At 50.1% G+C, this 117,981-nt stretch overlaps 2 protein-coding genes across 2 annotated transcripts; both read left to right on the forward strand.

Annotated features, from left to right (window-relative positions):
• Positions 1-19,874: 19,874 nt before the first annotated feature.
• On the forward strand, positions 19,875-86,042 carry FA2H (fatty acid 2-hydroxylase). Its single transcript, XM_038754332.1, has 7 exons — positions 19,875-20,225; positions 61,229-61,321; positions 72,993-73,135; positions 74,403-74,509; positions 81,014-81,186; positions 82,689-82,941; positions 83,853-86,042. The coding sequence occupies exons 1-7, from the start codon at positions 19,875-19,877 to the stop codon at positions 83,930-83,932; spliced, it is 1,200 nt and encodes a 399-aa protein (XP_038610260.1). The 3' UTR covers positions 83,933-86,042.
• A 3,667-nt stretch (positions 86,043-89,709) lies between these two features.
• MLKL (mixed lineage kinase domain like pseudokinase) lies at positions 89,710-115,190 on the forward strand. The gene is made up of 11 exons (XM_038754700.1): positions 89,710-89,758; positions 95,456-95,914; positions 97,645-97,761; positions 98,264-98,444; positions 99,601-99,698; positions 102,139-102,274; positions 104,887-104,971; positions 107,672-107,823; positions 108,283-108,332; positions 111,814-111,954; positions 114,901-115,190. The coding sequence occupies exons 2-11, from the start codon at positions 95,458-95,460 to the stop codon at positions 114,990-114,992; spliced, it is 1,509 nt and encodes a 502-aa protein (XP_038610628.1). The 5' UTR covers positions 89,710-89,758; positions 95,456-95,457; the 3' UTR covers positions 114,993-115,190.
• The last annotated feature ends 2,791 nt before the right edge of the window (positions 115,191-117,981 follow it).

The raw sequence follows: 117,981 nt of genomic DNA on the forward strand, positions 1-117,981 counted from the left end.
AACTGTTACTAAAACTGGTTCAAGGCCTTAATGTGGGCAAGGTGGGTGAACGTGGACTAAGCAGCCAGGAGGAGCTGCGACCGCAATGCCCATCCTGGACCTTCTCTCGCCCACACAACAGGACAGTACTCTGCACATAGTAAGCGCTCAATAAATACGATTGATGATGACAGGGCACAGGCCTGGACGCCAGAGGACCTGGCAGAGGAGACTGGCACTTGGGGGAGACCAGTGAAATTAGTGAGTCTCAGACCTGCCCTGGAGGACATTACCACCTGTTTTCATCAGATATTTGCAGGAGCTGCCCATGCTGAGGTTGGCATTGACAGGACAATGTCAATGCCTGACTGAAGTTCCAGTTTGTACTTCCCAAGTGCTTAGTACAGTGCTCTGCACATAGTAAGCGCTCAATAAATATGATTGATTGATTGATTGATTGATTGATTGACAATCTGGCCTATGTACCCATCTGGCCCCATCTGCCACCGCTTCCATGCTGACTGGGCCTTCTGTTGGACTTTGGGCCGTTCGCCTCCTCCCACCCAAGGGGAACGTCCCAGCCCCGGCCTTGGACCGGGCTTGCCCAGGCTGAGGCGGGGGAGCTACTTTCTCTGACACCAGCCACAGCTGGGCTATGTACTGGGAGGTGGGGGTCAGTGAAGGGGGGCATGTGAGGAGGAAGGAGAGGGAGCGAGGCCCATTGTGCCTTGTGCGACTCCCACAACGACAAGGCCTGTTTCTTCCCCCTTCCTTGTTTATTGTGTAGTTTGTGCCCTCCCTCTACTGCCCTCCAACTGGGGATGCTGTGCCAGGACCAGAGAAGTCAGTGCTGTCTGCGTTGCCCATCCCGGGGACCCAGAAGTGGGAGGCAGATCCAGGGCTGGGGGAAGGAAGACAATGGATGCCGAATTCCAATCCTGACTGAGGCCTGGAGAGTGAGTGTGTGTGTGTGTGTATAATAATAATAATAATAATGTTATTTATTAAGCACTTACTATGTGCAAAACACTGTTCTAAGCACTGGGGAGGTTACAAGGTGATCAGGTTGTCCCACGGGGGCCTCACAGTCTTCATCCCCATTTTACAGAGGAGGTAACTGAGGCACAGAAAAGTGAAGTGACTTGCCCAAAGTCACACAGCTGAAAATTGGCAGAGCTAGGATTCGAACCCATGACCTCTGACTCCAAAACCCGTGATCTTTCCACTGAGCCACGCTGCTTCTCCATAAAAATATGGGTATGTGAGTGTGCGCATATCTGTGTGTGTGTTTCTGTATGCGTAGGCATCTGTATCCTTGCATGTGTATGTAATACTTATAATAGAATGCATATTTGTTAAGCACTTAGAATATGCCAGGCACTGTGTATTCATTCAATCGTATTTATTGAGTGCTTACTGTGTGCAGAGCATGTACTAAGCACTTGGAAGGTACAAGTTGGCAACATATAGAGACGGTTCCTACCCAACAACAGGCTCACAGTCTAGAAGGGGGAGACAGACAACAAAACAAAACGTGTGAACAGGTGTCAAGTCATCAGAACAAAGGGAAGTAAAGCTAGATGCACATCATTAATAAAATAAATAGAATAGTAACTATGTACAAGTAAAATAAATAGAGTAATAAATCTGCACAAACATATATACAGGTGCTGTGGGGAGGGGAAGGAGGTAGGGCAGGGGGGTGGGGTGGGGGAGAGGAAAGAGGGGGCTCAGTGTGGGAAGGCCTCCTGGAGGAGGTGAGCTCTCGGTAGGGCTTTGAAGGGAGGAAGATGTGTGGAGGAAGGGCATCCCAGGCCAGGGAAAGGACGTGGGCCGGGGGTCGATGGCGGGACAGGCGAGAACGAGGCCTAACGGTGAGGAGGTTAGAGGCAGAGGAGCGGAGGGTGCGGGCTGGGCTGAAGGAGAGAAGGGAGGTGAGGTAGGAGGGGGCGAGGGGATGAAGAGCCTGTGTATGTGTGTGTACCACTGTTCATGTGTTCTTAAATGGGTGATAAGGTGTATATGACTGGAGGGACATGTATGTCTGAGAGAGAGGATGTATATCTATGCATGTGTGTGTGTATGGCCGGGAGAAGGGTGAACATGCGTTTCCAGGTGACACCTAGTGATGGGATTCAGGGGTCTCTTTGCAGCTGTCTCCCTGACCCAGCCCAGGGACAGTTCCTTAAGAGGGCTGGAACTGAATAATAATAATAATAATGGCATTTGTTAAGCGCTTACTATGTGCAAAGCACTGTTCTAAGCGCTGGGAAGGTTACAAGGTGATCCGGTTGTCCCACGTGGGGCTCACAGTCTTAATCCCCATTTTACAGATGAGGTCACTGAGGCCCAGAGAAGTTAAATGACTTGCCCAAAGTCACACAGCTGACAAGTGGCGGAGCTGGGATTAGAACCCATGACCTCTGACTCCCAAGCCCGGGCTCTTTCCATTGAGCCAACTGAAGAAAAAGAAGGTCAGTAGCCAAAGGGATAGTAGGCCCTTTCCCCTGCCCCGCCCCCTCCTCCCTACCCCTCCCTTGCCAGCCTTCCCACCCCCCCATCACCATCTCACTGACCTTGCACCCAAAGGAGGCTCCGGCACCACCTGGTAACCCTGGCAGCTTCCGCAGGCCCCGAACCACTGGACCAGAGCCGGGCAGGTCCCACTGACTTGACAAGGGTCAATCAATCAATCAATGAATCGTATTTATTAAGCACTTACTGTGTGCAGAGCACTGTACTAAGCCCTTGGGAAGTACAAGTTGGCAACATATAGAGACAGTCTCTACCCAACAGTGGGCTCACAGTCTAAAAGGGGGAGACAGAGAACAAAACCAAACATACTAACAAGCATACTTCCCAAGCGCTTAGTACAGTGCTCTGCACACAGTAAGCGCTCAATAAATACGATTGAATGAATGAACGAATATCTCTCCTCTTCTCCTCCTCCTCCCCTCCCCATCGCTTCCCCCGCCCTACCCACTTCCCCTCCCCACAGCACTGGTATATATTTGTACATATTTATGACTCTATTTTATTCATGATGTGTTTATAGCTGTAATTCTATTTATCCTGATGGTACTGACACCTGTCTACTTGTTTTGTTTTGTTGTCTGTGTCCCCGTTCTAGACTGTGAGCGCGCTGTTGGGTAGGGACCGTCTCTGTTGCCAATTTGTACTTCCCAAGCACTTAGTACAGTGCTCTGCACACAGGAAGCGCTCAATAAATACGATTGAATGAATTAGTGCAGTGCTCTGCACACAGTAAGTGCTCAATAAATACGATTGAATGAAGTATCTGGCAGACCACCACTCTCCCTACCTTCACAACCCTCCTAAAATCAGTTTTCCTCCAAGGGGCCTTCCCTGACTAAGCCCTCATTTTTCCTACCTACTCTCCCCTCCGTGTAGCCTATGTACTTGTCTATGCACCCCTTAAGCACTTTGTTACTCACACGTCTTTATACTCTATTATTTCTCTCATCTTTAATATATTCTAATGTATGTCTCCTTCTGCAGACCCTGTTGAAACCCAGGTCTTTCTGACACCCAGGCCTGTGCTCTAATAATAATAATAATAATGATGGCATTTGTTAAGCACTTACTATGTGCAAAGCACTGTTCTAAGCACTGGGGAGGTTACAAGGTGATCAGGTTGTCCTACGGGGGGCTCACAGTCAATTCCCATCTTACAGATGAAGTGACTGAAGCCCAGAGAAGCAAAGTGACTTGCCCGAAGTCACACAACTGACAACTGTTGGAGCCGGGATTTGAACCCATGACCACTGACTCCAAAGCCCGGGCTCTTTCCACTGAACCACGCTTCTTCTCTATCCACTAGGCCACTCTTGATGATGGTATTTGTTAAGCTCTTACTATGTGCAAAGCACTGTTCTAAGCACTGGGGAGGTTACAAGGTGATCAGGTTGTCCCACCGGGGGGTCACAGTTTTAGTCCCCATCTTACAGATGAGGCCCAGAGAAGTTGTGATGTGCCCAAAGTCACACAGCTGACTGTTGGCGGAGCTGGGATTTGAACCCATGACCTCTGACTCCAAAGCCCGGGCTCTTCCCACTGAGCCATGCTGCTTCTCAGTACAAATCAATAAAATGACAAATATGTACAGAAGTGTTTTGGGGCTCGGAAGGGAAGAGGAAAGGGAACAAGTCAGGGTGGCACAGAAGGGAGTGGGATAAGGAACTTGTACTTCCCAAGCGCTTAGTACAGTGCTAAGAGACACTTGAGACTCCTGCCATGAATCTTTCAGAATCTAGGCAGTAATATTCTGTTTCTTCATCTCAGTTCTTCATCATGGGGGGCACTGATGTGCCGACATTGGTGGCAAAGCACTTTTGATTCAGTGGCAGGTGTAAGGTACCAGTCAATCTGCCAGCTGCCTCTGGGCAGCTTTAGCCAATTAAACCATCATTCTGATCACAAATCCAGCACCTGAAAGCCATCTCTCAGAGGAGAACATGGAAGAAGCTGGGGAAAGCATGAATTTCTGGGACCTGGCTTTCATCGGATCATCTAGGTCCCTTAATTCTGCGATGTCAACTTTGGATCTGGCCAGTTGTTTTTCTAATGGCATTTGTTAAGCACTTAAGCACTTACTATGTTCTGGCACTGAACTGAGTGATCGCACAGATAAGCTAACCAGTTTGGACACAGTTCATATCCCACGTGGGTCTCACAATCTTATTGCCCATTTTACAGGTGAGGTGACTGAGGCACAGAGAAGTTAAGTAATGATAATAATAATGGAATAACAGCAGGACAGTGTCAGAACCGGGATCAGAAGCCAGGTCCTTCTGACTCACAGGGCCGGGCTCTAGCCACTAGGCAACAATGCCTCTTGTGCAACAAATGTGATCTCCTTTCTGGGAGATGACTGGCCTCATCATCCAGCAGCAACCTCATCTTCCATGACACCACAGTGGTCGTTTTTGTGGAATCCTTATCTTCCACAAACCCTCACACCTCAAGGGTAAAACCCATCAGTCGCAGACTTCCGGGCTTCTGGGGAACTCAGTTGAGTTTGGGTGAGGTAGCCAAAGAAGGATAGGGATGGGTCAGGAACAAACCCGAAGGACAAAGGCCAACCAGAGAGGGCCGACCTATCTGGAAGGGAAAGAGCAGAGTAAGAAAAGAGATGGCTGGAGGGGGTAACATGAAAGGGATTTCAGGGGGAACAGGGATGGCAGAAGGAGCAGGGAGGAAATGGATCCATTGTTATTATGGGAGGGCTGTGCAAGTAGAAAACTGGATGGAAAGGGTCAGTGAGGAAGGTAGAAACAGGACCATAGACTCCTGAGAGGAGAAAACAATGAGGCCCTCATGTTTGGTCAGTAGGGAGTGTCTCTGGTTGTATCTAAGATTATTCAGAGGCATCCCAGCCCTTTGGACTCTAACATCCCACCAACCCTCATAACTCTTATCTCACCGGCAGTTCATTCTCAGTCTCCTTTGCGGGCTCCTCGTCCCCCTCCCATCCTCCTACTGTAGGGGTTCCTCAAGGGTCAGTTCTTGGTCCCCTACTGTTCTCTATCTACACTCACTCCCTTGGTGAACTCATTCGCTCCCACGGCTTCAACTATCAGCTGTACGCTGATGACACCCAAATCTACATCTCTGCCCCTGTTCTCTCTCTCCTCCTGCCTTCAGGACATCTCCATCTGGATGTCTGTCCGCCATCTAAAACTCAATATGTCCAAGATTGAACTCCTTATCTTCCCTCCCAAACCCTGCCCTCTCCCTGACTTTCCCGTCACTGTAGACGGCACTACCATCCTTCCCGTCTCACAAGCCCGCAACCCTGGTGTCATCCTCGACACCGTTCTCTCATTCATCCCTCACATCCAATCCATCACCAAAACCTGCCGGTCTCACCTCCGCAACATCGCCAAGATCCACCTTTTCCTCTCCATCCAAACCGCTACCTTGCTGGTTCAATCTCTCATCCTATTCCGACTGATTACTGCATCAGCCTCCTCTCTGATCTCCCATCCTCCTGTCTCTTCCCACTTCAGTCTATATTTTACACTGCTGCCCAGATCATCTCTGTGCAGAAACGCTCTGGGCATGTTGCTCCCCTCCTCAAAAATCTCCAGTGGCTGCCAGTCAACCTACGCATCAAGCAAAATCTCCTCTCTCTTGGCTTCAAGGCTGTCCATCACCTCACCCCCTCCTACCTCACCTCCCTTCTCTCCTTCTCCAGCCCAGCCCGCACCCTCCGCTCCTCTGCCACCACTAGCCTCCTCACTGGGCCTCGTTCTCACCTGTCCCGCCATCGACCCCCAGCCCATATCCTCCCCCTGGCCTGGAATGCCCTCCCTCCACACATCTGCCAAGCTAGCTCTCTTCCTCCCTTCAAAGCCCTACTGAGTGCTCACCTCCTCCAGGAGGCCTTCCTAGACTGAGCCCCCTTTTTCCTCTCCTCCTCCCCACCCCCCCGCCCTACCTCCTTCCCCTCCCCACAGCACCTGCATATATGTTTGTGCAGATTTATTACTCTATTTATTTTACTTGTACATAGTTACTATTCTATTTATTTTGTTAATGATGTGCCTCTAGCTTTAATTCTATTTGTTCTGGCGACTTGACACCTGTCCACATGTTTTGTTTTGTTGTCCGTCTCCCGCTTCTAGACTGTGAGCCCATTGTTGGGTAGGGACTGTCTCTATGTTGCCAACTTGTGCTTAGTACAGTGCTCTGCACACAGTAAGCGCTCAATAAATACCATTGAATGAATGAATGGACTCCCTCTGTGTTATCAGAAGGGAAATCAAGGCCTCAACTGAGGCCATCAAAGGTACAGGGACAGCTCAGGCTGCTTCACTTCCAGGCTAGTTTTAGGCTGAAGAAGTAACTGAAACATCACTGAGCCCCTAGTCAAAGGAATCTGCCCAACACCCTGGGGAGGTGGGTTTTGGGCCTTTTCTCCCTTAGCAAAAGTGGCCTAGACACATCCACCTGCAGCCGGCTAGCCACTTCTGTTGATGAATAACTCTGTTTAGACAGCAGAACCAAACAACTGACTCAGGTGTCCAAGGATGAGTTACTGTTCTAGTGCAGGGTGCCCCAGTCACCCGTGGCTCAGTGGAAAGATCCTGGGCTTGGGAGTCAGAGGTCGTGGGTTCTAATCCCGGCTCTGTCACTTAGCTGTGTGACATTGGGCAAGTCACTTAACTTCTCTGGGCCTCAGTTCCCTCATCTGTAAAATGGGGATGAAGACTGTGAGCCCCACGTGGGTCAACCTGTTTACCTTGTATCCCCCCACCCCTGCAGCGCTTAGAACAGTGCTTGGCACAAAGTAAGTGCTTAACAAATACCATCATTATTATTATTATCTCTCTCCATCTCAGGAATTACAATTCAGGTTTAGTCAAATCTCCGGCCAGGTGGAACCAGAGCTGGGGAGCCAGGCCCTTAATAAAACTTTCCATAATTCCATTGGGGGAGATGGCGGTGAAAGCCTCCTCGGAACCCAGAAACCCCAAATGTTGCCCATCCTGGCTCTGCCCTGGTTTTTCACCAAACCAGGGAGCTGCTGCTTGTATCAAAAGCAAAAAAAAAAACTGGCCCTTCTGAAATCTCTGGGCTTTGGGAAATGATCGTGTGTGAATGTGTTTATGAGCGTATGTGTGATGAGCCAGTTTATACGAGCAGCATATTTTAGAGAAGCAGCGTGGCTCAGTGGAAAGAGCATGGGCTTTGGAGTCAGAGGTCGTGGGTTCTAATCCCGGCTCTGCCAGTTGTCAGCTGTGTGACTTTGGGCAAGTCACTTAACTTTGCTGGGCCTCAGTTACCTCATCTGGAAAATGGGGATTAAGACTGTGAGCCCCCCGTGGGACAACCTGATCACCTTGTAACCTCCCCAGCGCTTAGAACAGTGCTTTGCCCATAGTAAGCACTTAATAAATGCCATTGTTATTATTATGGGTATGAGGCATCGACACAGTCATGGAGCATCAGTGCATGGGTATTATATATACTTCAGAGCATTTATGAGAATATTTGGGTGTGGGTATTTATGAGGTTCAATTTGTGTATGGCTGCTTATATGGGTGTATGAATGTGTGTAAGTGTAACTGTATGTGGATGACTTGGTGTGTATATGTAGGTGTGTGAGCATAGGTGTGTTTGGGGTGGGGTGGGGGGGGGCATCCTAGGAGAACTGGGTAGAAAATCCAAGGATAGCAGTTTTGCCAGCTTTTTGTGGATTTATCCAGCAGGTCAATCAATCAATCAATCAATCAATAGTATTTATTGAGCGCTTACTGTGTGCAGAGCACTGAGCTGTCTCCTGCTCAGCTGAGATGGGACATTTTGTCCAGATGGGAAAAGAAGGTGCTCAAGCCCCTGAGCCCTATTTGGCTTGGCACGGGGAGAAGCTTGAAGCCCGTCAAACTGGTCCTCCGACAAGCCCTGGAACATCATAGCACCAAGATCCTAGCCGGGGCCAGCTCCATGCCAATCTGCAGTGCAGCAGGCTGAAGCTCGTTGGGGAAATGAGGTGAAATTGGGAACATGGGAGAGGAGACAGTAGCCCCTGTATCTGCCACCCAAAGCCTTTGGAGAACAGAGGCTCAGTAAGAGCTCTCTCACTAGCGCTTAGAACAGTGCCTTGCACATAGTAAGCGCTTAATAAATGCCATTATTATTATTATTATTACTGAGAGCTCATCTCCTCCAGGAGGCCTTCCCAAACTGAGCCCCCTCCTTCCTCTCCCCCTCCCCATCCCCACCGCCCTACCTCCTTCCCCTCCCCACAGCACCTGTATAAATGTTTGTACAGATTTCTTACTCTATATTACTGGTGCATATTTACTATTCTCTTTATTTTATTTTGTTAATATGGTTTGTTTTGTTGTCAGTCTCCCCCTTCTAGCCTGTGAGCCCGTTGTTGGGTAGGGACCGTCTCTCTATGTTGCCAACTTGGACTTCCCAAGCACTTAGTCCGGTGCTCTGCACACCGTAAGCACTCAGTAAATACGATTGAACGAATGAATGAATGAAGACATGGCCAAGGCCAGGAGTCCTCGGGGCTTTAATGGGAAGAAGCCTAATGTAGACAATGTAACCTAAACCCGTCTCTCCCCTCTCCTCTCCTCTGCCCTCCCCTCTCAAACCTCACGTCCTGTCTTTCCTACACTAGCACCCAGGCAGAGCCATGTTGGGAAAAGGTGAGATGGACCATAATAAGAGCACAGCTGCCCAGCCCCTCATACTCTGGTCAGGGCCAGCGAGCACTCGCAAGAGGAAAAAACATTATTCAGAAACCCAGAGATCGGCAGGAGGGAACTGAAGAAGCAAGGAACCCGGAGAGACGCTGGACCAGGAGACATGGACGGTTTCCAGATCTGGATTTCTAGCCCAGGATTGAACGCGGTCACGGCGGCCGTCGATGTGCCGGGTAAATTCAGGCAAGAGAAACTCCACCGTGGGTGGCTACAGAGAAAGTCAGGGATCGTGTCTACCAACTCTACTGAACTGTACACTTTGCTCCACACACAGTGAGAGCTCAGGAAATTCCACCGATTGATATGTAAAGAGACAAGCTGGGGGTGTTAGATTGTGCAGCCTATGAGGATGGATGTCAAGAGAGGCAACTATCATCTCCCCAGCGCTTGTAATAGTGCTTTGCAAATGGTGAGTGCTTGATAGCTTCCCAAGCGCTTAGTACAGTGCTCTGCACACAGTAAGCGCTCAATAAATACAATTGATTGGTTGATTGATTGATTGATAGGTGCCGCTATTGTTATTGTTGTTCTCTGTGCCTCAGTTCCCTCATCTGTAGAATGGGGATTGAGACTGTGAGTCCCCTTTGGGCCAACCTGATCACCTTGTAACCTCCCCAGCGCTTGGAAACTGCTTTGCGCATGGTAAGCGCTTAATAAATGCCATTATATTATTATTATTCTCTGTGCCTCAGTTCCCTCATCTGTAAAACGGGGATTAAGACTGTGAGTCCCCTGTGGGCCAACCTGATCACCTTGTGACCTCCCCAGCGCTTAGAACAGTGCTTTGCACATAGTAGGCGCTTAATAAATGTCATTATTATTATTATTATCTGGCTCATCCAGGTATCCCGTTACTCCTATCGTGTGTCTGTGTGACACAGTCTTCATCCCCATTTTCCAGATGAGGTACCTGAGGCCCAGAGAAGTGAAGTGACTTGCCCAAAGTCACACAGCTGACAAGAGGCGGAGCCAGGATTTGAACCCATGACCTCTGACTCCAAAGCCCGGGCTCTTTCTACTGAGCCACGCCGCTTCTCTACCACTACACCTCAGGTTGTAGTGACCGCCTTCCTGAATTTCTCTCTCAACTCTCCTCTCTCCGACCCACTGCACTCCCCTTCTCCCTGCCTGGAACTCTCTTCCCCATCAAACCCAACAAACTACATCTCTCCCTGTTTTCATTAGCCCTCTTAAAATCCACCGTTTCCAGGAAGCTTTCCCTGACTAATCCCCACCTCCGTGGCCCTGTCATATTTTCAGCCACCCTTAGCACCAGGTGTTACTCTAATTATTGATTAATCACTATTTTTGTTTTTAGCATTACAACTATTCTCTTGCTCCTAGTTTGTGTGTGCCATTTGTGTCTTACTGCCTCCCCCTTAGAGTATAAATTCTTAGAGGGAGCATGTTCCCTTCATCCCAGCCCGCACCCTTCGCTCCTCTGCCATCACTCACCTCCTCACTGGGCCTCGTTCTCGCCCGTCCCGCCATCGATCCCCGGCCCACATCCTTCCCCTGGCCCGGAATGGCCTCCCTCCCAACATCTTCCTCCCTTCAAAGCCCTACTGAAAGCTCACCTCCTCCAAGAGGCCTTCCCACACTGAGCCCCCTTTTTCCTCTCCTCCTCCCCATCCCCTCCGCCCTACCTCCTTCCCCTCCCCACAGCACCTGTATATATATATATGTTTGTACAGATTTATTGCTCTATTTATTTTACTTGTACATATTTACTATTCCATTTATTTTGTTAACGATGTGCATCTAGCTTTATTTCCATTCGTTCCGACGACTTGACACCCGTCCACATGTTTTGTTTTGTTCCTGGGATTCATCCATTCACTCAATCGTATTTATTGAGCACTTACCGTGTGCAGAGCGCTGTACTAAGCGCTTGGGAAGTCCAAGTTGGCAACATATAGAGACGGTCCCTACCCAACAACGGGCTCACCGTCTAGGAGATTCAGTCTCCTCTCCCGCCTCTCCATCCCCCCGGCCTTACCTCCTTCCCTTCCCCACAGCACCTGTATATATGTATATATGTTTGTACAGATTTCTTACTCTATTTATTTTACTTGTACATATTTATTCTATTTATTTTATTCTGTTAATTTGTTCTGTTTTGTTCTCTGTCTCCCCCTTCTAGACTGTGAGCCCACTGTGAGCATCTCTCGCCTCCTCCAAAGCCTCCAATGGCTCCCATGTCTCCCTTCATCTTTTTTTTTTTTTAATGGCATTTTTTAAGCGCTTACTACGAGTCAAGCACTGTTCTAAGCACCGGGGCAGTTAACCAGGCTGAATACAGTCCCTGTCCCAAGTGGGTCTCACAAGTGGAAGAGAGAACAAGTATTTAATCCCCATTTTGCAGCTGAGGAAACTGAAGCCCAGAAAAGTGAAAGTTACTTGCCCGAGGTCATCTAGCGGGCAAGTGACGGAGGCAGAATTGGAACTCAAGTCCAGGTCTGTGATTTATCCACTAGACCATACTGCTTCCCTTCAAACAGGGACCGTCTCTAGATGTTGCCAACTTGGACTTCCCAAGCGCTTAGTCCAGTGCTCTGCACACAGTAAGCGCTCAATAAATACGATTGAATGAATGAATTAATTAATTAAGCGCTTACTGTGTGCACAGCACTGGACTAAGCGCTGGGGAAAGTACAATGCAACAATAAACAGTGACATTCCCTGCCCACAACGAGCTCACAATCTTGAGCCTAACCTTGTGATAACCATACACTACAGAAACTAAGTGTCTAGCGCAGTGCTCTGCACACCATAAGCATCAATAAATATTATTATCGACATTAATATAATCAAGTATTATCGATTGTTATAATATGATGAGAAGCAGCGTGGCTCAGTGGAAAGAGCCCGGGCTTTGGAGTCAGAGGTCGTGGGTTCAAATCCCGGCTCCGCCAATTGTCAGCTCGGTGACTTTGGGCAAGTCACTTCACTTCTAGACTGTGAGCCCACTGTTGGGTAGGGACTGTCTCTAGATGTTGCCAACTTGGACTTCCCAAGCGCTTAGTACAGTGCTCTGCACACAGTAAGCGCTCAATAAATACGACTGATTGATTCTCTGGGCTTCAGTTCCCTCATCTGTAAAATGGGGATTAAGACTGTGAGGCCCCCATGGGACAACCTGATCACTTTGCAACCTCCCCAGCGCTTAGAACAGTGATTTGCACATAGTAAGCGCTTAATAAATGCCATCATTATCATTATTATTATTATTATTAGAGGGCAGGGGGAGACAGACATTAATATAAATAAATCAGAAGATCAAGGAGACATTATTATTCTGCTTGTGATGACGAAGAGACAGAAAGAAGCCAAGCCCCGACCCACTTCACTCCTCCGTCGTCCTCGTAGGGACCGTCTCTCTATGTTGCCAACTTGTACTTCCCAAGCGCTTAGTACAGTGCTCTGCACACAGTAAGCGCTCAATAAATACGATTGAATGAATGAATGAATCCTCCTCTCCCCTCATCATCGGTCTCGTCCTGGTCCTGCTGCTCGTCTTCCTCCCCTTTCATCCTCCTTCATTTGTGAGCAGGGAATGTGTCCGTTTATTTTTGCAGTGTCTTCTCCCAAGCGCTTAGTACAGTGTTCTGCACACAGTAAGCGCTCAATAAATGCAAATGAATGAATGAGTGTTAGATTGTACTCTCGCAAGCGCTCAGTAAAGTGCTTTGCACACAGTAAGGGCTCAGTAAATACGATTGAATGAATGTTATAGTGTACTCTCCCAAGTGCTCAGTACAGTGCTCTGCACACAGCAAGCGCTCAATAAATACGATTGAATGAATGAATGTTATAATGTACTCTCCCAAGGGCTTAGTAGGGCACTTTATTCATTCATTTCATTCAGTCAATCGTATTTATTGAGCGCTTACTGTGTGCAGAGCACTGTACTAAGCGCTTGGAAAGTACAATTCGGCAGCAGATACAGACGGGCTCACAGTCTAGAAGGGAGAGACAGACAACAAAACAAAACAAGCCCGCTGTTGGGTAGAGACCGTCTATGTTGCCAACTTGTACTTCCCAAGCGCTTAGTACAGTGCTCTGCGCACAGTAAGCGCTCAATAAATACGATTGAATGAATGAATGTTATAGTGTTCTCTCCCAAGCGTTTAGTCCAGTGCTCTGCACAGAGTAAGTGCTCAATAAATACGATTGGATGAATGAATGTTTTAATGTACTCTCCCAAGGGCTTAGTACACACAATAAGCGCTCAAGAAATATGATTGAATGAATGTTATAGTGTACTCTCCCAAGCGCTTAGTCATTCATTCATTCATTCAATCGTATTTATTGAGCGCTTACTGTGTGCAGAGCACTGGACTAAGCGCTTGGGAAGGACAAATCGGCAACATCTAGAGGCGGTCCCTACCCAACAAGGGGCTCACAGTCTGGAAGGGGGAGACGGAGAACAAAACAGAAGAAGTAAACAGGTGTCAATACATCAGAAAAAAATAGAATTATAGCTATATAATAATGATGGCATTTGTTAAGCGCATCCTATGTGCAAAGCACTGTTCTAAGGTATGGGAAGGATACAGGATTGTCAGGTTGTCCCACGTGGGGCTCACAGTCTTCATCCCCATTTTCCAGATGAGGGAACTGAGGCCCGGAGAAGTCAAGTGACTTGCCCAAGGTCACACAGCTGACAAGCGGCGGAGTGAGGATTAGAACCCATGACCTCTAACTCCCAAAAATAATGATAATAATGGCATTTGTTAAGCGCTTACTACGTGCAAAGCACTGTTCTAAGCGCTGGGGCGATACAAGGTGATCAGGTTGTCCCACGGGGGCGCTCACAGTCTTAATCCCCATTTTCCAGATGAGGGAACTGAGGCTCAGAGAAGTGAAGTGACTTGCCCAAGGTCACACAGCAGACATGTGGCGGAGGCTGGATTAGAACCCATGACCTCTGACTCCCAAGCCCGGGGTCTTTCCACTGAGCCACGCTGCTTCTGTATACACATCGTTAATGCGCTCTGCAGAGTCCAGTGCAGTGCACCCAATATGCGCTCAATAAATACGATTAATAATAATAATAGCAATCATATAATAACATTTTATAATAATTAATAATATTAATAAGAAAATATGATATAGTATAATATAATATACCACAGTATAATATAAATATGTAATATAATATAATATAAAATGTATAATACAATAATAAGATAGTATAATGATATATAGTAATAATGATTATTATCATTAGTTATTATTATTCTAATACTCAACCAGCCGCACCGCTCGTCGCCCCGCCCATTAGTCGGCCTCCTCCAATGGGAAGGGCGAACGCCGACTCCGTCACCGCCCTGTTGTCGGGCGGTGTCCAATGGGCGCGCGGGAGGCGGGGCTATGCAGATGAGCAGGTGTGTGTTTCGGGCGGGCGGTGTCCAATGGACGCGCGGGAGGCGGGGCTATGCAGATGAGCGGGGTGTGTGTCGTGCGGGCGGTGTCCAATGGGAGCGCGGGAGGCGGGGCTATGCAGATGAGCAAGTGTGTGTCGGGAGGGCGGTGTCCAATGGGCGCGCGGGAGACGGACATGCAGATGAGCAGGCGTGTGTCGGGAGGGCGGTGTCCAATGGGCGCGCGGGAGACGGATATGCAGATGAGCAGGTGTGTGTCGGGTGGGCGGTGTCCAATGGGCGCGCGGGAGGCGGGGTTATGCAGATGAGCGGGCGTGTGTCGCCGGCGGGCGGTGTCCAGTGGTCGCGCGGGCCTTCCCTGCCCCACAGCCCTCGTGCATATTTGTGTATATTACTCTATTTTATTAATGATGTGTATATAGCTATAATTCTATTGATCTATTTTGATGGTATTGACACCTGTCTACTTGTTTTGTTTTGTTGTCTGTCTCCCCCTTCCAGAGTGGTGAGCCCGTTGTTGGGTAGGGATTGTCTCTATCTGTCCCCGAATTGGACTTTCCAAGCGCTTAGTCCAGTGCTCTGCACACAGTCAGCGCTCAATAAATATGAATGAATGAATGAATAATAATAACGATAGCATTTGTTAAGCGCTGATTGTGTGCAAAGCACTGTTTTAAGCGCTGGGGAGGATACAATAATAATAATAATAATAATAATAATGGCATTTATTAAGCGCTTACTATGTGCAAAGCACTGTTCTATGTGCTGGGGAGGTTACAAGGTGAATAATGATGGCATTTGTTACTATGTCCAGGGGACCTTCCCAGACTGAGCTCCCTCTTTCCTCTCCCCCTCCTCCCCCTCCCCATCCCCCCCACCTTACCTCTTTCCCCTCCCCACAGCACCTGTATATCTGTATATATGTTTGTACATATTTATTACTCTATTTTACTTGTACATATTTATTCTGTTTATTTTATTTTGTTAATATGTTTTGTTTAGTTGTCTGTCTCGCCCTTTTAGACTGTTAGCCCACTGTTGGGTAGGGACCGTCTCTCTATGTTGCCAACTTGTCCTTCCCTAGCGCTTAGTCCAGTGCTCTGCCCACAGTAAGCGCTAAATACGATTGAATGAATGAATGTGCAATGCAGTGTTCTAAGCGCTGGGGAGGATACAAGGTGGGGCTCCCAGTCTTAATCCCCATTTTACAGATGAAGTAACTGAGGTTGGGTAGGGACCGTCTCTATATGTTGCCAACTTGTACTTCCCGAGCGCTTAGTACAGTGCTCTGCATACAGTAAGCGCTCAAGAAATACGATTGAGTGAATGAATGAGGCCCAGAAAAGTGAAGTGACCCTAAAGTCACCCAGCCGACAAGTGGCGGAATCTACCACGAATGAATGGGCAGGTGTGTGTCAGGGCGGTGTCCAATGGGCGCGCGGGAGGCGGGGCTATGCAGATGAGCGGGCGGTGTCCAATGGGCGGGCGGGAGGCGGAGCTATGCAGATGAGCGGGGGAGGATCGGGCTGTGTCCAATGGGCGGGCGGGAGGCGGAGCTATGCAGATGAGCGGGGGTGTCGGGCGGGCGGGAGGCGGGGCTATTCATTCATTCATTCAATCGTATTCATTGAGCGCTTACTGTGTGCAGAGCACTGCATTAAGCGCTTGGGAAGTCCAAGTTGGCAACATATTAGAGACGGTCCCTACCCAACAGCAGGGGCTATGTAGATGAGCGGGTGCGTATCGGGTGGGCGGTGTCCAATGGGAGGCGGGGCTATGCAGATGAGCAGGTATGTGTCGGGCGGGCGGTGTCCAATGGGCGGAGCTATGCAGATGAGGGGGGATGTCGGGCGGGCGGTGGAGCTATGCAGATGAGCGGGCGGGTGGGCGTGGCTATGCAGACGAACGGGGGTGTGTCCACTGGTGGGTAGGGACCGTCTCTCTACGTTGCCAACTTGTTCTTCCCAAGCGCTTAGTCCAGTGCTCTGCACACAGTAAGCGCTCAATCAAAACGATTGATTGATTGATTGTGTCGGGCGGGCGGCGTCCAATGGGCGCGGCTATGCAGATGAGCGGGGGTGTGGCGGGTGGGCGTGGCTACGCAGACGAGCAGGTGTGTATCCACTGTTGGGTAGGGACCGTCTCTCTACGTTGCCAACTTGTACTTCCCAAGCGCTTAGTCCAGTGCTCTGCACACAGTAAGCGCTCAATCAATACGATTGATTGATTGATTGATTGTGCCGGCCGGTGGTGTCCAATGGGCGGAGCTATGCAGTTGAGCGGGGTGTCCCGGGCGTCCAATGGGCGGGCGGGAGGGCGTAGCTGTGCAGACGAGCAGGTGCGCGTCCACTGTACTCTGTACACAGTAAGCGCTCTATAAATACGATTGATTAATTGGTTGATAGTGTCGGGCGGGCGGTGTCCAATGGGCGCGGCTATGCAGATGAGCGGGGGGGTGCCGGGTGGGCGGTGTCCAATGGGCGCGGCTATGCAGATGAGCGGGGGCGTGCCGGGCGGGCGGTGTCCAATGGGCGGGCGGGAGGGCGGGGCTATGCAGACGAGCAGGTGTGTGTCCACTGCCGGGTAGGGACCGTCTCTAGATGTTGCCAACTTGAAGTTCCCAAGCGCTTAGTCCAGTGCTCTGCACACAGTAAGCGCTCAAGAAATACGATTGATTGATTGATTGTGCCGGGCGGGCGGTGTCCAATGGGCGCGGCTATGCAGATGAGCGGGGGTGGGGCGGGCGGGCGGGAGGGCGTGGCCGTGCATCCGAGCAGGTGTGTGTCCACTGTCATCTGCACACAGTAAGCGTTCAATAAATACCATTAATTGATTGATTGATGGTGTCGGGCGGGCGGTGTCCAATGGGCGGAGCCATGCAGATGAGAGGGGGGTGGGGCGGGCGGGCGGCGTCCAATGGGCGGGCGGGAGGGCGTGGCCGTGCAGACGAGCAGGTGTGCGTCCACTGTCCTCTGCCCACAGTAAGCGCTCAATAAATACGATTGATTGATTGGTTGATGGTGTCGGGCGGGCGGTGTCCAATGGGCGCGGCTATGCAGATGAGAGGGCGTGCGGGGTCCAATGGGCGGGCGGGAGGGCGTGGCCGTTCAGACGAGCAGGTGTGTGTCCACTGTTGGGTAGGGACCGCCTCTCTATGTTGCCAACTTGTCCTTCCCAAGCGCTTAGTCCAGTGCTCTGCACACAGTAAGCACTCAATAAATACGACTGATTGATTGTGTCGGGCGGGCGGCGCTATGCAAATGAGGGGGGTGTGCAGACGAGCAGGTGTGCGTCCACTGTCCTCTGCACACAGTAAGCGCTCAATAAATACGATTGATTGATTGATGGTGTCGGGCGGGCGGTGTCCAATGGGCGGGGCTATGCAGATGAGCGGGGTGGGGCGGGCGGGCGGTGTCCAATGGGCGGGCGGGAGGGCGGGGCCGTGCAGACGAGCAGGTGTGCGTTCACTGTCCTCCGCACACAGTAAGCGCTTAATAAATACGATTGATTGATTGATGGTGTCGGGCGGGCGGTGTCCAATGGGCGGAGCTATGCAGATGAGCGGGAGTTGGGCGGGCGGGCGGCGTCCAATGGGCGGGCGGGAGGGCGGGGCTGTGCAGACGAGCAGGTGTGCGTCCACTGTCCTCCGCACACAGTAAGCGCTTAATAAATACGATTGATTGATTGATGGTGTCGGGCGGGCGGTGTCCAATGGGCGGAGCTATGCAGATGAGCGGGAGTTGGGCGGGCGGGCGGCGTCCAATGGGCGGGCGGGAGGGCGGGGCTGTGCAGACGAGCAGGTGTGCGTCCACTGTCCTCTGCACACAGTAAGCGCTCAATAAATACGATTGATTGATTGATGGATGTGCCGGGCGGGCGGTGTCCAATGGGCGCGGTTATGCAGATGAGCGGGGGGTGCCGGGCGGGCGGTGTCCAATGGGCGCGGCTATGCAGATGAGCGGGAGTGTGCCGGGCGGGCGGTGTCCAATGGGCGGGCGGGAGGGCGTGGCTGTGCAGACGAGAAGGTGTGCGTCCACTGTCCTCCGCACACAGTAAGCGCTCAATAAATACGATTGACTGATTGACTGATGGTGTCGGGCGGGCGGTGTCCAATGGGCGGAGCTATGCAGATGAGCGGGGGGGTGCCGGGCGTCCAATGGGCGGGCGGGAGGGCGTGGCTGTGCAGACGAGCAGCTGTGCGTCCACTGTCCTCTGCCCACAGTAAGCGCTCAATAAATACGATCGATTGATTGATGTGTCGGGCGGGCGGTGTCCAATGGGCGGGGCTATGCAGATGAGCGGGGGTGTGCCGGGCGGGCGGTGTCCAATGGGCGGGCGGGAGGGCGTGGCTGTACAGACGAGCAGGTGTGCGTCCACTGTCCTCTGCCCACAGTAAGCGCTCAATAAGTACGATTGAGTGATTGACTGATGGTGTCGGGCGGGCGGTGTCCAATGGGCGCGGCTATGCAGATGAGCGGGAGTGTCCAATGGGCGGGGCTATGCAGATGAGTGGGGGTGGGGCGGGAGGGCGGGGCCGTGCAGACGAACAGGTGTGCGTCCATTGTCCTCTGCCCACAGTAAGCGCTCAATAAATACGATTGAGTGATTGATTGATGGTGTCCAATGGGCGGGGCTATGCAGATGAGCGGGTGTGTCCCGGGCGTCCAATGGGCGGGCGGGAGGGCGTGGCTGTGCAGACGAGCAGGTATGCATCCACTGTCCTCTGCCCACAGTAAGCGCTCAATAAATACGATCGATTGATTGATGTGTCGGGCGGGCGGTGTCCAATGGGCGGGGCTATGCAGATGAGCGGGGGGGTGCCGGGCGGGCGGTGTCCAATGGGCGGGCGGGAGGGCGTGGCTGTACAGACGAGCAGGTGTGCGTCCACTGTCCTCTGCCCACAGTAAGCGCTCAATAAATACGATTGATTGATTGATTGATTGATTGATAGATTGATTGATGGTTTCGGGCGGTTGGTGTCCAATGGGCGGAGCTATGCAGATGAGCGGGGGTGTGCCGGGCGGGCGGGCGGTGTCCAATGGGCGCGGCCATGCAGATGAGCGGGAGTGTCCAATGGGCGGGGCTATGCAGATGAGCGGGAGGGCGTGGCCGTGCATCCGAGCAGGTGTGCGTCCACTGTCCTCTGCCCACAGTAAGCGCTCAATAAGTACGATTGAGTGATTGATTGATGGTGTCCAATGGGCGCGGCTATGCAGATGAGAGGGCGTGCGGCGTCCAATGGGCGGGCGGGAGGGCGTGGCCGCGCATGGGAGCAGGTGTGTGTCGGCGCGGGCGGTCGGGGCGTCGGGAGAGCGGCGCGGCGCGGAGCGGGGTGCGGAGCGGGGTCCGAGCGATGGGTCCGCCGGGTCCGTCGTCGTTCTCGCTGTCGGAGGTGCGGCGGCGCTGCGCGGGCGGGGCCTGCTGGGTGCGGCTGGGCCCCAGGCTGTACGACCTGAGCGGCTTCGTGCGCAGCCACCCGGGCGGGGAGCAGCTGCTCCGGGCCCGCGCCGGCGCCGACGTCAGCGCCGACCTGGCCGGCCCGCCCCACCGACACTCGCTGAACGCCCGGCGGTGGCTCGAGCACTACTACGTCGGGGAACTCCGGGGCCACGCGACGGTAAGCCCGCCCGCCCGTCCGTCCGCCCGCCCGCCCGTCCGTCCGCCCGTCCGTCCGCCCGCCGCCTTATCATCACGAGGCCATGCCTTCGGCCCCCACCGTGTGCAAAGCGCTGTTCTAAGCGCTGGGGGGATAGAATGTGATCAAGTTGTCCCACGTGGGGCCCACGGTCTTCATCCCCATTTTACAGATGAGGGAACCGAGGCTCAGAGAAGAATAATGGTGGTATTTGTTAAGCGCTTACCATGTGCAGAGCACCGCTCTAAGCGCCGGGGGGAACACAAGGAGATGAGGTTGACCCGTGTGGGGCCCACGGGCTTCATCCCCGTTTGACAGATGAGGGAACTGAGGCTCAGAGAATAATGGTAATAATGGTGGTGTTTGTTAATAATAATAATGGCATTTGTTAAGCGCTTACTATGTGCGAAGCACTGGTCTAAGCGCTGGGGGGGATACAGGGTGATCAGTTTGTCCCGCATGGGGCTCGCAGTCATAATCCCCATTTTACAGATGAGGTAACTGAGGCTCAGAGAAGTGAAGTGACTTGCCCGAGGTCACACGGCAGACGTGGCGGAGTCGGGATTCGAACCCATGACCTCTGACTCCAGAGCCCGGGCTCTTTCCACTGAGCCACGCTACTATGTGCAAAGCACCGTTCTAAGCGCCGGGGGGAACACAAGGAGATGAGGTTGACCCGTGTGGGGCCCACGGGCTTCATCCCCGTTTGACAGATGAGGGAACTGAGGCTCAGAGAATAATAATAATAATGGTGGTATTTGTTAATAATAATGATGGCATTTGTTAAGCGCTTACTATGTGCAAAGCACTGGTCTAATAATAATAATAACGGCATTTATTAAGCGCTTACTATGCGCAAAGCACTGTTCTAAGCGCTGGGGGGATACAAGGTGATCAGTTTGTCCCGCATGGGGCTCGCAGTCATAATCCCCATTTTACAGATGAGGTAACTGAGGCTCAGAGAAGTGAAGTGACTTGCCCAAGGTCACACAGCAGACATGTGGCGGAGCCGGGATTTGAATCCTTGACCTCCGACTCCAAAGCCCGGGCTCTTTCCACTGAGCCACGCTGCTTCGCGCCGGGGGGAGCACAAGGAGATGAGGTTGGCCCGTGTGGGGCCCACGGTCTTCATCCCCATTTGACAGATGAGGGAACTGAGGCTCAGAGAATAATAATAATAATGGTGGTGTTTATGCGCTTACTATGTGCAAAGCACCGGTCTAAGCGCCGGGGGGAACACAAGGAGATGAGGTTGACCCGTGTGGGGCCCACGGTCTTCATCCCCGTTTTTACAGATGAGGGAACTGAGGCTCAGAGAATAATAATAATAGTGGTGGTATTTGTTAATAATAATGATGGCATTTGTTAAGCGCTTACTATGTGCAAAGCACTGTTCTAAGCGCTGGGGGGGATGCAAAGTGATCAGGTTGTCCCATGTGGGGTTCACAGTCTTAATCCCCATTTGACAGATGAGGGAACTGGGGCCCCGAGAAGTTAAGTGACTTGCCCAAGGTCACACAGCAGACGTGGCGGAGTCGGGATTCGAACCCGTGACCTCTGACTCCAAAGCCCGGGCTCTTTCCACTGAGCCACGCTACTGTGTGCAAAGCACCGTTCTAAGCGCCGGGGGACCCGTGTGGGGCCCACGGTCTTCATCCCCGTTTTACAGATGAGGGAACTGAGGCTCAGAGAATAATAATAATAATGGTGGTATTTGTTAAGCGCTATGTGCAAAGTACTGTTCTAAGTGCCGGGGGGAACACAAGGAGATGAGGTTGACCCGTGTGGAGCCCACAGTCTTCATCCCCGTTTTACAGATGAGGGAACTGAGGCTCAGAGAATAATGATAATAATGGTGGTATTTGTTAATAATAATGATGGCATTTGTTAAGCGCTTACTATGTGCAAAGCACTGTTCTAAGCGCTGGGGGGGATGCAAAGTGATCAGGTTGTCCCATGTGGGGTTCACAGTCTTAATCCCCATTTGACAGATGAGGGAACTGGGGCCCCGAGAAGTTAAGTGACTTGCCCAAGGTCACACAGCAGACGTGGCGGAATCGGGATTCGAACCCATGACCTCTGACTCCAAAGCCCGGGCTCTTTCCACTGAGCCACGCTACTATGTGCAAAGCACCGTTCTAAGCGCCGGGGGGAACACAAGGAGATGAGGTTGACCCGTGTGGGGCCCACGGTCTTCATCCCCATTTTTACAGATGAGGGAACTGAGGCTCAGAGAATAATGATAATAATGGTGGTGTTTGTTAAGCGCTTACTATGTGCAAAGCACTGGTCTAAGCGCCGGGGGGGAACACAAGGAGATGAGGTTGACCCGTGTGGGGCCCACGGTCTTCATCCCCGTTTTTACAGATGAGGGAACTGAGACTCAGAGAATAATAATAATAATAATAATAATAATAATAATAATAATAATAGTGGTATTTGTTAAGCGCTTACTATGTGCAAAGCGCTGTTCTAAGCGCCGGGGGGAACACAAGGAGATGAGGTTGACCCGTGTGGGGCCCACGGTCTTCATCCCCGTTTTACAGATGAGGGAACTGAGGCTCAGAGAATAATAATAATAATGGTGGTATTTGTTAAGCGCTTACTATGTGCAAAGCGCTGGTCTAAGCGCCGGGGGGAACACAAGGAGATGAGGTTGACCCGTGTGGGGCCCACAGTCTTCATCCCCATTTGACAGATGAGGGAACTGAAGCTCAGAGAAGGGAAGCGACTTGCCCAAGGTCACACAGCAGACTTGTGGGGGAGCCGGGATTCGAACCCATGACCTCTGACTCCCAAGCCCGGGCTTTTTCCACTGAGCCACGCAGCCTTATTTCACTTGCACATATCTATTCCGCTTATTTCAGACCGTTCATGTGTGTGGTTTGCTCGTCCGCCTCCACATTCTATCGATCAATCAATACGATTGAATGAATGAATGGATACTAAGCGCTTGGGAAGTCCAAGTTGGCAACACAGACGGTCCCTACCCAACAGCGGGCTCACAGTCTAGAAGGGGGAGACAAACAACAAAACCGAACATATTAACAAAATAAAATAACTGGAATAGATATGTACAAGTAAAATAAATAAATAATCAATCAATCAACCGTATTTATTGAGCGCTTACTGTGTGCAGAGCACTGGACTAAGCGCTTGGGAAGTACAAGTTGGCAACATCTAGAGACGGTCCCTACCCGACAGCGGGCTCACGGTCTAGAAGGGGGAGACAGAGAACAAAACCGAACATATTAACAAAATAAAATAACTAGAATAGATATGCACAGAAAAATAAATAATCAATCAATCACTTGTAGTTATTGAGCAATTACTGTGTGCATAGCACTGGACTAAGCGCTTGGGAAGTCCAAAGACAGTCCCTACCCAACAGCGGGCTCACAGTCTAGAAGGGGGAGAGAGAAAACAAAACCAAACGTATTAACAAAATAAAACAATTAGAATAGATATGTACAAGTAAAATAAATAAATAAATAATCAACCAATCGTATTTATTGAGCGCTTACTGTGTGCAGAGCACTGGACTAAGCGCTTGGGAAGTCCAAGTTGGAGACATCTAGAGACGGTCCCTACCTAACAGTGAGGTCCCAGTCTACAAGGGGGAGACAGAGAACAAAACAAAACATATTAACAAAATAAAATAATTAGAATAGATATGTACAAGTAAAATAAATAAATAATCAATCAATCAATCGTATTTATTGAGCGCTTACTGTGTGCAGAGCACTGGACTAAGCGCTTGGGAAGTATAAGTTGGCAACATAGAGAGACGGTCCCTACCCAACAGTGGGCTCTCAGTCTAGAAGGGGGAGACAGAGAACAAAACCAAACATATTAACAAAATAAAATAAGTAGACTAGATATGTACAAGTAAAATAAATAAATAAATAGAGTAATAAATATGTACAAGCATATATACATATATACAGGTGCTGAGGGGAAGGGAAGGAGGTAAGACGAGCCCGCTGGTGGGTAGGGACCGTCTCTAGATGTTGCCAACTTGTCCTTCCCAAGCGCTTAGTCCAGTGCTCTGCACACAGTAAGCGCTCAATAAATACGATTGAATGAATGAATGAATGAAAATGACGGTGGTATCCGTCGAGCTCTGGGCGGAGCGCTGGACTAAGCGCTTGGGAAGGACAAGCTGGCAATTTATAGAGCCGGTCCCTAATAATAATGATGGCATTTAGTAAGCGCTTACTAGGTGCAAAGTACTGTCCTAAGCGCTGTTACAAGGTGATAGGTTGGGCCCACGGGGGGCTCGCAGGCTTCATCCCCATTTGACAGGTGAGGGAACTGAGACCCGGAGAAGTGAAGTGACTTGCCCGAGGTCACACAGCTGACAATTGGCGGAGCCGGGATTTAATAATAATAATACTAATGGCATTTGCTAAGCGCTTACTATGTGCAAAGCACTGTTCTAAGCGCTGGGGAGGATACGAGGGGATCAGGTTGTCCCACGTGAGACTCAGAGTCTTCGTCCCCGTTTTACAGATGAGAGAACTGAGGCCCAGAGAATAATAATAATAATAATAATAGCATTTATTAAGTGCTTACTATGTGCAAAGCACTGTTCTAAGTGCTGGGGAGGTTACAAGGTGATCAGTTTGTCCCACGGGGGGCTCACAGTCAATCCCTATTTTCCAGATGAGGTAAATGAGGCGCAGTGAAGTGAAGTGACTTGCCCAAAGTTACACAGCTGACAGTTGGCGGAGCCGGGATTTGAACCCATGACCTCTGACTCCAAATAATAATAATAGCATTTATTAAGCGCTTACTATGTGCAAAGCACTGTTCTAAGCGCTGGGTAGGTTACAAGGTGATCAGTTTGTCCCACGGGGGGCTCACAGTCAATCCCCACTTTCCAGATGAGGGAACTGAGGCGCAGAGAAGTGAAGTGACTTGCCCAAAGTCACACAGCTGACAGTTGGCGGAGCCGGGATTTGAACGCATGACCTCTGACTCCCAAGCCCGGGCTCTTTCCACTGAGCCACACTGCTTCTCCGCACACCGTACCTTCCTAAGCATTGGGGTAGATTTAAGAAAATCAGGCCGGACAGCGTCCCTGTCCCACACTGGAGGCAGGATTGTAGGCTAGAATAGATACTACCTACCTGATAATAATAACGATGGCATTTATTAAGCGCTTACTATGTGCAGAGCACTGTTCTAAGCGTCTACTTCTACTGCTGTGGCTTGGTGCAGGGACTATTTCTGTGCAAGGCCTGGGCTAGAATAGATACCGCTAGTTCTGCGTTTACTCCTCCTCCTCCTGCAAAGCCCAGGCTCTGACCGGCTGCGGGAGGAAGACAGGAGCAGCGCCAAAGCTCCTGGGTTTGGTCGCTTTTGGACACCCTAGTAATAATAATGGCATTTGTTAAGCGCTTCCTAGGTGCCAGGCCATGTACTAAGCTCCCTGGTGGATTCAATCAAACCTGTCTCACGTGGGGGTGACAACTTGTAGTTCCCAAGCACGTAGTACAGTGCTCTGCACACAGTAAGCGCTCAATAAATACAATTGATTGAAGCAGTGTTTTAAGCGCTAGTGTCATATATACACCTGTATTATATGTATATATGTTTGTACATATTTATTACTCTACTTTTTATTTATTTATTTATTTTATTTGTACATATCTATTCTATTTATTTTGTTGGTATGTTTGGTTTTGTTCTCTGTCTCCCCCTTTTAGACTGTGAGCCCACTGTTGGGTAGGGACTGTCTCTACGTGTTGCCAATTTGTACTTCCCAGGCGCTTAGTACAGTGCTCTGCACATAGTAAGCGCTCAGTAAATACGATTGATGATGATGATGATGATTCGGGGCTCATTAGATAGTCACCTGACCCTCCCAGGACCACCCCCTCCTTTTCCCCGAATAATAATAATGGTGCTATTTGTTAAGCGCTTACTATGTGTTCTAAGCGCTTGGGGGATACAAAGGAATCAGGTTGTCCCACGTGAGAGAAGTGAAGTGACTGGCCCAATGCCACATAGCGGACAAGTGGCAGAGCAGAATTATTCATTCATTCAGTCGTATTTATTGAGCGCTTACTGTGTGCAGAGCACTGGACTAAGCTCAGGCCCTTCTGATTCCCAAGCTCTTTCCACTGAGCCAAGCTGCACAGGCCCATTCGGGTCCCCCCCACCCACCTTAATAATAATGATGATGGCATCTTTTAAGCGCTTACTGTGCGCCAAACACTGTTCATTCATTCAATCTTATTTATTGAGTGTTTACAGTGTGCTGAGCACTGTACTAAGTGCTTGCTTGGAAAGTACAATTTGGCAATACGGCTCTCAAGAAATACGATTGAATAAATGAATGTTACTTAGAACGGTGCTTGGCACATAGTAAGCACTTAAATACTATCATCATCGTCTTCAATAGAGAGTAGACAATCCCTACCCAACAGGCTCACTGTTCGAAGCGCTTTGGGGGTGATGATGGTATTTGTTAAGTGCTTACTATGTGCCAAGCACTGTTGTAAGTGCTGGAGATACCACGTTATCAGGTTGTCCCACTTGGGGCTCACAGTCTTAATCCCCATTTTACAGGGGAGGGGAACTGAGGGATGGAGAAGGGAAGTGACGACCAAAGTCACACAGCTGAAAAGTGACGAGTTGGGATTCGAACCCACGATCCCTGACTCCCAAACTGGTGCTCTAGCCACTGTGCCGTGCTGCTTCCCACCTCTCCGCCCACCCCCTTCGCCGACTTCCCTGTTCCTTACCCGTCCCTCCCAGGTGAACCATCATTCTCTTCTGCTCACCTGTCCAAGAATAATAATAATAAATAATCTTTTTTTTGTTAAGCATATGCTCACCTGTCCCCTCCAGGAATAATAAGAATAATGATCGTGGTTTTTTTAAGCGTTTACTATGTGCCCAGAGCTGTGCTAAACGCTGAGGTAGACACGAGATAATCTGGTTGGACACAGTCCCTGTCCCCTGTGGGGCTCACAGTCCTTAATCCCCATTTTACAGATGGGAGAACTGAGGCACAGAGAAGTAAAGTGACTTGCCCAGGGTGACATAGCAGACAAGTGGCAGAGTTGGAACTAGAACCCGTAACCTTCCGAGTCCCAGGCCCGGGCTTCAGCCATTAGGCCATGCAGGAATGCTCAACCCTGCACACCTGATCCCACCAGCCCGGGTAATTCCTCTTCCCCATCTCCCTCTCTACATTCCCGGCCACTCCCGTCCGATTCTGTCCCGCCGGAGATCCCCCTCTCCTCCGGACAGGCCTCCAGGCTCTCCACCTTTTGAGTACTCTAGGTCCCGTGCCCCTACTTCATTGTCCTGCTTCCTCCCACCGGATTTAGATCCTTCTCTCCATCATCCTCCCTCTCGGGATCCTCTTCAGCGCTTAGTACGGCGGCTGGCACAAAGTGAGTGCTTAACAAATACCGTCATTGTTATTATTAATATTATCATCCTGCCCTTGTCACCGGACCTGCCCATTTCCGAGCCGACCCCGCTCCCCACGGCCAACCCTGAATCTGGCAACTCCCACCACTAGCCCACCCTGGTCACCGCAATCAATCAATCAATCAATCAATCGTATTTATTGAGCGCTTACTGTGTGCAGAGCACTGTACTAAGTGCTTGGGAAGTACAAGTTGGCAACATATAGAGACAGTCCCTACCCAACAGTGGGCGCACAGTCTAAAAGGGGGAGATCTAGTCTCTGATCTAATCCTCCCCCCACCTCCCGACCAAAAAAAGGCCATCAAAATCCTCCTCCCACACTTTCCCCGCTCCCTGTGGTCTCATCTGTCTCCGCCCTATGCCCTCTCACCTGCTTCCTCTCTCCCTCCCCCTGTACACCCCACACCCAGTCCCCAACCTGCCCTATCTCCTTTCCTGGGACCAGTTCCTGAAAGGTGCCCTCACGTAGTCAGCACTTAACAAATACTCTATTTATTTGTTACTCTATTTGTACAAATTTATTCTATTTATTTTATTTTGTTAATATGTTTTGTTTTGTGCTCTGTCTCCCCCTTCTAGACTGTAAGCCCACTGTTGGGAAGGGACCGTCTCTGTATGTTGCCAACTTGTACTTCCCAAGCGCTTAGTACAGTGCTCTGCACACAGTAAGCGCTCAATAAATACGATTGAATGAATGAATGAATAAGCTGGGCTGTCATTCAGTCATTCCAGTCATTCAGTCCCTGAGTTGGGACTTCCTGCTGGAAACCCGTCCCCACCCGTGCAGGGTCTCTGTTTTGCTGTGGTTGGTGTTTCTGGGAGGTGCGCTTTTGGACTGAAGCTCAATAGAGCACCCGGGCGAGGCCTGGGGGCTCCTTTTCCAGGGAGTCTGGGAGTAATAATAATAATGATGGTATTTGTTAAGCACTTACTATGTGCAAAGCACTGTTCTAAACGCTGGGGAGGTTACAAGGAGATCAGGTTGTCCCACGGGGGCTCATAGTTTTAATCTCCATTTTACAGATGAGGGAACTGAGGCCCACAGAAGTTAAATGACTTGCCCAAAGTCACACGGCTGACAGTTGGCGGAGTCGGAATTTGAACCCATGACCTCTGAGTCCAAAGCCCGGGCTCTTTCCACTGAGTCACGCTGCTTCTCCCTGCTCCCATCCCACTGCTGGGGGGGAGACTTCTCCGGGGCCTGGGCTGCTGTTTTGTTCGTGTTGTGGCTTCCCTTACCATTTCATTCATTCAGTCATTGTCATATTTATTGAGTGCTTACCGTGTGCAGAGCACTGTACTAAGCGCTTGGGAAGTACAAGTCGACAACGGGCTCACATCTAGAAGGGGGAAACAGAAAGCAAAACGAAACGTGGGCAGGTGTCAAAATTGTTAGAACAAATAGGATTAAAACTATACGCGCATCATTAACAAAATAGAATAGTAACGATGTACAGGTAAAATAGAGTAATAAGTCTGTACAAATATACAAGTGCTGTGGGGAGGGGAAGGAGGTAGGGTGGGGGGGATGGGGAGGAGGAGAGGGAAAAGGGGCTCAATCTGGGAAGGCCTCTTGGAGGAGGTGAGCTCTCATTTGTCAAGGAGATTGAGTCTCCTTGAGCCACAGGGGTGGTGGGTTCCCCTGGGCTTCCAGCTTTTGGGGCTTGACTTCTCCTAATAATAATAAATGTAGTGTTTAAGCACTTCCTATGTGCCAGGCACTGTGTGGGACTGTGTCCAGCCTGATTTGCTTGTATCCACCCCAGCAGTTAGTACACTGCCTGACACATATTAAGTGCTTAACTACCATTATTACTAGTATTATTATTACTAAGCGCTGGGGTGGAATCAAGCAGATTGGGTTGGGCACGGTCCCTGTCCTACGTGGGGTTTACAGCCTCAATCCCTGTTTTACAGATGAGGTAACTAAGGCACAGAGAAGTGAACTGACTTACTCAAGGTCACGCAACAGACAGGTGGTGGAGCTGGTATTAGAGCCCAGGTCCTTCTGATTTCCAGCCCCTCGCTCTGCTCACTAGACATATTGCTCATTCGCCCAGACCCGAGGGCCCCCGACCTGTCTGACCTGTTCCTCCTTGAAACTGCGGGCTGCTCCCAATCAATCAATCGTATTTATTGAGCGCTTACTGTGTGCCGAGCACTGTACTGAGCGCTTGGGAAGTACAAGTTGGCAACATATAGAGACAGTCCCTACCCAACAGTGGGCTCACAGTCTAGAAGAAAGGGCTCCCAAGCCCTTTCCCGCTCCTTTTCCCCCGTAAGAGAACAACTCCTTCTCACCCCCACGCTTCCCAATGGCTTCATCCCTGCCACCCCAAGCTTGACTAGGCCCCTGCCTGGGAAAGGGGGTCCTAGAGGCGCTCCCGGGGGTGAGCTGAGTCTGGGCTGTCCCAGGGCTTCCAGTTTAGGTCTATCTGCTCTGACCCCACTGTCCTGGGCTGAATCAGATCCCCAAACCCGCCCTCCAGACCAGGTGGTCCAAAGTGCCCCTCAGCCAGCCCCCAGAGAGTGGGCACTCACGATCCTCCCTTCAAAACCCTATTGAGAGCTCACCTCCTCCAGGAGGCCTTCCCAGACTGAGCCCCCTCCTTACCTCCTTCCCCTCCCCACAGCATCTGTTTATATGTATATATGTTTGTACAGGTTTATTACTGTATTTTACTTGTACATATTTAATTTATTTTATTTTGTTAATATGTTTTGTTGTGTCTCCCCCTTCTAGACTGTGAGCCCGCTGTTGGGTAGGGACCGTCTCTAGATGTTGCCAACTTGGACTTCCCAAGCCCTTAGTCCAGTGCTCTGCACGGTAAGTGTTCAATAAATACGATTGAATGAATGATCAGCCTCTCACTCCAGCCGCTGATTTCCCGCGGTGTCCATCCTCTCTCCACCTGCCTGTCCGAGAGCAGCTAGAAGGTGCTCAGGAGATGGAACATCCCAGTGAGAGGCTTGGACTGGACAAGTACAGTGCTAAGTACAGTACACTTAGTACAGTGCTAAGCGCTTAGTACAGTGCTGTGCACACAGTAAGTGCTCAATAAATCCGATTGATTGATTGACAAGGGTTCTCAGGATGCCACTGAGAGCAGCGAGGGACCCTCGGGCCCTGCCCTCCCCCAGCTGGCTCAGTCTGCTCTAGAAGGCCATCAGTTTGAGTTCCTTTCTGTGAAAGCAGTTCCTGGTGGAGCTGAGCAGCCTCCCCACCCTATGAGCTCTCCCCGGACCTGGGTTCTAATCCCAACTCCCCTACGTGTCTGCTGTGTGACCTTGGGCAAGGCACTTAACTTCTCTGTGCCTCAGTTGCCTCATCTGTAAAATGGAGATTAAGACTGTGAGCCCCATGAGGGACAGGGACTCTGTCCGACACGATTTGCTTTTATCCACCCCAGCGCTCAGAACAGTGTCTGGCACAGAGTAAGCTCTTAACAAATGCCACAGTTGGACTACAAGCTCAGTGTGGGCAAGGACTATGTCTGCCAGCTCTGTTGCATAATACTCCCCCAAGCACTTAAAACAGTGCTCTGCATGTAATAAGAGCTCAATAAATACCAGTGATGATTATTGGTGATCTGCCCTCCTCCTCTGGGATTTGCTACCCCACTGCTCAGTGTGACTCCGCTGGGGATTCCCTCCTGTCTGATTCCAGAAACCCCATCCACAAGGAGACTCAGCATCCAGGAACCCTCTTGGCCTTTTCCCAGCACGGGTTGGTAGTCAGAGGACCTAGGTTCTAATCCCAGCTCTGCCGGCTGCTTGCTGTGTGCCTATGGGCAAGTCACTTAATTTTTCTATGCCTCAGTTCCTCAACTCAATTGTTATGGGCAAGGAATATGTCTGCTAATTCTGTTGCACTCTCCCAATCACTTACTACAGTGCTCTGCACTAAGTGCTCAATAAATAAGATTGTAAAATGGGGCTTAAATACCTGTTCTCCTTCCTACTTACTGTGAACCCCATGCGGTACAGGAATTGTGTCCAACCTAATTAACTTGTGCCTACCCCGGCGGTGACAACAGTGCTTGTTGTATAGTAAGCACTTAGCAAATACCGTATATAAAAAAGAGGGAGCTGGACCCTAGTTTGAGCTAGGGAGGAGGAGGCAGAGAAGGAGGAGGAGGAAGTGATATGTGGTTTCTTCCCCGTTTCAGCGGGGGCTGGCCCTGGCTGCAGTCCTATCATCTTCCTCCTCTCCTCCCTCCAGGAATGAAGACTACTCTTAGTCCCGCTGGATCAAGACAGGGGTGGGAAGATCTGGACGGTTTGTCAAGGGGGAGGCAGGGCGCTTGGTCATTCTGGAGAGCAGTAACTCTGACCTACGGCAGGGCCCGGACAGGTGGACATCCCCAGTTTGGATGGAGAGGGCCAGATGACTCTACTTGGTCCTGGTCCTCAGAGCACATCTGGTTTCTGGGTGGGAGCATCAATTCCCCTCTGCTTCCCTCCTCCCACCCCCCCACCCCCGCCAGCCCCACCCCCTGCATACACACAGAACGAGTTGGATGGGTTTCAGTAAAGGAAAGTGGCTGAACCAACAGGTTCTCTCCCTGCTCCCAGCCTGTGACTCCGATACTCATTCAATCGTATTTATTGAGCGCTTGCCGTGTGCAGAGCACTGTACTAAGCGCTTGGGAAGTACAAGTTGGCAACATATAGCCCATCAACGGGCTCACAGTCTAGAAGGGGGAGACAGACAACAAAACAAAGCATGTGGACAGGTGTCAAGTCGTCAGAACAAATAGAAATAAAGCTAGATGCACATCATTAACAAATAAATAGAATAGTAAATATGTGCAAGTAAAATAGAGTAATAAATCTGTACAAGCATATATCCAGGTGCTGTGGGGAGGGGAAGGAGGTAGGGCGGGGGGGTGGGGGGGAGGAGAGGAAAAAGGGGCTCAGTCTGGGAAGGCCTCTTGGAGGAGGTGAGCTCTCAGTAGGGCTTTGAAGGGAGGAAGAGAGCTAGCTTGACGGATGTGTGGAGGGAGGGCATTCCAGCCTCTCTGCTTGAGCTGGAGAGAACCAGGGCTGATGTTCGGGCAAGAGTAGCCCTCCCTAGACTTGCTGCCCCTTGGCAGCCCTGGGCCTGGAGCCCAACCGCAGGGAAGGTGGGGGGAGGGAGAGTCAAGGGACCACCCACCAGCTGTGCCAGCACCAGCGAAGGGATCATATTCAGAGGGCAGGAAAGGGCTGGCATCCATCTTCGTTGAGGACCGATCAAGAGGAAACTGGTTTAAATTGCCACAGGAGGGATTTAGATTAGTGCCAAGTGACCCTGAGGTTTGGCTTGCCAAGGAAAGCTGTAGAGCTGCTTGCTATGGAGGTCGGCAAGCAGGGCCTTGCCTGCTGAGGGTGATGGAAGTGTGGGGCAGCCCAGAGAAAGGGAGGTTTAGCGATGGTCTCTCAAGTTCCTTCCGGGGGGCCAGGGACTGCAGAGCCAGGTGGGAACAGAGTTTATTCTCCCCGTGGTGGCCTGTTGCCTCCCTCCAAATGGGGGTTTTCAGGTTGGCAGGGAAGAGTCATCATGCACTGTAGTTTCTTACCAGTGGCAGGTGACCCTGGACAAGGGCAGGGCAGAGAGCTGGAATGGAAGCTTTGGGGAGTGGGCAGGGCAGGCTCAGCGGCACATCTCCTGATTTGGCTTTATCATTCTGCTTCTCTCTTGGGGTCAGGAGATGTCCTGTCCTCCAGGCCCCACCCTTTCTTCCCCTCATAGTGGGGCTCCCACCCCAGGCCTATCCTAGAGCATCTAGCTGTTTTCCACACTCCCGGCCCAATTGTGATCCCTCTTCCCCAGGGTAGGGTCCGATGAGATTCTCTCCAGCCCTTAGTCCCAGGAAAGGAAATTCCCCAACTTCTCTCGACGCTCACCCCAACGGGCAGTCACCCATCCGCTGCCTGGTTTTCTCTAGCTCCCACCCAACTTCCCATGATGGAGTGCCACGTCTCCCCCCGACCCCCTTCCTTGGGTTCAGGAGGCTTCCTAGGCCTTGGGGTATTTCTGGCTTCTGTCTGCATGTGAACCTGAAGCCCCTCTCACGCCAGGGCAGACAGCTTGGGTTGGCAGGGGGCAAGGGACCAGCCTGGTCCAAGGGCACAGCACAGCAAGGCCTTTAAAGAAAGATCCTGGAGCCAAGAGGAGCTGAGCTATACCTGCTCTCCGCTGCCCTTGGGTGAAAACTCCACCTCCGAGTCTCTGGCAAAACCCGCCAGACGCCTCCACCCGCACATTAGATGGGAGATCAGAAATCAGAGATCAGAGATCTGCCAGCCCTGGGGGAGCAAGTCTACAGCACCAGTGAAGCTTCTGGCTGATGAGGCACACGCTGCCGGGACTGCAGCGTAGCTCAGTGGAGAGAGCCCGGGCTTTGGAGTCAGAGGTCACGGGTTCAAATTCCGGCTCCGCCGATTGTCAGCTGTGTGACTTTGGGCAAGTCACTTCACTTCTCTGGGCCTCAGTTCCCTCATCTGTAAAATGGGGATGAAGACTGTGAGCCCCACGTGGGACAACCCGATCACCTTGTAACCTCCCCAGCGCTTAGAACAGTGCTTTGCACATAGTAAGCGCTTAATAAATGCCATTATTATTATTATTATTATTACTATTATTATTATTATTATTATGAGCCAAGTGGCCTCCGATGGCAAAATCGCTGAGGAGTTGGCAGCCAGGTGAGCGGAGAACCCATCTAGCACTTAGAACAGTGCCCAGCACTTAGAACAGTGCTTTGTACATGGTAAGCGCTTAACAAATACCATCATTATTATTATTTATTGTCTTGGCAGAATCTGCCTGCTTCTTGCTGTCCTGCTCTAACCCTCTCCCCTGGCAAATTGGCCCGGACCCTGGGTGCCTGGAGTGGGCTGGCCATAGGGAAGGGGAGGTTGGGTGGGGAGCATCCTACACGAGCCACTGGGACTCCCGGACTCCTCTTCCCACCTTGTCTGACCCAGAGCTGGAAACTCCTCCCACCACCTCCTCAGTTTCTCCTCTGACAACAGGAAGCTATCGGGTCAGTTCCCCTATCTACCTCTCCAGGGGGTCAGGGGTGCAGAGCCAGAGGGCAGAGGGTGGAATTTGGGGGAGAAAGGTAACTGGAATCTACAGATGAGCCCAAAACCTCATATCCTTAGCTTCGCGTGCTTCCCCTCCCTCCAAACCTTCGCCAGATCGGCTTATCAATAGCAGAATGGGCCAATTTGAGTTTCTTTCTTTCAACAATCCTTTCCCTTCCCCTGTGCCTTGGTGAAGGAGGTAACAAGCTGTGAGATGGAGAAGAGGAGGCAGAAGACGGACAAGCCAGGCATCTGGATAATCCACAGTCTGGGAGGTCTACTATGGATAGTCCCGGCTCCGCCACTTGTCTGCTGTGTGACCTTGGGCAAGTCACTTCACTCTCCATACCTCAAGTTCCCTGATCGGTAAAATGGGGATTTGAGACTGAGCCCCACGTAGGACAGGGACTCTGTCCAACCTGATTTGCTTGTATCCACCCCAGTACTTAGTACAATGCCTGGTACATAGTAAGTGCTTAACAAATACCATAATTATTGTTGTTATTCTAAAGGGGCATTGAAGTGGATTGGGGCTGGGAGCTCTGCCCCGGGATCCAGGGGGAGGAAGTTCTTCGATGTCAGTAGCGCTTCTCTGAGGAAAAGGTGACCTGACCTACCCCTAGAGGGGCATAAGGGTCAACTTCCAGGCTGCAGTGACGGGGAGGGAGGGCACAAACCTGGCTTCTGTCACCACACCTCCCCCCGCCCACCTCAGTGAGGGAGCAACCATTCAGGGCAGTGGACTTGGGAATGGCCACGGGGGCCGGGGTCAGCCGTGACCCTGAGCACTAGCTGATCAGAGGGATAGGTGCCACCTGAAATGGGGGGATCTGAAGATGGAGAGCAGGGGCAGGAGGCCCGAGGTCTGCGCTACTTCCAGGGCTGTGAAAGTCCCCCTCTTTCCGCGGGGCAAGGCGTCTGCATGTTCACTTATTGAAGCAAGCGTTAGCATGAACCTCCCTGCTGTCGGGGATAGCTGACTGTCAGAGTGGGTAGGAGGACCAGCTCTGGGGGAGTCTCCCTCCACAGACCAAGCAGCAGCCTTCAGGGCCAGGCCTGGATCTCCAGAACCGACCTTGGAACGGTGACCTCGCAGCCCAACCACCGTTCCTCGTCCAGTCCTCTGTGGGGGCGACGGGGGTAATCGAAAGACCTGAGGGAGAGGGAGAAGACGGGCAGCGGTCGCTCTCCCGAGACGGGCAGAGTGTGGGAGGGGCAGGAACCCTGGCCCAGCGGTGGGTTTGTCCGTGGGCTGTCCTTGAGTCACTCGGTTCGCTTGTCGCAGGGTCATATGAAGTCTCGGCCCCTTCTCTCTCCTGGGAAACTGCCAGCCAAGTGGAAATGTACCACAGAGCCCTCCGCCAGGGCCACCCAGGGGACCGGAACTAGAATTCTTTTGAGACTGTCTACGTCCCTTTCTTTCCCTCCCCGTCCGCCGCCTCTCCCTCCCTCCCATGTCTCTTTAAGGGGATTTAATAATGAACCTGGAGGGAATTAGAAAAGTGAGAGTGACAGCGGTGTTGTGAGCCTCTCTGCTTCGTAGGTGACTCTCACTCTGTCTTACTGAGGTGATTGCTGGGGACAGGGAATAATCATAATGATAATGATGGCATTTATTAGGCGCTTACAATGTGCAAAGCACTGTTCTAAGCACTGGGGAGGTTACAAGGTGATCGGGTTGTCCCACGGGGGGCTCACAGTCTTCATCCCCATTTTACAGAGGAGGGAACTGAGGCCCAGAGAAGTGAAGTGACTTGCCCAAAGTCACACAGCTGACAATTGGCGGAGCCAGTATTTGTGGGGAATGGTGGTGTGGGACTGAGGTCTTCTGGGGCCCGGTTTTTTGGTATTGTTTTTTATGGTATTTGTTTAGCACTTAGCGTCTGGTGCCATACTAAGCGTTAGGGTGGATACAAGATAATCAGGTTGGACACAGTGCCTGTCTCACATTGGACTTACAGTCTTAATCCTCACTTTACAGACGAGGTAACTGAGGCACAGAGATTTTAAGTGATTTGCCCATCATTGGCATTTAGGAAGATCCTCAGCACAGGGAGGTACTTGGGGGCACAGTCTGCTGCCTGGAGAAACTGGGCCCCAGAGTCTCAGGGAGCAGGAGCAGCTCGGGATTAGGATCCCCAGCCCTCGCTCCCGGCCCCTCTCCGAGCCCCATTCCTGGCCTTGGACCCAAGCTTTCTTTACCAACCTGGAGCCCAGGGCCTTGTCTGGATGGCCACCCTGGTTGGGCATCATCTTTCTCCTGTGCCCTTTCCTCTCTCTCGTAAACGCTGAACCAATTACCAAAGTCCGGGGTCCCAGCAACTGGGGTTCAGGACTATCCATTCTCATCCCTGAAAGGGCCCTGGGCTCTGCTTCCGTGGGAATGTCAAGACAGGGGCCTGGGTATTCCTCAGTCTGGGAGGTTTTTTCTGGATAAGGGGGAGTTGAAGAGACCCCTGAAGCCAGGTCTGGGCCTGAGATGGATGGGAATGCCAGGGAACAGGAATCCTCCTCTCCCACCGTGCTGCCCCTTTCCACTCTATCCACAGCCCCCAAACACATACACACAGCACACATTTCAGCCTGTTCCTCTGCTCCTTAAGCCAGGCTTCCTTCTCTGTCAGCTCAACCCCCACAGGGAGAGAGATATGAAGCCTGGAGGAATTCTAACCCTGCCCTGGTCATTTGAGGAAGCACCCGCCGAGTGGTCTGGTATGTGGTGCCACATGAGGCAAGGATTGGGGAACCCTGCTCTGGAGGCTTAGAACCTGCCTGCAGCCTTGGTTTCAGTTGAAGCTGGCAGGAGTGCCTGGGGCCTATCTCATGCCTGGGTTGGGATTCCTGCCAGGAATAGCATGGCCCCTGAGACCCCTTGAAGCCTCTCTCCAGAGTTCCCTCACCAGTGGCAGAGATGGGCTCCTAGAAAGCAACAGAGAGGAGAATCTTCCCAACAGCTGGGACTAAACATTAATCAGCACCAGAGTTTGGTCAAGGGAGAAGGAAAGACCCTCCCAGGAATCTAGCTGGACAGGTCTTCTCTAGGCTAAGTTGCCATGTTTTCTGGACTTCAAAATGGGACTAAAGGGTGGGATCTCGGGGAAGGGGCCTCAAAGACGGGTGACAGACGTGTATTCATACACGCACGTACACATAAACACCCATCAGTTTTAGGTACAGGATAGTAGGTGGGAGACAAGGGCTGGAAGTCTCTCCTGGTGTGAACCTGGGACCAGCAAATGGTCTTTCCCTTCCAAGTCCCTTTCCCTTCCTTCTGGTTTCCTACTTTTGGTTTTGAGGTTTTGGGTTCTGGGTACCCCAAAGCCCTACTGGTAGGAAAAGGTCCACTGGTAGCCCTGGCAAAGCTGGTAGAATCTTCCTCTGGGAAAGTCATAGTCCAGGGAAGGAGGGCGCTTCCCCTGGGGGTCTCTCACATGTCCTCTGAGGCGGCGGTGGCTGTCGTGGACTGGGGAGGGGGTTGGATCAGGTAAGACAGCAGTAGGGAGAGAGCATCCAAAACACCCTCCTCAATTCCCACAGGCCTCAGGAGGTGGGTGGGGTCCCTTCCCTCTTTCTTTTATGGTGTTTGTAAAGTGCTCACTATGTGCCAGGGTCTCAACTAAGCTCAGAGGTAGAGGCAAGGTAATTGAGTTGGACACAGTCCATGTTCCACATAGGACTCAGAGTCTTAATCCCCTTTTCCAGATGAGGAAACTGAGGCACAGAGATGTTAAGTCAGTTGCCCAAAGTCACACAGCAAACAAGTGGAGGAGCCCCAGGTCCTCTGATTCCCAGGCACATGCTTCAACTACTAGGCCCTGCTGCTTCCCTCCTCACAGCTTTGCCCAGACCCTCCCAGCAGGACTGCTAAAAAAGGGCTGATGACTCGGGGTCCAAACCCACAGGACCCCCGGTGCCCCAGCCTGCCCCTCAGCCCCACCTCTCCCCTCAGTGTGGTGCTATGGATGACCTGATCCAGAAAACACCAATGAGCCAAATTTTAGGAAGTTGATGCAACGGGAGCGGGAGTGGGCCCTGCCCCTGGCAAGGAGTCAACAAGGAAGTGATCCGGAGAGGATTGTCAGCAAGGGCAGGGACAGCAAACACCTTGCCATCGTGACTCGCCAGAATCCTTTGCCCTCTGTGTCCAAGGGACTGGGCAGGTCTCCGGCGGGCTGACCCAAAGAGTCCGGCCTGCCTCAGGGGCTGGGGGAGAAAACATGGCTTGGCAATGAGATGCCCCCTACCCACTCCCCCAACCCAATCCCACTGCTACTGTGACCACTGTGTTTGGAGAACAGTGGAGCGAGAGAAGCTGAGACCTGTCTTTCCTTTTATCTCGGAGCTGGGCTAGGGGAACACAATCCAGTCTGACCTTCAGAAACTGTGGTTGCTTGTGTGTGTTCACGGGGGCCTGGAGGAATCCATGTGGTCGGCGGCCAGGCTCCCACTACCCCTCCCCGAGCCGCTGGAGCCCTGGTGGGTGTCCCGTGGGTCAGAGAATCCCAACGATTTCCCCCAGGGAATGTCAGCGATTCCGGGCCTGGGGGTGGGGAAGGAGGAAGTGTTCAGCTGGGCAATGGTTTGGTTGTGTCTGGTGTAGCCCTGACAGTGTTCCTGCTGTGAACCTGCCAGTGTCAGCAGGCATGGCTGGGAGCTGGGAAAATGGGTGGTGAATGGGAGCTGGGGAAAGTGTGTGTGCGTCCCGAGAACGGGGTAGGAGAGACTTAAGCACTAGACAGCCTGTTAAGAGGACTAACATGTGAGAAGCAGCGTGGCTCTGTGGCAGGAGCCCGGGCTTTGGAGTCAGGGGTCATGGGTTCAAATCCCGGCTCCGCCAATTGTCAGCTGGGTGACTTTGGGCAAGTCACTTCACTTCTCTGGGCCTCAGTTTCCTCATCTGGAAAATGAGGATCAATATTGTGAACCCCATGTAGGACACCCTGATTACCTTGTATCTCCCCAGCACTTAGAGCAGTGCTTGGCAGTAAGTAGCACTTAACAAGTAGTAAGCACTTAATAGTAAGCACTTAAATGCTATCATCATTATTATTATTATCCAGGTGGTGGCTTCTAATCTGTCCTTCTCCCACAGCTTATCCCCCACTTTACCACCCTGGTACTCCCATGCCAGTCTGCACTCACATACCTGGAGTTCTTTTTGACAGATCAACCTACAAACTTGATTGTTTAAGAACTTATGCATCTACATAGCTTTTGTTCTTTCTCCTCTTATTTCTGTAGAAGCAGCATGGCCTAGTGGAAAGACCAGGGGCCTGTGAGTCAGAAGATCTGGATTCTAATTCTGACTCTCCCTCTTATTTCCCCTGTGACCTTGGACAAGTCATTTAATTTACCTGGGCCTCATTTCACTCAACTGGAGAAGCGGGATTCGATATCTGTTCACCCTCCTACTTAGACTGTGAGGCCCTTGTGGACCTGATAATCTTCTATCTTCCTTAGCACTTAGTACAGGTGCTTGTTACATAGTAAGTCCTTAACAAATACCACAATTATTATTATTTGTCTGTACATATCTTTAATAATGGCATTTATCAAGTCCTTAGTAGGTACAGGGTTGTGAGATGGAACTTAGTCCTTCTCCCACCTAGGGCTTGCCATCTTTTGCCACTCCACTTTACAGAGGAGGAAACTGAGGTCCAGAGAGGTTAAAGGATTTACCCCGAAGCACCCAACAAGTCAGTGGCAGAACTGGGATTCACACCCAAAACTTCTGACTCCAGCCCTGTGCTCTTTCTCTTTGGCCTCACTACCTTCCACTAGGTTGGAAACTCCTTGCATTGTATTGTGCTCTCCCAAGAACTTACTACAGTGCTCAGCAGTCAGTAAGCACTTTATCGATTGACAGGAATCATTTCATCTACCTCTGTTGTACTCTCCAAAGTGCTGAGGACAGGGCTCGGCACTCAGTAAGTGCTCAATAAATACTTTTGATTGATTTCTCGGTGGAAAGTTGATCAACCAAATGCCAGTTATAATAATAATAATAATAATGATGGCATTTGTTAAGCACTTACTATGTGCAGAGCACTGTTCTAAGCGCTGCGGGGGATACAAGGTGATCAAGTTGTCCCACGTGGGGCTCACAGTCTTAATCCCCATTGTACAGTTGAGGTAACTGAAGCTCAGAAGTTAAGTGACTTGCCCAAGGTCACACAGCAGACAAGCGGCGGAGCAGGGATTCGAACCCATGACCTCTGACTCCAAAGCCCGTGCTCTTTCCACTGAGCCACGCTGCTTCTCAGTTATCCAAACTGACTGGTCAGAAGAGCTAAGGTTGGTCCAGACCACCGAAGAAGAGAACCTCAAATGAATATCCAATTGTCATCCTCCTCCTCCCTCCTCCCCTCTTCCCTCCCCAGCCCCTGGGGATGAGCCCTTTCCGAGGGAGTTATCCGAATTCTCAGTCACTCAAACTAACTCTCGGCCCGGTGAGTTTGTGTCGGCACCTGTCTGTTGTAGCACTTTCCTGGGCCCTGTCCTCTCCCATCTCAGTCACCAAGAGAGTGTCCTAGAGGAGGATTGAATGGGCGGAGGGACCAGAGGCATTTTGGGAGTGTACCTGAGCTCCTCCATCTCAGCCAAGAAGGAGCAGCTTCCTACTGGTCCAGGAAAGAGAAGGCGAAGAGCTCACGACTGACATTTGTCCTTGTCTGCCATCGGGAGAGGCCAAGAGAGCAGATCTTGGCCTTCTCTTCCTGCTCAGGGTGGATGAGATGGGGTTGAGGGGAGGGCCAGGAGATCCCCCAGTCCTGGGCAGGCCTGGCTGTCCCACCACTGTCCGTACATTTTCTCTTCCCTGGGGTCTCCAGGCAGGTTCATCTTGCCCCCTCCCTTATCCCCTTTCCCAGCGGTTTCCTGCAGGATGAGGTCTCACTCTGTTGTTTGGAGTCAAGCGTCTCTCTGCCTCAGTTGCAGCTGGGCCAAGGATCTTCTAGGGCTCTGGGCCCAGTGAGACACCTTTGGCAAGCACCCTTGGGTGGGTCCTTGACCCCGATTATCAGGGGATACTGGGATGGGGTCCTAGAAGTGGAGTGTCTGATCATGTCCAAGAGCTGGGTTTCTGCCCCCTCCCACCCCACCCCACTTCCCCAGCCCCACGGCATCATGTAAGTTTCAACACAAAACAACACACGCATGCGCCCACACCCTGCCCTTCTGGGTCTCCCAGCCCCACTTCCCTTCAGCTATCTCTGCAAATTCTTGGCTGCCTACCGGGAACAGTGAGGCCATGTCAAGAAATCAGTCAAACAATTTTGCAAGCAAATCACAGCCATTATCTCTTTCCAGCTTCCCACTGTCAGACAAACCCCCAACTTCCGTCAGGTTTGAACTAGAGGATGCTGGAGCTGAGGGGTCCCCAGCCTCCCGGATTGGGGTAGCATCCTCTGTTGGAATAGTCCAGCGCTTCCCACAGCTCCTGCATGCTTGGGCCCGAAGGAGGGCAGGTGACAAACAAGGACTCATTGCTGGACCCTGACTCCCCTGGCATAGCCAGCCTTTTCTATCCCAGCCAAGTTGGATGGCATCTCCTGCCAGGGAACATGGAGAGCCACCTAAGCAGCCACCCTGGGTCTCCAGTGCCCACCTACCCAACTTTACCCCACCGCTCAAGAACCTCCACTGGTAGTCCATTTCTCCCTGCAACAAACAAATCTCCTGACCCTTGGCTTGTGAGACCATCGACTCTCTCTCTTATCTACTCTGTTCTCTGACTTCACCCAAGTTCGCACTCTTGGTTCCCCTGGGCTTATTTGCTCACTCTGCTCACCTGCTCACTGCGCTTCATTCTTGGCATTCAATCTGTTATCGATGATGACGTTGATGCCCCTCACTGCTCACACCCTTTCTCCTTCCCGGAACTCCCTCCCACTTCAAACCTTTCAGGCCACAGCTCTGTCCAAATTTCAAAGTCCTTCTGCAATCCTCCCTGACTCAGGAGGCATTTCCCTGATTCACTTTACTTCTGCACTTTAGTGTCCTCCCTGAACTCCTGCACTCACAACAACTATGGCATGTGTGTGCACATTCTATCATTTAATCCCTAATCATCCCCATATCCATCATTCCGTCTTATTTTTCATCCTATCCATAATCACCTCATCTGTCTTCCCGGATTAAGAGCCTTAAAGGTAGATGCTGTGCTTTTTGCCCTTATTTTCTCTCCTGAGCATTTACTTTTGTTTTCTGCCCACCGTGGTTGCTTGGTGAATGATATTGATTGAATATTGATTGTTTGCTTTGGCACCTCTTCCTTGCATTCCCTAGGCGATCCGCATCCTGATAAACCGGGGGCTTCCGACCTGAGTTCCTATACCTGTCCCCCATGGGGGTCAGTCAGTCAGTCAATCATATTTATTGGGCACTTAGTGTGTGCAGAACGCTGTACTAATGCTCGGGATAGTACAATATAACAATAAACAGACACATTCCCCGACCACAGTGAGCTTACAATCTTGCTTCCGACCTTGGGGAAGGGAATTGACGGAGTTACTCCAGGGTTGGAATTTCCTGGATCAAAGAAACCTTTTTTTCTTTTTCCTGTTTTCCTCTTTCTCTGAAGGGGAAGTAGTCAGGAGTTGCCTGGAGAGCAGGTTATGTGAATATTAGCTTGTGTATGTGTTGTGTGCGTGTGTACACACATCTGCTTTCCTATGAACAAGTTTTGGGCCAGACCCGGAGCCCCTTGAGCTTAGGGTCCCTGGAGTTGGGTTGGGGTGGGTCTGCAGGGGCAGCAGCAAACAAATTTTCCAAGATGGGGTCCCAATCATGCTCGTCCCAGAACTCTGACAAAATGTGTAAGTTTAGAAAAGCAGCATGGCCTAGTGGAAAGAGCCCGGGACTGGGAGTCAGAGGACCTGGGTTCTAATCATGACTCTACCACTTATCCACTGTGTGACCTCAGGCAAGTCATTTAACTTCTCTATGCTCAGTTCCCTCATCTGTAAAATGAGGACTAAGGCTGGGACCCCAGCGTGCCCAATCTGGTTAGCTTGTATCTACCCCAGTGCTCAGTACTGTCCCTAGCACATAGTAAGTTCCTATAGAAACTATTTTAATAAACAAAAAAAGCTGCATTCTAGGGCAGCTTGGGATGTGCTGGGGAACATGGCTTTCTTCTGCTGTTTGGGGCCTTTGATCATCATCGTCAGTGGGATTTATGTTTGGGGCCTTTGATCATCATCGTCAGTGGGATTTATGGAGAGCTTACCGTGTGCGGAGCACTGTGCTAAGTGGTTCGATCTCCAGGCTCAGGCCTCAGGGAGCAGCCCTGGTCCCTGGGCTCTGCCCCCTTCCCTAGCCATCCTCACCAGTCCAGTTGCCTCCTTCAGACTGGGCTACCTAAAATCCTCTGTCCTCACCTTGCTGCTGGGGAGGTCCCAGGGAGAGAGGGGGTTGAGGGGCTGCGGGGGGCTTGGCCTTCACCCGCTTCAGCCGTTTTTCCCCCCGGGCGGGCTGGGGGATGAAAGCACAACTGTCCCCACAGAAGAGCCAAAGCACGGCAAACACACGGCTCTTTATGTGCTGCTGTTCTTCCCAGTCGCCCCCCACCCCCCCACCACTACTGCTACACACAGTGCTGCCTTTCACCGCTTGGCTCTATAGTGCCTTGTTTGCTTTGGGGCTAGGATTTTTTTTGTTTTCGGCCTTTCTTCTGCCCACTCCCCTACCCACCCTCCCAATCCCCAGGACCCCAAAACACTAGGAAATGGGGGGTGTCCTTGGCCTAGGAGGAGAGAACCAGACAAGAGGCTGGGAGCAAGCAGGGTGAAGGAAATAATAATAATAATAGTACTAGTGGTATCTGTTAAGCACTTATTCTGTGTCAAGCACTATACTAAATGCTACAGTAGATACAAGATAATCAGGTCGGACCCAATCATCATCATCATCATCAATCGTATTGAGCGCTTACTATGTGCAGAGCACTGTACTAAGCGCTTGGGAAGTACAAATTGGCAACATATAGAGACAGTCCCTACCCAACAGTGGGCTCACAGTCTAAAATGGGAAGACAGAGAACAAAACCAAACATACTAACAAAATAAAATAAATAGAATAGATATGTACAAGTAAAATAAATAAATAAATAGAGTAATAAATATGTACAAACATATATACATATATACAATCCCTGTCGCAAGTAAAGTTCACAGTCTAAGGAGGAGAGGATTTAATCCCCATTTTACCAATGAGGAAACCAAGGCACAGAGAAGTTAAGTGACTTTTCCAGGGTCACACAACAGGCATGTGGCAGAGCTAGGCTTAGAACCCAGATCCTCTGATTTTCAGGTTTGTGCTATCTTTAGGGGTTGGGTGGAGTGTCCCGTGTGCTGTTTGCTGTGACTTTCAGTAAGTCATTTAACTTCTCTGTGCCTCAGTTGCCTCATCTGTAAAATGGGGATTAAGACTGTGAGCCCTATGTGGGACATGAACTGTGTCCAACCTGCTTAACTTGTATTACCTCAGCACTTAGTAATAATAATAATAACGCTGGTATTTGTTAAGTGCTTACTATGTGCCAAGCACCGGATAATAATACTGATGGTATCTGTTAAGCGCTTACTATATGCCAAACACTGTTCTAAGCGCTGCAAGGTAATCGGGTTGTCCCACGTAGGGCTCGCACATTTAATCCCCATTTTTACAGGGGAGGTAACTGAGGCACAGAGAAGTGAAGTGACTTGCCCAAAGTCACACAGCAGACAAGTGGCGGAGGCGGGATTAGAACCCATGACCTCTGACTCCCAAGCCCAGGCTCTTTCCACCGAGCCACTCTAGTAAGAATAATAATAATAATAATAAAGATGGCATTTATTAAGCGCTTACTATGTGCAAAGCACTGTTCTAAGCGCTCAGTGGCTGGCACATAGTAAGTGTTAACAAATACCATTTTAAAAAAAACAAAGTAGGAGCAGAGTCCCCAGGAGCCTGAAGTCGGCCCTGGAGGTACTTTGGCTGTTTCAAGATGTCAGTACTGAAATCAGGCCAGCTGTGTGGCGGGAAGCCTAGCCCTGTTCCCGGCCCAGGGCCCATGGCCCCTGCTTCCGTCTTAAGCCTTGGACAAACTGCGTGTCCCATCCCATCCACATCCCCCACCACTTTCCCAAAACAAAAGTGGGCAATCCTTCAGTCCAACGGTGAGACCAGCGAGGCCCAAGACCTCAGGGACCTGGAATTGAAAGGCAGCCCGGCAGGGAGAGGGACAAGTACGCGATGGGGGGTCATCTCTGATCTTGAGTTGCCAGAAAGGATTCCGGGCTAATCCGCTGCTCGGCGGATGACTGCAAGTTCACCTCTGCTCCAGACTGGTGTTTCCCAAATGTGGGAGGTTGAGAAACTGGGAAGAGGAGGGGATTGAAGGCAAGCTTCAAGCAGGATATGGAGCCTGGAACTGCAGGATTGTCTTGATCAGGGTGGCTGAACTGTCTGCTCCCTCACTTTCCGACTTCTCTGTTCTCTGTCTTCTCTTCCTCCCTCCCTCCCTCCTTCCTAGTCTTTGAAATCTCCTGCATGCCCAATGGGAGGTAGTTGGAGTTGTTTCATTGGTGTGGGGGGAAGCTGAAGATGGGTACAGGAGTTAGTAGTAAGCTCCTTGAGGGCAGGGATCGTATCTTCTGATTCTATTGTACTGACCCAAGTGCTTAGTACAGTGCTGTGCATACAGTAAGTGCCTAATAAATACTATTTCTACTAATACTGCTACTAATACTACCACTAGAAGCAGCATGGCTTAGTGGAAAGAGCACGGGCTTGGGAGTCAGAGGTCATGGGTTTTAATCCTGGCTCCGCCGCTTGTCAGCTGTAGGACTTTGCTCAAGTCACTTCACTTCTCTGGGCTCCAGTGACCGCATCTATAAAATGGGGATTAAGACTGTGCGGGGCAACCTGATTACCTTTAATCTACCCCAGCACTTAGAACAGTGCTTGGCATATAGTAAGCACTTAACAAATACCATTATTATTATTATTATTACTAGTAGTACTACTATTACTACAGTGAGGACTCAATAAATGCCATTGACTGGTGTACTGGTATCCGCAATGAAGCCCATTGATTTGGCTACAGGAAATGCTGGTGAGAGGCTGTTTGTGCATCTCCACTTCTCCCTCTAGACTGTAAGCTTGTTGTGGGCAGGGAACATATCTACCAATTCTGTTGTACACTCCCAAGCACTTAGTACAGTGCTCGGCACACAGTAAGTGCTCAATAAATACCACTGAGTGATTGATTCCCTTTCTCCAAGGTTTCCTTTCCTTTTTCCTCCGTGTCCACTGTTTCAGCCCCAGCTGATGAGTTCTTTTATTTTTGAAGTTGCAGAGCACCGTGATGACCCTCAGAGCACCGTAGGGATGGAACCAACCGGGTTCAGGACTGTGATTTAGTCAGAGGCAGCGGTAGCTCAACCTTCTCTTTCCAACTTCAGTTTGTGAGCTGAGGACCCTGGCCGTGGCCTGGGGCCACCTACCCTCTGCTCCCAAGGGGAGCTGGGGGTTGTGTCACTCAAATAAGAGATAATTCCAACCACGACAGGCCTCCCGACGGGCGATGGGGCTGGGCAGTGACCCCACTGTGAGACTGTGACCCCTCCAGGAGTAGGGGCAGAGAGTGAACACCCACCCACCATCATCCCCAGGCCTCAGACGGGCGGGTCTCATTTGTCCCTGCATGGTATCATCTCGCACTTCTCTCTGGATCGCATTCGGCCTGTAAGCTCACTGTGGGCGGAGAATGTGTCTGTTATTGTGTAGTACTGTCCCAAGTGCTTAATACAGTGCCCCGCACACAGTAAGAGCTCGATAAATAACACTGATTGATTAAAAGTGGGGCGGGCCCTCCAGGGAGCCCGGCACCATTCTCAGCATCGCGGTCGGCAATGAGCAGACGTCCTCCTCCGGCTTTTGTGGACGGGGTCTCTTTTCTGGTGGTGGGGCGGGGAGAAGCCGCCTGATAAACGGAGGGGCCTCGGGGCCAGGTACACGCTCCCGCCAGTCAGAAAGTCAGTCCTATTTCTTGGATGCTTACTATGTGCAGAGCACTGTACTTCAGCACTTGGTAGAGTACACTGTAACAATCTATCAGACGGATTCCCTGTCCACAAGGAGCTTACAGTCTAGAGGGGGATTACCATTGACTGACTGACTGTTGAGACCCCTCTTGGGGAGTCGTTCTGTCTGGGTTCCGTTTGTCCTTCTTGGTGTTTGTGGCTGCATTGGGAGGACTGGATCACGTCTGCTCTGTACGGCACCCAGGCCGGTGTCCTGTGAAGGGGTGGGGTGTGGGTTTGTGTGGGTGTGGGTGTGAGTGTGCGTGTGCTTGCGTAACAGTGAGTATAAACACACAGGCTCTGTTCTGCCATGCAGTGGATTTTTTCAATCCCCTTTGCCTTGAAAGCGATTAGGAAATTAGAGAATTTCCTTCAGCAAAGGACGCCTGCTTGGGCCTGGTGAGCCACACCGCTGTCAGAGCTAGTGAGTGTGAAATTTTAGCAAGAATTCATTCATTCATTCATTCATTCAAATGTATTTATTGAGCGCTTACTGTGTGTAGAGCACTGTACTAAGCGCCTGGGAAGTACAGGTCGGCAACACACAGAGACGGTCCCTCCCCAACGCCGGGCTCACAGTCTAGAAGGGGGAGAATAATAATAATAATGATGATGGTGGTTTTTGTTAAGCACTTACTATGTGCCAGGCACTCTACTAAGCGCTGGGGTGGAAACAAGCAAATCGAGTCCCTTGTCCCATGTGGAGCTTACCTTCTCAATCCCCATTTTACAGATGAAGTAAATGAGGCCCAGAGAAGTTAAGTGACTTGCTCAAGATCACACAGCAGACAAGTGGCAGAACCGGGAATAGAACCCATGACCTCTAACTCCCAGGCCTGTGCTCTATCCACTAGGCCATGCTGCTTTTAATGCAACCTTCATCTTGTAAGAGAGGATCATGTGTGTGTATGTAGGTATATCTATATGTATTGTCTTTCATACTAGAAGAAGACTCTAAAACAGTGAAATTTACTTTCGGGTGCCTGTGTAGCTGAAAAGACCAACGCAGGACCCTCAGTCCTGGCCATATCGGGCACCTTCACAAAAGTTGTCTTTTGTTATGCTGTTGTATTTGTTGTTTGCATTGCCTGGTGCTGTTTTGAATTTTGCTTCCTCGTCTCATGATCCTGATGAAGCACCTGCTCCAGAGGGGCTGCATCTCTCTTGATCGATCAGTAGTGATGAGCCCTGTTGGTCTGTTTGGCTCAGGGGTCTCCCAGTTTTCAGCCGAGCTGCAATGTTATCTGAGGTATCGTTCTACTGGACCCTTAAAACAAATAAAGGGAACTTCTTCACACACGTGCATGCCCGCGCTCACGCCACCATTTTCAAGGGTGCTCAAGTTTTCCCTGTGGTCCTGGGGCATTGCGGGGGTGAAACTGGCTCAGGATAGACTGCAGTAGAGAGCTGGGTGTGTGTCAGTGCCTTTGCACCATGTAGTCCCTTACGGCTGAACTCGGCGGTGAAGAAACTCCATCCAGCCTCGGTTGGGTGGAAGCTAGGAATTCAGCAACTCTTTGGGGAGCCGGGAAACAGTGGCACGGGACAAAAAACTGGAAACACTTCATTAGCTGCCTTAAAGAGGGGAGTTGGCAAAGTGTTCCGGGGACTTAACTTCAACTCACTGGACCATGAGTAGGCAAGGGAGAAGTGAGCAGGACAGATTAGGGGAGAGCCCATAGTTTTCGCCTGAGGTTTGGGTGGGCAGGAGCAGGGCTCAGTGAGAGGGTGTGTACACCGGTTTCATCCCTGCCTATCCTGGGTCTCCCTGCTCTTCCTCCTCCTCCCCACCCAGAGAATAGAGTGGGAGCCTCACCCCGGCTGGGAGTTGCTTCCCAAGGAGGGATTAGAACCAGGTGTCCTAGCTCTGAGGCCCGGGGCCCTGTGTCCTGATTAATGTGCTGCCTTGGGGCCTCAGGGACACCAGCCGGCTCCCACTCCAGCCCCAGCCGGGCTGCCAATTCCTCCCGGCACCAGGGTGCTATTAAGTATCTCCATCGCTTCTAAAAGGGCTACTGGCTCTCCCCCTGGCAGTCCCCGGACAGGCAAGCGCTTAGTACAGCGCTCTGCACACTGTAAGCGCTCAACGTCCCTCTCTCCATCCCCCCATCTTACCTCATTCCCTTCCCCACAGCACCTGTATATATGTATATATGTTTGTACATATTTATTACTCTATTTATTTATTTATTTATTTTATTTGTACATATCTATTCTATTTATTTTATTTTGTTAGTATGTTTGGTTTGTTCTCTGTCTCCCCCTTTTAGACTGTGAGCCCACTGTTGGGTAGGGACTGTCTCTATATGTTGCCAATTTGTACTTCCCAAGTGCTTAGTCCAGTGCTCTGCACATAGTAAGTGCTCAATAAATACGATTGATGATGATGATGATTGAATGAATGGTCCCCAGGCCCAGGGCCCAACTGGGGAGGAGGGAGCAGGCATCGGAATCAATCGATCGTATTGAGCGCTTACTGTGTGCAGAGCACTATGCTAACTGCTTGGGAGAGTACGGCATAAAGAGTTGTTAGAGACATTCCTGGCCCACAACCTGTGCCCTTGGCTCTCCAATCAGTCAGTCAATGGAATTTATTGAATGCTTACGATGTGCCAAGCACTGTACTAAGTGTTTGGGAGAGTACAACATTAGAAACTTTCCCTGTCCCCATGTGCCCCTTAACGTCCTTGACTCTCCTATCAATCAGTGGTATCTCCCCCTTTTAGACTGTGAGCCCACTGTTGGGTAGGGACTGTCTCTGTGTGTTGCCAATTTGTACTTCCCAAGCGCTTAGTACAGTGCTCTGCACATAGTAAGCGCTGAATAAATACGATTGATTGATTGATTGATTGATTGGTATTTACTGGCCGTTCACTATATGCAGGGAGAGTATAATACAAGAGAATCAGCAGATACATTCCCAGCCCATCGTGAGCTCATAGTCCATGCTGGGGAAGGTCCAGAGTCCAGATTGGCACTGCCCAGCTCCCCTCTGTGCCTCCGACTGTGCCCCACTCTATCAGCGAGAGAAGCTCCTTAATCATTTTATGATCCAAAAAGATGCCCTTCTCCGATAACTGCGCTATTGCCTCAGCCCCACCCTGGGGGTTGCTGTTCCACGTCCATGGCCCAGGACACCGCTCAACAGGAGAGGGGTAATGTTCGCTTCTTACTTCTCTATAGGGGCCTTGGGCTGGGCCCCCCGGGAGGAAGATGGACAGCGTAGCCCAGTGTAAAGAGCCCGGGCTTTGGAGTCAGAGGTCGTGGCTTCAAATCCCGGCTCCACCGCTTGTCAGCTGTATGACTTTGGGCAAGTCACTTCACTTCTCTCTGCCTCAGTTCCCTCATCTGTAAAATGGGAATGGAGACTGTGGAGCCCCCCGTGGGACAACCTGATCACCTTGTAACCTCCCCAGTGCTTAGAACAGTGCTTTGCACATAGTAAGTGCTTAATAAATGCCATCATTATTATTATTATTATGGGCGACAGATGGTGAAGGTGAGAAGAAGCTGCTTCCACCTGTGATCAGATACTCGGGATGGAGTGGGAAGGGTCGGGCGGAGAGATGGTTACTCCAAGGAGCTGGTTGTCACTATTGTTAGCCTGTTAGCTTTTAGACTGTGAGCCCACTGTTGGGTAGGGACTGTCTCTATATGTTGCCAATTTGTACTTCCCAAGCACTTAGTACAGTGCTCTGCACACAGTAAGCGCTCAATAAATATGATTGATGATGATGATGATGATGTTAGCTGCCAGGGGGATGCCGCTTCAGGGAGGCTGAAACCAGCCAAGCCGGTTGACTGGGACCGGATGTTACTGTCTCATTCTCCCTGCCCCTCATCGCTGGTCCCTGGTCACTACCTCCCCTAACCTCCTCCCTGGACCTCTCTGATTCCTGAGACCAGAGGCCCAAGCTGGGGCTCCTGGAGTCGGGAGTGCCCCTCACCAGGCCGGGATCCCTGGGAGGGTGAGGACAGGAGGGTGGAAGCAGCGGCCGGATGCCGGGGTTCAGGGAGGGGCTCGGCATCAGGGTAGTGGTGGCCTCAGCAGGCTTCTGCCTGTGGGGCCCCCAGGCCAGGCAGCTTTAGTCCATCCCCAACCCCGGGCAGGAATTGAGTTAGGGTAGCCAAGGACTTGGTAGCAGGCTGGGCAGGAGAGATTAACAAGCTGAGGTTCCCTGAGCACACGAGATTTTTCTCTCTAGCCAATCTCTCCTCCGCTCTCACTCCCTCCAGCCCCCTCAGACAGCCTCGCCAGACTCGACTTGGGGAGAACCAGAGCCTCCGGCTTGAGGGAGGCCGGAGGGGTGTCTGGCGATGCTGCCCAGAACCCAGATAGGGGGTGGGTGGACCTAGGGCTGGGGTGCTGAGGAGGGGCTTTAAGCTAAGGATTGAACGCTACCCCGGTGAATTAGGCTTTAGAGCCCTGCACGCTGTGGGAGATTGAGAAGCAGCATAGCGTAGTGGATACAGCATGGGCCTGGGAATCAGGTGGTCATGAGTTCTAATCACGGCTCCATCACTTGTCTACTGTGAGGCCTTGCGCAAGTCACTTCACTTCTCTGTGCCTCAGTTACCTCATCGAAACAGTGGGAATTAAAACCGTGAGCCACATGTGGGACAGGGACTTTGTATACACCCCTGCACTTCATACAGTGCCTGGCACATAGTAAGCACTTAACAAATACCATTATTATGATGATGATGATTATTATTATTAGGCAGCTGGCAGCAGAGGGCAGGAGTTGGTGGGAGTTGAGATGCCTGCTGGTTGACCATGACAAGTCCTTGCTGGGGAGGGACAAGAGGTACCTCGCTCCCTGCCGGGTTTGGGTAGGCCCTTGGAAGCTTCTCTCCAGGAGTGCCAGCACCCCCAGAGTGCCCTCCCCCTGTCTGCCTTCTCTTGGCACGTGGCTGAAGATGGAGAATGATGTCCAAACTCCCGGCTCTTCCCGCCCAACACTCCCAGCCGCTCTGCCAACTGGAAGCTCGGGAGAGGTGGGGCTGGGACAGTAGAACCTGCTGGGCAGCTTCCCCACCCCCCGGGCAGAAGCAGGGAGGACCTGAGGTGCGGACAGGAAGCAGCTCAAGGACTGTTATCTGGGTGAGAGGTTTCAGCTCCACCTGCTCCAGCCCTCCGTCACCGCACACCCCTTGTGTCTGGGCTCTCTTCTCTCCTGGCCCCTGTGGTTGATCTGACCTCTGTGACTGTGCTCTTGGGAGGCTCCTCTTCTCTCCCCCAGCTCAGCCCGGCCCATCGGACACAACACTTTACCTAACAGGGCGCCTGCGGGTGTGGTCTGTATACGTGCCAGCAGCCTGGGAGTGATGTTCCCATTGGTTTCCAGAACTGCGGAGCTGAAATGGACTTCAACCCTCCTCCTTTCTGACAGCCTGCACCCGCCCTGGCTCCCTCCCAGGCCTCTAGAGCCCGCTTCCAACGCCTCTGGCCAATCTGGGCTCTCTCCCCTCCCTCCCACCCCAGGCTCTCCAGGTTCCATCAGCACCCCAGTCTTGCCTTCCATGTCCAAATGCCCAGTCCATTTGGAATAATAATAATAATTATGGTATTTGTTGATAATAATAATAAGAAGAAGAATTTTGGTATTTGTTAAGCACTTTCTATGTGCCAAGCACTGTTCTAGGCAATCAATAAATCAATCATATTTATTGAGCGCTTACTGTGTGCAGAGCACTGTACTAAGCGCTTGGGAAGTACAAGTTGGCAACATATAGAGACAGCCCCTACCCAACAGTGGGCTCGCAGTCTAAAAGGGGGAGACAGAGAACAAAACCAAGCATACTAACAAAATAAAATAAATAGAATAGTTATGTACAAGTAAAATAAATAGAGTAATAAATATGTACAAACATATATACATAGATACAGGTGCTGTGGGGAAGGGAAGGAGGTAAGATGGGGATGGGGAGGGGGACGAGGGGGAGAGGAAGGAAGGGGCTCAGTCTGGGAAGGCCTCCTGGAGGAGGTGAGCTCTCAGTAGGGCCTTGAAGGGAGGAAGAGAGCTAGCTTGGCGGATGGGCGGAGGGAGGGCATTCCAGGCCCGGGGGATGACGTGGGCCGGGGGTCGATGGTGGGACAGGCGGGAACGAGCTGCGGTGAGGAGATTAGGCACTGGGGGAGACACAAGGTAATCAGGTTGTCCCACACGGGGCTCATTTTCCAGATGAGGTAACTGAGGCACAGAGAAGTTAAGTAATAATAATAATAATAATGATGGCATTTATTAAGGGCTTACTATGTGCAAAGCACTGTTCTAAGTGCTGGGGAGATTACAAGGCAATCAGGTTAAGTGACTTGCCCAAAATCACACGGCTGATGATAATAATAATAATAATAATAATGATGGTATTTATTAAGCGCTTACTCTGTGCAAAGCACTGTTCTAAGCGCTGGGGAGGTTACAAGGTGATCAGGTTGTCCCACGGGGGGCTCAAAGTCTTAATCCCCATTTTACAGATGAGGTCACTGAGGCCCAGAGCAGTGAAGTGACTTGCCCAAAATCACACAGCTGATAAGTGGCGGAGCCGGGATTAGAACTCATGACCTCTGACTCCCAAGCCCGGGCTGTTTCCACTGAGTCACGCTGCTTCTTAAGCACTACTATGTGCCAAGCACTGTTCTAAGCATTGGGGGTAGATACAAGGTAATCAGGTTTTCCCTTGTGGGACTCACAGTCTTACTCCCCATTTGTTTTTTGACTGGCAGAGAGAGACACCCAACCGAAACCTCGTAGGAGACGTGGTATGGCACAGGGGAATCTAGTGGGCACTGACGGGCTGGCTTGGGAGCCGAGCTGGGCTGCTGACTGAATGCAAGCTGGGGAGGAGCCTGGAGAGAAACCCTTCTTCTTAGGAAGTTTTTCTCTCCTTAAAGTTTGCCAGCCCCCGGCTCAAAGCAAGGTAGACTGAGATTTGGGTGAAAAAATGTGACCATTTGCTATTGCGAACACTTGAAGTAATCAGGGAGGTGGAATAGCAAGTTAGAGAAGTAGTACGGCATAATGGATAGAGCCTGGGCTCGGGAGTCAAAAGGACCTGGGTTCTAATTCTGGCTCTGCCACTCGTCTGCTGTGTGACCCGAGGCAAGACACTTCACTTCGATGTGCCTCAGTTACCTCATCTGTAAAAAGGAGATAAAGATTGTGAGTCCCATGTGGGATAGGGACTGAGTCCAACCCAATTTGCTAGTATCCACCCCAATGCTTAACATAATGCTTAACGAATATAATAATAATAATAATGATGGCATTTATTAAGCGCTTACTATGTGCAAAGCACTGTTCTAAGCGCTGAGGAGGTTACAAGGTGATCAGGTTGTCCCACGGGGGGCTCACAGTCTTAATCCCCATTTTCCAGATGAGGTAACTGAGGCACAGAGAAGCTAAGTGACTTGCCCAAAGTCACACAGCTGACTGTTGGCAGAGCCGGGATTTGAACCCATGACCTCTGACTCCAAAGCCCATGTTCTTTTCCACTGAGCCACGCTGCTTCATATTATTATTAATAATAATTATATTAATATTAATAATTATTAATTATTATTGATTACTATTATTACGATTATTAAGAGTCAAAGCCTTTGGGGACGCCCTAAACCTAGAAGCATTTCCAAGGCTATTTGCTGCAGAGTGACACTGGAAGGCTTTCACAGTGAGTAAGACCTTGTGATTGTACAAGTTGTAGCAGCAGAGACGTGAACATAAAATGCAAACGTCACAGCAGAGTGGATCGGGGATTCAGATGGCTGTTTCCTTCACACCTGTTACCAACTTCAAGACAGGTTTTGGTGTTGCCCAAGGTTGGATATTATTCCAGGGAGCGTCTTAAAATCATTCTTTTGAAATTATCATAATCTCAAGTGATGCTGTTGCCATGGTAATGGAATTCTTGAGACATAGTAGCCGTGCTAGTTATTGATATTTAGTGCAAAGCACTGTACTAGATGCTTGGGAAATACAAAGTGACATGTTCCCTGCATGCAAGGATCTTACACGCTAATGGGGGAAATAAACATAAAATTATTTACAACTAAGGAGATACAAATAAATAAATTAAGGAGACACATATTCATGCGGGCTAAGGAGAGCATATGAAAGTACACAAGTACATAAGTGCTAGAACTGACTCAAGGGATGATGCAGTTTAGCGTGCTGGGAAATCCATCAGGGAAAGCTGATTAGAGGAGATTGGATTTTGGGAGGTCTTTGAATTTGGATGTGTAGTCTGCCTGGCGTGAGGAAGGAGGAAGGGAATGTTGAACCGGGGGGAACAGGATGAGCCAGAGGATGGAGGTGGGAAAGTTGTGAAAGAGGTACAGTTGGAAGGTTGGCTTGGAAGGAATGAAGTCAGAGGGTTGGGGAAGAGCAGGTGAAGAGAGCCAGGTCAGGGAGCGCCTTGAAGCCGGGAGACTGTGGCAGTCAGATCACCCCACCTCGGGGTGTGGAAGTTAGGTGTGGATGAGTCTTTTTGAGCAGAGGATTTGGGAATATGTTGAAATTAGGAGGCTGATTCAAAGTTGGTGCCAGTCTGCAAACAGTAAATACAGCAGCCTAACAAAGCACACCCAATCCGTTCTGTGCCAGGCCCGCCCATCCAGAGGCACGGGTCGGAAGCTTCGTCTTCGGACACTAGGCTCATGAATGTGCGTGGGCTTTGGTGGCGGTCGGTGGTGGAGACGTCCCCTTAGTGGGGTGCTCCCCAGGAGAGAGCTGCTGTCCCTTGGGGAGCTGCTTCGGCGAACCATCTGCCCGGTGGCCTGGCCGATGAACGCATTCAACTGCAACTGGATTGGCAAGGGAAGCCCAGGACATCCCATCTAATACGGACCTTGTCTGGGGCTTTAGGGAAGCCCTCTGGCTTCACCACCCGGGGCCTGAAATGGGGACAGTCCAACTGCTCTAGACGGTAGTCAAAAGGGAGTATAGTGTTTTGAGAAATGAGCAGAACTGCTGGCCGATTGGGTTGCTTTGTGTGGGTGCTGGCTTTGTAGCCGAATGGCTGAGTTGGCCATTTTTGCCCACACCGTCTTCCTTGTAGACTGAATTCTAACACAGTGTTCTGTGTCCCCGGGGCTGGTCCAGGGTAACTCTCATCCTAGACTAGGTTGGGGGTTCACAGAGGTGAGAGGGTAGGGTCATTTATGGTGAGGAGAGAGTGATTTCCCCCTTCAGAGGGATGTGGCCCTCAGCATCTCTCATTCTTTCTCTAAGTGTCTATGAGTCTCTCTCTCTCTCTCTCTCTCTCTCTCGCTCTCGCTCTCTCTCTCTCGCTCTGTGCCTTTGTCCTCTGTTGGTTATGCTTTAACCTGAAACATCCAGTTGCGTGGCTGGGTCATGGGACCGGCTGGTTCAGCAGGAACTGGAGATCCAGATTGGGGGGAGGGGGCAGCCCCTGACCCCCTCCCCTCCACACCTCCCCCTCTGTCTCTGTCCCTCCGGCACCATCACCATTCCCTGCTCTCGGGCGGGGTTGGATTGCTGCTCACAGTTGCTGTTGCTGCCGAGGACTGATCGGGAAAGTGGGAATTCTCTTTGAACCGTGGTGCCCTAGCAGGGCTGGGCTTGGCCGGGCTGGGCTAAGTAGTACATTCGTTCTCCCTCCCTAGAGCTTCCTGACCAGTCATTCAACCAGTTGTACTTTTTGATTGTGTAATGTGTGCAGAGCACTGTACTAACCACCCAGCCTCCTCTGCTCACCTTCTGCTGCCTCCTGCACTGGGACCACCGATGTACTTGCCCCCTGGGCCCACCTCTCGTCATAGGCTGCGTGCCCCTTCCTGCTGTCTTGTACTTCTGATCTCTTCATCTCTGGCAAGAGGCTCAGGACATACCTTGGGCTCTGTAGGTGAGAGATCTGGCCCCCAGGGGCCCTGTCCAGACCTGAGACCGCAGGGCCCAGCTGTGCCCAAGGCCTCCCTTCGTTCTTAGCTTTTGGTTTCGACATCTTTACTTCTGGCCAGCCGGCTGGGCTGGGAGGCAGGTTGGCCTGGAATCTCAGCAGCTTCTTAAGCCATGGCTTCCTGCTTGGAGGTGGCAAAGACTACCAGGATTTCCATCTCTTCCTCCCTCTCCCCTCCCGCTTCCATCTTGTTGAACCGGACTCTTCCATCCATCTCCCAAAGTCTGGCTGTTCATAGGCAGTGGAAACTGGATCCATTTCCTGCAAACTGTGCTTTGTTCCTGTTGACCCGCTCAGCTTCTGAGCCGTTGACGGCCCCACTGGGAACAAGCCCTGGGCCACTGAAGGTTTCCGGCAGAGATGCCTGAGTTTGTTAACTTTTAGACTGTGAGCCCACCTTTTAGACTGTGAGCCCACTGTTGGGTAGGGACTGTCTCTATGTGTTGCCAATTTGTACTTCCCAAGCGCTTAGTACAGTGCTCTGCATATAGTAAGCGCTCAATAAATACGATTGATTGATTGTTAAGCAGATTGTCATCTTTGGTTTCCGAAGGAGACCCCGCCAGTCTCCGAATCTCCCAAGCTGCTCTGCTTTTAGTCCTGTTTCTCTGGGAAGCAGGTGACCTGATGGAAACATCACAGCTGGGAGTCAGAGGCCTTGCTGAGTGGGCTTCTTCCCTGAATTTAGCCAAATGTGCACATTCAGCATCTCCCAGATTTGGCTTGGGACCTCTGCCCTTCTCCAGGCCTGCCGTCTCCAGTCAGCCTCAGGAAGGGGTCCGCGGCCCGCTCCTTTTCCCCCGCAAGTCTTCTGGACCCGTCAACCCAGGAGCAGGAGTCCATATTGAAGGGCCGGGACCCTCCTGACCTGAAAACCCACCCCCAGGCCCACCTCCTCCGTGAAGCCTTTCCTGATTAATTTGCCTCGTTCCAGAAGCGTCAACCTAAAATCCACCCTTAGCACTTGTGCGCTGCATACGAAGCAGCGTGACTTGCCCAAGGTGACGCAGCAGACAAGTGGCGGAGCCGGGATTAGAACCCATAACCTGTGGCTCAGTGGAAAGAGCATGGGCTTAGGAGTCAGATGTCATGGGTTCAAATCCCGGCTCCACCACTTGTCAGCTGTGTGACTTTGGGCAAGTCACTTCACTTCTCTGCGCCTGTTACCTCATCTGTAAAATGGGGATTAAGCCCTACGTGGAACAACCCTGATTACCTTATACCCCCCCAGTGCTTAGAACAGTGCTTGGCACATAGTAAGCGCTTAATAAATACCGACATTATTATTATTATAGCCCCAGCACTCGTTTACATTGTGTATATTTGTACTTATTCGTTTATTTGTCTGTACATTCAATTATTTTCTCAACTGTTTCACCCCAGTGTGTCTGTGCTGCTTCCTGCTTTAGCCTTGTGCATCCTCCGGTTTCCATTTTCTGGCTATAATTTTTTGTCAGTCTCCCCGTGAAATTGTAAGCTCTGTGAGGGTATGAAACGAGTATCTGGCTCCCGTTGTTTTTTCCTAAAGATTTAATATTGGACCTAGCATTCTCTAAGCAGTTAGTAAGTGGCACAGATGGATGGTGGATGGATGGAAAGTGAGGTGGCTGTCAGGGAGCCAGGGAGGATAGTGGGTTCGATAGTGCCAGCCTCTTGAAGGGTGCTGTGCTCCCCAGTGCTATCTTCTTCCTGCTGGGACAGGTCCTGACCTTCCACAGAGAAGCAGCGTGGCTCAGCGGAAAGAGCCCGGGCTTTGGAGTCAGAGGTCATGGGTTCAAATCCTGGCTTTGCCAATTTCCAGCTGTGTGACTTTGGGCAAGTCACTTAACTTCTCTGGGCCTCGGTTACCTCTTCTGTAAAGTGGGGATTAAGACTGTGAGGCCCCCGTGGGACAACCTGATCACCTTGTAACCTCCCCAGCGCTTAGATCAGTGCTGTGCACATAGTAAGCACTTAATAAATGCTATTATGATTATTATTAGTGAAAAGAGAATGAGTCTAGGAGTCAGAGGACCCGGGTTCTAATTCTGGCTCTGCCACTTGCCTGCTGTGTTTTCTCGGTCAAGTCACTTAACTTCCTTTTGCCTCACTTTCCTCATCAATAAATTGGGGATTAAATACCTGTTCCCTTCCTACTGTCTAAGCCCCATGTGGAACAGGTACTGTGTCTGACTGACTATCCTGTATCTATCCCAGGGCTTAGCTCAGTGCTCGGAACATTTTAATGATATTTAAATGGTATTTAATACCATTTTAATGGTATTTGGTAAGCACTTACTATGTGCCGAGTATTGTATTAAGAACTGGGAGAGATTGAGTGTACGCAGATTGGACCCAGTCCCTGTCCCACATGGGGCTCACCGTCGAAGTAGGAAGGGAACAGGTATTTAATCCCCATTTTCCAGATGAGAAAACTGAGGCATAGAGAAGTTAAGGGACTCTTTCGAGGTCACACAGTAGGCAAGTGACAGATCCAGGTCCTCTGACTTCCAAGCCTGTGCTCTTTCCACCAGGCTACACTGTTTCCACTCTGCTTGCAAACAGCAAATGCATAACAAATACCACCAGTTTTATTACTATTCCTTTCCCTTTCCAATCTGCTCTGGGTTTGTCTGGCCCCTATTTGAGCCGCCGGAAGTCGGTATGGAAAGACTCTGAGGAAATATGGTCCAGTTCAGGACATACAAGTGTCATCCCAATAATAATAATAATGATGGGGTATTTAATTATGATATTTGTTAAGTGCTTACCCGTTATTGGGTAGGGGCCGTCTCTGTTGCTGAATTGTACTTTCCAAGCATTTAGTCCAGTGCTCTGCACACAGTAAATGCTCAATAAATACGATTGAATGAATAAATGAATGCTAGGCGGGTACTAGCCTAGCTGTCAGGAGGGCTGGGCTAAGCTGAGCATGGGGCTGGGGCCTGCCCTTCATCTCCTTCAGTTTAAAAGGGGAAACTGGGCAGGGAGGGAAGTGGGTGATGATTGTTCCAGGACAGACAGGGCCAGGGCACCGTGTGTGTGTGCTTGCATACCTGTGTGCATCAGGGTGTGTGCTTACGTGCCTGTGTGTGGGCATTTGTGTGTGCATATAACCATGTCCCAGATTGGACTGCTTCGTACCTTGTTAGCCTGCCCCTGGCTCAGGCAGGCGGGAGGTACTAGGGTCCAGTCGAGGACAGCACCGTTGTAGGGGAGTGAATGCTGCAAACACCCTGAGGCCGGGTGGTCTGGGCCGGAACGGTCCACCACCGGGCTCTGCACCACCTAGCTCCCATCGGCCTGGCCCAAATTCCTCGCCCTCCTTTCCCATCTACATTTCCATGGTGCTTCCCTGGTGCTCCTCCACTCAGCAGGAGCTCGAGCTCCCCTCCTGCCGCCCCGGCCTTGCGGAGCCTGGACATCTCTTTGCCCCCTCGGGGCAGCTCCTGGTCCCACCTCCCTGTAACTGCCTTTCCTCCTTTCTTCCCTGTTCAGAGTCCAGAAGAGAAGGGACCCACTCCCCATTCCGGAGCTGCCGAGAGAGATCCCAAGATGGATACGAGGTGCAGAGTTGCGGACCTGGAGAAGGTACGTGGCTCAGGGTGGCTGGGCAAGAGAGAGAGGAACTTGGGGAGAAGGAAGGGTTGGGGAGAAGGGGTGAACAGGTGGGGAGAGCTGAAGTGCTCTTAGAGCTCCGGAGAGTGGGTAGTGACTTGGGAGGCAGGCGTTCTGGGGCTGGAAGGGGGAAACCACCTTCATAACAACTTCCCCTCGGGGCTGAGGGGTGAAAGAAGCAGAGGCATGATGAGCGATTTGGGGAGGAGTGCCACCTTGGTGGTGGGTGATTGGGAGGACCCACTACAGGGAGGGGCTCTGGGGTGGAGAAAGGGATGGGACCAGGGGAAGGGAGAAGGAGTGTGGGTCTGAGCTGGAATGCCGAATGAGGCTCATCTTTCAACCCTAGCAGGGAGAGGAGATGCCACCCTGCAGGCAGGGAGGAATTTCCTGGGCACATGGAGGTGGGTTGCCAGGTTGCCAGTCAGCAGGGAGGACACAGGTCAGTGGGCACAACTCTCAGCGGGCATGGCTCTGAGTGGGCACAAATCTCAGTGGGCATGGTGCTCAGCAGGCATAGATCTCTGTGCTCTGGGAGCCTACCGCTCTGGCAACAGGGAGAAAGTGGGTGGCTAATAAGCAGCACCAGGGAGTTCAGCGGTGTCTGGGTAGCCCTGATAGCCTTCTGGAGTATTTATGGAGCCGGCACCTGGTTATTTGGAAGCAGTTTCTGCTCATTAATTACCCAGGCCCAGGATGGGAGCAGGGCATTCTCCCCACTTTACGGGTCAGGAAATGGGGACACACAGCAGGGCGGGGAGGGGGAGCCATTTGCCCGGGGTTCAGAGGAAAACCAGATATGGGTGTCATTCACTCTGCTTCTGATCCCGGGGCAGCACCCTGGGTGCTCCCCACGGTTTTAGGAGACTGAAACTCGGCCCAGCCCCCATCGCGGCCAGAGTCAGTTCTTGAGGTGGAAACGAAGCACCATGAGAGACCCCCCAACTCCAACCGTAGGCGTGGGTCTGATATTTGGATCCCAACCCTGAAGGGGGTATCTAGTGGGTAGAGCAAGGGCTTGGGAGTCAGAAGGACTAGGGTTCTAAACCTGGCTCCGCCACTTGTCTGCTGTGTGACGCTGGGCAAGTCTCTTCACTTCTCTGGGCCTTAGTTAACTCATCTGTAAAATCAATCAATCAGTGGTTTTTACTGAGCACTTAAGCACTTGGGAGAGTGCAATATAACAGAGTTGGCAGACATGTTCCCTGACTACAGAGGGCTTTACAGTCTGGAGGGGAAAGCAGACAGATTTGTAAATAAGTAAATCCAGGATATATACATAAGTGCTGTGGGGCTGAAAGAGGGATGAATAAAGGGTGCAAACCCAACTGCCAGGGTGGTGCAGAAGGGAGTGGGAGTCGAGGAAATGAGGGCTTAATCGGGGAAGACCTCTTCGAGGGGATGTGCCTTCAATAGGGCTCCTAGACCGTGCGCCCGTTGTTGGGTAGGGACCGTCTCTATATGTTGTCAAATTGTACTTCCCAAGCACTTAGTGCAGTGTTCTGCACACCTCCCCAGCGCTTAGAACAGTGCTTTGCACATAGTAAGCGCTTAATAAATGCCATCATCATCATCACACAGTAAGTGCTCAATAAATACGATTGAACGAATGAATGAAAGGTGGGGAGAGTAATTGACTGTCAGATATGAAGAGGGGGGCCATTCCAGGTCAGAGGCAGGAAGTGGGTGAGAGGTTGGTGGAGAGATAGTCGAGATCAACGGTGAGTAGGCTGCCATTAGAGGAGCGACATATGTGGGCTGGGTTGTAGTAGAAAGGTAGGTAACGTAGGAGGGGGCAAGATGATTGAGTGCTTTAAAGCTGACGGTAAGGAGTTTCTGTTTGACACTGAGGTGGATGGGGGCAAGAGTATATAAAGGCTACGGGTTGGAGCTCAGGCTGCTTAGCTGTGTCAGCTGTTTCCTCCTCCCAGAGCCCCAAAATGAATGTGAATGAGCATGTCAGGCACGTATACACGCACACACACACCCTCCGCCCGCCATGAATGGCCAGTTTACTCATCCTCCAGTTCTACACCTCTGGTATCCCCAGGACTTTCGCTGTTGATTCGGACTCCTGTGGAAACGTGACCGAAATGGGCCTCACTCGCCGGTCTCCCTCCCTAACCCCCCCACCCTTCCGAGGAGCATGGGGCTCCATGCCCCTGGCTGAGTCACTCTGTGTTCGCCCCAGCCAGTCCCTTGCCCTATGGGGGCCAGGCATCCCCACACCCAGCTGTGTCACAGGGTGGTGTTCAGACTGGGGAGCCTGGGAGAGGCTTTTTGCCAGGATTAAAACCTGGCCTGAATGGGCAAGGCAGGAAAGAAGAGGTCACCCGGGGATCCACTCACACTCCCCCCCTCATTCAGTGCTTACTACAGTTCCTGGAACATAGTAAGCGCTTAACAAGCATCATTAAAAAGAAAAAAAAAGACCCTCGCAGAGATGCCTGTCCTGAATTGCTGGGCACAACCCAGCTTCCTGTGGGAGGATAGGAGTGATTTGGGTGGAAGCTGTCTCTCTGTGACAGTGGAGATGCCTTCTCTTCTGGTGGGCATTGAATGGTTAAGGAAATAAAATTCAAGTAATAGTTGTATATTTAAGTGCTCACTATTTTCTAAGCACTGTGGTAGAGACAGGATAATCAGATCATTCATTCAGTCGTATTTATTGAGCGCTTACTGTGTGCAGAGCACTTTACTAAGCACTTGGGAAGTATAAGTCAGCAACATACAGAGACAGTCCCTACCAGACAACGGCCTCATAGTCTAGAAAGGGGGAGACAGACAACAAAACATGTAGACGGGTGTCAAAATCGTCAGAACAAATAGAATTAAAGCTATATGCACATGATTTACAAAATAAATAGTAAATATGTACAAGTAAAATAGAGTAATAAATCTGTACAAATATATATACAGGTGCTGTGGGGAGGGGAAGGAGGTAGGGCGGTGGGGATGGAGAGGAGGAGAGGAAAAAGGGGGCTCAGTCTGGGCAGGCCTCCTGGAGGAGGAGCTCTCAGCAGGGCTTTGAAGGGAGGAAGAGAGCTAGCTTGGCGGATGTGTGGAGGGAGGGCATTCCAGGCCAGGGGGAGGACGTGGGCCGGGGGTCGGCGGCGGGACGGGCGAGAACGAGGTACGGTGAGGAGGTGAGCGGCAGAGGAGCAGAGGGTGCGGGCTGGGCTGGAGAAGGAGAGAAGGGAGGTGAGGTAGGAGGGGGCGAGGGGATGGACAGCCTGGAAGCCGAGAGTGAGGAGTTTTTGCTTGATTCATAGGTTGACAGGCAGCCACTGGAGATTTTTGAGGAGGGAAGTAACATGCCCAGAGTGTCTCTGCACAAAGATAATCCGGGCAGCAGAGTGAAGTATAGACTGAAGATTAGATGCAGTCCCTGTCCCACATTGGGCTCACAGCCCAAAGGAGAGGAAGAACAGGTATTTCAGCTCCATTTTACAGATGAGGAAGCCGAGGCGCAGGGAATCGGTTGATCAGCAGTATTTGTTGAGAGCTTTCTGTGTTGCCAATTTGTACTTCCCAAGCGCTTAGTACAGTGCTCTGCACACAAGCACTCAATAAATACAATTGAATGAGTGAATGAATGTGTGTAGAAATACTTGAGGGAGTATAGAATAAGAACACAAAATCCCTGCCCTCTAGGAGTTTACAATCTAGCAAGGGAGACAGATATGAAAATATATTTCAGATAAGGGAAACAATTGAATAAAGAGATATGTACATAAATGCTGTGAGGAGTGGAACCTTTGTGCTTAGTGGGTGAGGACTCAACTCATAGCTGACTAGAGAGGAAAATAGGGTGAGGAGTTGAGAGATTCGTCAGGGATGCCTTCTTGGAGGGGATGAGATTTTTGTTAGGGCTTTGAAGATGGTGAAAGTAGATATCCGCTGTATATGAACGGAGAAGGAGTTCCAAGAAAAAGACAGACTGTCCAAAGTCACACAGCAGGCGAATGGCAGTGCCAGGATTAGAACCCACACCTCCTGACTCCCAATCAGTCATTCAGTCGATAGTATTTATTAAGCACGTATTGTGTGCAGAGCACTGTACGGAGCATTTAGGAGAGAACTATACAATAGAGTTGGTAGACATGTTCCCTGCCCTCAAGGAGCTTAAGGCCTATCAGTCAGTCAGTGGTATTTATTGAGCACTTCTGTGCAGAGCACTGTACTAAGTGCTTGGGAGAGTACAACAGAAATGGCAGTCACATTCCCTGCCCATAACAATCTTACAGCCTATTGAGGGAAGACAATGCACAAATTTTCCGAGTCTAGTGATTGTAAGAGCACAGCCCTGTGCTCTTTTCGCTAGGCCATGCTGCCTCTCCTATCCTGCATCTCTTCCTTCCTCTATCAGGGCAGACAGAGAGACGGGTCTTGTCCCATTCCCAGCCCCTCTTCCCTATTAGAACAGAAGAGCAACGCTGAGCTTCAGGGAGGCAGAAGCCAATTAGCCTGTCTTCAGGGGAAGCAACGTGGCCTAGTGGAAAGCCAGAGGACCTCGGTTCTAATCCTGACTCCACCACTTGCCTGCCATGTGACCTTGGGCAAGTAACTTCCCTGAGCCTTGGTTTCCTCAACTGTAAAATGGGGATTCAATACCGCTCTTCCTCCTACTTGACTGTGAGCTCCATGTGAGAAAGGGACCGTGTCCCACCTGATTAACTTGGATCTACCCCAGTGCTCAGAACAGGGCTTGACACGTAGTAGGGACTTAGCAATTACCCTTTTTAAAAAAAAGAGAGAGAGAAAGAAAGTAGACGGAGCTAGGGCCCAGCTGGCCATCAGGCTGGGAGATGGGTGCGGGAAGTGGGCAGAGGAAGAGCAAAGCCTGCAAGATTCCAGACAGGCACCAAACCAGATCTCAACTGGATTTGCAGAGAGGGACCGGTTCCGGCCGGTGAGTGACTGGCTTGGATTAACAGATGAGACAGGTAGCGTGAGCAGGGTGGGGGAGGGATAGTGGGAACACAATCCTTCCTCTCTTCTAGCCCAAGGGGGCTTCTCGGGGCAGATTGAGGGTAGGCACGAGTGGCCCCATTGGTCAATGTTGAGTGCTCAGGAGTGCCTGACGAGGGTTGACAGCTAGTCAAGGGAGTTTCTGGCTTCCTTGCAGCAGCCCTGAGGTAGGCACGCCTCCACAGGGCTGGAGCAGCTTCTTCTTCTTCTTCTAAAAGGTGTATTGAGGCTGTGTGGAGCCAGAGCTGGGGCTTGAGGCCCTCTGCTATGGGCCCAGGCCAGGCCCCTCGTTGCCTCCGCCGCTCTGAGGCTAAGGGGTCCGATCACCCCAGTGAGGGAGCAGAGCACGTCATTCTTTCGCCCGGGAGCGCAGCCAGGTGCGAAAAGCCGATTCTGCAGGAGTGATGTGGTGTCGGAGTCAAGGTCTTAGTTGACAGCTTTTGTGGTGGGCTAGATGAGGGACCCTGCTCTCTGGACTTCCCTGACAGGTGCTCCAAACTGCTGGGAGAGGTCCTGCCAAACTCAGCCCGAGATCACCTTCTGGAGTTGTGCCGGAACCCGGCTGACCCTGGCTAGTAATCAATCCCTATGGTATTTCTGGAGCATTGACTATGTGCAGAGCACTGTACTATGCACTTAGGAGAGTACAATACAACAGAGTAGTAGAGAAGTAGCAAGGCCCAGTGGCTAGAGCAGAGCACGGGCTTGGGAGTCGGAAGGACCTGGGTCCTAATCCCGGCTCTTCCACTCATCTGCTGTATGACCCGGGACAAATCACTTCATTTCTCTGTTTCTCAGTTACCTCATCTGTAAAATGGGGATTATGACTGTGAGGCCCTTTTGGAACATGGACTGTGTCCAACCTGATTAGCTTGTGTCACCCCAGAGCGCTTTGTACAGTGCCTTATGCATAGTAAGTGCTTAGCGAGGAAAAAAGAGTTGGTAGAAATGATCCCTGCCCTCAAGGACTTTACAGTCTAATGGGGGGAACCTCCCACCCCACCACCTTCCCCTCTCCTAACCCCTGCCCAAAATCGCTGGCATTAAAAATAATAATAATAATAATAATGGTATTTCTTAAGGCAGGCTCAATTCCAATGAGAGGTTAAAAACCACTAGAGATCAGGCCAGGGGGGCTGAAAAACCTTCAAGGAAATCTCTGATGGAAAAGGTTCCAGGGGCAGGTGAGCAACAGGAGTTCCCCTCCCGATAGCTCTTCCCGGACTCCGGAATCTGCACGTTACTAGCAGGGTCACCCACTGCTCAACCCCCTTCACTCGGGATGGATGTGATCTGAGTGGCCCGCTATCCCAGTGGTCCCAGAGGGCCACTATCCCGGTGGCCTGAGTGGCCCTGGACAGATCAGAGGTTTCAAGCAGGATAGTGGGCTGAGGTGCTGATGTTCCATTGGGAGGATGGCGGCATTTGGAGAATGGGCAGAACTTCCTGAGCTTCCAGGGAGCTCAAAGGGCTTTCATTGCCCTCAGAGATCTGGCTCCCCCAGACCCAGGGAAAGGTGCCACTTTCCCAGCTATTCCAGACAGACCCAGGGCTGAGAACTGGGGAGGGCAGCGGGGCAGGGTTTGGGGATAGGTTGAGGCTGGATGCCCTTGTATCCTTCTTTCTCTCTCCTCCTTGAACCTGAAGGAGAAGGGGCCCGGGATCCACAGCAGTGGGGAAAACATGGGGGCTGGAGGGCTTGCATGAGGCTTGACGTTGAGTGGCTGGTGTCCTATAGAGAATCGTCTTGGAGCTCTGGGCTGAGGGAGCTGCTGTTGACCACCCTGGACCAAGGGCCTGGTCAATCAATCAATCAATCGTATTTATTGAGCGCTTACTGTGTGCAGAGCACTGTACTAAGCGCTTGGGAAGTACAAGTTGGCAACATATAGAGACAGTCCCTACCCAACAGTGGGCTCACAGTCTAAAAGGGGGAAAGCAGAGGTTTCAGCTTCTGTCTGCGGCCCCCCTCTCGCCACCATCCATTGCTGACTAGAATCTATGGCCAGGAACCCAGGCCTGGGAGCATAGGGCTGCAGCTCAGAATAGCGTTCGCTGATGCAATATAGTGGGCAGGTTTCTGCCTCTTTCAGCTGTGGCAGCGGCAGGGGCGACTAGAGATGCCACTGAGTGGCTCGTGTCCTGCCCCCTCTAAGCCCAGTGTGTGTGAGTGGGGGGCTGGAGGGAGGGAGACTGGGGTGGGAAGCGTCTTTTTGCCCTTCACCTTCCTGAGCGGGGCAATCCTCAGGTTTGCCCCTGCAGCTCTGGAGCATCTTCCCGCTTGGGTCCAGGCTGTGTGGGAACTGGAGGTGGGGGAGGGGGAACCTGCTCTGCCCTTCTGAGAGGTCATTGAATCCAGCCCCTGCTTGCCAGTGGCTGCCCCCTCTCCCCTCCCCTAGCACCCCCCTCTCCCCCCGCCGTAGGGAGCCACATTCCTGACATAGCTCTGTGTGGTTCACGCTCCTCTCCCGTCTCTACCTGCCCGCAGAATGAGCGAGCTAGGGAGGCGAGGTGGGGCGGAGGGGTTGGTGTGGGGTGTTGTTTCTGGGTGGGAAGGTCCTGGGCCAATTCACAAGCCATGTTCTGCTTCCATGGCCCTGACCCTGCCTGCCTCTCCCAGCTAGGAGACTGCAGCCGGCCCAGGCTCGGAGCCTACCCTGAGGCGAGCAGTGTTGCCCAGCCTGATTCCTGGAGCAGTCGGGAGTGCTGGCGAGAGGTCCGGGAGGGGGACTTCCTCAACCATTTCCCCTTCCCAAATGGGCTGAGCCTCTCAGCCCGGGGGGCAAGACTTCTGAAGGGGCCCCTCTTCGATGGCCTTCCTGTCTTCAAGGCCTGGCTGTCCCGAGACCGAGGAGCTGAAAGTCACTTCGCCGCCACTGGCCACTTCATTCATAGAGAAGCAGCATGGCTCAGAGGAAAGAGCATGGGCTTTGGAGTCAGAGGTCATGGGTTCAAATCCTGGCTCAGCCAATTGTCAGCTGTGTGACTTTGGGCAAGTCACTTCACTTCTCGGTGCCTCAGTTACCTCATCTGTCAAATGGGGATTAAGACTGTGAACCCCCCGTGGGACATCCCGATCACCTTGTAACCTCCCCAGCGCTTAGAACAGTGCTTTGCACATAGTAAGCGCTTAATAAATGCCACCATTATTATTATTATGATTATTCATTCAGTTTTCTCTCTCACCTGGCTTTTAATGGACCCAAGTCCTTTGCAGACAGTCATTCTGGAATCCTTCCTGCCCACTGAGGAGGAAGAGGTAGCAGCTGGTGAAAGGATCTACACATGTTTGTAAAATCTTTAGGCTTTTCATCTCCCCTTCCTTGGTGAAGAGTCAGCTCTTGGAGGACAGGGATGGTCAGTTGTTCACTACGGAACCCGGGCCGCTAGCCTGGGTGATTGCAGATGTGTCTGTGGCCAGGTCTGCAGCGGGAGACGTGTATAGTGGAGGATCCTATGGGGTGACTTGGTAAGCCGTTAGAGCAGTGAGGAGCTGAGGAGACGTAGTAGAAGATGGCCTCAACACAAACTGAGTCACGAAATTCTGATTTTCTGAGCAGACAGTGCCACCCTTCCCTCTCCTCATCCCCTCCTCTCCTTTGGGCACTGGAAAAAAAATAACTCCCTGAAATCAAAGTGTCCCGTGGACAGGAGAGGACCAACTGAAAATCAGAAGACTGGCCATCCTCCTCTTCAGCTGGTTCCTCTGTCTTCCAGGCCTTCATTTTGAAAAACAACTCTCACTCCAGAGCAGACACCAAAGCTTAGCCCAGAATCCTCTCCTCGGGGTTCCCCCTCACTGGATACCGGGAGACAGGCCTCTCCTGGGCCATCCTTACTGAACTTGTGTGGCTTCCCCGTTCCAGCAGGGAGGAGAGGCCAGGGGAGAGGGAGCTCCTCTCAAGGGATCCTCTTCATCAGCCAGGGAAACCCCAGATTTTGTGGGGTTATAGCCAGAGGGACACTGGACCCAAGGGACTGTTTTATGGTATTTAAGGGCTTACTGTATGCCAGGCATGGTATTAAGCACTGGGGTAGATACGAGCTAATTAGGTTGGACACAGTCTGTGTCCCACATGGGGCCCACAGCGTCAATCCCCATCTCACAGGTGAGGCAACCGAAGTACAGAGAAGCTAAGTGACCTGCCCAAGGTCACACAGCAGACAAGGACATAGCAAGTTCCCTCAGCCCCCAAGGGAAGGATGTAGCCAAGTGATGGGTGTGGGGCAGCCACAGGTGAAAGGCTGACCCAAGAGGCCAGGCAACAGCCTCAGGTCCCCAGAAATCCTGAGACCTGGCACCTCTGCCCACTTCCCACCAGGGAGTGGAAAAAGCCTGGAACTGAATTAAGCTAGGTTCGTTCATTCATTCATTCAATTGTATTTATTGAGTGCGTACTGTGTGCAGAGCACTGTACTAAACATTTGGGAGAGTACGATCCAACAAAAAACAGGCACATTCCTGGACCACAGCGAGTTTACAGTCGTGAAGACTGTTTTAATCCCAGCTCCGCGCTCATCTGCTGTGGGACCATGGGCAAGTCACTTCTGTTTCCGAGCACCCAGAGTGGGCCAGGGGTCACAGACAGAGGAAAAGGCTAACTAGGCACCAACAGTGTCCGGCACATAGTTAGCCCTTAACAAATACCGTAATTATTATTACCACAGATCAAACTCTCAGGGGGGACCTAAAACCAAATTGCCCCCCGGGTTCCTTGGGTCCCTGTGGTATCCCTGGTCTGGGCTGGACCCCCAAGGTCTAAGTATCCCCAGGAACATTCATTCATTCATTCAGTCATATTTATTGAGCACTTACTGTGTGCAGAGCACTGTACTAAGTGCTTGGGAAGTCCACGTTGGCAACATATAGAGACGGTCCCTACCCAACAGTGGGCTCACAGTCTAGAAGGGGGAGACAGAGAACAAAACAAAACATATTAACAAAATAAATAGAATAAATATGTACAAATAAAATAGAGTAATAAATATGAACAAATATATATATATATATATGAACCTTGGAGGAGTCCAAGCTTGAAGCTTTGGTGATCATTGTCCTAGACTTTCCCTGCACAAAACAGCCCTGCTAAATCAAGAACCACGCTGTCCCCCCAAATCCCAGAGGGGGGACCTGACTTGGGCTCCCTGGGCTGCCACCAAAGCCCTTCCTTTATCTACAGGTCAGGGTGTCCAGATAAACGGGTGCTCAGCCTCAACACCACCTCCATGCCCTTTCTGCCCCCCTCAGCCACCCCTTGGGGAGGACGATCCATTTCTGCTCAGGCAGGGGAAGGAGTGATCTAACAGTCCACTGACAGTTGGACCCGGCCCAAAGCCTGTGGGATGTTTGTCCTGGAGTAGCCAAGTGGTGAGTTGGCCAGTGGTAGAACCTTTGACCTAGCCAGCCCTGTCTCTGCCTCCGGCCAGCATTTGTTTCCAAGATACCCTCCGCCTGGAGAGTTCGGCAGCTCCTGTAGGTAGCTGGCTGATTCCACCAGCTCTGTGTCCTGCTCCCTGTAGGGACTTCTGTAGTGGGGAACAAGGTCGCAAAGATTGACATCCTCTACCCAAGGACTAAATTGACCCTGTTGGTGAGGCCCCTGGTTTATCCACGGATGGGGAAGGAAAGGGGGAGGGGAGAGAAAGCTCCAGGGTCATTCTCTTTGTGTCGGACCCCGTAGTGCAATTCTTGGTTCAGTTGGGCCAGAAAGTCTGCCCGGGGTGTGTTTTAATCCTATTGGAGAAGTCGGAAGCGAGGGTGGCAGCCAGGGCTGGGCCCTGCCTAGGCCGAGTGTAGCAGTGGAAGCAGTGCCCACATTTTGCAGGGCACGGGGCACTTTCCAGACACCTGCCCATCTGTGATATTGCCCACCCATTGACAGCCAAGCCGTCCTGCTCCTCCTTCAGTGACGGACAGCCGTTGGTGACCTGTGTGGGTCAGAGCTAGTGCTCCTTGAGAGTGCCCAGCCTGAGTTCCACGTCTCCCCGTCAGCGGGAAGGCATTGCCAGCACGGCCTCCGTGGGCACGAGGTTTGCAATGGTCTGTGGACGGGAGCAGGAGAAGCCCGGGGGGCCGAGCATGGCTGTGGGGGAGCAAATGCTATGTGCCGAGTGCCTTTCAGGGCAGGGTTGCCTTGGGTACTAGGAAAGCAACCACAGTAGGGTTTAGGGGCTCACTTGAAGCCTCCAGGAGGCCTTCCCAGACTGAGCCCCTTCTTTCCTGTCCCCCTCGTCCCCCTCTCCATCCCCCCGTCTTACCTCCTTCCCTTCCCCACAGCACCTGTATATATGTATATATGGTTGTACATATTTATTACTCTATTATTTATTTATTTATTTTACCTGTGCATTTCTATCCTACTTATTTTATTTTGTTGGTATGTTTGGTTCTGTTCTCTGTCTCCCCCTTTTAGACTGTGAGCCCACTGTTGGGTAGGGACTGTCTCTATGTGATGCCAATTTGTACTTCCCAAGCGCTTAGTACAGTGCTCTGCACATAGTAAGCGCTCAATAAATACAACTGATTGATTGATTGATTGAAGCCTCTGGGCCTTGGCTCATCCCTGGCCATCTTAGGCCACCAGTGGTTCTGGCAAGCATTGCCAGGCCGGGGGGCAGGGCACCCTTTCCTGCTGGTGACTGCTGTTTCTCTCCTCTTCCCCACCTATTACAGGATCTGGTGGACTGGCACAAGCCCCTGCTGTGGCAAGTGGGTCACCTCGGGGAGAAGTACGACGCGTGGGTGCACCAGCCCGTGGACAGGCCCATCCGCCTCTTCCATTCTGACTTCGTGGAGGCCTGTTCCAAAACCACCTGGTGAGCCTCCCATCGGGTCTTGGAAGGGTGGCAGCGGTCAGGGGGACCTCCTAAACACATCCTGCCAGAAAACTGGGGCCCAGCAAGGTGCCAAAGGGAAGAGGAAAGCCACCAACTGGATATCACCAAAGGGAGAATCCCGGCCTGGGTGTGTGTTTATGGTTTGTGTTCACAAGGGCGAGTGTGCATGTAAGAGTGTGCGTGTGTGAGAGAGAGAGAGATCAGCTGAGAAAGTTGAATTCTACTTAATCTGAAAGGCCAGCCGTGGATACGCAGAGGGATGAAACACCAATCCCGTAAAACAGAACTTAGTGCATGTCCCCTTCTGCCGTCCTTCTTGGCCAGACAGGAGGAGATGGAAGTACTCTTTCCAGCTTTGGCTAGAGGTCCCAGGCAGGCGGGGGTGGCTGCCTGCCTTCCTACTCCCATTCTTGAGATGCCCAGAGAGGAGCCGGGCAGGGTGATGGCGGGCACAGACCTGGGGGAGGACCAGCATTCTGTGGATGGGGATCCTGAGCTCTAGAACTCCGAGCCCAGCCTGGTAGGTTGGGAGGGGAAGGGACAGTCAGCAGTAGCTCCCCAGTCACCAGCTTCCTCAGTGACTCTGGAGCTGCATCTGTGAGAAAATTGTCCCTCTGGCTCAAGCTGCCCATTCAGTGATGCCCTAGGGCTCCTCACTTTGTCCAGGTCTCTGAAGGAAGAAGAAACGCTGATGGGACACAGCGCTCCTCCTCTCTCTGGACCCCCGAAGCAATGTTCCTCTTGGCTTTTACCCTTCCTTTCCTATTTTCGTGGCCCGGGGATCCTATGTCCCATTCACCACAGGCCCTGATCCTCCAAAGCCTCATCCTCGGTCTGGGGCTAGAGGAAATGAGCTTAACTTGCAGTGAGAGAGAGTTTGGAGAGATTCAGTGAGCAAGATGACTGAACCCTGGGGCAGACAGGGGTGGCAGCCGGGGGCTGCAAAAACCACCTGTCCCCAGTGTCTTGGGCATTCACCTTCCTGGAGGCAGGGGGCTGGACCGGGTGACCTTTTGAGGTTTCTTCTTACTCTTGGATCTTTTGGGAGGTGAACCAAAAGGTGCCTGGGGAGAAGGGGTGGTGACTGGGGAGGGGCAGCCCTGCTGCAACCCTTCCCCCGCAGATCTCTGGGGTACAATCCTATAGTCCTAGGGACTTTGTTCAAGTCTTTGGGGGCGGAAGTCCAGCTCAGGGAAGGGGCTTCTTCTGAAGCCTCCACGGGCCTGTTTCCCACTGTGACCCGCAGGTACATGGTCCTGGTTGTTTGGGTCCCGCTGGTGCTGTACTTCAGCTGGCTCTGCTTCAGCTCGCTCGCTCAGGAGAATGTCCGGCTCTTCACAACCTTCACCTCAGGTACCCAGAGGGCGGCCTGGGTCTGGGCCAGGGGGCAGGGTTTCCTGTTCTGGGGGGCCGGGCCTGGGTTTGGGGGCCGGGGGTGGGGGGGAGACTGCCAACAGGGACCCTCAACCTTGGCTGCGCTTGGCCGAGGTAGCCAGAGAGGGTGGGACTCTTCCTGGCCCCTCGGTGGGCAGAACCCTGGCCTCCAGCTCCTAACCTTTCTGTCAGCTGAGAGGTCTGGGCTCCCCCAGAGGCCTGCAGGGAGCCTCCCTCGGGGTCTAGGCCTCTTCTCCGCATCCCCATCCAGCTCTTGAGAGCCCAATCAATCCATCAATCAATCGTATTTATTGAGCGCTTACTGTGTGCAGAGCACTGTGACCCAGTGGAGCCAATAACAGGTCCCGGCACACTTGCTGCAAGTTCTGGAATCGAGTCCTGGCAGGGGTAGGAGGAGGAGGAGGAGAAGGAAGAAGTGGAGGAGAGACCTGGGCTTGGAGAGACTGGTGAGCAGAAGATGAGCAAGGACAGGCCACGCTCTGAATCCTCATTTCTCCTCCTCCGCCCCTCCCCTGCAGCCCTCCAGCCTGACAGGGGTTCCCGGTCCACCCAGCCCGGTGCCCCTCTCTTTCCGAGTTAACCGTGATCATCCACTCTGATGGCGAGTGGGGATTCTGCCCCTCGAATGGGTGAACTCCCCCCGGCCACCCCCAGCTCCCTATTGTTCATTCATTCACCCGTAGTCCCCAGGGGTCAGCTGGTCTCCGGGGCCGGCACCAAACCCTCCGTGGCTCTCCCCAACCAGGTGACCTTACCACATTTCCTTTTATGTTTTCCCTCCCCCCAGAGCGAAGGGCCTGGTAGGATTCCCCAAAGCTGAACGCTTTTGTAAAGACGAGGTCCCCTGGGTTAAGGCAACTCCCTTCGGCCCTGCGATGTCCCCCGCCCTGCCTACGCTGACAGTCTGGGCACAGCACGGTTCTTGTTACTCTGAAATTCAGTCACTGTCAATCGGCCACTTTGTGCCCAACTCCATGGTGGTGGGGCCGACAGGGCCCGGGCAGGAGGGGGGCGGGAGCGGGAAGAGGCCTTGGCATATGGCCCTGCTGAATTCCTCCAGAGATGCCACTTGGTACCAGGTCCAGAGTGGACGGGGGGTGGGACTGGTGTGAGGGGGCGGGACTGGTGTGAGGGGGCAGAGCTGATGGGGGACAGGGCTGGCGTGAGGGGACAGGGCTGGCGTGAGGGGGCGGGACTGGCATGATGGGGCAGGCTGCTGCTCTGCTGCCCCATTGGATGAACGGGACTCGGCTCACCGAGAGGGAGGCTGGGGGGATGGCGGGGCCACGCTTGGCAGAGAGATACCAGCTTTGACAGTGGACTGCGTGGATCCTGGTCGGAGAGGGGGGCTGTTAGGGGCAGGGGAAGGCTCAGTCAGGGACAAGCCAAGAACCAAGTGTTCGCTGTGCCCCAGAGGGAGGGGTTTGTTCCCTGGGGCCTGATGTCAGGCCTGCCTGAGAGGCGTTGGGGAGGCTCCCTGCGCCTTGCTTAGCCATCCAGCATGCCAGATACAGCCCGCTCCAGGAGAGAGCCCTGAGGCTGGGGACCCAGCCAGGATTGGCTGTGAGGGCGGATGCCAGGGGGTTTGGGCTGCCTGTGGTGATGGCAGGGGGAGAGCGGAGGGACAGCACTGTCACCCATTTCCTTTGGGAAATCCCCACCTGCTGACTGGGGCAGAGCCCAGGATGGGAGCAGCTGGTTCAGGGACCATGGGGCTGGAGACGATGGGTCAGACCCATGGACAGCCTCTCCCGGGGAGGGCCGGGAGATACCTCCTTAATTCCAAATGCTAGGAGTTGCGGGGAGGGGATGCCCCTCTCAAAACAGTGAAAAGCCCCCATGGCCTGGTCTTTTTAAGAGGGGAGTCAGCTGGCTGGTGCTTTCCGGCAGAGAAGATTCCCTTCCCCTACTTCTTAGTAGGGAGCAGGGTTGTGGGGGCTAGCTCCCCTGGGTTGTGATCTGCTCTCCCGCACTGCATCCAGCTCCCCTGTGCTGCATCCAGCTCTCCCGTGTTGGGATGATGATGATGATCATCAGAAAAGCAGCGTGGCTCAGTGGAAAGAGCCCGGGCTTTGGAGTCAGAGGTCATGGGTTCAAATCCTGGCTACACCAACTGCCAGCTGTGTGACTTTGGGCAAGTCACTTCACTTCTCTGGGCCTCAGTTCCCTCATCTGCAAAATGGGGATTAAGACTGTGAGCACCCTGTGGGACAATCTGATCACCTTGTAACCTCCCCATCGTTTAGAACAGTGCTATGCACATAGTAAGCGCTTAATAAATGCCATCATCATTATTACTATTATTATATTTGTTAAGCACTTACTATGTGCCAAGCAGTGTTCTAAGCACTGGGATCAGCTCCCCTGTGCTGTCTCCAGCTCCCCTGGGATGGGAACAGCTTCCCTGTAATAATAATAACAATGGCGATCGTATTTAAGTGCTTACTATATGCCAAGCACTGTTCTAAGCGCTGGGATCAGCTCCCGTGTGCTGCCTCCAGCTTCCCTGGAATAGGAACAGCTTCCCTGTAGTAGTAATAATAATAATAATAATAATAGTATTTGTTAAGCATTTACTATGTGCCAAGCACTGTTCTAAGCGCTGGGATCAGCTCCCGTGTGCTGCCTCCAGCTTCCCTGGAATAGGAACAGCTTCCCTGTAGTAGTAATAATAATAATAATGATAATAATAATAATAATAATAATAATAATAATAATAATAAAATGATAGTATTTGTTAAGCATTTACTATGTGCCAAGCACTGTTCTAAGCACTGGGATCAGCTCCCCTGTGCTGCCTCCAGCTCCCCTGGAATGGGAACAGCTCCCCTGTAGTAATAATAATAATAATAGTATTTGTTAAGCGTTTACTATGTGCCAAGCACTGTTCTAAGTGCTGGGATCAGCTCCCCTGTGCTGCCTCCAGCTCCCCTGGGATGGGAACAGCTTCCTTGTAGTAGTAGTAATAATAATAATAATAATAATATTTGTTAAGCATTTACTATGTGCCAAGCACTGTTCTAAGCGCTGGGATCAGCTCCCCTGTGCTGCGTCCAGCTCCCCTGGAATGGGAACAGCTTCCCTGTAATAATAATAATAATAACAATAGTATTTGTTAAGCATTTACTATGTGCCAAGCACTATTCTAAGCGCTGGGATCAGCTCCCCTGTGCTGCCTCCAGCTCCCCTGGAATGGGAACAGCTTCCCTGTAGTAATAATAATAATAATAGTATTTGTTAAGCGTTTACTATGTGCCAAGCACTGTTCTAAGCGCTGAGATCAGCTCCCCTGTGCTGCCTCCAGCTCCCCTGGAATGGGAACAGCTTCCCTGTAATAATAATAATAATAATAACAATAGCATTTGTTAAGCGTTTACTATGTGCCAAGCAGTGAGCTAGGCACTGGGGTAGCTATAAGGTAATCAGGTTGTCCCACGTGGGGCTCCCAGTCTGAATCCCCATTTTGCAGATGAGGGAACTGAGGCCCGGTAAAGTGACTTGGTTGTACTTCATCCAGCTCCCCTAGCGCTGGGATCAGCTCCACCGTCCCCGGCTTCCATCCCTCGGCCGCGTGGAGCCGAAGGGCTCGGAGGAGGAGGAGGAGGAGAAGCTTCTTTGTGAGCCGGGCTGGGCCTGGGCCTAGGCCTGGGAGCGCGGGCAGAGGGCACCCCCACGTGGAGGCCTCAGGACGCTGGCCCCGGCTCTCCGGCAGCTTGCCCCTCGGCATCCTGCCGTGCCCCTGTGCCCACCCTGGACCAACCCCTGATGGAAGACCTGGCCAAGCCCTTTGCAGCAGCTGCCCTACTCCTACCCCGTGCCAACTCCTTGTTGGGCCAACCGGGCCCTTGGCACCCTCTGCAGCCCCGGTGGTCTCTTGTCACCCGCTACGGCCCTCCCCGCAACGCGCACACGCACCCCACCCCAAGTTTCCATTCTTGCTAGGAGGGGACCCGATGGAGCGGAGGAAGGGAAATCCTTCAAATCCTTAGAACAGTGCTTTGCACATAGTAAGCGCTTAATAAATGCCGTCATTATTATTATTATTGTTATGATATTTGTTAAGCACTTACTATGTGCCAAGCGGTGTTCTAAGCGCTGGGATCAGCTCCCCTGTGCGGTCTCCAGCTCCCCTGGGATGGGAACGGCTTGGGAACAGGATGGGAACAGGAACAATCCCAGGGAAATAATAATAATAATAATGGCATTTATTAAGCGCTTACTATGTGCAAAGCACTGTTCTAAGCGCTGGGGAGGTTACAAGGTGATCAGGTTGTCCCACAGGGGGCTCACAGTCTTCATCCCCATTTTACAGATGAGGGAACTGAGGCCTGGAGAAGTGAAGTGACTTGCCCAAAGTCACACAGCTGGCATTTGGCGGAGCCGGAATTTGAACCCATGACCTCTGACTCCAAAGCCCAGGCTCTTCTCCACTGAGCCACGCTGCTTCTCAATGAAATGAAATGAATTCATTCATTCACTCAATCATATTTATTGAGCGCTTAGTGTGTGCAGAGCATTGTACTAAGCGCTTGGGAAGTACAAGTCGGCGACATGTAGAGACGGTCCCTGCCCAACAACGGGCTCACAGTCTAGAAGGGGGAGACAGGCAACAAAACAAAACATGTGGACAGGTGTCGTCACAACAAATACAATTAAAGCTAAATTCACATCATTAACAAAATCAATAGAATAATAAATATGTACAAGTAAAATAGAGTGATAAATCAGTATATACAGGCGCTGTGGGGAGGTGAAGGGGGTAGGGCGGAAGGAGGAGAGGAAAAAAGGGGCTCAGTCTGGGAAGGCCTCTTGGAGGAGGTGAGCTCTCAGTAGGGCTTGGAAGGGAGGAAGAGAGCTAGCTTGGCGGATGGGCAGAGGGAGGGCATTCCAGGCCCGGGGGAGGACGTGGGCCGGGAGTTGACGGTGGGACAGGTGGGAATGAGGTACAGTGAGGAGAACGAGGTACAGTGAGGTGCCTCACTTTCCTTATCTGTAAATTGGAGGTAAAGTACCTTGTCTTCCCTCTCCCTTAGATTAGTAGCCCCACAGAAAACAGGGACTTTGATCTGATTGTACGGCATCTGTGCCAGAGCTGAGCATGGTGCTTGGCACGTAGAAAGTGTTTAACAAATATTATTATTGTTGTTGTTATCATTATTATTCCTACATGCCCCTCCCTCTTGTCTTGGCCCTTGCTCTCCAGGAAGGGAGGGACAGGATAGGGTGCAGCTGCAGGCCCAAGGATCGTGTCTACTAGGAAAACAGCGTGGCTTAGTGGAAAGAGCCCGGGCTTGGGAGTCAGAGGTCGTGGGTTCTAATAATGGCTCCGCCACTTGCCAGCTGTGTGACTTTGAGCAAGTCACTTCACTTCTCTGGGCCTCAGTTCCCTCATCTGTAAAATGAGGATTTAAACTGTGAGCCCCACGTGAGGCAACCTGATTACCTTGTATCTACCCCAGTACTTAAAACAGTGCTTGGCACATAGTAAGCGCTTATCAAATACCAACATTATTATTATTATTATTACTAATGTGCCTGCCAACTCTGTTATATTGTAAGCACTCAATAAATAAGGCTTATTGATTGATTGACCAGGGGATTTAAGGGTGAATTGCAAAAAGCAATAGGCTGCGGTTGTCGCGATAGCCGCCAGGAACCCATCCCCAGAGATGTCAAAGTGCCCTCCTAGGTTCACCTTCAGCAATCAATCATTTGCATTTATTGAGTGCTTACTGTGTGCAGAGAATTGCACCGAGTGCTTAGGAGCTCCAATATAACAGAATCTACAGACACGTTCCCTGCCCATAATGAGCTTACAGTCTAGCTCTCTGGCTCACTGCACTTTTTCACGAGATGCTACACCAGATTGCTCTGTACCCTGTGTCAGACCCTGAACTCGGATTTCACAAGGATCCAGGCATCGTACTGAATCATTGTGAATGCCCAGCCTAGAGATCCGAACTGACGCGATTTTGCCGTAGTTTGATCTGGATCACTCGCTGCTGGTCTTTCAACCGTTAATCACTTTTTTTATTTCTCCTACGTCCTCTCCTCCCTCTGCATCCCAGCCAGTGCTTCCTTTTCCTTTGTAATATCCTCAGACTCCTGCGTGGCCTTTTCTCCTCATGCCACAGTCTTTTAGACTGTGAGCCCACTGCTGGGTAGGGACTGTCTCTATATGTTGCCAACTTGTACTTCCCAAGCGCTTAGTACAGTGCTCTGCACACAGTAAGCGCTCAATAAATACGATTGATGATGATGATGATGATGAAGCCAATAAGCCTCCACCCCTGCTCCCTTCTGTTCCGTCCCTCACACCACCGTCCCGCCGACATCCAACGTGGAGAACCACCAGTCTGGAGGGTGGCGGGCCGCCGCTCCTCTTTAGAAAAGCGCGCTCACCTTCTGGCGTTTCGGCTCCTCTGCCACTCACACCATCTCTCTCCCTTCCTGTCCGTGCAGAGTACTCCATCCCCGTTCCCAAGTACGTGTTCCCGCTGTTCTTTGCCCTTGGGATGTTCCTGTGGACCATGGTGGAGTATCTCATTCACCGCTTCCTGTTCCACATGAAGCCTCCCGCCAGCAACTCTTATCTCATCATGCTGCACTTCCTCGTTCATGGCCAACACCACAAGGTGAGGGGCAGGACCAAGACGTGGAGCCTCTGCCCGATCCGCTCTTTTTGGCCCCGTTGTCCATCAGGAGACCGTGACTTGTCTCGTGGCGGGGCTGGGGGACACACTCCTGGCAGAGAAAAGTCATCTGCATTTCATCTCCTGGAGGTCGTTGGTCTCTAGACTGTGAGCTCGTGGTGGCCGGGGAGTGTGTCCCTTGTTATACTGTAGTGTCCCAAGCACTTAGTACAGTGCTTTGTACACAGTAAGCGCTCAGTAAATGAACCGTCTCTATATGGTGCCAACTTGTACTTCCCAAGCGCTTAGTACAGTGCTCTGCACACCGTAAGTGCTCAATAAATACGATTGAATGAATGAATGAAGTTGGTCCTGGGAAGCTTGGCACCCAATGTTGATTGGATCTTCCCTCCTCTGGTCAAGTTTTTTTTTTTTATTTTAATGGTATTTTTAAATCACTTACTATGTGCCATCATCATCAGTCATATTTATTGAGCGCTTACTGTGTGCAGAGCACTGTACTAAGTGCTTGGGAAGTACAAGTATAGAGACAGTCCCTACCCAACAGTGGGCTCACAGTCTAAAAGGGGGAGACAGAGAACAAAACCAAACATACTAACAAAATAAAATAAATAGAATAGATATGTACAAGTAAAATAAATAAATAAATAAATAGAGTAATAAATATGTACAAACATATATACATATATACAGGTGCTGTGGGGAAGGGAAGGAGGTAAGATGGGAGGGATGGAGGGGGGACGAGGGGGAGAGGAAGGAAGGGGCTCAGTCTGGGAGCTCTCAGTAGGGCCTTGAATGGAGGAAGAGAGCTAGCTTGGCGGATGGGCAGAGGGAGGGCATGCCAGGCCCGGGGGATGACATGGGCTGGGGGTCGATGGCGAGACGGGCGAGAACGAGGTACGGTGAGGAGATTAGCAGCAGAGGAGCGGAGGGTGCGGGCTGGGCTTTAGAAGGAGAGAAGGGAGGTGAGGTAGGAGGGGGCGAGGGATGGACAGCCTTGAAGCTGAGAGTGAGGAGTTTTTGCTCGATTCGTAGGTTGACAGGCAGCCACTGTCAAGTCTGATTAGCTTGAATCTACCCCAGTGTTTATATAGCATCTGACACATAGTAAGCACTTAACAAATATCATTAAAAAAAATAACTTGAGGTGCCTCCAAGGGGCCTAATGTCCTCCAGCGCCACATATGAAAATGAACTTCCTCTCCTCTCTCTCCCAAATTATTAGGGCCCAAAAGCCCCCCCCCCCCCCCCCCCCGATGGCCTAGCTAGAGATTGGGGTGCCCATGATGGAGCCCATACATTTCCAGGCAACCTTGGGTTGCTTGGCCTGGGCTGAGGGTTGGGTGGGCCAGCAGAGAGGCACTAGGGGCTGAGGAGTACGACAATAGAGGGGAAGGGTCAAGAAGACACCACCCAGGGAGCATCTAGGTGTGTGCCAGCCCCAGGGATGGTTCTGGAGTCTGTCCTGGCTTTTTTCCCCACAGTCACCCTACGATGGCTCCCGCCTGGTGTTCCCCCCGATACCCGCTTCTCTAATGATAGGGGCCTTCTACCTGTTGCTCCGCTTCATCCTGCCTGAGGCGGTCGGTGGGTCCGTCTTCGCCGGAGGCCTGTTGGGCTACATCATCTACGATATGACGCATTACTACTTGCACTTTGGCTCACCCCGCAAGGGCTCCTACCTGTATGGACTAAAGGCCTATCACGTCAAACACCACTTTGAGCACCAAAAGTTAGGTAGGTGTTGGGGTGGGGTGGGGAAATCCTATTTCTCTGCCATGGCACTGGGCACGGGGCCCCCCGACAGAAGCAAGGGGGTCCTCCAGAGGAAAAGACTGTGAAGGAGTACATCCTGTGGTAAAGCTGTGAACTTTGCCCGAAGAATAGAGGGGAAGGAAGAAGGGAATCCTGGGCCAGTGTAGTCTAGTGGACAGAGCACGGGCTTGGGAGCCAGAAGGACCTGGGTTCTAATCCCAGCTCTGCCACTTGTCTGCTAAGTGACCCTGGACAAGTCACTTAACTTCTCTGTTACCTCATCTGTAAAATGGGGATTAAGACTGTGAGCCCCATGTGGGACGTGGGCCTAGTCCAGCCCGATTTTCTTGTATCCACCACAGCGCTAAGTTCAGTGCCTGGTACATAGTAAGCGCTTAACGAATACCACAGTTATTACTATTATTATTATCCTGCTGCTTGGGGCCTCTCCCATTAACGGGATCCACATCCATGCACCCCAGAGATGTTGTCATCTTGATTCCAGTCCATCTATGTAGTTGAACATCTTGGGGTGCTACCACTGGCAGCCATGAGGCCACCCCAACCTGGCCACCTCCTCCTGGTACACATATCTTTAAATTATATGTGATAAATTCTTTATTCATATTAATATCTGCCTCCCTCTCCAGACTGTGAGCTTGTTATGCACAGGGAACGTGTCTGCTAATTCTGCTGCGCTGTATTCTCCCAAGCACTTAGTACAGTGCGGTGCACATAGTAAACGCTCAATAAATACCATTGATTGACTGGTCCTGAGGGGTGAGCAGACGTGTCCTCCCGCTCCCCCACTCGAAAATCCAGGGCCCAAACCTCCAGACCCTCCCCCACCCTCCCGTCTCACCATCTGCTCTCTGGTTCTGATTCCTTTCCAGGGTTTGGAGTCTCCACCAGGTTCTGGGATCATTCCTTCCACACCCTCATCCCAGAGGAAACCTTCCAGAAGGAACAATAACACCACCTCATCCCTTCTTCAATTCTCCAGTCAGGCCAGCTCATCTCCAGTGCCGCTCCAACCTTCCCTATCTCTCCGCCTCCCCTCCCTCCCTCCCCACCCTAGGGCGGGACTCCAGAGAATGCCACCCGGCCGGATGGGAAGGGATCTAGGGGCCCAGGAGTCCGAAAGAACAGAGGAAAGAGCCAGTGCTTCCCAGGGCGGGGGGAGTCTTGACCTGGGAAATGGGGACACACTCAGGGTTCTTCCAAGGAAGAGTTAAGGGGGCCAAGTGCCTTCGTACGGACCCCGGACACTCCTGACTCGGAGGCGTCAGTCCCTCGGGCCAGTGGTTCCTCTGAGCAACTCAGCCCCGGAGCCCCTCGTCTCCCCTGCCCGGAGTCTCATCCGGTCCCCGCTTCCTCTGGCCGGAGTGTCGGTGGGTCGAAGGGCCAGGTGGGGCCCTGAGTAGATAGGATGCAGCCCCCAGAGGGGAATGAAGGAAACAGACCCCTCAGGAAGGGGGATTGGGGGGGAGATCAAGTTGCTGGGGTCAAGCAGAGAACCTCAGATGCCCTGGTGGAAGATCCCTGGTGCTGGATGCACGCCAACCATCTAAAGCAAGGGATCGGCAGTTGGTACAGGGCTGGGGGCTGATGCTGCTGGATTTTCCAAGCGCTTTACCCCTATAAATGGTTCTTCTCTCTTCCCTGGAGTGTGTCTCACTGCTCTCTCTGAGGGGCCCTGACTGCTCAGACCCTCTCCTCCTTGGGAGAACAAAAGGGAAAGGAAGAGACTAGGGTCTCTAGTCCTTGTTGTCCTCAAGCGTATGATGGGCTCCCGTCGACTGAGCAGAGAGATGCTCACTTTGTGCCGCAGGCCAACAGCCTGGGGTGGAGGCCGTCTCTGTCGGGCTCCTCCGTCCCATCCATCCTCTGAAATGCCCACCACAAGTGCCTATGGCCAAGCCAAATTGCTCTCTATCTGAGCCCCGCCCTGGCACCGCAAGGAATCTGTGGCATTCGCTCAGGAAGAACCTGCCCCGCAGAGGTCCGGAGCCTGGGCGTCAGTGCCAAAGAACTTTGCAGAAGGGACCGGCTTCTTGCCTGGTCTTTGGAGGGGCTGCCCGAGGCGCGGGAGGCCAGCCAAAGATGCCAACCTGCAGTTTCCCTCTCCCAGAGCACCGACTCTAAAAAACTGCGACTTTCCTCAGTCTCTCCGACCCTCGCTGCATTGAGAAGCCGCCGAGGCCAGCAGAGAGAGGGAGTTCCAAGAGAATCCAGTCCGCACATCCCGCTCCCCCTTCTGCATGTCCTGCAGCCCACCCCCCACCACCACCACCTTCCACTTTCCTCAGAACCCACCTCCTGCCTCCCATCTCCTACACGTCCTGCCCTCCACTTTCCATCTCCCCCTGCCTCCCTGCAACCCTGCCACCTGAACAAGGCCGCTTTCCCCCAGGGCAGAGATGTGAAGGAGGCTGCTTTTCCCCCAGCTTGCCTTTCTTCCCTTTCCTTCCCACCACTGCCATGGCCCGGCCCTCAGGGCCTCACTGGTGTTAGCCAAAGCCTTAGACCAGAGGCTCGCTCAGACTCTCCCGGGGCCTGGTTAAGAACTGTTCCCGAAGCCCCCAAACCCTTAGTCCCCCAGTTTCTGGCTGGATTTAGGAGCGAGCGGGCTGGGGATGGACGCCTTGTCCCTCAGTGTTCCTGATCTCTGCAGCCTCTCTTTCTCTCCCTCTCCAGGCCAAGGAGACCTTCGTTGTTCTTCCCCGGCTCCTCCTAACCCAATCCCCCTTACTGCTTTCCAGGGGGTCTTATTTATAAGCCGTTTAAAACCCTCCTCGCTTGGCTTATGCCAAAGGGGGGTGAGCTGCCTCTCTCCTAACCCCCGTGCGTCATTCTCCCAGAAATGGTTTATGTTTCTTCCCTCTACAATTACTACTTGAAGCTTTTTAAAAATCCAATGAACGTCAAGGCTTAGAGATGCAGCTTGGGCTGATCCTGTGATTCCTAGTGTTTACTGTGGTGATATTTAAAGGTTTTGGACAAAGTATACAGAGCTGTAATTGTGAAACAGAGTTGTACATAAATTGTTTATTTTGAAAAATAAAACCGGAAAAAAAGACAAACGTTTGGGATCTGTTGTGGCTTGGGGTCCCTGCAGTCCCTCGTTGCCTCTGTTCCAAAGAAAGAGCACCGGGGCAATCTCCTGGGATTCCGTAGAAGGAGAAATTGTTCTTCTGGACCTGGCTAAATTTTGCTGGATAGTCATATCGTAGAGAATGTGTCTATTTGTTGTAACACTGAACTCTCCCAAGCGCTTAGTATAGTGCTCTGCACACAGTAAGCACTCAATAAATAGGATTGAATGAATGAATATGATCCTATTCCAGTTAGATCCACCTAATAACTGTGGCATCTGTTAAGCGATTACTATGTGCCAAGTACTGAACTAAGCTCTGGGGAAGATTCAAGATACCCATTTCAGCTGCAGTCCCTGTCCCTCAGGGAGCTCACAATCTCGGGGGAGGGAGAACGGATATTTTATCTCATTATTACAGATGAGCAAACTGAGGCATAAAGAAGCTAAGTGACTTACCCCAGGTCACACAGCAAGCAAGTGGCAGAGCCAGGATTAGAACCCAGGCCTCCTGACTTTCAGGCCTGTGCACTTTCCGCTAGGCCACACTTTCCCTACCAAGACATTTCTGACTTTCAAAACTAAAGGATGACTTGTTTCTCCCTATAGGTTGAAATGGAAGAGGAGGCTAAAGCAGCAGTCTAAATAAGGGGTCTATCCTTATTAGCAGTTCGATTTGCTGTGGGTTCCCTTCCTGTTAAGAACCAGGTTTACCCTGAGATACTCTTGGGCTGGAATTGCATATCTGTATTGCCGACCCGTTTACGATCTCCCGAGTTACGACTGAGGCTGTCTCTAGCGAGCACTCAACATCCTCCCTGTAGGAGTGTTCCCGCGAGGGGATGTGGAAGTTCATTCGTTCATTCACTCATTCAATAATATTGAGCATTCATTGTGTGCAGAGCACTGTACTAGACGGTTGGGAGAGTACACGACAACAATAGACAGTCTCATTCCCCAGGGAAGTTCTGTTAGCAGAGCTGAATGGGGAAAGAGGAGGTCAGTTATCCATGGAAGGATTTATAGTTACTGCAATAATAAAAACTGTGATTTGTGTTAGTTAAGCGCTTATCATGTGCCAAGCACTGAATTAAGAGCTGAGGTAGATATGGGACAACCAGGTCAGACACAGTCTTTGTCCCACACTGTCTATGGGGGAGAGAGAAAACGGTATCATCCCTGTTTTGATACCCCCCCTTCCTCTAGGGTATGTGGGCCTCGAAATAAACCAGTCTGTCTTTAATCAAGTGAAGGGAGATGTGAAGCAAGAGAGTGAGAGCAAGGGCTGTGGTATAGAGCCAGTGAGTGCTTGTGATGGAGGAGGAAAGGAGCCAGCTCACGCTTCCGTACCCCAAAGTTCAAGCCTGGGAAGGTTTCTTTGCCATGCTATTTTTCTGCTTGCATTTTGTTGATGTTCCTGAGCCCGTTATTCTCTTAAACACCCTGAACTAGCAGCAGTGGGGTTGGGTAGAGAGAGCGGCTCAATCCTTTTCTCCCCATCACTCTCCATTCTCCATCCTGGGCCCTCTCTGCAGGCCGCATAGAACCGAGGACCTCGGACGTGTTACTGGGTGCTAACAAGGGTCAAAGGTGGACAGGAAAACCAATCCTTCCTCCCTACTCACTTCAAGGGCCATTCAGGTTTAGGTAGTAGATACTTCCATTTACATCCGCTACCCTTCTTTCTCCCTAGGAATTCAGACTTCACTAACATAGGAGTAGCTGCCTATAAATGTGTACGTAGATCTATATATATTTCTCACTAATGCTGACTAAAAGCAGGAAGCTCTGTCTGAACCGTAAAAATATTTTTTCAAATGCAGTTTCACCTCAGCACTATTAACGTCTATCCTGCACGCGTATGTATGTGCGTGCGTATATCTGGATACCTCGTGTGAGTGTATGCTCAATTTAAGATTAGTTTTCTGGTTTCTGTATTAATGTGTCTCACTCTTCTTCTAACTCTCTCCCTAAATCAATCTAAACCACCCAAAGACTCAATCCTACTGCAGGACGGTGTAGACTTTGTAAATTGCAGGAGACAAACTCTGCAAGGGGCTCGGCCACTTGTCTGCTGCGTGACCTTGGGCAAGTTGTTAAGTTTTCTGTGCCTCAGTTACCTCATCTGTAAAGTGGAGATTAAGACTGTGAGCGTTGGATTGTGTCCAACCTGACTCTTCTGTACCTTCCCCAGTGCTTAGTACGGTGCCTGGCGCATTGTAAGTGCTTAACAAGTATCATAAAAAAAAAAAAAAAGGTCCAGGCCACAACTCTTCTCTCTTTTCATTCATTCATTCAGTCGTATTTATTGAGCACTTACTGTGTGCAGAGCACTGTACTAAGCGCTTGGGAAGTTGTTACCCTCAGCAGGGAACCACCCCACAGGCCCAGAGAAATAATCCTGGAGACGCTAACCACCAGTCCTCCATCAGCCCCCTCTGCCACACACATTTTTTTAACTGTTATGGCAAGGAGGAACTAGAGTGTAGCTAAACACAGCTCGAGTGAGGAAGCAACTCTCAGCAAGGATTCTACAGTCTCCTGAGTAATTTCTAGACTGTAAACTCCTTGTGGACAGGGACTGAGTCTACCGACTCTATTGTACTCTCCCAAGCCCTTCGTACAGTGCTCTGTGCACAGTAAATGCTCAACAAATATCATTGATTCATTTTTGTGGGCAGAAAACAATAACGGTAATATTAATAATGGCATTTTTAAGCACTTTCTGCCAGACACTGTACTAAACGCTGGGGCCGATCCAAACAAATCAGGCTGGACACAGTCCCTATCCCACATGGGGCTCGTGGTCTCAATCCCCACTTTACAGATGAGGTAACTGAGGCACAGAGAAGTGAAGTCTGCTAACCGTTGCACTGTGCTTTCCTAAGTACTTAGGCCAGTACTCCTCATCTAGAAAGCACTCGATAAATACCATTGATTGGCTGATTGATTGATAATCTGTCCAGAAACACCAAGCAATTCCCTCCCTACTGCTGCTTGTTGACAAATACCAATTCTTTGAGGACATTAATGCTTGTCAAATAACTTTCATCTGGAGAAAACACAAAGTGTAGAAACGGAGTCTTAAGAGTTTTTTTCTTGGCAGCCCATTCATTAGAAGCAGAAAAATTGCTACAGTTCACCCCTGAGGAGATGGGCACGGTTAATATTTTTTCCTTGCGACTGTAACTAAGAGAGGAAGCAGGAGTTTAATGACCAGAAATTCTAGAAGTGGGTGAATGAAGTTTGAGCTGTAATCTCTGCTCTCAGCAAGCATTTCCACACTGAATCTAGCCATTAACAAAGGGAGTAAATCTCTTTGATTTTTCTCACCTTTTGATTGAGGATCTCCTTTGAAACGACTGGCCAGTTAAATGAACAAGGAAGACATTGATTTGCAGAAAACAAGGCCCAGGATGAGTTCTGAGGACAAGGATGCCTAGTAACAAAACAGATTGTTGACCTCAATCACTACATTAGCACCAAGCTTGTACAGAACAGGGCAGGGAGTTGCCTCATTATGTCACCATTGTTGCTAACAGGAAGAAAGAAGAAGAAAATTAGAAGTGGCAAGAGAGTTGTTGAGGGAGGAGCAAGCCTGAGAAGCAGTGGAGAGGGAACTTCCTGAAACTGAGAGATGATCCTGAGTGTGTCGACAAGAGAGAGCAAATCTTGGGACAAGAGGAGTCCCTTGAAGAAGAGCTGGTAAGATTTTTCCTTTTTTTCCCTCTGCAGCACCCCAGAGAGGTGTAAAGCCCTCCTGTAAGAAGAGTCTGTTGGAAAATCACAGTCATCTTCTGAGGCCTCATAGAGGTTAAAAAGGAAGAACGCTTTTACTACTTTTTAGGCTTTGGGAGGGGTGAGAGAGACGCGGGGATTCCTTGAAGCCCTCATGAAGCTGAAGGAGGAAGATTGGTGCTTAAATATAAAGGTCACTTGGTTATAAAGGTGATACAGGCCTGGATGTATCACAGTCCTGGCTGTAACCATACAGGCCAGGGAAGAGACTGTCTCAAAAGTGAATTTTCCAGAAAACCAGAGGCATGGCCACCCTGATGTTTCGCCCGCGCGTGTGTGTGGGTGTCTCTGTGTGTACTGAATTAAGCACCTGGGAAAGTGCAACAGCAGCCCGAGACACCTTCCCTGTCCACAAAGATCTGAACAGAGGAGGCAAACATAAAAATATTTACAGTAGTGAGGGCTGTAGGAAAAATGAATACGCTTGGATGAAGTATCAGCATAAATCATCATAAACAATTACAGGTACACATGTAGGCAAGGGCTGAAGGTGAATATAATATAACAGTCATGGTGATTGTTGGTGTGATACAACTCAGGATGCTTGGAATGAATTGGAGAGGGCTTGTTGGAGGAGAAGAGATATTAAAAGGGCTTTGAAGGGGAGGGCTGAGGTTTGGTGGATAGTGCGGAAGCAGTGTGGCCTAGTGGATAGAACACAGTCCTGGGAGTCAAAAGGACCTAGTTTCTAGTCCTGGCTCTGCCACTTGTCTGCTGTGTGACCTTAGACAAGTCACTTAACCTCTCTGAGCCCCAGTTCCCTTATCTGCAAGATGCAGATTCAATACCTATTCTCCCTCCTACCTAGACTGTGAGCCCCATTTGGGACCTGAATACCTTGTAGGTACTCCATTTCTTAATAACAGGACTTGTCACAAAGTAAAGGCTTAACAAATGCCACAATTATTATAATTATTGTTTTTATTATTGCCTTCTACTGCTGTTGCCCATCAATCAATCAACGGTATTTATTGAGTGCTTACTGCATGCAGAATGCTGTACTAAGCACTTGTGAGAGTTCAACACAACAGAGTTGGTAGATACTTTCCCTACCCACAGTGAGCTTACAGTCTAGAAGGGGAAACATGTCCATGGTTATGCCATGTCCCTTGAGGTTTGCCTCATGGGGCCTTTAAAATGTCCCTCTGGTCTACTCTGAATGATTTCCCCATTTGAGTTCTCCACAGGGTAGCCACTGGCCAATCCTGCTGCCGTCCATTTTCCTTCCAGGCCCTGCCCAGTAAAAGTATAAGTCAAATCTGACTTCAAGTCCTGGGGACCACCTGACATTTAGTAAGACACAAGCATGGCATTTGATGGAACTGGCCTAAAAGCCAGATATAATGAGAGGGAAGTTGGCTCTGGACTGAAGCTCCTGGGAAGACTTTCCAAACGCAAGCTACAGTGGGCCATGCACCTTGTACTTTTCACATTTTCCAGCCCCAAAACAAAAGGCTGAAAATGTCTTCCTGGCTGGCAGGGTTAGGACATTTATGCCTTTTAAGGAGGAAGAATTTCTCATCCGGGTCAACTCTAGAGTGACTGAAAGATTCCCGGAACGACAGTGAATTGGAGTCACTAAGCAGGAAGGTCATTAAACAGGAAGGGACCTCAAAAATCTCATCATGACCGTCCCCCTGCCTCCAGCAGGTTTAACTTCTGAAACATTCATATTAGATGGTCGTCTGCAACCCAGCACCCCTTTGTAGGCTACTTGGATGCTTAATAACTCTTACATGTCAAAAGTTATTTTGTCTGACCTGTCATGTTGCAGCTTAAGCCATTCTCAGAGACACCCTGGAAGCTCTCCCTTCCCCCTAATTATCCTTGCTCTCCTCTCACTACGCACTAGCTCTCATGCTTCATTCCTCTCAAGACAACCTACCTGAGATGCTTCCCCGACTTCTTGCTCAAATACCCCCTCCTACTTGCAAGTCCCTCCTCCTTCACATCCGGTAGGCCAAAGTCCTCCTGGACTTTGAAAATGTGAAAAATGCAAGGTGTGTGGCCCACTGTAGCTTCTTCTGTGTTTGGAAAGTCTTCCTAGGAGCTTCAGTCCAGAGCCAACATCTGGCTTTTAGACCAATTCCATCGATACCACTCATGTGCCTCACTGAATGTCATTGAAGTCCTTCTGAAATCACATCTCCTCTAATAGGTCTTCCCTAATGAATGTCTCATCTCCCATATTCCCCGCTTCAACTGTTACTTCAACACTTCCACATCACCTGTGCGTTGGATACTCATAGCCCTTCGGGGCACTTCCATACATATCGTCGTACTCTATTGCTTCCTCCTATCTGTAATTTATTTTAGTGTCTGTGCCCTCGCCCCAACCTTATTTCCAGTAATTTGTAAGCTCCTTGAGGGCAGGGGTCATGCCTACTAACTCTATTGTATTCTCCCAAGATTCATTCAATTGTATTTATTGAGCGTTTACTGTGTGCAGAGCACCAAGATCTTAGTGCTGTAGAGGCTCAAGGAATGCTACTGACTGATTAATTGATTATGGTCATTTCCCCTTCTGGACCATAAGCTCCTTGTGGGCACAGAACATGTCTACCAACTCTCTTATAGTCTCCCAAGTACTTAGTACAGTGTTAGCCACATAGTAAGCGCTCAAAAATACCATCGATTTTACCAAGATTTCCGCTGCCTTGTTAATCTCTTTTAAAGAGCTTCTGGTAGAACCCAGGGGATATTTTGAGGTCGTGAAGTAGTTTTAGAGATGAAGCAGTTACAAAGGGAAACAACTTGATCCCAACTTCCTCTTCCCGGAACCCATTGCAGAGTTCAGCAATACAAGCTGGCATGTGATAATGTGGCATGATTGCCAAGACCAGAAATGGTTGTGTGCTGAATAAGTTCAGCCAGGAAATGGGCCAAACAAAGAGGAAGGGGCCTTTGGATGTGCAATCCTAACCCAGAATTGCAAGTTATATAGGTCATTAATTTGGGAATTCTGAATAGAAAATTTAGCCATGAAAAGACCACCCTGATTTCTCGTCTGTTTTTGAGTTCCAGCTCAGCATCAAGGATGTGAAATCTTGTAAGAAGCTCTTTTTCTTCTGTTTCAAACTTTCAAACGTGAAAAGCGACATGGCCTAGTGAAAAGAAGCCAGGCCTGGGAGTCAGAGGACCTGGGTTCTAATTCCGGCCCCACTACGTATCTGATGTGTGACCTTGAGCAAGTCATTTCACTTCTCCAAGCCTCAGTTACCTCATCTGTAAAACGGGGATTAAAACTGTGAGCTCTAAGTGGGACATGAACTGTGTCCCACCTAATTGGTTTGTATCTACCGCAGGACTTAGTACAGTGATTTGCACATAGTAAGTGCTTAACAAATACCATTGTAAAAAAAAGAACTTGTGTTAAGCTAGAAAAATAGCCTTGCTGCTGTTTTGGGGTGTCCTCTCTCCACGTCTATGTAGGGGGAACCATTCAATCAATCAATCAATCGATCATATTTATTGAGCGCTTACTGTGTGCAGAGCACTGTACTAAGCGCTTGGGAAGTACAAGTTCGTCCATTTTGGTTCCAGGCTGCTTGGTTTTCAGCTGATCTGGCCCCTATCTGGCACCAATATGGATCCCCATGCTTTTATATTCTTTTTGTAGTTTTCAGCACTGAGCCTCCCCACTTCGTGGTACTGGCAGCTGAGTTCTGCAGGCACGGGTTCATGCAGACCTAGGAAGGGAACACAGTGGGTCTGGAGAAAGTGGAGGAGGGCTGGGGGGTGGATCCAGGATCCGCTCGGAGAAATGCTCAAGGATTGCGGGAAGCCAGTATGCCTTCGCAAAATGGCACCAGGCTTCCCATCACCTTGGGACTCCTGCTCAGCGGAACATGAGTCATATCACCTGTGTCTCCTTACCTGGTATTCACCAGTGCCATCAGAGGCCGTCCCAAGTCCTAGCAGGGGCCCAGCAGCCGGTGACCTTGTGGATTGGATGAGGGAAGATTAGTGCTCTGCACAGAGTAGGCGCTCAATAAATACCATTGATGATGATATACTTCTAGGAGTAGAGTTGACCCACATATTTCCAAAAAGAATCAACATAAGCACAAAAATGCCCTCAAAACATGCAGTGTAATCAGGACCCACTGAAGTATTAGCAATTTATTCACCCTTAATCTTTTTTTTTCCCTTTGACATAGGTGTGCCTGCATCCATATCACCTCAATTGCCTGAACTGCTCTGTAGATGAGGCAGGCACAGAATCTATATTTAATGAGATGAATAGATGCAGGAGTTTAAAACACACGGAATTATTCTAGGTGCTAGAAGGAGGAAAAGAGAATGTGCTTGTGCCATTGAGAGAAAACCGGAGGAGTGAGGGAAACATCAGATTTGCCCCAGGGTGGGGCAAATCTCGGGGCAGTATGTCTGAGGGGGGGCCCCAGGTCAGGAAGGGGAACAGGAAAAGGTTTTAAGAGTGGGACTTCTTGTCAATGTAATAGTTCCACTGAAAGAGAACAGGCCTGAGAGTTAGGGGACCTGGATTCTAATCCCAGCTCTGCCACCTGTCTGTTGTGTAGCCTTGGGCATGTCACAACGTCTCTCTACCTCAGTTTCCTCCTCTAGACTGTAAGCTCCCCCTCTAGACTATAAACTCATTGTGGGCAGGGAATGTATCTGTTTATTGTTGTATTGCACTCTCCCAAGTGCTTAGTACAGTACTCTGTACACAGTAAGAGCTCAATAAATACGATCGACTGACTTTCTTCATCCATAACAACAGGGTTAAATACTTGTTCTCCCCGAATGGGACATTGACTGTCTCTGATCTAATTATTTTGTGTCCTTCCCATCACTTTGTGTTTGGCACCTAGTAAGCGCTTAACAAATGCCACAGTTATTATTGTTAGCATTATTATTATTATTCAATTGCCCACTTCCATATCCTAGACTGAGCTCCTGGAGCCATTCATTCCAGGTTGAATTTGGTCACATAGTATAGCATGGCATTCCTTGGGTTGATGGAAGCTCCCCTACCAATCAATCAATCAATCGTATTTGCTGAGAACCTACAGTATGCTAAGCTCTTGGGAGAGAACAACTGAGTGAAAAGCAAAGAGTTTACAATCAGACTGGCGGAGTTGGAGGAGGAGAAGAAACAATGCTACAGCTGTGGATAGCGGAAGTATGGAAGGCTAAATAAATTATGGAATAAGTGTAAGTAGAAGCTGAGTATCTGCATTTAGGTTAAAGGAAAGTGGACAAACTTAAATGCTTAGGGCAGCTGTTAGGGGGATACAACCTGGGAAGGCGTATTTTAAATGGGACATGACTCCCGGAGGATATGGGATTTCAGGAGGGCTTTATAGATATGGAGAGATCCTTCCTGGTGGATTTCAAAGGAGCATGGAGTTCCAAGCAGGAGGAAGATGTGAGACCAAGGGGTCAGAGATGGGAGAGAAGCAAGTGAGGGACAGTGAGACCAAAACAAGGCCCATAGAAGCCAAGGAATGAGGCAAGTGCCCAGATGGGAAGGAGGGAAGGAGTTTGGGGTGAGTGGGGAGGAGGGGAATGTGTGTGTGTTTGTGTGTGTTTGCCTGCCACATTCCACCCCACTCTTTTCACCAGATTCATTTCTTTCAGGGATGGAGATCTTGGGACACATCTTGGATTTAGCCCAGAAGATCTACGATCGGTGTGAGAATGTGAAATGCTGTCAGAAACAATGTAGGCGCCTCAGGGACCGGATCCTCATTCTGAAAACCCCTTTGGAGAGGCTTCAGGACCTACAGGAAGAAGACTGGTCCAGTGAACTGGAATACAGCCTCAACAAGCTCCAGGGAGCTCTAGAGAAAGCCAAATCACTGATAGAGCAATTCAGCCGCAAGGACATAGTCCAAAAGTTCCTGAGCATCAGGAACACCGAGGAAGATTTCGCCCTGGTTAATGGCCGCCTGAGTGATGCTGTCGGGGGCCTCTCCCTCCTGTTCCAGATGGAGCAGCGGCAGCTTGTCCAGGAGACCTTCCGGAGGGAGACCCGCCAGCAGCAAGATCGCCGGGATGCCAAGGAAGACAGGGACCACTGGGAAGAACTGCTTAGAGGTGGAGGGATGCATCTTGCCTGCCATTCCGCCCTTAGTGCATCATCAACCAATCAATCAATCACATCGATTGGGCGCTTACTCTGGGCAGAGTACTATACTAAGCGCTTAGGAGAGCACAATATAACACAGTTGGTAGACACGTTCCCTGCCCAAAATGAGCTTCGATTTCGTCCCTCTCTATCCTGGCAGATTAAGAACAAAGCAGGACTGGCTTTTCTGCTGCCAGTCCAATCTAGCTCTGAGCTGATAAGAGGGTCTAACAGTCAGTGAGAGGGTATCCGTATAGGGCTGAGCTTAGAGGCCAATAATAATAATAATAATGGCATTTATTAAGCTCTTACTGTGTGCAAAGCACTGTTCTAAGTGCTGGGGAGTTTACAAGGTGATCAGGTTGTCCCACAGGGGCTCACAGTCTTAATCCCCATTTTTCAGATGAGGTAACTGAGGCACAGAGAAGTTAAGTGACTTGCCCAAAGTCACACAGCTGACAAATGGTGGAGCTGGGATTTGAATCCATGATCTCTGACTCCAAAGCCCCTGCTCTTTCCACTGAGCCACGCTGCCTCTCATGAGCCATGCTGCAATCCAAACTCATTCTTTCTATGAAGGGGGCCGTGGAAATGAACTGCTCTGGGTATGGATGAGTGTAGGCGGGATTTTCTTTAGTCTTCCCCAATAAAAAATCAGGAATGCAGCATTCCCACCGCCCACTGTCTGGGGAGCCGAGGCCCTTCCCATGTGGGGTCATGAGCTTACTGGCTAGGCTCTGAGTCCTTAGCACTGAGCTCTGAGTCCTTGGCGCTGAGGCCCAGTCAGAGAGAGGGGAAACTTTGAGGCATGTAAGGAGGAGGTACTGGGGAGAATGGGTCATTGATACACTTGGAACCCTGCCTACATCGGGGGAGAAATATTTGGAGTTCCAAAGCCAAACACTTACAATTTAATCAGAGGAAGGGTGAGGGGCACGGGGCCCAAGAGGTCAGAGTTTGGGATGGAGATTATTCATTCATTCATTCATTCATTCATTCAATCGTATTTATTGAGCATTTACTGTGTGCAGAGCACTGTACTAAGCACTTGGGAAGTACGAGTCGGCAACATATAGAGACGGTCCCTACCCAACAACGGGCTCACAGTCTAGAAGGGGGAGACAGACGACAAAACAAAACATATAGACAGGTGTCAAAATCGTCAGAACAAATAGAATTACGGCTATAGGCACATCGTTAACAAAATAAATAGAACAGTAAATATGTGCAAGTAAAATAAATAGAGTAATAAATCCGTACAAACATATACAAGTGCTGTGGGGAGGGGAAGGAGGTAGGGCTGGAGAGGATGGGGAGGAGGAGAGGAAAAAGGGGGCCCAGTAGAGGCCTAGGCTAGTTGGAGAGTCAGATTAGACATCAGATTCCTGAGACCGTATCCTGGTTGTTCACCTTGAAGACCAACGAACACAAAGATCACAACAGGCTCCTCACATGGAAGAGACCTTGAGAGGTCACAGAGTCCATCCCCCTGCCTCCAGGCAGGGTTATCCTTACAATAACCTGGGATGGGAATAGAGCAGTCATTAGGAACCGAAACTAGAAAAACCCACCCAGCCATTCAACTTCCCCACTGCTGACAAGAGCCATCCCCAGGCCCTGTGAGGCCCCAGGAAGAGGGCTATCAGACCTGCTGTTTCCTGACCAGTGCAATGTGTATCTGCTGCTCTCTTTCTTTCAGGCAACAAAGAAATCAAAGCTGAAGTGCAGAAGGTCCAGAATTCTATGATACATGTGGAAAGCAGCATGGAAAATTTGGCTACTGATATGAAGAAAATTATTAGATTGGCAGAGCAATGTAAGTCCCCAGGGAAATCTGCCAGCCTTAGTAGGGCTCAGATTAAAACAAAAGATTTCCCATTCTTCCCTTGAAGGTTTTTTTTTATGGTATTTGTTAAGCACTTACTATGTGCCAGGCACTGTACTAAGCTCTGGGGAAAATACAAGATAATCAGTTGGATACGGTCCATGTCCCTCTAGGGGTTCTTAATCCCCTTTTTACAGATGAGGGAAGTGAGGCACAGGGAAGTTAAGTGACTTGCCCAAGGTCACACAGCAGACAAGTGACAGAACTGGGATTAGAACCCAGGTCCTTCTGACATCCAGGGCCATGTGCTATCCACTAGACCATGCTATTTCCCTTTTCTTTCAAAAATCAGCGGCAAAACTCTCCTCTCCAGCCCAAGATAACCAAGACCTCACGGCTGACTCAGTGTATCTTTTCTGTACGCGCTCCCCAGACCTCACTCAATACAATGCCTTGCTTTCTTTGTCCCTTTTGATTCCGGGGCTGGAAGCAGCTCAGCGGTCGTCCAGTCCTGCTGCGCAAGAGAAAATTAAGGAGATTAAGATAGAGCAGCTCATAAAGACCCCTTGGGTTCTGAGGATGGAAAACAATTATCACATGCTCTACATAGGAGAATACTACAAAACCCCAGTGTCCATCAAAGTCTTCAAAGACACACAGGGCACCAGTCCAAGGTGAGTCATTCTGACAGGTTCCATTGTGTGAGGAAGAGTGGACACAGACTTATCCATTCCCGTCATCATCAATGGTATTTATTGAGCACTTACTGTGTGCCGAGCACTGTACTAAGCACTTGGGAGAGTACAATGCAACAGAATTGACACATTCCTAGAAAATTCCGAAGGGGGAGTCTCGAAGGTGGAGTTCAGTTTTATCCTTCCAGATGGTCTCTTGGCTCCCCAAATTTTGATTTGATGGTGGTAGCAGTAGTAGCAGTATTTATTGAGCACCCAATGGGTGCAAGCACTGTACAAAGCATCTGGGAAAGAAGAACAAATATATGAAAGCCAATCCTTGCCCACAAGGAATTTACACTCCAACTAACTGGAGAAACAATCCTAGAAATATTTGCAAATCAGGAGAAAGAGTAGACTGACCAGTTGATTTCTTCACCCAAGTACTGCTGAAGAAGTGTTTGATCGATCTAGACTGTGAGCCCACTGTTGGGTAGGGACCGTCTCTACATGTTGCCAACTTGTACTTCCCAAGCGCTTAGTACCGTGCTGTGCACACAGTAAGCGCTCAATAAATACGATTGAATGAATGAATCGATCAGTTGAATTTATTGAGTATTTACTGTGTGCAGAGCACTGAACTAAGCACTTGGGGGAAGTACAGTGTAACAGAGTTGGTAGACACATTCCCTGCCCACAGTGAGATTACAGTCTAGAGCTACAGTCTAGAGTCTAGTTTAAATACATAGGTCAGTGTTAGAGGTGGCTGGTGGGTTGGTATGATTTGGGGATGGGGGGCGTTATTCAGGGAAGGTTTTGTAGAGGGGTGTTAGGGGGAGAGGGGTGGGATTCTTCTTTCATTAGCTTTGTAGACCCATTCACACCAATGCAGCCGTCAACATGCTGAGAAAAACGCTCCTCTCATCGTCTCCCCACCACTGCCCATCTACCCCAACCTCCAGGGACAGCCGGGTACTTCGGGGGCAGACTAGACTGTGAGCCCATTGTTGGGTTGGGATTGTCTCTATTGGTTGCTGAATTGTACTTTCCAAGCGCTCAGTACAGTGCTCTGCGCACAGTAAGCGCTCAATAGATAGGATTGAATGAGAATGAATATTAAGTGTCTCCGCTATTCTGCTCTCTTCGATTCTTGTAGAGCCATAAGGAAGATTTTCAACAAAGAGATTGAAACCATGAAGAAATTTGAGTATCCCAATATCTTGCGGATATATGGGATATGCATTGACGAGCGAGGTAAGAGGGGCACTTCAAGGGAAGAAAGCAGAGGGGAGGGGAAAGGGATGATGAGCCCACTGTTGGGTAGGGACTGTCTCTATATGTTGCCAACTTGTACTTCCCAAGCGCTTAGTACAGTGCTCTGCACACAGTAAGCGCTCAATAAATATGATTGATTGATTGATGAGAGGTGGTCCATACCTCCTGAGCAGGAGTGGACTCCCCAGAAGCTGGACTCAGGGTTTCTCCCTCCCAGACAGGGCAACTGTCGGAGCGATCTCCTCAGGGAGCTGGAAACAAATGCACAGCCCTGAGGGGAGCAATCTCGCATGTCAGAGAATAGGACAGTCAGGACTATGCCAACTTGTACTTCCCAAGCGCTTAGTACAGTGCTCTGCACATAGTAAGTGCTCAATAAATACGATTGATGATTGATGATGATGATGATGACTATGGCCTCCGATGAACGGAGAGCTACCAGGTCGACCAGAAGGCAATCAATCATTCAATTGGTCATATTTCTTGAGTGGTTTCCACAGACAGAGCACTGAACTAAGCGCTTGGAAGAGTACCGTGTAACAGAGTTGGTAGACAAGCTCCCTGCCCACAGTGAGCTTATAGTCTAGAGGGTAGTGTCCCAAAGACTGAGGAAGAACCAGACCTAACACATATTTGAATTTGTGGCTCTGAGGAGTGAGAAGGAGTTAGGCTGCGCTGGAGAGGAAGTGAGCAGGGGTTGAGAATATCTGAAGGAGGGAATTCGGGGCTTGTTTCCAGAGATTGCTTTCAGGAAGAGAAAGTCCAGGTAATCGGGGGAGAATGGCCAAATCATACCCAAGGCTGGGGGCTCTAGGAGAAGCGCAGAGATTCGGGACAGTTTGGGACCACATGGGCCCATTTCATCCACTTATCTACCAACTCTGATATATTGTTCTCTTCCAAGCACTTAATAAAGTGCTCTGCACACAGTAACAGCGTGGTATAGTGGCTAGAGCACGGGTTTGGGAGTCAGAAGGTCACGAGTTCTAATCCTGGCTCCACCACTTGTCTGCTGTGTGACCTTGGGCAAGTCATCTCCCTTCTCTGTGCCTCAGTTACCTCATCTGTAAAATGAGGATTGAGACTGTGAGCCCCATATGGACAGGGATTGCATCCAACCCAATTTGCTTAATACAGTGCCTTTAACAGATACCATAATTATTATTAATAAGCACTCAATAACTGTGGCTGTTGATTACTTGATTCTCCTGCAATATGAAGATGGGGAGGAGGAAAGGTCAGGTTCACTGTCAGCTGGGAACACGTGGGTTGAGTTGGTGTTTTGTTGTCTGTCTCCCCTTCTAGACTGTGAGCCCACTGTTGGGGAGGGACCGCCTCTAGACGTTGCCCATTTGTACTTCCCAAGCGCTTAGTACAGTGCTCTGCACACAATAAGGGCTCAATAAATACGATTGAATTGAATTGAATTGGATTCTGGAGAAAGCTACCTTTGCTTGGCAAAGGGCTGTCTCCCTGCAGTGTGAGAAATGCCTGTCCAGTCAATGGTATTTATTAAGCTCTTACCTTGTGCAGAGCACTGTACTAAGTGTTTGGGAGAATACATTGAAACAGGGTCCCTGGTGAGCCCTCTTCCCCCACCCTTGTGGCATTCCAGTGTTGGCTCTTTAAGTTTGAAGCGAACCACCTCCCAACCCCTCCAAGCCATGGATAATGCTTCCTCTCTCAACTGTCTCGCAGGGGCCTTGAAACCTAAAGCTGCAACCTCAGATCCTCTCCCTCTGGGGAACAGCGGGTGAGGGCAGGCCCAATTTTTTTTTAATTTTATTTTTTAAGCATTTACTATGTACCAGGCACTGTACTGAGTGCTAGGATAGATACAAGATAACCAGGTTGGATACAGTCCATGTCCTGGGGCTCATAATCTTAACCTCCATTTTACAGATCAGGGAACTGAGGCACAGAGAAGTGAAGTGATTTACCCAAGGTCACACAGCAGACAAGTGATGGGGTCAGGGTCTTCTGACTTCTAGGCGCTATCCACTAGACCATGTGGCTTCTCGATGTAGGCGATTGGGGCAGAGCTTGGAATCTCCCCTGAAAGTTTGGGGGGGGGGGGGTGGAGTGACTCTCACTTTTCTTTAGAGACTCTGAGAGTCCGGAATGTTGAATTTCCAGGTTTCTCTTCTGAATCCATATCCCTGAAAATTTTTCCAAGGCTGATCCCTGCCCACAAGTAAAATCCAGTGATTCAGATCCGACAAAGATCCTATCTCCCCATCCTGGGGGATGGAAGCAATCATGTGTCCTGCTCCCACTGATGCAGGGGGCCTGCAGAGAAGGGGCCAGTGACTTAGCTGGGCTGGGGTCTGTGGCCAGCCGTGAGGTGGGAGAGACAATGGTGTGAGGAGAGAGAGAGAGAGAGAACATGTTCACTGAGCATGGTTTCTATTTCCTCTAGGACCTCAGCCTCGCTTCTCTCTGGTCATGGAGTATTGCGAACTCGGGACCCTGGGCGAACTGCTGGCAGCCAAACCGGACCTCACCTGGCAGGAGCGTGTGTTTCTGGCCCTGGGGGCAGCCAGGGGCCTATACAGGTACCAGAAGCCATTAGAAAGGCCCAGGTTGCTTTCCGAAAGGCGAAAACTGCAGCAGAAAGGGGACCAGAAGAAACCAGAGCCATGGCAGCTGAGGGACTAGAGGGGGAGTGAGTCCAAAATGGAAGGACATTTGGGAGCTGAATGATCTTGAAGACCAGCTTTCTTGGGGTTTTGCCCCCCACCCCCCACCACCCCTCGAATGTAGAAACCTCTGTGGACCAGGGAATTAATGAGGCGTGGGGGAGGGAGAGACATAATGCCTTTCAACATTTGGCAAAGGAGAGGTGGGGAGGTCCAGGGAGGGGAAAGGACTCTGGGTGGGTCCAAAGGGGCAAACTTTTCACTTTGAACAGGGGCCGAATTTGGGGAGGAGCTCTCAGAGAGGTGATGGAGTGGGTTGAGGAGAAAAAAAATAGAAAAAGCCAATCGTGGGGCCGGGAAGAGAAACGCTGAGACACATTAGACTTGGGGGGTGGAGGGATGGGGAGGGAAAGCAGACAGGCATGGGGCAGAGGGCAAACAGAGAAAGGGTTAATTGATGGAGGTCAAGCAGGCCACCTATTCCTGCTGGTGGCCAGAGGGGCCTGAAGCATTGGTCTCCAGCTTCTGGCTGGTCCAGGGCCTCCTCTCAGGGGTGGAGCAGCCTAACTGTCACTATTCATCCTGGCCAAAAAGCTGAGGGGAAGTAGTGAAGAGCGTTACCCTCCAACCCCCAATTCCATGCTTATTCCTCCTCCCCTGGGGGGGATTCTGATTTCAGCTGAGCAGAGATCCTTGGGAATCTAGAACTGGCTTGTCCTGGATTGATTGGAGCAGGACGATCAGGGCAGGTTCCCAGGATAGGGAACAAAAATGAGAAGCAGCATGGTGTAGCGGATATAGGCCTCAAAGTCAGAAAGATCAGGGTGCTAAATCCTGGCTCCACCATTTGCCTGCTGTGAGACCCTGGACAAGTCACTTTACTTCTCTGTGCCTCAGTTCCCTCATTTGTAAAATAGGGATTAAGGTTATGAGCCCCATTTGGGATGTGGACTGTATCCAGTTTATTATCTTTGTATCTACCCCAGCACTTAGTACGGCCCCTGGCACATAGTAAGTGTTTAACAGATAACATTTTTTAAAAGTGCTTCAGAGGGATCCAGTATAATTAGAAGGGAAGGGAGGACTCTAAGAACGAGTTTGAATAAGTGTCTGAAGTATTTAGGTCTCTCTCAAGTATCTCTGGAAAGAGAGTGGATCATCATCGTAATAATAATAATAATAATGATAATATTTTTTGTTAAGTGTTTACTATATGCCACGCACTGTACTAAGTTCCGAGGTAGATACAAGATAATCAGGTTGGACACAGTCCCTGTCCCACATGGGGCTCGCAATCTTAAACCCCATTTTACAGATGAGGTAAACGAGGCACAGAGAAGGTCACACAGCAGACAAGTGGCAGAGTTGGGGTTGGTCTTTCTGGATCCCAGGCCCGTGATTTCTTCACTAGGACACGCTGCTTCTCTAGGCCACACTGCTTTTCTCTATCTAGATCCCTGCCCTGGAAGTTGATTCCTTGACAGAGGAAGACAGCACCCTTATCTTCAGTCCCTGGCAATTCCCCCAAAACTGGAGCCAGTGGAGACAATACGAAACCTGTTTCCGGGGAAGAAGGCCTTAGGGGAGACAGGATGACCTTAGCTTCTGCATTCCCAAGGGACCCCAAGGAGCTGGGCCAAAGAGGGCAAACATGTCCCCTCAACATAGAGTTCAGAGCATTTTTTCTTCTGTCCTCTTGAATATCCCCATCTCTCATATCTAATAACAGTGAGAATTGTGGTATTTGTTTAGCACTCTGTGTTAATCACTGTCCTAAGCACTGGGATAGATACAAAATAATCAGGTCAGACACAATCCCTACCCCACTTGGGGCTCCCAGTCTAAGTAGGAGGAAGAATAGATAACGAATCCCCATTTTACAGATGAGGAAATCGAGGCATAGAGAAGGGAAGTGACGTGACCAAGGTCACGGAGCAGGCAAGTGACAGAGCTGGGATTGGAGCTCAGGTCCTCAGACTCCCAGGCTGGTGCTCTTTACCCCTTCTAGACTGTGAGCCCACTGTTGGGTAGGGACCGTCTCTATATGTTGCCAACTTGTACTTCCCAAGTGCTTAGTACAGTGCTCTGCACACAGTAAGCGCTCAATAAATATGATTGATTGATTGATTGATTGATTTCCATCGGGTCACACTGCTCCTCTATCTGGGGCCCATATTTGGGCCCACTGGCCAGCCAAGAGCCCTGGACTCCACTCAGCCACTGAGCAGCTGGGTGACCCTGGTCAAGTCACTTCTCTGTGCCTTGGTTTTCCCAGCTAGGGAATGGTTCATAGATTGTACTCTCCTAAGTGCTAAACACAGTGCTCTGCACATAGTAAGCATTCGATAAATCCCACTGATTGATGGATTGACAAATAAAAAAGCCAGTCAGTCTGGTAGAATCGTTTGCAGGAATAAATAGTCAAATTGACTTTAAAACCCTCGGGAATGTAAAGAATGCTGTGTAAAGGCTGCATACCGCTTGTTAAATGTTTCTGTTGTCTGCCCCGGGTTCGGGATTGGGTACAGGTTGCACCATTCAGAGGAGATGACTAAACTGCACGGCTGCATCACCAGTGCCAAGTTCCTCGTGGCTAAAGGCTATGAGGTGAAAGTAAGTGACTTTGTTGTGGGCATCCCCTGGGGCATCCCTGGGCCATGTTCACACGCTGGCAAACAGGTTGCCTAACCACCAAAGACCAGAGGGACAGGCCAATAACCTAACCGTGTTTATGGAGTTATTTCTTCCCTTATCTTGTAGCTCTGCCCTCTTTTCTGCTTATCCAACACCACTACCCTGGGAAGCAGCGTGGCCTATTAGAAAGAGCACGGGTTCTAATCCCAGCTCTGCCAACTGCTTGCTGTGTGACCTTGGGCAAGCCACTTAACTTCTCTGTACCTCAGTTTCCTCAACTGCAAAAAATGAGAATTCAATACCTGTTCTCCCTCATACTTAGACTGCAAGCCCCATGTGGGACAGGGACTGTGTCTGACCCAATTAATTTGTTACCTACCCCCCTCCCCACGCTTATAACAGTGATCATCACACAATGCGCACCTAACAAATACAATAATAATAATACCCTTCTCCCCCTGCACACAAACTCAGGACTGTTGCCAAAAGAGTCTTCTCTTAAACATCTGGCTGTGGTTGTTTGGTGTTTTGCTCATAAATATTTCAAATCTTTTTTTCAAACAATTTTCTAATTAGTGAAGCAGCGTGACTTAGTAGGGGGAGCCTACTACGGCCACGGAGTCAGAGAATTTGCGTTCCAATTGTGGCTTCACCGCCTGCCTGCTGTATGACTTTGGGCAAGTCACTTTGCTTCTCTGGGCCTTAGTTTCCTCATCTGTAAAATGGGGATAATAATAACAATAATGATAATATTTGTTAAGTGTTTACTATGTGCCAAGCACTGTTCTAAGCACTGGGGTAGATACAAGGTAATTAGGTTGTCCCACGTGGGGCTCATAGTCTTAATCGCCATTTTACAGATGCGGTAACTGAGGCACAGAGAAGTTAAGTGACTTGCCCAAAGTCACACATCTGACAATTGGCAGAGCCAGCATTTGAACCCATGACCTCTGACTCCAAAACCCGTGCTCTTTCCACTGAGCCACGCTGATTCTCCATAATAATAATAATAATAATAATAATAATAATAATAATAATAAAAGAGACGGAGAAAAGAGAGAGAGAGCGAGGAAGAGAGGAAAAAAGAGAGAGAAAATAGTGATAAAAGAGAGGGAGAGAAAAAGAGAGAAAGAGATTGGAAGAAAGAGAATAAAAGAAACAGAAAAGAGAGTGAGGAAGAGGAAAAAAGAGAGAGAGAAAATAGTGATTAAAAAGAGGGAGAGAGAAAAAGAGAGAAAGAGTATTTGTTCATCATCATCATCATCAATCGCATTTATTGAGCGCTTACTATGTGCAGAGCACTGTACTAAGCGGTTGGGAAGTACAAATTGGCAACATATAGAGACAGTCCCTACCCAACAGTGGGCTCACAGTCTAAAAGCGCTTTGTTAAGTGCTTACTATGTGCCAAGCACTGTTCTAAGCACTGCGGGAGATACAAGGTAATTAGGTTGTCCCACACGGGGCTCACTGTCTTAATCGCCATTTTACAGATGTGGTAATTGAGGCCCAGAGAAGTGAAGTGACTTGCCCAAGGTCACACAGCTGACAAGTGGTGGAGCTGGAATTAGAACCCATGACCTCTGACTCCCAAGCGTGGGCTCTTGCCACTGAGCCACACTGCTTCTCTGGATTCAAAACCTGTTCTCTCTCCTACTTAGACTGTGAGCCCATGTGGGGAAAGGACAGTACCCAGCCTGATTGACTCAAATCTACTCCAGCGCTTAGTACAGTGTTTGCCACATAGTAAGCACTAAACAAATATAGACTGTAAACTAATTGTGGGCAGGGAATGTGTCTGCTATATTGTTATGCTATACTCTTTCAAGTGCTTAGTACAGTGCTCTGCACACAGTAAACACTCAATAATTATGATTTATGTATTATTAATAGTAATAATAGTTAATAATAATAGTTAATAATAATAATAATTAACAATACAGATACAGATAATTAATAATAATAGTTAATAATTATTATTAATAGTAATAATAATAACAATAATAATACACTGTTGGGTAGGGACCATCTCTATATGTTGCCAACTTGTACTTCCCAAGTGCTTAGCACAGTGCTCTGCACACAGTAAGCGCTCAATAAATACAATGGATTGATTGATTGATTCTCCTTATGAATATATTTCATAATATATTACCTCAGTTATCTCCTCTTTAAAATGGGGATTAAGACTGTGAGCCCCATGTGGGACAACCTGATCACCTTGTATCCTCCCCGGCGCTTAGAACAGTGCTTTGCACATAGTAAGCGCTTAACAAATGCCATTATTATTATTATTATTATTTCCTTTACTTGTACCCCATATTGTTGTCTCCTCAATCCCTCCAGCTGTCAAGGACCTGCATGATGCACATCGTTTTCAGGGAACAAGATGCTTTGTTGTTTGCTCCACTCCTGAGGGCATCTCGGAAAATTGCTTATCCACTGGCTAGTAGGGGAGAAGAAATCAGAACGGCTCCCTGGTCCCTTTTAGGGCGGCGCGAAGAACTCACACTAACTTCCAGTTCCGCCCTTTGTTCTTAGATTCCTATTCCCGGCCTCCATCCCTGGGCAAGTTGTCCTGAAAGTTTTAGACGTGAGCAAGACCAGAACCAGCTTCCTGGTCACCCGTTTGAAAGCGGACTCCCAGTTCCTCACAGAGGCCCTCTTCTTTTTTGCCTAGCTGGCAGGATTAGAACTGAGCCAAACGAAGTCTTCCATCAGTCGGAACTGGAAGGGGGAAAAAACAAACGAGACCCCTGCTTCGGCGTATGTTTCTCCTCAGAGCCTGGAAAATCTGAACCACGAGTACGACATCCCCGCTGAAATCTACAGGTGCGTCCTCTTTAGGGGATCAATCAATCAATCAATCAATCAATTGTATTTATTGAGCGCTTACTATGTGCAGAGCACTTGGGAAGTACAAGTTGGCAACATCTAGAGACGGTCCCTACCCAACAGTGGGCTCACAGTCTAGAAGGGGGAGACAGAGAACAAAACAAAACATATTAACAGAATCAAATAAATAGAATAGATATGTACAAGTAAAATAAATAAATAGAGTAATAAATCCGTACAAACATATAAACATATATACAGGTGCTGTGGGGAAGGGAAGGAGGTAAGGCGGGGGGGATGGAGAGGGGGAGGAGGGGGGTGATGCATTAAATCCCAGAGGCGGGTAGCCCTCTTCCACCTTCCTCTGAGTTAGAGAGTAACAGAAGTGAGCGTAGAAGAGAGAGGGAGAAAGAGAAAATCCACTTCTCAGTGCTAATCGTTCTGGTTTCCTTTTAGCTTTGGGATCGTCCTCTGGGAAATCGCCACTGGGAAGATCCCATTCCAGGGTAATGTATGGAAGTTGGAGAGTGAATAGCTGGGATGTGCTGCGTTCTCTTTATTTTTACTGAGGTACCTTAGGCCTCTCAGTCAATCGTATTTATTGAGCGCTTACTGTTTGTACAGCACTGTACTAAGCGTTTGGGAGAGTATAATACAACAATAAAAAGACACAGTCCCTCTTATTTTCCTGAGGGAGCCTCATCTTCTCCCATTCCCGCTACTTGGCTGGGCAGGAGGAGGAGTGGGCCCGTCCCCTAGCCCCCACTGACCCACCATTCCTTCATCAGTTGTATTTATTGAGAGCTTACTATGTGCAGAGCACTGTACTAAGTGCTTGGGGAGTACAAATTGGCAACATATAGAGACAGTCCCTACCCAACAGTGGGCTCACAGTCTAAAAGGGGGAGACAGAGAACAAAACCAAACATACTAACAAAATAAAATAAATAGAATAGATATGTACAAGTAAAATAAATAAACAGAGTAATAAATATGTACAAACATATATACATATATGCAGGTGCTGTGGGGAAGGGAAGAAGGTAAGATGGGGGGGGTGGAGAGGGGGACGAGGGGGAGAGGAGGGAAGGGGCTCAGTCTGGGAAGGCCTCCTGGAGGAGGTGAGCTCTCAGCAGAGCCTTGAAGGGAGGAAGAGAGCTCTAATCCATCCCTCACCTTCTCTTCCTTGGAAAATCTGAACACATCCATATCTACTACCCACAACTACTAGTTGTAAGAAAGGAAACATATTTGAAATTGGAAGGAGAGGGGAGGTGGGGGGTGGTGATGAGGCCAGTGGTTCCAGCTACCACTGGCATCTCTGTTCTGCCTTTGTCTCTCCCCAGACCAGCTCCGCTTTCAGCTGTGAGCTATCAAAGTTGGCAGAGGAGACACTCAAACCAGGGAGAGGGATGGGTGAGAGCCCTCTCGGTTCAGGGCTGGGGCGGGAGGGGGTTACTTGATCACCAGACAGAGTCACCAGGAAGGGGGCAACTCATCTATTTGCCCCCAGTGAAGTAAAAGTTGCTTATCCGGTCAGGGAACTTCTCCACCTCAATATAAATAATGTCACTATATTATTCGTCTATAATTGAATTGTTGTGGACCATAGTTCAGAAGCTAATCCCCCATTTAAAACATTTTCCCTATGAAAAAAATGCTTCAGACATAGGACAGATTACTTTGGTGCAGTTTTCAGGAACTAATTGAGTCTTAATCTGCAGGTAGGTGTTCATAATGTTGTAGTAGCAAGCTCATTGTAGGTGTTCATAATGTTGTAGTAGCAAGCTCATTGTAAGCTGGGAATGTGTCTGTTTGTTGTTGTATTGTATTCTCCCAAGTGTGTAGTACAGTGTTTTGCACACAGCAAGTGCTCAATAAATACAACCGAATGAATTTCATTCATTCATTCAATCGTATTTATTGAGCGCTTACTGTGTGCAGAGCACTGGACTAAGCGCTCGGGAAGTACAAGTTGGCAACATATAGAGACGGTCCCTAACCAACAGCGGGTTCACGGAGAGTATGTGATGAGGGGCAGGGAATGAGGTCCTGCCACAAAGACTGGAAAAATTGTGTTAATGATTTCAGTGGCTCCATGTGTGAAATGGAGCTGGACTGCTGAAGCAGACCTGATTCTCCATCTCTAAGCTGATAACCAAAGTCTACGGTTGCAATAGAGGGTCTCACTGCCTTCATCTCACCCCCTTCCTCAATGACCCACTGAACCGCTTCAGAGGGATTCCTTTTTTCTCCTTCACACTCCGCTCTTAAGGTAGTGCAGGTATCGTATTTGTAAAAAAACTATTAATAATAATAGTACTTTGGACTTTTTATTATGGCCCCTTCACAGTGTGGCTTCATTCTTCAGGCTAAGGCTTCTGACCCACAGGCTACCGAAGGAGGTTTTTGAAGTCTCCATCTTTGGAAATCTTTAAAAAGAGAGCGGACAGCTCTCGGAGTTGGATTCTACACCTTCAACCTGCCCCAGAGGCAACTGACTTATGGCCTCTAGTGGCCCCTTCCCGCTCAATGATCCTAAGATGAGATTTAGAAGGTAATTTGGGTCAAGTGGGAAAATAAAACTTGACTTATTTATTCCTTTTAAAAAATTAGGTCGTTTGCATTAAGCGCTTCCAAAAAATAAGGGCAAAAATGAAACCTAAATAAAATACGGAAAATGGAAAACCCATCTCAGATAATGAACCGTCATCCATCTATTCATCCCAGCGACCACTGGAGGAGATAATAATAATAATAATAATAATAATAATAATAATAATAATAATAATAATAATAGCATTTATTAAGTGCTTACTATGTGCGAAGCACTGTTCTGAGCGCTGGGGGGATACAAGATGATCAGGTTGTCCACGTGGGGCTCACAGTCTTCATCCCCATTTTACAGATGAGGGAACTGAGGCACAGAGAAGTTAAGTGACTTGCCCAAAGTCACACAGCTGACAAGTGGCGGAGCCGGGATTAGAACCCACGACCTCTGACTCCCAAACTCGCGCTCTTTCCACTGAACGATGCTGTTTGTCACAGGGGCTGAGGTTCCCAGGCCTCTGTCAGTTTCTGCAGCTCCTTCACCCACTCACAATGTAGAGGCTCTGGAGAGAGCTGCTCTCCCTCCTACCCTTCTCTCCTTCTCCAGCCCAACCCGCACCCTCCGCTCCTCTGCCGCTAATCTCCTCACCGTTAGGCCTCGTTCTCGCCTGTCCCACCATCGACCCCCGTCCCACGTCCTCCCCCTGGCCTGGAATGCCCTCCCTCCGCACATCTTCCTCCCTTCAAAGCCCTACTGAGAGCTCACCTCCTCCAGAAGGCCTTCCCACACTCAGCCCCCTCCTTCCTCTCCCCCTCCCCATCCACCCGCCTTACCTCCTTCCCCTCCCCACACCACCTGTATATATGTATATATGTTTGTACGGATTTACTACTCTATTTATTTTATTTGTACATATTTATTCTATTTAATTTATTTTGTTAATATGTTTTGTTTTGTTGTCTGTCTCCCCCTCCTAGACTGTGAGCCCGCTGTTGGGTAGGGACCGCCTCTAGATGTTGCCAACTTGGACTTCCCAAGCGCTTAGTCCGGTGCTCTGCGCACAGTAAGCGCTCAATAAGTACGATTGAGTGAATGAATGAAAGGGACCCTAATGAACTTATACCTACCCCAGCTCTTAGAACACTGTCTGACACAAAGTAAGCACTTAACAAATACCATAAAAACAAAAAAGACTGAGCACTACACGGACATTCATCTGTTTTCTCAAAATCCCACGTGAGCCAACTGACCTGCTTCTGCTTCCCAGTGCACCTCCTAACCGCCCACCCTCAATCAATCGTATTTATTGAGCGCTTACTGCGTGCAGAGCACTGGACTAAGCGCTTGGGAAGTCCAAGTTGGCAACGTATAGAGACGGTCCCTACCCAACAGTGGGCTCACAGTCGAGAAGGGGACTCCTCCGGACTCTGTTCCAGGTTGCAGCATCCAAGAGATCTTCCGGCGGGTGTGTAAGGAGCGTTACCAGGAGCCTGTGAGGGGGGACTGCCCCCGGGCCCTGAGGGAGATCACGGACCAGTGCCGGGCCTACCATCCCTCTGAACGCCCTTCGGCCGAAGGTACGGGACGGCTTCCTTTCAACACCATCTCCTCCACGCCACTGTCGTACTCAGAAGGTCCCCAGGACCACCCAGTAATAATAATAACAATAGATGTGGTATTTGTAAGTGCTTACTACGTGCCAGGCACCGTACTAAGCGCTGGGGTGGACACAAGCAAATTGGGTTGGACACGGTCCCTGTCCTGGATAGGGCACGCTGTCTTCATCCCCATGCTACAAATGAAGTAACTGAGGCACAGAGAATCAATCAATCAATCGTATTTATTGAGCGCTTACTATGTGCAGAGCACCGTACTAAGCGCTTGGGAAGTACAAATTGGCAGCACATAGAGACAGTCCCTACCCAACAGTGGGCTCACAGTCTAAAAGGGGGAGACAGAGAACAAAACCAAACATACCAACAAAATAAAATAAATAGGATAGAAATGTACAAGTAAAATAAATAAATAAATAAATAAATAAATAGAGTAATAAATATGTGCAACCCTATATACAGATATACAGGTGCTGTGGGGAAGGGAAGGAGAGAAGTGAAGCAGCTTGCCCAAGGCCACACAGCGGACAAGCGGCGGAGTCGGGAGGAGAACCCACCACCTTCTGACGCTGAGGCCCATGCTTTATTCATTCATTCAATCGTATTTATTGAGCGCTCACTGGGTGCAGAGCTTTATCTACAACATCACACTGCTCCTCGCTAATAATAATGATGAGGTGACAATGTCTTGCAGCTATAGAAAAACCTTCCTTTCTCCTCTAGACTGAGCTCGCTGTGGGCCGGGAACGTGTTGACCAACTCGGTTCTACTGTACTCTCCCAAATGCTTAGCAACATCATCATCATCGATCGCATTTATTGAGCGCTTACTGTGTGCAGAGCACTGTACTAAGCGCTTGGGAAGTCCAAGTTGGCAACATAGAGAGACAGTCCCTACCCAACAGCGGGCTCACAGTCTAAAAGGGGGAGACAGAGAACAAAACCAAACATGCTAACAAAATAAAATAAATAGAATAGATATGTGCAAGTAAAATAAATAAATAGAGTAACAAATATGTACAAACATATCTACATATATACAGGTGCTGTGGGGAAGGGAAGGAGGTAAGATGGGGGGATGGAGAGGGGGAAGAGGGGGAGAGGAAGGAAGGGGCTCAGTCTGGGAAGGCCTCCTGGAGGAGGTGAGCTCTCAGTAGGGCCTTGTAGGGCACAGTGCTTTGCACATAGGAAGTGCTCATTAAAGTGCTAGCTGGGATGTGCTGCGTTCTCTTTATTTTTACTGAGGTAGCTGAGGCCTCTCAGTCAGTCCATCATATTTATTGAGCGCTTACTGTTTGTAGGGCACTGTACTAAGCGTTTGAGAGAGTAATACAACAATAAAAAGACACATTCCCTCTTACTTTCCCGAGGGAGCCTCATCTTAGAGAAGCAGCGTGGCTCAGTGGAAAGAGCACGGGCTTTGGAGTCAGAGGTCATGGGTTCGAATCCCGACTCCACCACATGACTGCTGTGTGACCTTGGGCAAGTCACTTAACTTCTCTGAGCCTCAGTTACCTCATCTGTAAAATGGGGATTAAGATTGTGAGCCCCACATGGGGCAACTGATCACCTTGTATCCCCCCCAGCGCTTAGAACAGTGCTCTGCACATAGTAAGCGCTTAACAAATGCCATCATCATTAATATTATTATTATTACCTTCTCCCATTCCCACTACTTGGCTGGGCAGGAAGAGGGGTGGGCCCATCCCTTAGCCCTTACAGAAGCAGCGTGGCTCAGTGGAAAGGGCCTGGGCTTTGGAGTCAGAGGTCATGGGTTCAAATTCTGGCTCCGTCAAATGTCAGCTGTATGACTTTGGGCAAGTCACTTCACTTCTCTGTGCCTCAGTTACATCATCTGTAAAACGGGGATTAAGACTGTGAGACCCCCCCATGGGACAACCTGATCACCTTGTAGCCCCCCCAGTGCTTAGAACAGTGCTTTGCACATAGTAAGTGCTTAATAAATGCCATTATTATTATTAAATATAATTGATTAACAACTTAAAGTACCATTATATGGCCTTCAAAATGCGTTTCATGGTGTAACTGGAGATAGACGTAAAATAGCCAATCTTATGAAGGGCAGGAACATGATGTTTTGCCAACTTGTACTTCCCAAGCGCTTAGTACAGTGCTCTGCACATAGTCAGCGCTTAATAAATACCATTATTATTATTAACTATAATTGATTAATAACTCAAAGTACCATTATTTGGCCTCCAAAATGTGTTTCATGGTGTAACCGGAGATAGACGTGAAATAGCCAATCTTATGAAGGGCAGGAAAATGATGTGTTGCCAACTTGTACTTCCCAAGCTCTTAGTACAGTGCTGTGCACATAGTAAGCGCTTAATAAATACCATTATTATTATTAACTATAATTGATTAATAACTCAAAGTACCATTATTTGGCCTCCAAAATGCGTTTCATGGTATAACTGGAGATAGACGCAAAATAGCCAATCTTATGAAGGGCAGGAACATGATGTGTTGCCAACTTGTACTTCCCAAGCGCTTAGTACGGTGCTCTGCACATAGTCAGCGCTTAATAAATACCATTATTATTATTAAATATAATTGATTAATAACTCAAAGTACCATTATTTGGCCTCCAAAATGCGTTTCATGGTGTAACTGGAGATAGACGCAAAATAGCCAATCTTATGAAGGGCAGGAACATGATGTGTTGCCAACTTGTACTTCCCAAGCGCTTAGTACGGTGATCCGCACACAGTAAGCGCTCAACAAATACGATTGATCGATTGATTGATGGATGTGTCCAAGCAATATACCTTTACTGGGGGACTCTCCATGGACCCGCCATGGAATCAACCATTCTAAAACTGCCCGGCGCTTACAGATGGGTGATTCTGGTGTGGCGACGTCTAACTGTCTGTTCATTCTTCCTCAGACATCGTGGACAAGCTGTCTGCTCTCTGTGATGAATTAAACGGAGTAAAATCGGGTCTAAAGAAGAGTAAGACCCAAGAAGCTTCATCATGACTCAGCCAGGCACTCTTGGAGAAAAAGAGAGATAGCAAACTTGTTTCATTGCTACTGGATGTTTCCCGCACCTCTTTATCCTTGCAGCACTGTGAACTGGGAGGAGGGCGAGTTTAAGGCATTTATCCAAACAGAAGAGACTTTGTCTATCTCCTTATTAATGTCAACCACGTTGATTGAGAACTTAATCCATCATCATCATCATCAATCGTATTTATTGAGAGCTTACTATATGCAGAGCACTGGACTAAGCGCTTGGGGAGTACAAATTGGCAACATCTAGAGACAGTCCCTACCCAACAGTGGGCTCACAGTCTAAAAGGGGGAGACAGAGAACAAAACCAAACATACTAACAAAATAAAATAAATAGAATAGATATGTACAAGTAAAATAAATAAATAGAGTAATAAATATGTACAAAGATATATATATATATATGCAGAGAAGCAACATGGCCTGCTGGAAAGAGCATGAGCCTGGGGACTTTGGGCAAATCTCTTCACTTCTCTTTGCCTGAGTTACCTCATCTGTAAAATGGGGATTAAGACTATGTACCCCATGTGGGACGGGGATTGTGTCCATTCTCGTAATCGTGTATCTTCCCCAGCGCTTAGCACAGTGCATACTAAGTGCTTAATCAATCAATCAATCAATCGTATTTATTGAGCGCTTACTGTGCTTAACAAATTCCATAAAAAAAAGAAACTACAAATCACTGCGCTGAGCACTTGGGGAACAGACAGAAGAAGGAAGAGGCGCACTTACAAAGTTTAAATCGAATAGATAATGCGGGGCAAAGGTAAAAATAATCTACTGTTTATTTTGAAGAGTTATTTGTGGACTTAAATGTGCAACATAAAGCCATACTTCCCTCCGCACTGAAAAGTGGCAAGGTTTCAATAGACTAGAGGATAGTATAGATCGTAGATAAAAAATAAATCTTTTGTGTATTTTCAAGAGCATATTTGTGGGTTTATATATGCAAAAAAAAATCATGAAAAGAGTGTGGTCTACAGCATGGGCCTGAGAGTTAGAGGATTTGGCTTCTAATCCCAGCTCTGCCATGTACCTGCTGTGTGACGTTGGGCAAATCACTTAAATTCTCTATGCCTTCATTTCCGCACCTGCAAAATGGGGATTAAATCCTACTCCCTCCCACCCACCTAGACCGTGAGCCTGATGCAGGACATGGTCTGTGTCCAAAGTGATTACCTCGTATCTACCACAACACTTAGAACAGACTGTGAGCCCACTGTTGGGTAGGGACCGTCTCTATATGTTGCCAACTTGTACTTCCCAAGCGCTTAGTACAGTGCTCTGCACACAGTAAGCGCTCAGTAAATACAATTGAATGAATGAATGAATGGTTGGCACATAGTAATAATAATAATAATGATGATGGCATTTATTAAGCACTTACTAAGTGCAGAGCACTGTTCTAAGTGCTGGGGAGGTTACAAGGTGATCAGGTTGTCCCACGGGGGGCTCACGGTCTTAATCCCCATTTTACAGATGAGGGAACTGAGGCCCAGAGAAGTGAAGTGACTTGCTCAAAGTCACACAGCTGACAATTGGCAGAGCTGGGATTTGAACCTATGACCTCTGACTCCAAAGCCCAGGCTCTTTAAGCACTTAAATATCAAAATTATCATGATTACCATTATTAAGCCGGGATTTTAACCTAAGACCTCTGACTCCAAAGCCCGGGCTCTTAAGAATTAAGCACTTAAAAATCAAAATTATTATGATTACTATTATTATACTTCCTTCCTTCCACCCTGAGTCAGCAGAGACACACAGCCTTCCCACCCGGTATGCCCAGAACTGTGCGGGGTCCCTCAGGAGTCTGGGGCTCTGCAGAGCCCACCAACAGACGTGCGGAAGTCGCTGGGAGAGGAGGAGCTATCGGCTGGGGCAACGAGGACCCCATTTAATAATAATAATGATGACATTTGTTAAGCGCTTACTATGTGCAAAGCACTGTTCTAAGCGCTGGGGGTGGGGTTACAAGGTGATCAGGTGGTCCCCAGGCTCACAGTCGTAATCCCCATTTTACAGATGAGGTAACTGAGGCTCAGAGAAGTGAAGTCACTTGCCCAAGGTCACACAGCAGACGTTTTGGAGCCGGGATTCGAACCCATGACCTCTGACTCCAAAGCCCGTGCTCTTTCCACTGAGCCACGCCGCTTCCCCCCTGCTTCCATTTCCCACCAGGATGGGCTCTCCCTGCCTCTTCCGGGCCCGTTTCCCTCGGGAACCCCGGCTCCAACAGCTTGGGGGTCTGCAGTGAATGCCCTTTGGGAGAGGCAGTTCCATAAGGTCATGGCGACGGATCGTTTCCGGGGACAGGCCTGCCTCCGTCTGAGGTCCGGGGTTGTTGGTCGCTGCCCTCCTTGGAGCCAAGGGTCCTCTGGCGGGGTAAGACTTTGTTCGTCCTCCGAAAACAAAACTGTTCAAAACAGGTGACAAAAAGGACAGTAGGAGATGATTCATTCATTCAATTGTACTTATTAAGCGCTGACTGTGTGTAGAGCACTGTACTGAGAGAAGTAGCGTGGCCTAATGGATACAGCACCGGCCTGGGACTCAGAAAGTCATCAGTTCTCACTCCACATGTCTGCTGTGTGATGTTGGGCAAGTCACGTCACTTCTCTGGGCCTCAGACCCCTCATCTGTGAAATGGGGAATGAGACAGTGAACCCCCATGAGGGACAGGGACTGTGCCCAACTCGATTTGCTTGTATCCATCCTAGCTCTTAGTACAGTGCCTGGCACATAGTAAGTGCTTAATAAATATCATAATTATTTTTATTATTACTAAGCAACTGGTAAAGTCCTAATAATGATGGTATTTGTTAAGCACTTACTATGTGCAAAGCACTGTTCTAAGCGCTGGGGGGGATACAAGGTGATGAGGTTCACCCCCCCATCTTACCTCCTTCCCTTCCCCACAGCACCTGTATATATGTATATATGCTTGTACATATT

Source organism: Tachyglossus aculeatus, chromosome 11 (genome assembly GCF_015852505.1).
Source record: "Tachyglossus aculeatus isolate mTacAcu1 chromosome 11, mTacAcu1.pri, whole genome shotgun sequence".
Classification (NCBI taxonomy): Eukaryota; Metazoa; Chordata; class Mammalia; order Monotremata; family Tachyglossidae; genus Tachyglossus; species Tachyglossus aculeatus.

What these genes read in the sequence shown, in the direction of transcription:
- FA2H (XM_038754332.1), top strand. Translation starts at nt 19,875, where the DNA reads ATGGGAGCAGGTGTGTGTCGGCGCGGGCGGTCGGGGCGTCGGGAGAGC. An exon ending in AACTCCGGGGCCACGCGACG is followed by an intron (nt 20,226 to 61,228) that starts GTAAGCCCGCCC and finishes TTCCCTGTTCAG; the next exon opens with AGTCCAGAAGAGAAGGGACC. An exon ending in TTCATGGCCAACACCACAAG is followed by an intron (nt 81,187 to 82,688) that starts GTGAGGGGCAGG and finishes TTTTCCCCACAG; the next exon opens with TCACCCTACGATGGCTCCCG.
- MLKL (XM_038754700.1), top strand. Translation starts at nt 95,458, where the DNA reads ATGGAGATCTTGGGACACATCTTGGATTTAGCCCAGAAGATCTACGAT. An exon ending in TATTAGATTGGCAGAGCAAT is followed by an intron (nt 97,762 to 98,263) that starts GTAAGTCCCCAG and finishes GGCTGGAAGCAG; the next exon opens with CTCAGCGGTCGTCCAGTCCT. An exon ending in ATCCCCGCTGAAATCTACAG is followed by an intron (nt 107,824 to 108,282) that starts GTGCGTCCTCTT and finishes GTTTCCTTTTAG; the next exon opens with CTTTGGGATCGTCCTCTGGG.